Consider the following 144,179-nt stretch of genomic DNA (forward strand, 5'->3'; position numbering starts at 1 on the left):
AAAAGCTAGTTGTTAATTGGTCTGTGTCTGTACTGTGTCTACTGAGGAAGATAATTGTCATGTATTTCATTGTGTTCATACTTCTGGGTGATCAAAATTGCAACACAGAACTTAGACTGCATATGAATGAAGCGTGTGTGTAACCTTATAAATGTCCATATTAAGCTGCAAACATTCGTCTAAATGACTAAATGCATTCTTGATGCTGGTTAAATGTATGTATCTATTAACAAACAAACGTCTCCCTCTTCAGGAAATACCCTTATCTCATCCGAAACCTAAAAGATCTGACACCACTTCTTCACCAGGTGCAAGAGGACACTCTTGGCCAAGACTCAAACAAATGATCTTATTTGTGATGACAGCAACATCTTTTTCCAGAGAAGTCATTTAACCACTAGATGGAGCAACAATTCAATCTTTCGAAAGTAGATTACATCGTAGCCCTCAGGTGTGCCAGTGAAGTAAGATGTTATGAAGGCATCGTTGTCTTTAAGCAGCAGTAGATGTGTTTGAGCTTCAACTTGTGTCACTTAACAATGTAGTTAAGACTATGTGAGCATATAACCTTACAGTTCATCACATGGTTGTTTTGTGTGATTTTCTGCTTCAGATAAAATCCCCATATTGATGACCTAAATACTGTCAGAATGTAAATATAAAATCTAGGGAGCATGGTTACTTCCTCTGCATTACTGTGGTTATCATCACAGTTGCAGTATTGTCTGCCTCATTGCACACATTTACAGCACTTCATGCACAATAAATGTCTTTAGTTCTCCTCTAGGATTTGCAATAAAACCTCTTGACCTCTTCTCTGTATTAGGCAACATCTCCCACGACCAGCTGAAGCAATATGACAGATATCCAATTACTCAATCCATCCTCCTTTCACAGGGCATCTTCAGCTCAGAGGTCAATATTCTCATTAATAATGTAGAAAATTAACTGTTCATTATACGAGCTGAATGAAGGGAAATAAGCTCTGCGTCAGGGGCTCTGTTATAAATGATCGATCTACCTTATGATCTGCCTGTATTCACATATCACACATCTTCAAGTAATAAAGTACATTCAGTATACAGGTTGTCTGAAGACCAACATCTCCCTCTATTGGTCAGGACCTTTCACTACACTGAGGAAAAGATTTCAATCGTCATTCAGTCACGAGTGAATACATTAAACACTGTAAAGCCAGACTCTGAGTAAACCAAATAGGAGATTCAGCATTCTGAACAGAATTTCTGCACATATAATCACTCTGTCTGAAACTGTATTTTCAGACAAACAAATTGGTCAAACCTGATATAAAATCAATACATGTGTCATCTTCTGTCAGTCCAAGAGACCAATAAAGACATAACACTATTTCTATGTTGTTTCTTCCAGTTAAACCATCAATAATTGAAACTAGACTGGTGATGAGTCTCTCCCCTTTCTCTTCCACTGTCGTTCTCACCAAACCACATGCTAACACGTGCTTCCGCAACAGCTTCAAATATAGTGAAAGACTCAGTGCAAAATGTAATTAATTTTTAACCCCCCCCCCCCCCTCTGATAACTGATTAAAAAAACCTTATGGAAGCAGATTGTTATCTATTTCATTCACTCACTGCATGTGGGCAAGTGTACAAATGCAGCCAATCATTCACACGCAAGCATGCACCCACACACACACACACACACATACACAACAGACACACACATACACAACAGACACAGAAGAGGATGGCAGGTTGGGATTTCTCCTTTGGCAGGTACACTATATGAGGTACAAGGTGCTCTGTCTTGTCATACTCATGCCTGAGGTTATCCATGTCTTGTTTGTATCCTGGACTGAGCTGACAAGATGTTTGTGATGAAATGGACCATCTCCCCTGGTATACTCTATCAGCTCAGACTGGATGTCCTCATGAGTTTTATATGAATGGTGTTAAAGCAATATGAGTGCTGTGTTCCTATTCTATCAGCAGCCTTACTTGATTTAGTTTGACGAATGTGTACCTAACATGTTACATAAGACTGTTAGGTAAAGGAATTGTCCACATCTAAGCCTGTTTGAAGCTTTTCTGAAACATAAACGCAACCGCTTCTTTTATTTTTTGTTCTTGAATCTCATATGCAGAGATGCTGAAGACCTAAGCCAGCTCTTTGCTCCACCACTGTGTTTTTGTTTTTTCTGGGAGAGCTGAGAGAAAGAGAAAAAAAAAATAGTTCCAATTAACTGCCTGAGAGAGAAACTAAAATAAGAATGGTTTAGTAAACAGTATAAGCTCATGGGGAAATAAGGGGTCCAATTTATTTTTTCGATATGTACAACTAGTAAAAAAGCTAGTTCTCTTAAATGCAACTAATCTTAGTTCCAACTGTTTTAATGAGGTATCTATTGAACTGTATGTCAGTTTTGGGTATGCAGATTGTGGTTCAGTGAAAATGCATTGTGTTATAATGACAGGTGTTGCTACTATATCAATACTAATGGGATGGCATGGCATGGCATGGCATCATTTGTTGGCCATTTCAGCTAAATCAATAGCTACTCAATAGCTGAATAAACATGTCAAAGTGTTCCACTACACTGTCTTGCAGTACAATATATATTCTCGGTGTATGGCCACTTTAAGCAGCTGTTTTGAGTCCTCACTGACAGCTTGTTTTATGTGTTGGCAGTTCCAGTAAGCTGTGCTGATAGCACAACTGTGTTCGTGTGCCTGTCAGGATTTTAGGGCTGAAAAAAATTACAGAACTCTCCGAGGGATTCCTGCTGCCATTAGTGCAACTCTGGTACTCTGCTTATAATAGGATGTATTTTATACTTGTTAGATAGATTTTTGTTCCCAAAGATTTCATTAAGTATTACAAATATTTAAAAAAAAACTATTCTCATTTTAATCATGTTTTTGGAAATGATTTGTCCTTATATTTTTTGCCTTTCAACTAGTAAACCAGGGAATTATCTCTATTCCCCTCCTGAATCCCCCCTGCAGACCCTGACAGGCACCTTCACTCTGTTTAGAAAAGCTTTTGGCACAGCTGCTTACCTGCTGGTCCTTCTTTGTAACAGATATGTGGATTACTGTTCATCAGTCAGCAAGTAAAAAGCGGTTACTTTTGTTTGTCACCAGAGCAGAAAGAAGGACCACTGCTCTGCAGCAGACAGGGACCAATTGGCAAAGCTAGAATCATAAATAAATGCTTATTATTAATATTTTACTCGTTGAACTGGAAAGAACTTCAACAATGCTGGTCACAATTTAATATGCTTTTTTCGCCCCTCAGTTGACTTATCTTTTAGTTGAGCAATTGCAGCTGCATTACCCCATGGTAAGGGGGTAAAGGGTTGCCTGGCAACTATATTTTTCTTTGCCTCTGTCCCAAATAATAACATTGCAATTCCTGCAATTCATATAGTTTTAAGGTCACTGGAAATTCTTTGCAAGTCTTTGCAGAATTAACAGAAACATACCAGGTCTTACAGGCATGTAAAGCCCACTGATAAGTCAGCTCTGTGTTTTATTATCTGCCAAACTGAAAACCCTATTAGAAAATAACTCGTAATGTAACACAATGCATTGTAAATCCATTGAAAAATAGCCTAATAATCCTACCTGGCAGTCTGCACTGCAGTGATGAAAACAGGGAGGATGTTTTGTTTTTTTTCTCAATGAAAAGGGGGAGCCGAATATCTCTCAAATCACAGTGCTGCACTCACAGTGCTGAAGCCAACCCCCCAACTACCACCACTACCACCCCCGCCCTTCCTGCACAACGAGCAGAGTAAAACCAAGTGCCAGCCCAGAGATGCGCGACAGACCGAGCAGCCACGGAGCACGGAGGGAGAGAAAATGTTCACTGGAGCTTATGATTAAATCGCTATTTTTGTTCTTGTGAGATTTAAGAAAACAAACTCTTCTTCATGCTGCCTTTGTGGAAAACCATTTGATGGGTCTAGAAGCAAGGAAGGGCTCAGTTAAAGAAACAACTAACACAGATTGCACCAAACCGGTTCAAGTTTAACCTGTGTGGAGTAGAATTACTCCCCCTGACCAGCGTGGACTAATGATGTCTCTAATGGTTCACCTGAAAACGGTCGCTCACCTTCGGGGGAAAGGTGACAGGATCGCCAAAGTTACATTCAGAGGTAGGACATCTTAAAATGCAACGTGTTTATGAGAGAGCCTGAATGTTTTGTGACAGGATACCCCTGCGTGTCCTGTGTCCCGATTTGATTTACGTTGGAGAAAATACGCGTCCCTGGTTGAGTGAAAAGTTGGGGGAAACCCCTCCTGGATGAATGGTTACCGGATACGCGCCGCGCTCTGATTTGTTCAATGTAAGAGAAAACACGGGACTTACAGTCTTTAAAACATTCAAATTGAAACTACACAAAAAAAAACAACCCCTTATGATACTTTATGTGATATGTTTCCGTGTTCTACCCCCTTTATGCAGGACTTCTCATGTATTATTAGGCTACTATAAAAACAAACTACATTTGAAATATATGCTTACATTCTTCGTGATGATGGTACATAATGGAACAAAAGCTTTCCTTAATTGAAAACGAACGAAAATTATTATTATCAAATTATTTAGAATTCCCACAAAAAGGGAAGAAGTGAGTTCATTCCTACAAATAAAACGACCTCTCTTTATCAAAGTCATAATGAATCATTTTACTCATAAAGCAGTAGGAGCAAGAGGTCAGTATGGGTTATAATTGACTAGGCTGATGGCATTGATTTCACATTGGTGTGGGAGGCTGATGGGAGGTGGGGATTCTTTATCTTTCCTTCGGGATAATTGTCAATCCTCCTGTTCTCTGGCGTTTTAAAGCTCCCAAAGGATCATAATGCAACACACAGGCAGCTCTTTCTGTGCTGCTGTCCATAATAGGGATAATTGGAGTTGGAGTTCAGTGAATTCATTCATGCGTTTCTTTGTGTGTGTGTGTGTGTGTGTAGGTGTGTGTGTGTGTGTGTGTGCGCGCGCGCGCGTGTGTGTGTGTGTGTGTGCGCGCGCGCGTGTGTGCGTATGTGTATGTGTGTGTGTGTGTGTGTGTGTGTGTGTGTGTGCGAGGGATAAACATAAAAGGGGAAGGCATAGGAAGAGAAAGGCGTGTGCGTATCAGCACCTTGGACAGCGATCTGTTCACTCACATGCCAGGTGTTACATCCCCAGCTGATCTCTGATAGCTGCTGTCAGCATCAGTACTGGACTGTGTGGGATTGCAAGACCACCACCCGAAATTGTCCTCTATCCATCGCACTGTGACTGTGTCTGCACTGGAGAAAGCTGGAGAAAGGGGTGGGGGTGTTGTGCCGCAGTTAACTCACCAGGGTCTTTTATATTACATGAACCGTGAAATCCAAGCCAAGGATTAGATCGTCTGCTCTGCCCCCATGGTCTTACTGTCAGCACAGTGGCTTCAGTTTATGTGTTTGCAATTTCGAACAAGCTAAGTAATGACATGTGTGTGTTGGTTTGTTGACCTCCTGCTGTGCCCTTCTGTCTCAGATTAAATCTGTGCTTTTGCAAAAATACTTTCGCGAGTGTTTGCCTATGTAAAATAATTTTTGTGTGATACTATCTGAGAGTTTCAGAAGTTATGAAGGAGTTCACAAATTCTTACAAAAAATGCTACAAAAAAACCCCAAGAAGCTATCATTTAGTCAGCATAAAATACGTTTGCAATGTTGAAAAGGCACACACCTGTATTTCATTGTATTTTATTACTAATTTGAATGTCTGACCTAAACATAAGTCTGACTATTTGGTAATTTTAAAGGTTTTGATCATAAATGATCACATCCTATACCCAAATTGTTGCCCAGCAGAAGGCAACAGAGTCACAACTTTTGAAAGCTGTTCACCCAAGTCTCACATTCTGTAATATTACAAACCTTATTGTAAAGGTAGTTTGCTTAAAGTTGTTCGGTCCTTTCTTTCTTCTTCTTGTGAATCTAGTGCCACAGAAACCCACTAGTCAGAACTTCCGGACAACTCATACAAATTCTCTGGTTGCTGTCAAAATGAAACATGACGTCATCTTTTAAATTTTAGTAGGAGTAAACAGTTAAAAAAGGAATTTTTTTTTTAACTCTATAGCGAAAAGAAAAAGAAGAAAACACTCTTACTGATGATTTAGGCCACCTGGGGGCAGTAGAAACAAGTTTGACATTTGACGCAACTTAATATTATCTCCTTTGATGTGCCAAACTCATTAACTTCCAGGTGTTTGTTTGTATGTTCAGCAGTGACGGGGGAATATTATCTTTAATATGGATTCGTGTCTCTCAGTAACTGAAGAGTTTCTTTTTGCTCTCGCAGTCAACTTAGATGACAGATATAGCTGTTAAGCTAGCTGCCAAAAATAAAACTTTGTCTGTCTGGTTTGCCCCAGTTAGGGCCGTCTCACCTATTAGCCAGCAAGATGTTCCCCTACATGATGGTAACCAACGTTAAAACCAGCTTTATCCGGTTGTAAAACACTTACCGCTCTTTATAAGGTTTTTCTAACTTCCAAAATACTTCCTCAACTGTCTGAATTGAAAAAAAGATTCAGACTGATGCAAAAAGTAGAAACGGGTTTCGAAGTGGCCAGTATGTTTCCTAGTCTGGTAACGTTAGCCGAAGGGCTGCCGCCATCTTTGTTGTGGTGTAAACTGTGTTAATTTGTAAAGTGGGATAAAACTAACGCTCAGCATTTGAGAACATAATCATGTATTTATTCGTATAGCTAGACATGTCATTAATATTATACAAGTACGCTCAAAACAACAGTAGGCCTACAGTTTTTAAATCAATCTCTTGGTCAAACAGGTGATGGACTCAATACCAATTTAAGTAATGCTATTAGCCTACTTTACTACATCACTCTATAAGGGGATTAATTGTATGATTATTATTTTTATATTTATTTTTTTATTTATCCTTTATTTTAGCTTGGAGGACCCACTGAGACCGAGGTCTCTTTTCCATTGGTGCCCTGCAGCAATACAAAAATAGAGACAGCACAAATATAAACATATAAACAGTTAACAATAGAGGCATAAACACTGAAACACATACTCATACATGCAAACCATGACCATTTCAATGATTTCACATTGTGAAACAGTTGCAAATTGCTTCCTGAGGTAGTTCGGATACTAGATCTTTAAAAATGCTGAATGAAACAATAGAGGGCAACTTAGCTGTCCTCTGAAGGTAATTCCACAGAATGGGTGCAGCAACACTAAAAGCAATCTTTCCCCATTCAGTTTTAAACCTCTGGTTGAGTGGCTTGATTTAGACAGGAGATTAGTCAGGTAAGGAGGAAGTCGACCAATGAGTGCCCTGTAAATAAACAAAGTACTGTGCTGCTTTCTTCGTTGACCCAACGAGGACCAGCCTACAGATCGATAGAGGTCACAATGATGAGTTCGAAATCTGTCGCCTGTGATAAAGCGAAGAGCACTGTGATATAGGGCATCTAAAGGCTTCAGGACAGAAGCAGATGCGTGTGTGTAGAGCGTGTCTCCATATTCCAAAACGGGCAGTAATGTAGTCTGGATAATCTTTTTTTCTATTTTGCACTGTTAGGCAGGATTTGTTCCTGGGTCAATAATGGTCTGGGGAGGTTTTTCGTAGGAGGTTTACACAGACCTCCATGTCACAGCTAATGGTACCCTTTCATAAATCCAGTTGAGCACCTATAGGATGTTATGAGTTGGTGCATCCAATGCTGCTAAGTAGTACCAGTGGCACTGAAACAGTGGGTCTATCTTGCATCCACGGCCTGTTTAATTTCTTTAGGGGTTTTGTATCTTGCTTTCCCCCTACAGACTGTCGGTAGAGCTTCCTGAGTGCTTTTAGCTTCTAGTCTGCAGAGGAAGGGGTTTGCCAGGAAGTGTATGCCCTCCCTGAGCATGCTGAACCATACATGACCCCTAGAGAGATGTTATGCCTATCGCTTGTTGCAGGATCACACACGCACACTCTACACTGCAGAGTTCAATCAGAAAATTAAAGAATTATATCTCCTTTAAAATACTCTCAGAAAGCTCTCTTCTTTCAGTTTGTCTGCCTTCTTTTGCCGGCTATCTATAACTTAAAAAACCTCTGTTTGACTCTTTACATCAATGCTTCTTCTCTGACAGTCATCTTTTGAACTCCAGTCATTGGTTTTAAACATCTACAGCTCTACATCCAACCTAAATTATTGAAATCCCTTTCCTTTAATGTAGCACGCTTTTCTTTACATCCCCAGCTAGACGCAGAATTGGCGGACAAAGCAACACACTCCGCTTTACGATAATGGGAATATTTGCCTTTCCTATTAAAAAAATACTGACACAGTATCAACAAAAGAGCAGAGAAGAACCTACTGATGAATAGAAAACATGATGCAGTTTATGTTCATGGAGATCGTAGCGCTTGCGTGCAGATAGTCACCGGTTGTGCAACGGTCACAGGATATAAATGTTGTAACCCCCTCTCACTCGCTCGTGGTGTTCTCCTGATAATATAATATTCTGCTCACATAAAATATACTCTGCATTCTTGTCCATTTTATTGCAGTTACATTTTTTTCAATGCTGCCCTTCCCCCGACTCTCAATCGCTTTATTTCTCATCAAGGCCAGAAGACAAAAAGATTAGCAGAATGTTGTTTTGGTGTGGTGTGGAGCACCTTACATAAGTCTGACACGAGGTACATCTCCAAACCCACGTCTCAGTTGGATGTTTTTATCGCCTCTTCATTCAATAATGTAGGAGGAATATTGTCCCACTCCCTTTTTAGATTCAAGCAGTTTTTATTTTCTAAAAAAATGATTTCAATGGATGTGGGTTTTAAAAGGCTGCACCGATTGGGGAGTAAAAAAAAGGCGGAAAGACAAATAGAAAGCATGAATTGGTAAAATTGTATGAAGGTTAACAGCATTTCATTTTTTTTTTTCGGTCTTTTCTGTATTTAAACTCAGACAGTATTTACTCTGTGGTTGTAAAACCCAAACTGACAGAGGTTATAGCTTAGTAAGTCTCTGTGTGGTGTATGAAAGTGTGTCTGTCAGTACAAATCAGCTGTCCACATGCACCCAAACAAACATCAACACCCACACAAACGCTTCAGATACGCAAATCAAACAAATGAAACAAAGCAGGCTGCGCACAGCAGTCCAGCTCCATTCATAAGCGTCACAAAGCAACCAGGTGACATGCTGAGGCACATGTGAGTGAGCCAGATCATTGAATTGCTTTATGATTTGTGTATACTTTGCACCGTACTGACAAATTAATGTTGTCCATTCGAGAAGGCCATGTGGACAGTTTGGTTTTCTTTAACCTGGCTTCTTTCATGTTATTTTGGTTCTACAGAAAGTCCCTCTCTCTGGTGTTTCTCTGTGAAATGCTTTGGTGAACTGAGACAAATTTTAGCCAGTTAATTATTCTTTTACGTCTTCTGCTTCTCCACACAGCTCATCTCATTTGTGCATTTCTTCAAGCTACTAAAGGCAGTCATTTGTCTTTTCACTTGCCTTTAATGTGGCATATGTTAAACAGATTGAAGACAATAGTGGGAGCCTCTTCATGCTGACTAATGTACGTATATGCGTACATTCATTTTTAAAAACTGAATCCGACAGCAGTGAGACAAGTATGCCCAACGTCCCTAAAGTAAAAGTGCCCACAGAAAAATATCCCAACAAAACTTTGTAATATCTGTAAAATGTTCCATTTAGTCTTGGAAACATGATCTACTTCTGCTATTACCCAAGAAGAGATCACCAGTATGTGCACTGTAAAGAAAATAGAAATCCAACCAAAGGGAAATACAAGAAATATAAAGTAACAGTGTCATGAAGGATCATCAAACTTAATAAGTCTAACAAGGCATGTTGTTTAAGATTAATACCAAGATTGATGAGTTTTCGCTTGTTCTGTATTATTAATAAATTAATTATTCTGTGTGTCCTCCTACTTACACTGAAAAAACAGCGTAAGTAGACTGCCATAGTGAACTATCGATCCCTTTTTAACCTCTTATTTCCTCTTAAACCTACAGGTCTGCCTTTCTTCAGCCGTGTGGCTGAGAACTGCGAGGAGGTGGCCAACTTTAATGAGGTCAGTGTTTAATTTCCTGTCATTGTCATCAACTTAATCCCCCTTGGTAATTACCAATCGGTAATGACCTCCTTCCTTAACAGAAAACACAACATTCCACTCTCCACTGCAGATAACAGTTCTCCAATTTCTTGACTAAAGGTTATTTTCATGAGCGAGGCTTTACGTCAATAATTTGTGGACGAGGCAATAAAATACATTTAAAAATCACTTTGCTTATTGGGCAAAGTTAAGCACATACATATTCCAGTTATTGCATATTCTTTATAATGTTACAAAACAATATAAAAAAGTAATTCGCCAAACATATTTAAAAAAAACCCCATCTTTAGTGGGAAAAAAAGCAGAAAACACCTACCATAAACAAACAAAAAAATCAAGTAAACAAACTCAAAGTATGAGGTTTGACTAATGTAGCTGTTGGGAGTGATGGCTTTCTTGAGTTACAAGATACAGAATACAGCATTTACCCGAGAGAGAACTTATGAAAGGAGAAAAAACTCCTGTCTTGAATTGTTTTCAGCATTGCTCTCCTATCTAACCACATACACAAACCTCTGTCATGTTGTTTTTTGTTGTGTTTTCATACACGGGCAGGGGTGTTGTAAAGACTTAACATAATATACATATTGTTAAATTCCTCGCTCTTTTATATCCCTTATCCAATTACAGGGGTTCAACATTTTTTACATGAGCAATGCTTGATCATGTTGATATGTCCCTCGAAAGACCACAAGTTTATTGAACCTCTCTCCATGCAATAAAAGTCGTTTTTGACCCCCTTCCAAGGGTTTCCTCCATGGTTTTATCCTCAGTAAATGTAATGTGTGCTAGGGGCATTTGAATACAGGCTGACTTCTCAACATTAAGCCACCTTGTATCTGCTCCTTCTGAAATCTAGAAGGTCAGAGCCCTTAACTGACAAGAAAACTAAAAGTGCCGGAGATGAGGATTGCTCTTTATAGGTCACATTATTTTCTGTGGAGCACTTAACATTGGCTTTGCTTATAAATAGTGAGGTGCATTATCAAACTAAAAATACATAATTCAAAGGATGTCGGACTGCATATAGCACATAGGCACATCTCCAGAACCTCAATGATGTGAAGTGGCAGTACTAGTGACTGAGCCAAATCAGTGAGCACATTTTATCACCTAACTCATGTTGTTACCAAAAAAATGTACTTCCTCTACCTTGAAAATGGGAAGATTTCCTGCAGTGTGTCTCCTAATAGCCCTTTCCTGTTCACTGCTTCGTCTGTCAGGGTCTGAGAGGCGAAGCAGAGGTAGTGACCTCCACCCATGCATGACATTGAACACTTGTTCAGTTGTAATTAAACTAGACACTTCACTCCTGCAGAGAGGGTGAGCTGGTCCCTTAAACAGCTCTTTTGCCAGAGTATGAAGTTAGAATTTTCACCTTTAAAAAGAAAGTTTAGTGGATATGAACTTTTTGATATAATTGAAGTTAAGAAATTACAACAGCACAGAGCTGAGTTCACCTTTCAGTACCTGAAGGATTTCACTGAAGCTACTCTGTAGCTGTTGGGTCAATCTCTCTTTTTTTTTTTTTGGGGTTAGGGTTGCCGTTTAGGGATTCTGGGAAATGTTCCCAATGGGATTCCTACAGGCTCTTGTCACACCGAGGAGCCTGCATTATGACAGATTCATATGCAAAGAGGCATAAAGGAGCAGAGGTTGGTGTGGAAATGAAGGAGACGCGGGTGGAGGGATCAAGAGAGAAGCGCTGGAGGATATCAACACAAAGTGAAAGCAAGAGAGGCAGAACAGAGGCAGGGGATAAAGTCAGGGAGTGACATAAGAAAAAAAAAAAAAAAAAAAGACAGACTCAAACACATACAATACCCTCCCAGAGGAAGGTTAACTGAAGTTTTCCTTTCTCTCTCTGAGTTGCATGAAAGAAAATATTTCCCTTTGATGGGCTCACTAACAGAGGGCTGTTTCCGTTTCTGATAACCAGGCTTTAGTTTTCAGACTAATCAGGAAAAAGGCTAAAAGACTGTTCACATTTAGCCTCTTGCATTGTCATGAACAAACACAACAATGTAATCATGAAGCCTTGGGTTACTGTGTGTAACATTCAGGTCTGTCAGTGAAGTTTGGGAACTAAACTGCAGCCTGGAGTCTCTAACGGTCATAGCTGTCTCATAGGAATGATCCCTCAGCATTCAGAGATCCGTGTAGGTGTTTTATAATAAAATTGGTAGGGACTATTCAGTAGTCGTCGCATATTTGTACAGGGCATGCGTATACAGCAGCGTAGTGAATTAACACAGACACCCTCTGGGAAAACATTTTACTTTTCTTCCTTTTGCTTTACTTCCTATTCAGTAGTTTGGCAGTGTGTTTCCTGCTGCACCAGATCAGAGCAAAAGTGCTGCACTTGGAAACCTCTGTTGTCCATAAAAACACTCTCCAGACAGGGGTGGTACAAAATTTGAAGTTTTGAAAAACCTTGTTATTGTTATCTACTTCCTCACTTTAAAAAAAAAACACTGAATGGTTGTTTAGATACACAAAATTAATAAAACAGTCAGAATGAGGGCTTTTATTTTATATTAAGACACCAAGGTGTCTATGCTTATTGTGAGTTAACTGCCTCCATCCAGGTATTAGTGAGCCAGACATGCAGGATGTGTACCTTCAAACATCCCGGATAATGGTGGATTTGTATTATACCTGAGGCCCCACTGCAGTAAAAGATATATAAGTGGGTGGTCGGCAGTGATATGGTATCTCTTGTGACAGCCTCAACCAATGCTCATGTCTCGGTCCTGTAGGGCCAGGGAGGTCGTTAGCATCACTCAGCATCAAGGAAATGTCCAGGCATCCCTTGGGACGACTTGTGCTTCCAGTAGTTTATGGGTTGGTGTGTGTGTATGCTCTGGATGCTGCTGGTGCCCTGACGTACATGTAGTGTTTCCCTGGCCAGCCCCGGCCTGCCACAAACACTTAGCAGTTACTCATCACATCCCCATCATCTGACATCTTCATCCTCAGCACTGGAACATTTGCATGGCTCAGTAAGCTCCGTCCAGCCCCTAGTATTGAGAGCCATTAGCATAGAGTTGTGTGTCTTGTTGCTTTATGCATGGACTTGTAGGATGCCTTTGAACTAGTATGCGGATAGACTGGATAGGGAATCTGTATTCATTATTCATTCTATGGTGGGACTTGGCTTTTAGCTGCGGTACACCAGGGCTTCCCCCTCACTAGTTCGACATAACTGGAGCAACGAACAGAGCCCTGCAAGTACTGTATGTGGCTGCAGGGGTAACTGAGAATAGGTCTGCTGATAACACAATGTACATGTATCCATGTCAAGGTGTGCAAAAGAGAATTACATGCAAAAATTGGATTTATAATGTGTTCGTTTAATTTACAAACATGTCAGGAGGTCAGGTTTGAACTATGGAGACAAGAATAGCAGATGCAATATTTATTCCTTTTCCCACTTGCTCCCAGCTGCTGATGCCCGTAGGTTTACTAGCATGATAACACAAAAGAGACAAAAGACATCAACAACCATACTGGACAGCTCATAATAACATGGTAAAATATGAATAAAAATGCATCACTAAAATACAACATTAAAGTGTTGCATGATCACATGTAAGGGAGGTCAAGTAGCAGATACAGTTAAGTGCAGAGTGCCAAGTTTAGTATAATCAGAGCTTATTAAGCAGCTGAATGCTGCGTGGTACAAAGGAAGGGATGCCTCTTTTATTTCTCATCTTGGCAATTATGTTCATGTTTAATGTACGTGCTCATTTAAGAGTTTTTGTCAATTGAAAATGTACAGAATAACAAATTGAAACAAAAGCAAGCTGTATAAATTTGAACCTGAGTAAGCAGGCATGGCTGTCATAACGACGGACGCTTCGACAGCACTCAGCTAAATGACAGTCACCTGTCAGGATGTGGGATTCTTACCATTTCTACTGCAGTGATAGGAGTGTTTTTCTACGTCAAGTCTGAACCTTTCACCTCAACATGTGGACAAGAGATATGAATATGTGTCTTAGAAGTCACTTTTTTTTTTAAAGGATCATTTGGGGGCTTTTTATGCGTTCATTATATAGAGAGATTATATAGGTCAGCAACCCTTTATTATATTGGAAATTGCAATTGCAATTAATGAAAGCCTCATTACCCTAAACTAGACTTTGTACTGAATGGCGCTCTGCGGCTAGAAGAGTAGGAAGAAACTACAGTGAGGTCACTTCCTCAATGCTTACCTTGGAAATCCTGTTTGGGAAGTTAATCTGTTATATGAGAACAAATCACTATCAGGGTGAGGTTTTAAACTAATATAAATGATACCCAGTAGTCAAGGATTCTTATCAAGTCAGCCACCAGAGAATAAAATACACTTAACACAGAACTTTATGCATTAGGGTGATGCAACTCTGGGGGTCGTGTTTCAGCCGTTACTTTAACAGACACTTGACCACCAATTGGTAAAAGAACAGTAGCTTCTGTTCTGGATACATAATGAAGCATTGCTGGTTTTAAAAATAGTATATGAAATCACCCTTTTTTTTAAATTCAGGGCTGCTGGAGGGAGATGCTTTCCTGTCTCTGAGTTCACTGAATAAATGATGATCCGTGCGGAATATTTTCTTTGCTCACTTAGAGTTAGAGAAAAACTGAAAGAAGACATTATAGCAGCCAAAATAAACACATTGGAATCCAAGGTTCTGTCATTTACTGTATAAAAACATTTAGACATCAGACATTAAACTTTTTTTTTAATTTACAGAGAGACGTATGTTGAGACTGACAAAGGCTCGATTTAAACAGACACATTGGTGTGCACAAAACCAATAACAATTATGCAAGTTAGTTATTTGGATTCATTTCATAGCCAGTGTAAGAGCATAAAACTGAAATGTGTTCAACAGTTTTTAGCATTTTTCCATCTAAACAAATCCATATTTTTTTACTTCACTATTTTTAGAGCCATCACTTACTTTAGCTTGGTGATACAGAAGCTTTGTGTTGGAGTGGCTCTTCTCTTAACTATGAATGTTATCGTCCTTACTTATAGATTTTCTTGTCCACCGAAAAGTCTTGCTTTATTATTAAATATTAGAGTTGACTCACCCACATCTTCATCTGCAATTTGTTAGACCACTTATTTCAAAGAGTAGGCACCAGAGGAACAGAAGGTAGCCCTTCTATTGTTGAAAAGAAACAACCCATATCAGCAAAAAAGTTTCCAATTGAGGTGTTAGTGTTATCTCTCACCACAACTCTGTCTATTATGTGGAGCAGCTTACTTGACAAATGCATTGTTCATTTTCTCTGCACCATCTGGACCACAACAGCTGAAAATGGGGAGCCAATTGCACTTTTATTAGAGTCCAGATTGAGAGAAAATTTGATTCTAGTTAGTTAACTGGTTAAAGAGATTTCAAACTATTCACAGTGCCATCAGATTTTAAGAGAGGACGAAGAGTTGAATTCTAAATTGAAATAGCCACCATTAAGTTAAACATTTCCCCAGCATGGATACCAATACAGCTCACTTATAGATGCATTTAACTTAATCAAGAAGTAATTTTGCTTTAAAAATAAATCTGGACTTGTACAGTTCCTGTTCACGGTTGATCGGCCTTGCATAGTCTAACTGCAGTGAGGATTTAAAACATACAAACATGACAAACTGCCCTGGTAGCTTTTTTCTACATTTCATCGCCATTTATAAAATCAATAAAATTATACTGGCAGTGTCAGACACATAACAGCATACTGTTAAAGTTACATCTGAGTCACAGCCGTATAGGGATCAAACTAGGATAGAAAACCAAACAGGAAAAAATAATTTGTTGTGGTGGTCGTAGGGAGAGTAGAGTGGGCGTGAAGATCTAGTTTCTCAGCAGAACCAGCTAATCAAAGATTCTGTTTCATCTTGATTGAAATACACGCCAATCCAAGGCTATCATTTACTCAAGTCAAAATAGATATAACAATGGAACCATTGCCTCATGAAATACAAATACACTGAGTTTTGACAGTTTTGTCAACTTTTCTTTTTTAATTCTGATTTTTAAATGTGTAAACAAACCTCAGAAACAATCTGTCAGCTGGTAAACAAACCAAACAGCGTAATCAGAGCAAGGGCTACATCAGGTGGAAACTGCAGAGCACCAAAACGCAGAACTACATTTGGTCAGCCATCGTTTTCAGTAAGAGGAACACACCTCTGGAACACATTACTATCTGAAATTTAAAAAAACTGACAGAGTTCAAGGTTTTTAAGTGAAACAGTGGCTGAAACTGAAGCAAGTTTGTGAACATTGAACATTTCCTCTTAGAATAATCGTTTTACTGTTTAATCTTAATAAGTCCCTTGTTTGTATTGAGTTCATAATGCCTGTGTTTGTATAGCATCTGTATTTTCTTTCAGTCTGATAATTCTGTTTTAATCCTAAAAGCCTAGCCAGGGACAGGGGTTGCAAATAAGCCAAGGCTAGAAACGTTTATGCATGGCATCTACAAACAAACACAACAGCAAGGTGACAAAAATTGCAAAGACAAACACTTTCTATAAATGACATCCACTGAAAAGTCAAATGCGACAAAAATGACTACAAAGATTCCTTCATACTGGACTGCTTTAAATGAAGAATGCCAATACCTTCCTTCAGTGAAAATGTCTCAAAGTATAGACATTCTAATATTAGTGATCAATTAAACTGCATATTGTGTTAAACTGTGTTTATGTTATGACATCTAAGACCGTTTTGTTGCTCTGTAATTTAAAGAAATGCATTTAATTAAGCATGGACACAGCACCCCTTCTCTGTATACACTCAGTAAACACACAAGAAGACACCAGCATCAGCACTTTTTTTCACTTGACATATCTGGAGGTGTGATTTTAAATTATTGAACTTGGGGCCATGAAATGTGCTGAAGCATGTTTTTTTTTTTTTTTAGAAAATGCACATCATCAAAATGATAGGATTAAGTGTTTGAGTTAAGCAATTTAAAAAAAAAAAACAGAGAGAAATATGATTTAAAGAAGCAGAATAAGAAGAGGTAACTTCAGGAGGGCGAGTGAGGTTCCAGCATTAAATAATTTACCGTTGCAGATGTTGACTCTTTCTTAGAATAGAAACTCTTTTCTCACAATCCTTCATATTATACAGCATCATGGAGTCGGCTGGTAAAGCCTGCTGTAATGAGAAGCTGGCGCATTCTTTCTCCCTCTGCAGTCTACCCTTATCTCTTTCATCCTTTAAGAATACATCTAAGCCAGCAGAATCCATCCAAGGAGTGCATCATCATCACAAGACCACAACGAGGCTTTAAACTCCACACGAAAGAATACAGACTGCATAAAGAATGCTCTTACTGTAAATATATCATGTTTCTCCAAACCTTTTGTAGTGTGTGAGTGTGAGAAACAGAGAACATATTTTTCATAATTAATCAAATTAGTGTTTTCATCCTCCGTGTCCATGGTAGCAGTCATGAGATATCAAAGGATGGTGAGCTGGGGAAACTGAGGACACCCTGGTCATCCATCTGCTCACCACAATGCTTCTGTGTGGGATCATAGCACATAATAGCTGCTCTCCAGCTGAGCATTTAGCCCCTCTGATTGGCTGATGTGACCTCAGGGCTTCCTGTGAGAGATATCATACTGTATCTGTCAATTTTTTTCAAGCGGCCTCATATCACTTCACCAATTAGTGCATCATACAGTGCAGAGGGTTTGGGGAAGGGTGGGAGGTTTGTGTCTAGTAATGTGTGTGCTTAACAAGCTTGAACTATAGAGGGAGATCTAAAATAAGATCAGTGCTATTCTTTATTTATATATCAATGCAGTGGTGATTACTTTCACACATTCCTTTATCCATACACAAGCTACATTTTTATCCAGCGAGTCAGAGGGAATGTTAGAGTAGGCGCATTGCAGCATTTTTACGTCAGTCAGTGTTAGAGACACAATCTCTGCTTGACAGCTCCAAGTCTCCATTGTGCATAGATGTAGTAAAAAGGACCAAAAACCTAGTGGAACTTAATATTCACATTTGTTTTTTGTTTTTTCTTAAAGCTCCTGTGAGGAGTTTTTAGCTGTAAATGAAAGAGACTGAAATTAATATTGATGCCTCTATGAAAAGTAAACAAGACCATCAAGAAAAAGACTGTTTATTTATATGTAGGTATTTGGTATTTTATTATGAGCGATTCAATGTGAGTAGCACAAGAATCATGAGATTTTTTTTCTTAAGGCATGTTTCTAGTTTACATGACTGTTTGGTTTCATCTGGCTTCACTGATGATACATATTATTGGGTATCATCTAAATAATAACGCAAATTGATTGAGTGTTTCCTCATAATATTGTCATGATTTGGTCTGTTTAGTTTTGTTTTTCACAGTTTAGATGTATTTATCTTTTAGGTCTCATTCTTCCTTGGTGTTTCCCCCTATGTTCTAGTGTGTCTTGGTGTTTAATTCTTGAGTTTAACAGTGTCTTCAGTGTTTCATGTATTTATTTTGTAGTTGTCCTCAGTGTTTCTTGTCTTTTGTTCATTCCTGCCTCTGTGTGTTTCCCTCCCGTGTGATTGCCCTCATTGTCTTCACCTGTGTCTTTAGTCTCACCTGTGTTTGATTACCCCTGTGTCTATTTAGTCTCTTCGTTTCTTCTCTTCTGTGTCAGTTCATTGTCTTATGTTGGTCCTTGTCAGATTTAAGTTTTGCTTGTGCGCCTGTGATTCCTTGTGGCTCCCTTTGTTACGTTTTTGTTGAGTAGCAAATCTTATTTTTGACTTTTCGTTTAAATAAATATTTTTAGTTGTTCTGCACTTGGGTCGTCCTCCCTTGTTTTCCCACAATCGAGACAAATATTACCTAAAGGAAGCATGTATAAGGTGAAGAGAATTGGTCCAAGCACTGAACCTTGTGGAACTCCATGGCTAGCTTTGGTGTGCATAGAGGCACCATTGACAGCTTGAGTAGAACTGGGACTTTCTTTCTCTCCCCTCCATGCCCGACATTACACATGATACAGATGTGTCAGTTGAAAATAACAACAGTGTCTGCAGTCTCTTCAGAGAGTCAGGAGCAAATGAGGTCAGCTGATTTGAGTTGGCGAAAGTGAATTCAAGTAATATGAATAATGTTAACGGAACCTAATTTACTGGAAGTTATATGTTTCAATAATAAAGAAACATATGAACTTTGATAATCAGTAACAGATCAACGGACATGTGTCCTGCTCTGCAAATACATCAAACAGGGATACAAACGAACAATATACCTGATTGAGGTCAATCCCACTCCCTAGCTCATAACTGGCTAGTTTGCCCTGCTCCACATAGAAACTAATTGAAAGCAAATTCAAGTCTGACTGTGTCATTAGAGGTACATCAAAGCTAAATGAGAAGTCAGCACTTGACTGCACAGTCCCGAGCAGAGATCGAATCAGCTACAATACTTAAAGTGTCCTCTTAGGATCACACTTTGATTAAACATTATATAAGCTTTGTTCTAATGAACTTAAAGGTCCAATATGTAAGATATCTACTAAATTATATCTTACCATGTAATCAGACATTAAAGGTTCTATATGTAACTTTTTACATGTATAAATTGTTTTTTATCGCCCATTAATAAGCGAACGGTTAACTGATGTGAAAAAGTAGATGTTCACTGTCTATCTGTGTTGCCTGTGTAAAAGTTTTACCTGGGTCGTATTTTCCGCGAAAGCTCCAGGAAGTGATGTTATATGCGTGTTCTCGACGTCCTCCTCACTCCGCTCCGCTTACAGAGATCAACAGTACAAACTCCCGCACACTCCCGCTACAGCCAGAGGCCGCCTTCCACACACTTTTATCCGCCCTAAGAGCTCTATAAGGCGGACAAACTCATCACACACTCCCGCTCTCAGCCAGTGCCTGCCGATGGAGTTTGTAGGATGGAGAATGAATCTAATATGGAATCTGTTAGTACAAATAAACAACCGGCCTCAAGCACAAGACAGACTCCTTCACAGACTTTCACATGTGTTTGACCACTTACCTCCTCTGTAAACATTATGCCGGTAAATATCCAGTTTTTCATTGCCGATGATGATGCTCGTTTGTGTACGTACGAGCACGTATGACGAGCACGCAAGCGAGAGCGAGCAACAGGTTACTGGTGCAGTTTACCTAATGGCCTGCTGTGTCACTACAAACGCAGTATTTTTGAAAGTTACATATAGCCCCTTTAAGCAAACATGCTATGTCAAAAGCCTTGACATTTTCAAGTATAAATATTGGAGATACTTTTAAAAAATGGAGAGAGGTTAAAACGCAGAAAGGTTTCGAGCCCGAACACAGAAGCTCCCGTCCGCGACATGGCAACTTGCATGCACATCGATTCTAGGGAGGTGGTGGTGGGGGGAGACATCTCTGTCCAATGTTTTCAAATTTGGACTGTTGAACCAACTTCAACAATAGACACGTAGTGTCTGAGTTACATATTGCTCCTTTAACTAAAGTGTTTAGGTCAAATTAAGTCCATGGTTGGAAGTTACCAATTGTTCAGTAAGCCCTTTTTTAAACAAAGAAGTCCTATGGAGTTTGAAACACAGGCGTTCTCTTGGCAGGAAGCTCAAAGACAGTCTTGAGTTGTTTTTTTGGAGCAAAGCCCATTCGAGGGAGTTGCATTCAGGAAAACTTAACCTTTACTGCATTGGTTTTGGCCTTTAATGTTTTTCTCTTCCAGAGTCTCCCACATTAAGAAAAGCTGTTAAAAGAGTTAATATTTTATACTTTAATCTAGCTAATGCATAACTTCAAAAGGGCACTTTTATATTAAGATACTGAAAAACAATCTCCTCAAGTGGTGCCTATGGTGTTTGAAAGGAGCATAAAGGAATGATCAATACATTGTTTATTTTCTCTTCAGACTTGTGTATCCCCTTTTACATTATTATAAAGAAGAAATCGTTTTTTTTCTTTTTTTACATTTTATTAAAGAAGACAAGAAATTTAAAACATCAGATTAAGAGGGATCTTCTGAGACTTTGTGATTTTTTGCTCCACTGCTTCAATTATTGACTTTGGTCAATTTTGTTTAGCCTAAAGGTTAACCCCACTCACAAATGTCACCACCATTGGGACTTTAAACACTTAATCTATCAACATTTAATCTATTGCCTAAGCAAGGCTATCTGCTGACTTGCATTACAATATTTATTTAAGAGTTTTTTTTTTTATCTGAGTAACCATGGCATCACTGACTTAAACATAAAGCCATGATGTTCTTTGTCATTATGTCCATAAAAACTTTCATTCACTTTATTTTATATAAGTGCATGCAGCCATTCAGCAGGTTAATGTAGCATGTCATTGTGTTCTTAATGTGTTTGGCTCTATGTTGCTCAGAGACAGCAGATGAAAATGAGAAATCTGGCTAATTCACAGAATAATCACATTCTGGATTATGTCTGAATTTGCCTATTTTGTTCTTTGCACAATTCTATAAACAAAACTAGAGTAAATCCAGTAATGTCATTACATATGAACATCAATAGGAATTCGGCAGGGTTAGAGTACAGAAACATAAGAACTCTTAAAGTTCACATGTTTTCAAATCAATGTATTTATAACTGTGGGACAATGTGCCTGTTGAACTCTAAAATTAGATTTAAAAGACAGAAGAGGACACATCACTAAGTTGTAATAAGAAATGGCAGATATTGTGCACAAATTGGTGCATAAAAATTCATCAGAATGCAGGAAAATAAATGTTTGGTGCAAAAAATGTTCTTGGGGAGACCTCCAGACCCCCATTCACCTTATGGTGCCAACTACTGAATGGCAAATATTTAACTTTTTCATAAAGACATGGCTCAGATAGTCATAACGTGTGAACTCAGTAATCTATCAATAGGATAATTGGTTTGGTAGTTCTGGTCAGTAACTTGCTAAATAGTAATCTTCCATCTCTTCTGAATAATTAAACAGTACAAACTTAGGAAAATTAGATTTTGGATACTTTGTTCATAGAAAAAACCTTTCCTCCTCCCTACTTTAATGGATTCTCTACCGCTTATTTGTTTGCACTGTGTGGGTATTTAAACCTCTGTAAGCACTTTTGTCCATCATGCTGGCTGTGAAGGCGTTTGGGCAACATAAACAGCTTACTCCTTCTTGTTGTGGATTCCTATACGTGTGTTATTGGAGAGATAAGAAGCCTTAGTCATTATAGAGAATACAAAAGCAAAGAGATAATATGCATTGAAGTTAACAAGACTGTGAGCAGAAGCTTAAAGTTGGTTTGAGTTTCTTTGAAGAGAAGGAAAAAGGAAAACGTGTTCCTACACCATACTACATGGTTTGTATTATCTGAGCAGGCATGGATTAAGCTATGTGCTCTTTTTACTCTGAGGAAATTAATGTGGCTTTGGAGAGGTGGATGAAGAAAACACAGTCATGTTTGCAGTGGTATGCTTGTTTCATTTAAGCTACATTCCCTTCTATGCTTTGGTTTGTGTATTTTGAGTGTAATTTCCTCTATTAGCTTTGCGCTCTATCATCCATGAAACATTAACATCATGCTGGGGCCTCTTTCTCATCCTCTTTCTGGGCCATTCAAAAACACTGGAGGGGATTTAGTTGTAAATGAGATGCGTTATGGCTGTATTAGCCATAACTTCAGCCAACGACCATCATTCTGAGCGTGTTTTGCAGGCGGAATTTGACAGTGAAGCTGGCTAAGAAAGAGGCAGCGCTGCTGGTCTTGCCTGGCTGAAGGCTTGGAAGAGAAAGCACAGACTGCAGGGCCTCAGGGCAGAAGAGTGATGGTTTATAACAGCGCGCACACACACAAACACACACAAGTACGCAGATCCTTGAAGGCGATCTTAATTGGAGCAGGTGGGAACCCCAGGATTTGGTAATGAGACCATCCTGATGGATTGTTTGCCTCACAAACTGCAGTGTATCCCTCATTGAGAGGCACACATCAGCAGGGGGGGAATGAGTTTTAAATCTGCAGAGAAACCACCCACACGGCCTCTTTCCCAAGATACTGTTATGCAGAGGAGAGGGCAAACATGTGATTTACAGAATGTGAATCAATAAATGAATTCATCATGTTCATAAACTTTATTTAGTTTTGAATAAATCTTTGAAGATTGGATTATATATGGTTTCCCCTACTTTAAACTCATTTATCATATCATACTTCTCCAAACAGGATCCATTTTACAGCTTCAAATCTTCAAGTGAAGTAATGAAGCCGCATCGACAAATTACTATACTTGATGCTCCAAGCGCAGTAATAACAAGTTGTCTCACGATTGGACTGATCTCTTACTAATTACTGCTGTGAAAAGACAGTGGAAGTATCACACTGAGCATCTGAACAGCCAGGCAGAGCAGGTTGGTGAAGACATTATCAAGGACATTTTGGCTGAATGATTGTAAACGAAGATGTTGTTTAGCGTTTTTGAAAAACTGTTATTCCAGTGCTGATTTAATTTAAAACACTCATGGAAGGTTATCCTTCAGACATCTTTTCACAGACTCAAAATATTTCTCTCAAGGACATCAAACCCCTCTATAAGAATAATTTAAAGTAAGTCATTATAGTTTGACTGGCTTTGGCTCGCTCATGACTGACCTTATAGCCAAAAAGCTTTTTTTCTCAATCAGTACTATAAAGTGAGATGTTTTATGGTGTTGATGAACTATTGTAATGTTTAAATTCTTTCACAGCAGTACAGCTATAGCTTATAGGAATTCAAGGATAATAAAAAAAATGAACGATGAATGCTGCCATGTGACCTTAAATCTGTTTATGGAGTCTTTATATTTAAAGCAGAGACAGTCTGTCTGATAAACCATGATCATTTAATTTCAGGAGAGATGTAACAGCGGACATCTTTATCTTTTTATCTGATCACTTGAAGAGACATGGTCAGCGATGATAACTGTGCAGGCTTTTTTTACGCCTGGGCGGTACAACCAGTTATATTCTTTTTACCACTATTCCACTACATGTCCCTTCTCCCCCTGGCCACACATGCCCTCCTGTTTGCCCCTCCATGGTCAGTGCGACCCACAGTCATCTGGCAACAGAACTCAGATCTGCAGTATCATCCAATTTTTACAACAAGGAATAAACCCATCATATCTTCTTTTTTTTTTCTGTTTTCAGACATTTCGATGGCCCATTGCCAGCAGGCTTGATGGAAACGAGATGCTGGAGATCCAAGTGTACAACTACAGCAAAGTGTTTTCCAACAGGTAAGGAGTGCCTCTGTTCCCAGCTTGTTCTTAAACCACACTCACTGTACCACACCGAGCAGCATTTCAGAATAAACTGTTTGCTGTTCAACAGTCATCTGCTTTCCTGTCACAGCCTGTGACCAATTGAGTCTGTCACATAGTGCGTGTTTCTCAGATTAAGGAGAATAAGCTTGTATTCCCTGAGAGCTTGTTCTAAATTGGCTCAATTGTTCTAACAGACTGCAAACCACAAAGCTGGAGGTAATGAAACCGCATTAGATGCTCGGTAATAGGCACATTTGTCCCTTTAAACTCTCCAGACAATCAGATCATGTAAAACAAACAGGGTGAAACTCGATCCACATGTTAAATGTGCCAAAGCTGTAATAATTGCAGTGTTTAAATTACACTGGCTTTACAAGTTTAAAAAAATCTTGCTGTCAGGGTTATTATAATTTAAGTGAAACAGATTGAAAGCTAAGGAGGATTTATTTAAATTATGAACAATTTATAGCTCTTATATTAACGATCAATGTGCTCTTGAGCATGCACTGATACTCCGATCTTCCTCAAGCACCCTACTTAGCACCCCACTTGTAAGGAGTCACTTGTGATGAGGCCATGTGGAAGCTAGTAAATTATTTTCCCTCTACTCTCTCTTTTTTGTATCTCCTCATCTCCTTTGAGGAGTATTTAGCCCTTCATGCTTTCAGTTTGATGTGACCCTGACTGAAAAAACAACAACCCTGAGCCTGGCTGTGCCTTTCTGTCTCTGATGTCTGAAACAAATCCAATCACATCGTTACAGCTGCTGATTTTAAATGGAAAACTGGTTGATGTGTCCAGACTGGAGACACATTATGTCACCCACGCGCCCATTAAGGCCTAATATGCTTGTGTCTGTGTGTATGTGGGTGTTAATATGTTTTATGTATAGTGTGTGTCTTTGTCTTTTATCTGTTTGACCTCTCTCCCATGTGTGGATGCAGTTGTTGGTGAAAGAGTGTATTGCAGATGGTGACACATTCAATTGCAATGAAAAGTCACAGCTAAAAGCTGGGGACAGGTGTGCAGACAGATGTTATATCAGTTTTACTTCAAGGCCGGCCTCACTGTCACCGTGATTTTCTGGTGTCACTCTGTGGGAGAGGGACAGAAACAGGACAAGAGTTTCACTGCCACCTTCTGTCAGCTCAGTGCTTTTAACAAGCAGAAGGGCTTTTGTTTTGTTAATGTTAAATAACGAAACAACTATTGCACTGACTGAGATTAACCACTTAAAAATGTAGGAAATTCTCTTACTTCAACTAAGGTCGATTTTTGTTCACAAAATATTTAAACAGTCTATCTATTCTATTACCTGAATTGCCACAGAAATTCATGGTTCCCAGATGATGCGTCTTCAGATCATTGGAAATTTCCTCACTTTTCATCTTGTTAACAAATAAATAATGAATTATTTAGTGAAATAGCCACCTCACAGCTAATCCATTAATTGGAATTAAAGTACAGCCGCTGAATGAATAAATGAGATCCACCATGAGATTCACTCGGGATTTTCTGTGAAATATCTCAACAGCTATTGGTTTGATTAAAACAAATGTTCATGTCCCCCTGAGGATGACCTGCACCCCTTTGACAGGTCAGAATTTAAAACATGTCCAATGCTTTAGTTTATCATGAAATATCTGACTAATTCTGTTCTTATCTCGATAAGATGAACCTTGAGTTTAATGATAATTGGAAAATGTTTGTATGCTAACTACAGTAAGACACACAGGAAGTTGACAGCCCATTCTGAATCTTCTTTACAAAGCTGTAACTGGGGATGTGTGGCTTTTTTTAAAATCAGCTGTCAAAAAGTTGCAGAGCTTTTTAAGTTAACAATGGGGAAACTGGAAGCTGTCAACTGTATATATGTAAATAACATTGCAGTTGTATCCTCATATATTATGGATTCCCACTTTTAGGGATTTATAGGGAAAATAAGCACACAAACAAAGGAGGAAACTAAATGCATTTAATGAGAAAAGCTGTAACCTCTCATTGCTTTATAACACCGTAGGCTCAAATATGTTCACTTGCATGCAAAGACACTCACACGGACACAGCCAAACACACAAACACAAAGCAGCACACATTTAAGTGAGTAAATAATTCAAGGGGAGTCATAGGCTTGTGTTGTTCTCACACCTGCTCCATATGTCCACATCCAACATCATTACCAGGGGAACTGATCTGCTTCATCACTGCAGGCACAAACACACTGTAAGGCCAGTGTGTCACACCCTGCAACCACAAGTGCGATCACATTACCACAACACAAAGAGAAAGCAATGATGCATGATGGTCTCTTTGCCGTAGGGGCATATAGATCTTGTTTTTATTATCTGTTTTCCCCCTGCGGCTGAGAGATATGCTTTTATATTCTGAATGCTGTGGAGTGTACTGTGTGCGAGTTACTGAGCACTGGACCAAAGAGGAAGTTAAACGACTGTATGATCCAACTTGAGGTCAGTGACCCACAAAGGGGTCCTTGGAGTGGATTTGGAATTTCAAGTGGTATTTTTTAAATATACTTTGCAGCAAGCTCAGAGCAAGATACACATCTTATCGTGTCCCAACTGACGATATTTCTTGTTCAGATGCATCAAATGTTGTCAACAAGGCAGTTATGACATACTATCACATTTGTTTTTTGCTACTGTGAGACAAGACACACCGTTGTTAGGAGGTGTTGTTGGCTCTCAGGTCTGATGGGAAATATTCCGACTGGAAAATGGTAAAAATCCTATTTCTTCACACCACCAAAGAAGAGGCATTGAATCAAGAATTATGATTTCAAATTGTAATTTTAAATTGGATGTGAACTCATAGAGCTTTTCTAGTCTTCTTAATTCTCAGACAGCTCCCACATTCACACCACATTCACACACTGATGGCCGTGGCTGCTACGTAAAGTGCCCAGCGGCCCATCAGTACTATTCCAGTCATATGCATCCACATGCTGCCTGGAGTAATTTGGGGTTGGTGTCTTGCCCAAGGACACTTCGACATCTGACCACAGGAGCTGGGGATCCAACCACAAACCCTACAGCAGCTTACCCTACCACTGAGCCACAGGCTGTGGAATATGATCACGGATTTAAGAATCTAAAATTGAAAGTTGGGAGAAAAGTTCAGATAAATGTATGTTTCTTAAAGACTTTAAAAATAAGGAACTGTCAGCTCAGTCATCTCTGGAACATGGTTGACGTCACCCATGGTATGCAGATGCAGCTATAGGGTACAGCTGGCGGTCTGCAAAGTTATTATAAAAGCATGTTTGGGGCTGGGGAGTCAGTTATTGTGGGTTTTATTTTTTTAACGTTTTGTGTCATGTTTAATTTCATTAAAAACGTAATTTGTGAAATCGCAAAGAACATCCTGCAGCTGTTCTTTCAATGATGTGGTGTTGTATGAGATGAATGACGATGAGGTGTTGACGCTGCAGCTTGCTGATTCTTTGTCCACCCTTCTGCAAAACCTACTATTAAACAAGGCAAGAATGAATTTCATTCTGATTGTTTGTGGTATTATCTTGTCAGTCTTGAATACTAAAAAAGTGTTTGTTCTGACCTTGCTCTGCCGGCAGAATCAACAATATATCAATCAGAAATACAAAATACAGCATACTACAAAAATAGCATGAAACTCAGTAACACTTTTGACCTAGTTTGCTTTTCAGAAATAAAGACATAAAGTTTCAATACATTGGATTATTTTCCATTTTATCTTTAAACTGGATTTGGTGTCGATAAGACGGGTTTGCAATTCATGCCTCTGCTAGAATTGATCTCCTTCTCTCTTCTGCTGACTTCGTCTCAAAAATGAAACCCCTTTTATTTCTTTCATGACATTTAGTTTATTTATACAGTTTTTATTAGTAGCAGCAGGACTCAGACTGGAAAAAAATGGCTTTTTCTTACTTATAAAGAACATGTCCCCTTCACATACATGACCACACCACTCAATCATTTATTGCTTAGTCTGAAAATGAAAGCCAGCAAACATAAACCTGCTACCAGGTTGAATTTTATCATGGCTTTCTCATGCCTAAAAATAGGAATGAACAGCACAGTTTATTTGAGCAGTGGTCCCATAATACCCAGTAGTCCATCCTCCACTCTCACCCACACTGAGCTATCACAAAAAAAACTATTGGAAGAATTTCATTGAATTCTCTCTGTAAAGGATTCAGGGTTCCCAGAGCAACATTCTGTGTGTTTGGTATTTTACATTTCCATCTTTAGTGCCACCTACAGGTAAAAGTAGCCACATAGTCCTGTAATTGTCTCAACATTTACTAGATGGATTAACACAAAGTCTTACACTGACATTCATGAGTTCGCTGATTATGTATCTTTTTGCCTGAGTTTCCTTTAATGTCACTATGAGCTTCAAATGTGTGGTGGTTGGAGACAAGTCTGTGACTACTAAACATGTTGACATTAAATTGCCCCAAGAACTGCAAATATAATGACATTCCTATCAGAGTTATGTTGTGTTAAATTGTAGGATATTGTGAGCATGCTAACAAACTAAAGCTGCAATATGATCATGGTAAAATTATACTTCAGTAGAATCAACATGCTTTAGCTTGTAGAACTGCTGTGCCCCTATCACAGAGCAGCTACAGCTTGGATTATGTGTTTGTGTATATTTTTTTTAAAAGACAGAGAGAAAGACTGGAGGATTGAGTACTTCAATGTGCATCACACTTTTTGTAGGGCAGCACTTGGCAGAGGCTTCTCCGAATCACACACAGTCACACAGCTGTCAGCGGTAACATTTCCATTTCACACTGTCCTCTTGCTGAGTTACAAGCAGCTATGGTGGATTACTGAAACCCTGAGGACAACTTTGTTTGACTTGAAATAATGTTTTACATTTTGTTACAAGTTGTGTTCTGCTCCTCAAATTCACCTGAGTCAGAGATTTTCGTCTCAGTCATGCAACCCATTTACAAAAATAAATTTAAAGCTCACAAAGAAGAAGAAAGAAGAGGGAAAGAAGCTCTGAATTATGGAGCAGATAGAAAGTAAATTGTTTGCAGAACGTCAATCAATAATGAATGCCGCCTTTTGAAGTGTTAAATGTAAGCCTGAATATGATATGCCCTGGTCAACTCAATTATTCAGTACTTGTACACACGTTACAATGGCTTAAGGGAAATGACAGAACATTTTCTCTTCTAAGTAGTCCTGAACACATTGATCACCAGTGTCTGGGGAAGAAGGTAATGGATTATTCTCTGTGGTGGGTTAGTAGGCTTGCAGATATTGATCAGAGCCGAAGGAGTTAAAAGTAATCCTCTAAGAAAGCCACTGCTATCCTTACCGACTTTTATTCTTGAGTCGCGTCAAGCCTGTGAAGTTTAGCAAAGAGCAATCCAGCAGGGAGCCTCACCTACATAGAGAAAGCATCTGCCAGCGCCTGAGGGGAGGGAGATCTCTTAGAGTCTAACTCTTCTTCATCATTAAGTTATAAAGCTCTGCTGACAAATGTAGCCTCAATTTTTACTGCAAGTTGAATCCATCAACACCACCTCCAGAGAATTGAAAAAGTGTCGATGAGGACGCAGATAGAGAGAAAGAGAGACATATTAGAAAAGGCCTTTGCTCAAGAAAATGTCTCAAAATTACGTCATTGAGAGAAAAGCCCAAAAGCGATCCACAAATGCAGAATCCACACACAAAGTCAAGCATATTTATTTTCAATTCTCAAAAATATATTAACAAATACACATTTATTTATACAAATTAGTTTATTAATTTGTATGTCACGTTTTTATATTTGTATATTTGTAAATGTATGCCTATTTATATCATTTCGATATGTATAAATCTTTTTGAGACAGTTCTATCTCCATAGTTTTGTTTGTTGCATATGTTACGGCTGTATGTTGCCCTGTGTCCCTTCTCCCCTTCTGTTGTCTCCAGCCCAAGTGAAGCTACTAATTGCACAACGAGGAACACCTGGCCTCAGTGCTTAAAAGGCCGGTGCTGGCTGCAGAAAGAGAGGCATTTTGAGTTGGGACTGCTGTGCTGCTCAGTCAGGGATTGTCTTTTGTTTCTCTTTTGATCTTTGTTATCATTTAGTGTGTCATATTGTAATAAATCCCTTTGTTTTGACTTTTGTTAAGGTGGTTAGTGTCTTTTAATGGGTCAATGTATGGTTTGCTGTTAGCCCCATAGGGCCGCCTTATGGTGGGGGTGTAACACATAAACTAACAAATGAAGAAGGGATACCGCTGGCCTACTTTTTTCACTTTCTATGTAAGTTTAATACATGCAAAAATAAACCCTTTTTAGGTATGACGATGTTTGAGAACGTCCCAGTAGGCAGTTCTCGGGTATATTTTTTTTCAAAAAAGTTTGGTCTGAAAATGTTTATTGGATTGGAAACTTAAATTGGAACGATGTACTGGCAACCAGTTCAGGGCGAATATAGATTAGCAGCAGGCAGTGCGGGCAGTGGAGTTCAGTTATTCTACTTTAATGATTAGATCCCTGTTCCCAGCAGTGAACCATTTGGAACAATTTTCAAACTATCAGTTGCAGTAAGAAACGCTGAGGATTAGAAATCCTCTGTACAATTAATCTAGGCAGAGTGAACGAATAACAGCAGGTGATAACCAGCAGAGACTCTATTAGCTCACTGCTTAATGAGCCTTTGTTGTTCTCTTGAGTATTTAAATTTGATAAGATAGTATTTGTTGTCTTTTCATGCTGAGTTGCAGATGTGCTTGTGCATGAGTATAGATGGTTTTATGTACTGTACTCAGTCATTCTCAACTGTCTGTCAATATCAGAAGTCTGGTTGAGAAGCTTGCATTGTTTCCTGCAATCCCTGTGGACCACTTCTGTCTGTATGTGTGTGTGTGCATGTTCTTCTTGGGGAAAGTGTGTGTCTGTGCAAAGTGGTAACCTATTGATTTGTTTTTCTCATTGTATGATATAATCTCTCCTTCTGAACTCGTATTTAGTCAAAGGATTTCATGTCTGTTCTAAGAACAGTATTCCTGTTATCTTATTATCTGAATTTCCTTTAAGTCACGTGTGTTAAAATAAAAAAAAAACACCACTGTACATGCTGTCCACATGTCACTAAGGAGGTAGTTGTCATTTCAGTAGAAATGGCATATGCCTGTGGCTCACTGTGGGCTGTGCTAGAAGGTATTTATCTTTGTGAGACTGATTGCTCTGCTAACAACACAATGTTTTGGGGGCGACTGTAAATTATTCACCAGCTTTAATTGGCCAGCTGAATGGGAACTCTACTGGGTTTCTTCCCACCATTCTGTCCCACGAAGGATTCTTGGGCGAGATATAAATAAACTCTAATGTCTAATGATCTCATAATCAACAACAGCAATTAAATCTCCTCTATTTTGTTGTGTTTCCAACTGTGAAAGAGTTCCCTCAACGTAAACAAACCATTCATTTAAAATCCCTTATATTTACGAAACCAATCAAAGTCTTTCTATGTGATGTTATAGGACCACTGAACTCAGTGATGCATAAAGAAGGCAAAAAGGATCATCAGAGACCTCAAACAACCAGGCATCAAACTGTTCTGCCTGCTAGTTCAAAGTCATTTGACAACTTATGAAATGTGTACAATTGCAAAGTCATTTGTGGGTTATAAATAAATATATTGGGCATGGGGGGCTGGAGCTGTAGCTTGGTTTATACTGTATACTGTCATAATGCTCTGCTAACCAAAAGTAAACAAGCAGCATGGAAGGATGGCGGAGCAATTTTGCTCTGTTTTATTGTAGAGAATTGCGATAACATTTTACGTACAGTATACTGTGTCAGTTTAAATTAGCATAAAACCACTTGACTGTAGCTGTGTATAGCCATCACAGGCATGTGGACTTTAACCTGCAAGGCGGACCAAAGGCTGGTAGTGTTTGCGCTGCTAATGTTTGCCACACTCATTAAAACAATTTGAGGTTGTTTCCCCGCAGACACATGATCCAGTGTTGAGCTGTGTCTAAAAGAAATGTGCTAATTTTTGTGTGTTGTGTTAAGTGTTTTCTTAACTTTAGACTAATCAACTCGTTTAAATTTGTATCAAATCAACAGAGAATTATTTTGCTACAAACATTCCAATTAATAAACCCCCCTGTAGGAGGGACTTTGGCTGGTGATTGGCAAACATCGTATCATTTCAGTGGATCTTGCGACACTTACATTTCTTTAATAATGTCGCCTACATCTGACTCGTCTTTTCAAGGCAAGGTTTGAAACAAAAAAGAAAGAAATGCAAAAGTATGCTGGGTATGTTGCCATTTTCTGTTAGTGTGTTTGGTGAATGCGTGGAGTTTGAGTCTGCTACCATTATGTTACCTGTCCTTGGGGGCATTGATAAGAGCTAAAGAGAAGTGGTTGAGACTTGCTGCTGGCAGTGGCTACTGAAATGTGTTGAGAGCTTTGGAGATTTAGCTCTCTGATTTCTTTCTGGAGTCTTTGACCTCAGTGCTGACTCCTTTGCTGCTAATACAACCGTATGAAGTAACACACCATAACCAGCGGCTGAAAGCAGCTAAAGCTATTGAGTGGAGAGTTGATCCTCAGCCAGACTAGACACTTTGTCAATATTAGCAACTGTCATGTTACAGGGACTCTTTTGATTAAGTTTTTATATGTGAATATCTTTTGATATGCTTGGATGTTCCATAAAAAGTGTTGTACTTACATGTATTGCCCTTTTCAAACATGTTTTTTAGATGATAAACAACATGAACAATCAAAGACAGCTAAGTGTAGGTACAAGGACAAACAACATGTGTGTGTGTGTGTGTGTGTGTGTGTGTGTGTGATTAAACTGCCATCTACTTCCTTTAAATTGCTTTAAGGAGGGGCATACTGTAGTGAGCAGGCGACAAAGGCAACGAGACACTTTCTCAATATCTGTTACGGCACATAGCCATCAGCAGTCTTCACACAGCAGTCTATTCATGACTCTTTGACTGATACTCACTCACTGCACACTGTGAGACAGAGTGGGGGAGAACAGATGCTCACAGTGAATGAAAAAAAGTGCAACTTGTCAGTATGTGTTTGTGTCACAGAAAAAAAGTAGTGTGTGTGACAATGAGTAAAATGTCAACAGACTGACATGCATGGGTGGCAGAGGAGAAACAAAACGCCACATACTGATGTAATGCTGTGTATTGATATAACTGGACAATAAGAGGATCTTTGTATGTGTTTGCTTCCTGCAGACTGGTGGGGACCTTCTCCATGGTACTTCAGAAGGTGGCTGAGGAGGGACACCTGGAGCTCACGGACACACTCATCGATGATAACAACACGTCAATAAAGGTGAAGCTGAATGCTGCTCTCTTGTTGGATTGCCAGCTATTTACAGACCAGAAAAATTTAAAACAACGTACTGCTAAAACTTTCATATCATATATCACACTCCCTGTGAACCAGTGGGGAATATAGCCCAAACCTGATAGCAATAGGGTACTGTTGTTCTTTTAGCTTACACAAAATTGGGACTACAACGGAACTGACTGATGCTAATTTGTGAGCATAATTAATGTGATGGATAAGGGGTTTGTGTTCAAATTAGAAAGAAATGAAATTGTTTTTTTTTTTTAAGTTTAAGCTCGAGTTTTCAATGTCGTATAGATTAAACAGTGATTCAACCATTACAGTGTTGCAATGCTATGTAACCATGAAGCTTTGTTGCTATATACCTGCTAGATTTTATTTAGGTATTTTTTTGTGAGGATTTTCAGCTTGATGACTTAATAGACAGATGATATGTAAATGTTTCTTTTACAGGTTGTTGCATTGCTCTGTGGTTGCCGAAAAATAGTTTCATGCAAATGTTAATACAGCTGCAAGTTGCGTGTTGCCCAGAGATCGTATTTGATAGCTCAAACGTTGTCTTTGAATCCTCAGTGAATCCATGAGAACAAACTTTGGCTTCATAGAAAGAAAGTGTTCAAATTTTGAGTGGAAGTCAAAAGTTTTGTAGAACAACAAAAAAGGTCAGAATGATGCACAAGAAACACGGAGTGTGGAGTTTGTAATGTCCATAAAACCTTAATGAACTGAGCTAGAACAAGATAACAAAACATATTTATGTGAGAAATGGTTTGAAATGTGCGTTTTTAACCTTCAGGCTTATTGAAGGAAATTGAGGTGGGGGGGGGGGGGGGGGGGGGTACCTGTCTGCAGTAGAACTGAAATTAATCTTTCCAGACAGCAAAATGTATTTTGTATAGAGCAACAATAAATAGAGAAATCAATCTACTCAGGCACCTGCAGCAATGACAATAAGAGACGTACCAGCTATCATCTGGCCTTTAAAAGCAATGCTGTTTAAAACCTGTACAACTACAAGGACGTGACAGACATACAACTGTCTCTTAGCAACATCAGCACCCTAATCATCAGCACATTAGGACCATGTGAAATTGAAAGCATAGTGGAATAGTAAGTATGAGTGGGAACTTCTGGAGGTTCTTCAGCACCATGGGGTGCAGAATCATGTCAGTAGAGCTGGGAGTGCTGATTTGATGTCTCGAAGATGGCACACAGCTTACTGGTGCTTTAAGGCTTACACACACACACACACACACACACACACACACACACACACACACACACACACACACACACACACACACACACACACTTGAACTCACACACTGACATATGTGCTGTCGGACTCACATGGACATACTTGAAATTAAGAGAATTTCAGTACAGTACATCCCTGCAGGAAGAAATGGCTGAAACTAAATCCGACATCACCTGAGAGCAAGACTTTTACTTACAACTGCACTAGTGTGGTTGCCATAGTGACAAATCCAACTCCTTGTGGACTACACTGACTTGCCTTGCAGGGATTTGAAGAAGACAGAGAGAGAGAGAGAGAGAGAGAGAGAGAGAGAGAGAGAGAGAGAGAGAGAGAGAGAGAAGAGAGAGAGAGCTGAAGGGAGGAAGGGTTGAATGAGAGCCCTGTGTGTATTTTCTCCTCATCTGTCTTTGTCAGTAGAATAAATTGGATATCTAGTAATAAAGATGAGATCAATGCCAGGAGGATAATATTTGTCCAAACACAAGTCTCCAGAATACACCGAAGACAAACTGCAGTGTCACTGTTGTTTCTGGTCTGGATTAAACCAACACCCACTGTCAACCTGAGATCCCCAGGCAAATACCAAGCTGAGGGGACGATTTATCCAACTGTGAAGAGAATGTTACTCACTTAAGGAGCTTTTTCTAAACATTATTAAATTACCGCAGGTAGTCTATTTCTTATAAATGTGTTCAAATGTCAGTACAAAGGAATTACAGATTTCATACATAAGCATGTGCTCTACATTAACCAATTATAGGGGATATAATTCTGTTTTTAGATGTGCCAACGTCCCTCTATCGGCTATAAAACACATTTACTCAAATACAGAGAAAACAAACTCCTCAAAGTCACCGTTAACGCATAACGCCGATGATAAAAACAACAAATAAGGCACAAATTTAGAAAGAACAACAATAAAACAACAGTTATTTCACAAATACTAAATGTGCTCTGTGATACTGATGTGCTTTGAGCTTTACTACCAGCAGGCTAAAGTACCAGTGACAATGCTATCATGCTAATATTCACAATGTCTCCCTAGTTTATGATTCTATCCAGAGACAGGACTCTCTCTAATAAAGGCATAAAAAATGTTGATCCATTCAGAAATAATTATCTTTTCGACAGTGTAAAGGTTTATTCATTTTCGTCATTTGCATCTGCTTTTGTTCCTTGTTTAAGACCAGTGTTACCATAGAGATCAGATACCAGTCCATGGATGGAACAGTGGGAGTATGGAGTGACGGAGAGTTCCTGGATGTTCCTGATGACCGTGACGGGATGTTTGCCTTTGAAACAGACAGCCTACTGTCAGGACAGAGCCACGGATCAGGAACTTCTCCCGGAAGATCCCTACAGGGATCCATACCTACATTCAGGAAGTGAGTCAAACATACAATCTGTCACAATATCTCCAAGAAAAATCCAGCAAACATCAGTGGATTGAGCTGTGAACTATTACTGATTTTGTGTTGTTAACGCAAATGTTAGTAAGAGATTGTTTACAGTAACAGTATGACTGGGGCACATGAATGAGAAAAAGATCTTTGGATGTGTTTAAATTGTCACATGGATCCATTATTCACATCCTGATGAGACTCCATACTGCTATACGTTGCTGTAAGATTTATCCTAAGTCAATCTAAAGCCTGCAACATGATGTTGAATCTCAGGTTGACAGGTTGGTGTGTGAAGGGAGCTTCAAGTTATGTGAAGAATAACATGTATCCCAGAAGTTTTTATTTGATACTTGCTATAAAACAGCAACGTGTTTTTTAGTGTATGTTCTCATAGTTTTCCCATCAGACCGACTTTGATTCGTCAGATGAACTCAAACTTCAGTAGATATTCACTATTTGAACAGATTTCTCTCGAGGTGTTTGGGAAAACCTCTTTTATTGAAGTTAATTTATAAAACACTTTGTGGCTCCAGAGGGAGCAGCCACTCTGTGATGTCTTAGACGGAATCCTTCTTATTCAGACATGTTGACTTAATGGATTGACATTATCATCTTTTATATGTTGTTCAAAGAAACACACTGGATTGCTACATTTAAAAAAAAAAATGAATTCATTTCTAGGCTGTCATTATTATATACATTTTATTAGACCTGCTGTTCGAAAAGCTCCAGCAACACTTGTATTATGAAGATGAACTGTATAACCTTTGTTAGACCCTTTCACTCTTCATGCACCTTGGTAGTTAGTGAAGTTGGGCCAGAAAATCCCTCTCTGCCTCTTCATTATTGTATACACTGATGTACTGTGGGTAGTGATGTGAAATGGTCGCTTTGTTCTTCTTCCCTACTTGAGTGTCGTCCGTTTAGTTATTTACCATTTAAATCCAAGCACAAAATGTAGACATCTAGTGCTTTTCTTTGTACAACATACATAATACAAAAAACAATGTTAATCCAATAAGGTCAACATGTCTTTATATGTGGGGTCACTTTAAAAAAAAATGCCTCAGGATTTCAGTTTAGTTCGGGGCAGGAGAGTACCAGTATAAAAGAAAAGAAAAGAAAAACTGTTGAGATTAAACCTTGTTGTCACTTACAATAACATTCACATTTGGATTGTTAGTGATGCATCATATCTGTACGTAAGTAATAATAGACAGGTAATCCCCGGCTGTAATAGGTTCTATTGATTTAGTGTGAACAAACTGTTTGACCCTCTCCCTCTCAGGCCTTCTTTTGCAGTTTGCTTGTTGTGCTTTTGCTGAATACTATGTGAAATAATCTGTGGGTGGTATTGATTTCCACTGAGACGACTGTAATGCCAGACCCTGAAGTTCATATCATACTGCATGTTAAATAAGTGTGTGAAAAGTTGTTTTAGTGCCAGAATTAATGCCGCTGTGTACATGTTTTGGTTCTAATCGTTGATATTGAAGCCCTAGGTTTGGCCTGTTTTACTGCATGAAATTACAAAACTGTTCAAGGTCTGCCGACAAGACACTCGATACAGCCGGAGGAAAACGAGAAAAGTTGACTAATCTAAGTTTTACAGCATCCCACGGGGGTTATGTAACAGATACAGTATTTGGATTTGGTCGGCAAAGAAAAAAGTATGCTATGTTGTGGAGAAATACTGTAAAAATGTTCAATAAGAGTGGGGCAGAGTAGTTACCAAACTCCCCAAGCTTAAAAGTTATATTGAGCAGTCTGTGTGCCTGATTTTCATTCTCCATCTTGAAAACATTCATTATCATTTCCTCACCTTTTTTCAGGTGTGCAATCCCCTGTCCATGCTGAACCTGTCGTCTCTCTGCCGCCATTGCAAAGAGCTGTCAGTCAGACTTTGTTAGGGCTGCCTTTGGGCTTTTGTGGAGGGAAAAAAAAGTGAACAAGTTGATGGGAAAAAAAACAACAACTTCACCTTCAACAAATCCACTTGTAATCTGTCCCTTACTGCTGTTGGCCAGACTGATGGGCGTGTGAAAAGGTTTTAATAGCCTTGCCACTTCTCATCCAAACCCTTTAAATCCCCAATAACCAGCTGCTCATTTTATCTCCAGCTGAGTGCTTTTCAGAATTCAACATACTGGAGATGTCTTATTGTGGCCTGAATTCTGACAAACAAGTGTTAAATGTTCTTTTTACGCGAATGAAGCATTAATGAGATTATAATCAGGGTTGACTCTCTCTTCTGCTCCAGGGAAGATGAGGAGAAGGATGAGAAAAATAGCAACAGAACGTCATAAACAGTTTAGCCTGTAGGTATTTTTCTGATGCCCTTTCCGTTTGTCTGATTTTGCTACCTTTGTGTTTGTGGTTTTGTATGCCTCTATAACCTCTTTCAGATGCAATTCTCCAAAGCAGTGTCCCCCTGTTAATAATCATCCCTCTCTAAATTAAACACACTTGACAACCTCATGGGGAGCGATGCGTCCCTCTCGGGTAATATGGTAATAGCTAAAAGAATTTGAAAGGGTTGTCAACCACTGTCAAAAGTTGTTCTGAGACGTAACACTGAAAGCTTTTTGAGGAGACATAGTGCATTCCTAAAACTCTTGAGAAACATGCAGCACAACGTCTGCGGCAATGGATAGTTCCCATGCAATATCATAACTGCTCTGGGTTTCCTTATGAATACAGAGTATAGAGAAGAACAAACAGAAGAACTGTCACACATAGAGCTCAGCCCACCACTGTCAATTGCTGTTATATCACCTCCTGCTGTAAGGTCATGTATGCTGCTACCAGGAGGCTTTGTACTCACCCCAGTTTTCAGTGGGGATTGAATTTCATTATAACTTCCCAGTATGACTGCAGCAGAGTGTAGGTGGCTGGTTAAGGCATATTGGTTCCTCCTTCTCCCTTGAATTAGGTGAAATTGCATCGAGGTTGACGGTCCCACTGCTACCACCGCGTCATTCTGCGGCCTCTGCCTCTCTCCTCATCATCTCCGGGGCCTTCAGGATGATTTATAGCAGCAACCATGAAACATTTTGTGTTATCTGCAGCACCACAATAAATGGGCTTTGCAGGGGTTTTTGTTATTCCTGATAAATAAATCACCTTCTGCATGTTTTTACTGCCAGTGATGCAGATCTGCTGAATAGTGCATGTAGAGAAGCCGGGGCGTGCAGACAATGGATTTAAGGCTCCAATTGTTATGATGACAATGATCTTTTGACATCAAATACTCGCTAAAAGAAAAAGAAAATTAATTAAATTAGCTGAAACAGGCTTATAATTTGGAGTATGATCATATGCAATAGGCTAATGCAACAGGGTTTCTTTTCTGCACTCAAACATTGCTGTAAATAATCATTGTGTTTATGCAGCCTGTTTCAATATGCATGATTCATTTGCACAACATAAAAGCGGCACTCAGGAGACAGTTCAGGCCGAGCACAGCGCCAGTAAAAAAAGATAATATACTGAAACAAGCGTTGATTTATTTATGATGTTTTCTTTTGCCAGGTATGTGGTTCATTTGTCTATCAAAGTGAATTGACGTGTCTTCAAAGTCTTCTCTGGCATCTGACATGGTAATGATGATGTATCATCAAACAGCGCTCTGTTGCTGGTGCTGTGTAGTCTTTAATCTCAGTTGTCTTGATCTCAGTGGGTTCTGCACGCTGAAGCAATGACTCCCTGTGGAACAATCATAACAGAAACAAATCATCCGTATACAGTCTATTAATGTGAATTATTGATTGTATACCTTTACTAACATTTAGATGGTCAAAATCTGATCAAAATCCTGCCCACTCAGCTGTTGTCTGGACTCTGTGGGCTCGTTTAGAAAAGATCTTCTGAGCTCACTAGGTTTTGTTGCAGCTGATATTCATCACTTAATTAGTGTTTCCTTACATACTGATGCTGTCAAACTTTCCATACGGCAATTATGTATGAAACACTGAAATATTTTCATATTTTGAACTGGGCTGTACACTTTTTTCAATTCTGATGTAAAACTGAGCATTTTAGGGCTCTAATGGGGATTCCTTAGATTTTTGGGGCCAGCATTAAGTGGACACTCGGGGAATACTCAGCAGTTTTTTACACTTATGCATTCATTTTTCAACACCAGAGGTTGCAACGTGGTATTTTGATGTTAAAGCCAGATTTTAGGTACTGTATCTTGCTAGCCAAGAAAATGTTTTCTCTGTGAGTCGACTTGTGTTTTACATGGACCCTTGAATATGCACTTTATAACTATATATACCTTATTGTCATTAAAGGATAAAGAAAATCATTTTTGTCTTTGAACAAAATGTAATCACACAAGTTACAGTACATGAAGAGGACACTTAAGTAAAGAAGCAGTGCTCACTTTTGTATTAATTTTTTGCGCTATTGTCCAAATTAGACAATATTTTTTATTCCAAAATGAATATGTTCTGCTGCTAGGATAATAGAAGCTTTATTTTCAAACTTTTTACACTTGAATATTATAAATCAGCCTTCTGGATGAGGATTAATGCTGTGTTTGACTTAATAAAGCGAGGATAGCCCATTCATTTCAGAAGCATTATTTTATATCGAACCACCATATAAGGAGCGGTCTAAAAGTAAATCACAAACAGTTTGGGCACATATACAAGGACTGTGACTGTGTGATAATACTCTGGTATTATATCCCTTTCAGTGCTTATGGATACAAGTTGGGGCTTCTGTAATGAAGCAGTAACTTTATTTGTCATATCACACCTGGCATTTGATTCGTTGAGAAATCTAAAGAGGGTTGTAGAGCAGACACCTCACAAGCCGACAGTAGCTTCACTGCGAGGAGATGATGTGAACCTGAACACAAATCAAACTGTGCAGGCAACAACATAGCAGTCAGCTGCAACAAATCACACATGCAGCTACAATTTAAGAAGGAGGGCATGGTGATGAAGGAAGCACTACAGAATCTAACAGCAAAATCTATAAGTTTTGCCCTCAAAATCACAAGGTCCCTCTCTTGAATTAAAATATAACAGCGTGTGTTCAAGTCTGAAAGAAGAGCTGAAAGAAAAGGCTGAATGTTTGTTCATTTCGATTTTGAAATCAAGCAACCATCGTGCTGTTCTCATCAAAGACGCCTGATCCCAGCTTTAATGCTGTCTTGGGTAACATCGACTGAGGTTGTCAGAGTGTAAACATCCCCCAATTCAATAAAAGCAGGACACAGCTGCTAACTTTAATTAAAGTCTGATAACATCCAGGAACAGCCTCCACACAGTGAGGAATAAACCCACAGTGGATGTCAATACTGGATGGTATAGTTTTTTTAAAAAGTAACCTGTTCTCACTAACTACTGGAGTTGGTTATCATTTATCTTTGAAGTAAAGCCACTTTGTTAATGTAGCTTATAAATCTGTTAGCCGCACATTCTAATGTTTCTGATCTAGTGAGAGTAACATTTTATCTTTCTAAATACTTTGCGTCTTTCGTTTGAATTTGGAAGAGTGAAAAAAAAAAACAGTCCTAAAGCTCTTTCACTGTTAAATATTGAAAGGCCTGGACTCTACCTGGACTGCCTATACCAACGGATAAATCAAAATTGTGATAGGCGGGGCGCCAGTGGCCTAGTGGTTGGTGCGCATGCCCTATGTGCAGAGCTTGTGGTCCTCAGTGTGGACGGCCCGGTTTTGGATCCGGCCTGTGGCTCCTTTCCCGCATGTCATTCCCCACTCTCTCTCTCTCTCCCCAATTTCTGACTCTGTCCAATCTCTAAAATGAAGGCAATGAAAGGCCAATAATATTAACCTTAAAAATATTTTAAGAAATAGTAGTAGACCTGCTTTGCCTGGAGGCGGTGTACTCTGTGGTTGGAGAATTAGTTTTAACCTGACAAGGTCCAGTGAGTCATTAAAACACCTCTGCTGTTGTAAATGACCTTTAATTGTTTTTTACCTGCAGAACCAGATTCTATTTCTACCTGTAAAACTCAGATATGTAAAGTAGGTGTTCCTTTAGTTTCCAGCATTGTTATTGTCAAATATAAATCAGTTTCCTGACACACTGATATATATTTCTTTTGTACTCTGATGCAAACTGTAAGCTTTCATTTGAAGGACTGTTAGCACTTGTCACAAGATGATGAATTTTCAGATCAGTGAGTCGAGGCTTTGCTGACACATCGCATTTAAGAACGCTTTTCAGAGTCCAGTTTTGTGAGAGACGTCCTGACAAGTTGCTTACTAAGGGGAAAACCTCATCAAAGCTGTTATTTTTCCTTATCAGTTCTTCATGCTAGCTTTCAGTTCATCCGAAGGATATATTGTGTTTTTCTCTTCAGCTGTGACAGACGCTGATTGAAGCATTTTCCTTTAGAATTTCTGACATCCCAGTGTTTCTCTGTGTGTAGCTGTGCTCCCTCAAGGGACTGCACCGAGTTCGTCAGCTCTGCTTTTGTCTTTTGCTGTGGTTTGCAGTGGTTCTTTCTCTCAGCCTGTGTGATACTCGGTCATGTTTATGTGATCACTGAGTGTGTAAGCACCTCTCTCTTTTTCTGTTCCATGCCCTGATGTGGGAGCAGACGATGACGACATGAAGACAAGCCTCTGGGGGTAAATCCCAGTTTTGTCCCAGATAGGAGTTGTATACTAGGTTACAGGAGGTTTAACAGGAGCTGTGCTGCTCATTAGTGATGAAAGAAATGTCTTGTGTCTGATGTAGGTAATCGGCTTCAGCTACATACATGTTCACACAACGTTAACACACTGCTGTAAATGTTCTTTCGACTTGTCTCTTACCAATACAATCAAAGAAATTCCCTAAAGTATCACACAGACGCAGAGAACAAATGAACATTTCATCCTGGATAACCTTTGAAGAACACTGAATGAAAGTATTCTATCCAGAGCGTTAATTCCAGCCCAGTTGATGCAATAACTGAATGAAAAATGCAAGGATGCTATTTGGAGTGACTATAAAAAATTTAAAAGAAAGTCGTGTTCCTCAAAAAGAAAAAAAAAAGGATAAAAAGAAAACAGTTGTGTAATGAACGTTCTCATACTCCTTTTCTCACCGTTTTACTTCTCTATTTTTGTTCCTTCTTTTTGTAGATGATTTAAAATTCACACAAACATAACATAAAATATGAAAGTCTATTTATTCTCCAGATAAACAAAGATTTTTTTTATATATATAATTTGTTTGCTGTATGTAGGCCATGAAGGCTAGAAGCACTCTTTTTTTAATAATTTTGGTAGGGAATAGAAGTTGCATAAGCTTCTAACTATGTGACACTAATGAGGGTAAAATTATTAGCAAACACTTGCAATAACACAGGCAAAGAATATCAATGAACCCCTCCAGTAGGCAAATGAAGCAGCTGCAGGAACCCACTCCAAAAAGAGATGTCAATACCACAGTGGTAAATGATATTGATGTTCCATTTTGTCCGTTAGCGCCACATCAAAGTCGAGGTCGCACTGCAGTCGAAGTGGAAGGTTGGAAAAATTTAACTTGGTGCTCCGAGCAGCAGAAGAAGAAATCTGCCAGAGAGAGAGAGAGAGAGAGAGAGAGTTTTCAGGTAGTCCTCAGGAAAGAGAGTTCTGGTTTCATGTTTTTTCATGTTTTGAGTTTTTTATTCCCCACCTGTGTTATCGGGTTCAGCTGATCTCTGTCTGGCTCTGGTCCAGTGGATCCTTGAAACCCTGCAACATCCGCATCCAGTCTATGTACGTGAGAGAAGGAGAGGAGTCATCTCATTGAACTCCATTCAGCAGCGTACCCAGAGCAGAACGTACAATATATGTCAATGAATTATTGATCGCTGGCAGGTTTTTTTTTTTATATCCTCTCTTTAGTAATTTATTTTCATCGGGGGTCTGTACAGTCGTTTAAAAAGTCCAGTGCACTTGTGAAAACACAGTCAAATGAACCAGAGCAGCAGCAAGTGAAGAAAACGCTCCATAACATACCATAAAAAGATAAAAGATAAAATACAAGGAACAGTTTTTAAGCTTCGAGCAAATAATTCATGCTTTAACATACTTCCAGTACAGATGAGAGACAAGAGTGTGTCGTTGAAGTTTTTCTGTAAGTAATTGAAAATGTAAATGCAGTTCAGTAGTAACAACAATTAAAGAAATAGGAGATTCATACAAGGCGCAATTGGAACCAAATCTACAAAAGTTAAACCAAAGCCATGGTAGAAGGAGTCTGCAGAGCAACAAGACACCTGTAGTCATACATTTATAGACTGACAAACGAACAACAATTTCCCTCATAATAGGAAACAATAGCCAGAGGGAAAAACACAACTAGATATCACTTGAAACAATCTTGAGAGCTGAAATTTCAAATAAAAACTGAGCCAGCAGTAGAGATGGTAACAGAGCTGAATCAACATCTGTGTAAATGAGGGAGACGGCTTGAAGGGCCGCCGTGTAACATTTTCTTATGATATGTAACGTTTGCATTACAGCTACGGGGTGTTTAAAAAGAAGCTAGCAGCTAGCTCAAAGAGGACATTAGCATAAGAAGAAATGATGTGACTTGCTTGCAGTAAAAACAATGCTATCTGAAATCACTCTCTGGGGCAGCATTACGTTGGCGTCAAGTTCAATCAAAAAATGCAAAGCCAGCAAAAATGTTCAGTATGCCTTATGGCAGGCAGGCAGCACAACAGTGTCTCTGTTAAAAAAAAAAAAAGAAGAGCTAATGTCAGCTGAAAGTAGGTAGTTTCTCCTATCAACAGAATGTTCAACTTAAACCAGCAGCCAGGTGCAGAGCGTTAACCTCTCTTCAAAGTGCACATTCAAGTTCATGTTTGACCACCTGTTAGTAAGTTGAAAGCCAGATCGCTGGACCACGACTTACACACTTTCTCTCTGCTCCTTACTCCCCCTCCTCCCTCCTGTTTAACATGCACATGAAAGATGAATTCATTACTGTGAGGAAACTGTTTAATGCAAAGTTTGAAACGCCTTTCCTAGGAGGCAAATGGAAATCAAGCTGCTCTGACCTGGTGGAAAACCTCAGAGATTATTCTCCTCCAGTGAGATCGTTCATCTTCGCTGCTTTTTGCATGTGCACTGAGGCAATTTATTCATGCTTTCATGTATTGTTGCATTTCTCACAGTAACCCTCAGACATACAGTAGAACTAGAGATAATTTTCAGCTTTTTCATACATTTCCTCTTTGCCTTTTAAATATTCAATAGCTGGCATTGCATACAATAGATTAATTATTAAATAGTTTCAATGAGCGGCACGTCCCATTCAAGGTGTGTTGTGTGTTATGTTGATATTTAGTGATAAGATTTTCCTTCATGCCACTGTTCTATTTATGATCCTTATTTCAGATCAAAGGAAAGTAAGGAAAGTGGGTCAAAAAGGTATAAAGACTCACCGGAGCAGGTTATCTTTTTTCTGTCTTTCCTTTTAGACTTACTTTTTGTGAGCCAAATTTAAGACTGGAGTGTAAATCTTCATGTTTTCAGAAACCTTAATTGGAAACCTCATTTTTGAACTTTCTTTGCCTTCCCACTGACATCCTTGAAGATGACGTTTCATCATTAAATCAGCAGAGAGGGGAAGCTTGTTTCAAAAAAAAAAAAAAAAGCTTTAAAGGTTCATCTCATTTAAATTTCCGACGTGGCCTCCTGGCTCTGCTGCGAGCATCTGTCTCTGATGTTTGTCCTTGTATTTGTTCTTTACTTGGCAGAGCAAGGGAAAAGAAACAGGAAGTGAGAGACAGTTAAAACTATGAGGTGGCTCAAATAGAATTCATTGAGAGATTTTAAATGGTTCTCGTTTTCTTGGATGAGAATCCTACTTTGTTTGCAGATGATTCACTGTCTTGATGTTGTGTAAAGTTTAAGGTGATAATCACAAGAAAAGAACAGTAAAATGTCCACACACATTAAAAAATGTTTTGTGTGTGTGGCTGTATGGTAAGATATTATCATTTCCCATTGGAAGTATTTTTTCCCTAATTTTTATCATTTAAAAGTTATTTAATTCCCCCTGTGGCACCCTCTGACTAAATCAAACACTTGACTTTGTGTATTCACTAAAACTATTTTTTTTTAATTAGTTGACCAAATACCTTTAATGTCTCCTCTGCTCGGTGGTAAAGAACAATTTATCATGAAGTCCATGTCAGTTAGTTTCAACTCTGGAGACTCTCATGAAGTCCCTCTCCTACAGTCTTCTTTAGATGTGTAGAGTAGAATCAACCCGGCCCACCTTTCTCCTCTTCCTCCTCCTCCTCTTTCTCTACCTCCACCTCCATCTCTCCTCTCTCTGTACTTCCTCTCACCTGCATCAGCCACTCATCCTTCCATCTGTTACCTGCCTGACTACTCTGGAATATTTGCACCTGCCAGATAAAGAATATGGAAATATAGTTGAAAGTAGAGAGAATTTTGTCTGGGTGGATTTACGGTGATCTGAAGGATCAGTGGAGCTTTTAATGTGGTACGTATGGAACACTTTTTTAACACATTTGTATGTGTGTGTGTGTGTGTGTGTGTGTGTGTGTGTGTGTGTGTGTGTGTATGTGTGTGTGTGTGTGTGTGTGTGTGTGTGTGTGTGTGTGTGTGTGTGTGTGTGTGTGTGTGTGTCTTTGGTAGCCTATTATTGAATCAAAGATTGGATGAGACAAAGCAGTGGACTGGTTCTTTACTATCAATCAATTGCTCTAGAGATGAATTGTTTAGTCAATAATAAATGTGGACTCCAACGTGTCTTTTTAAATTACCTGTCAGTTTCATTGGGATCAGCTACCTGTTTAATCAACTGCTTTAGTTTCAATTAACAGAAGTTGCATTCAAAGGTATTTTCAAACGTGTTATTCAGAGTCTTGTTCATGATACTAGCTGATCATTTGGAAGCATACTGGTCAAACTATGTCCTCATAGGCATGATACAGGCAGTGAACCAAAGGAGTTCATCCTAGACTTTGAATGGCCTTGATCTGATTTGAAAGGAAAAGCTTGTACCTTTTATTTTGACTAGTGATCCTACAGTCTTCCTTGGTTATATTCCCCTTCACAGGGCTATGGGATTTTACTTTCAAAGTGCTCTTGGCGCTCATCAGTCAACTGTTATAAAACATCTCCACTTGTCTATTTTCCATGAACTGAGGTTGAAGGTTTGCCTCTGGAATAACATGGATGAAAAGATCAAAGCGGAAATTAAACTCTGATACCCATCGCCTCTGAATGCTTGAGGAAACAAAAGGAAAATGTTCCCTGCTCATTAATTTCCTTACATGTATCCATATCCTCCACAAATTGGACAGTCTCCCTCTTTTTCAATTATTAAGGCCCCTCATTTGTCGTCTCGCTGATGGCATCACAAGCTCTTTGTTGCTGCTGTGATATCTGATCCAGTTAATATCAATGTGGAGACATCGGATACTCTTGTTTTGTGATTGAGGGTCTGAAGGATTGTTGCAGATGATGCTGATTGGGAGGGGGATTAAATCCACTCGAATGAAATGTCTAGCCGTGGAACAAAGATGTCGGAGATATGTGGAGGTTATGGTGTAGAATAACATTTTGATTATGTCCACTAGTAGGCAGTGCGGTCATTTCTCAAGTCAAGTTCTTCATCTAATGTTAAACAATTGTTCTGCTGCTTCTGTGTTGTCATGGGAAAAACATTATTTAGCAGATGTGTTAAAATAATGATGATATGAACTGTGTGCCATTTCAAAAGAATGCTGTTTAGGTCTTAAACATCTTGTTATTCTAGAGGTCTTTTACATGACCTTAGATCTCTACAAGGATGACTTTGCATGGACATCTGCCCTTCTACTGTCTAGGTTGATTGTGTTAAACTTCTTCTTTGTTTCCGCCTTGACATGTGTAAAAGGTGTTTTCTTTCTGTCTGTCATTTGAGCCACTCTGCAGACTGGTCACCATGATACACTCTGTGCAGAGAGTGCAATTGCAACTTCTTGCAGGAATAAAACCTCACAAAGATAATTGGGTCTTGGTCATTGTTCATATTCTCACTTCACTGGAAATATTTCCATTACAGTGTCTACAAATAGAGAATGCACTCGATACAACGTGTTTGAACTGGTTGATTTCGGAATGAATCAGCAGAAAATAAACAAAAGTTTTAAAAACCTTCTCTTTTTCCCTCCCGTCTGTTGACTCTCTCCCCTCCATCAGAGCAGGGAAAGGAGTTTTCTCAGCCATGAAGCTCGGCAAGATCAAGAGCTCCAGAGACGATCACAGGAAATCAGGTACAAATACAACAATGAGAAAAGGCATTCACCAAAATAACACTAATTCATTGTGTTAATGTACTTATCAAATCTTAAAAGTTACATCATGGGGGAAAAAAAACATCATGGTTGAGCCCTTTACTGTTTTTTTGATCATATACATGACAAAAACATGCAGCAACCCAGGCCTACAGTATCTGCAGGATGTCAAAAGTACTTTGGTCAAAGGACTAGTCCCCCCTCCCCCAGTTTCTGTCACTGTTGGAACAGACTATAAAGTTGATCTAATCTAAGGTAAGATTTGTGAAATAAGGTGGAGTCTCAAACCCCTGACATCGTTTGGACTTTTAATTAACTTTATTAATTGGCAGGTAAAATGTATAGGCTTGAAATATTTACCTTATATGAAGGTCTTAATTGGTTTCAAGCTTTCTAAAGGCACACTGTGTGGAAGAAAATTCCAGTAGAAAAACTGCTTACATTCATGTCTATGTAAAGGCCTGAAAGTAGTGGAATTAATGCCAGATATGTAAAAAGCACCAGAAACCTATAGAAGATCGACCTAAGTGTAGACTGGTTTGTATTGTCTAGATGAGCCGGCGGTCCTGGACATGGAGGACCTGGACAGGAGGGCAATGCGCCTTGCTGGAGCCATGGACCCCGACACGATCTCTCTGGCCTCTGTCACTGCGGTCACCACCAACGTCTCCAATAAGAGGTCTAAAATGATCATACACTGATACATGCATGCACACACTTACCACATGTATACACAGGTAAAAAAAATAAAAAAAATGGACTCAAACCAACACATACATAGTGCAGAAACAAACACTGGTTGTTTCTAACTTACAGGTCAAAGCCAGATATCAAGATGGAGCCAAGTTCTGGACGACCAGTGGACTATCAGGTGTGTGTAACAGGGTGTTTGACTGTTCACAGTAGCATCTGTAATAATTGGTGTTTATATACAGTATATTTATGTGTGTGTGTGTGTGTGTGTGTGTGTAATAGTTGATTGGTGTTAGTTTGTGCAGATATAACTAGACATTTTAAATTGTCTCCGTATAGAAGTATGTTTGTCATGTGATGTATTGATGGATGATACATGAAGGATTTTTACTTACAACTTACAAGATTATTGATGGAGATGTAGCTTACCTGTTAATGCTTCTATAAAGGTCACACAAGTCATTGCAAGTTGTGAAAACTTGATTGTGGTGCCCTGGGACAGTTTGTGCACAAGCTGATGTACAAAGGCTTTCAATTTCAAATGTATCTACAGCCAGGAGGTGGTTAGCTTAGCTTGGCTTAGCATGATGACATAACGCTCGGGGTAATAACTTATGAATCTGTTCAACATCCAGAAATATACAATTGCCCTTACATTTAAAGCTAACTTAGTAACAAATCATACCATGTTGGTTTAGTCTCAACAGCCTTATTCCTGCTTTATTTTGGGGCTTAATGCAAAGCTAAACATGTAAATAAGGGAATTTTACTCAAAGCCCATGGCCTCTTTTTGTGACCTATTTTTGTTTTAAACCATAAATGTATTTAAACAAGGTTATGTAATCTTGCCGTTGTAGTTTCTTTTTTCCCCTCTTTGTTCTTCATCATCATCCAAAGACTAATTAAACCAAAGGGATAGTTCTCAGATGTACAAACTTATCTTGGATGTCGTTTTACTGTCAAAGAAGCTACAATATTGGAGCTTAGAGAGAAGTCAGAGTTGAATCATTGGCTTAAAAGAAGTCTGACAAAATCCCCCATCTCAGAATCAGAAAGAGAAATACTTGGGGGGGAAATTTGGTCATTACAGCCGCTCTCAATCACAATCCATTGATCCTGAATCAGTCAGTAGTTTGTGAAAGATCGATTTGGGTTTTTTCCTCCTTTTGAACTGTCCTCAGGGTCATGACTGTTCGGATGCATGATTTATACTGTGGCTGCTGGTAAAATAAATGCTAGAGGAAAGTCAGCTTGGTGCAGCGCTAAGTCTCTGATGTGTCTCCAATCAGATCAGCATCACAGTGATCGAGGCCCGGCAGCTGATTGGCCTCAACATGGACCCCGTGGTGTGCGTGGAGATTGGAGATGATAAGAAATACACGTCTATGAAGGAGTCCACCAACTGTCCGTACTACAATGAGGTGAGATCTTTTAACACAATTGATGTATATATTCCCTCACCCACAAACCATCATCAGCATCAACCTTTTCTGTCCATTCTTCATTCATTGTTTCTACCATAAAAAGAAAAGCGTTTCCAAGGCTTTAAACAAGGCTTTTCCGTTCTTTAAACAGATGCAAGATGAAGTAAAAGAAAAGAAGAGTTGAGCTCAGTTTGTGTGTGTAAAAGTCTTCATTGTATGCATAGAGAGTTTCAGGAAGATCAGAACTAGTACTCATCATCTGGTAGATTTATTTATGAGATTAGAGCTTTATTTTCTATAGAGTGGTCATTTTAAGCCTCTTTAATCAATAAATAACAATGCATTAAATATGAAATAGGCTGCTTGTAGTGATAAACAAAAAGAGAATAATTACCGAGTCTCCTTCAGAACATTTGAGTGTCTTTTAACTTATTTAAGTTTACTGGGTTTGTCCACTTTTACTTTTTGTAAGAAAAGTTTTGAACCAAAAAATAACCATGTCAACTTAAAAAATGATGTTTCTTTCTTCTTTTTATCCAATTGCCCTTAAACAAAAAAATCATCCATCATCTGAAATAACCATGCCTTGCCTCCAAATAATACATGATGTTATGGCCAGAGAGTTTCATACCCATTCTTCTCTATTACACATTTCGAGCTCCACAGACGCTCATATTTCTTCGTGACAGTGGCCTCATGCACACATTTGAATCTGCCAAATCAACCAAATTAACTGATGATGGAAAAGAGGGGTAAGAGGTGACAAATCTGTCTGACGTCAGGCTTTTGTGCGAGTGTAAGGGAAAGCCGATGCTCTGGCTAAAATTCAGCAACGGCAGCAAAAGGAGCTTGATGTGGTAGACACACTCCTAAAGCAACCTGAGACCATTTCCTGTTCTCTCGCTTTTTGTCTGTGCTCTTGAAGTAGATAAAAGATCTACATCGTTGATTAGCCCTCTCTGCTGCTGCATGACCCCAAACTTGATACTTGGACCCAACCTTTTTGCCAGCCTGTTGGTGAACAAAGCTTCTCTCCTTCTTGTAATAAAAAGATAGATACAAAGAAGAAAGTAAACAAAACATTTTCTTAGCAGTATCTTTTTTTCTGTTCTCCTGCACGTGTCTTTTTATGCTAAGTAAAATGCAACTCAGAAGCAGTCCGTTTGCTCTTTGATCTACTGATGCATTGATCAATTGACTCTAAAAAAAAAAAAAAAAACTTCTTTACGCGAGAGTTCTTGCAAACTTCTATGTTCCAGAGATTCTGTCTCAGTAGGAGGTGCTGGTAGTGGTGAGGCTCATGCAGAGCTCAGGTTGAGTCCTGCAGGGAGAAGAAGTGACAGTTTGTGTGATATTGACTGTTTGTGTTTGTCTGAAAATCCCCCCATAGAGAGACAAACTGGAAACCAGAGTGATCCAGATAACCGTCCCTCAAGCTTTCTCTCTCTGTATCCAGACCCTCCAGTTTGAAAAAATAAACTTTTACATTTGTTTATTTTAACCCTTAGTTGTCTGTACTCGTCTGTATATAATTTAAGAGCAATGTTAAATTTTCAACTTATACTTCAGTTAAACATCAACTGTTTTTATGTTTAAACACTTTGTAATGCTGCACAGCTCTGTTTGTTTAATGTTTCATTTTCATTCTTTTATTTTACCTAATTTTGTGTTTGGTTTCCCCATGCCAATAATGCCCTTTGAAATGAATTGATATGTCTGAAAGCTATTCTCAGGAATAATCCTCTGATACTGACCTTAGTAGGGAACTACTAGTGGTGCAACGGATTGCAAATGTCACGGTTCAAATGGGATGACGGACTCTGCCTTGGATCTGAACGTTTATTCTTTAATTATAACTTTTCTACTCCTCAGCTAGCCACGACTCAAACCCAGTTCATTTTGTGGATGTGTGTGTGTGTGTCTGCACTGGCTGCACATGCAGTGTGTGTGTGTGAGTCAGACAACACAAACAGGGAGGGTTTGGTAGAGGCTGTCCTCAACGTTGAAAAGCAAAGGTTGCTTGCTGTAAAAAAAAAAAAAAGAGAAAAGCACAAAAAGAGGAGCGATGTGATTTTGAGGCATGTGTACATAGCGATTGCAATGCTAAAACAGTATATCGTTCTAAAACAAGGTGATCCCAGGAGACAAAGCTAAGCTCTTGTGTTGTCTGTGTACCCTGCATAGCCCCCTGTCAGAAGCAGTATCACCCATTAGCTGCAGTGTAGTCGACTCTATGGCCAGACTTTGATGTAGGACTTTTTATCATTCATTTCTTTTCAAGCCGTACATCTCGGCTCCTAAAGAGCTGACGCCTCAGGGATCAGAGCTGTGATGTAACCACAGTATCATCTGAACCCCTGCAAGGCTGAATTGATTTCTTCTGAAATTCAGAGTTATCTGGTTTCAATTGTTATGCCACTTTTACTCCCAGAGCAAAGCTGAGAGAAGAATATGTCATCCAGTAGTATGAGGTCAAGAATTTTAATAGGCAAACCTTTTCTCATCTCTTTGCAGTACTTTGTCTTTGATTTCCACGTCCCTCCTGACGTCATGTTTGACAAGATCATCAAGCTATCAGTAAGTTATCGCTACCTTGAAGTGCAGTACATCTACTAGCATTCTTTCTTTCTTTTTGTATACGTTGTTTTAATAGGTTGAATATATCACAGTGTCAAAAATGTGGCTAAATTTAAGAACACTTGTTTTTGTTAATGAGGAGAATTTTAATGTATTATCAAATAACTCTTAAATGCCTAATGGTGCAGTAAAGAGTAAGTATCATATTTCATGTTATGAGAAGTGTAAAGACATGAAAAGAAATAGCTGATTGTTACATTCATGAGTTTAATGAACAATGTGAAAGAGTCTTTAAATATGTTTGATTTGAAACAGTGCAAACCTTTAGGAGCCCCCCTGGTTAAATAAGAAGGCAAACTGTTTTCCCAAACGCTCTCACTTGTGAATTATTGATCGTCTTTTTTGTTTTCATTTCAAAAGTGACTTTGTCAGAGTTTGCTCTTCATCTCAATCTTTCCTCTTCTTGTGCAGGTTATTCACTCTAAAAATCTGCTTCGGAGTGGGACCTTGGTGGGAACCTTCAAGATGGATGTGGGGACCGTTTATTCTCAGCCTGGTAAATTACACGAAACTAAACTTCACTTGTTTATAGTGAAGGCAAAATGGATTCAAGAAAATCAGTTTGATAAGTGAATGATCAATTAAAACTTTCTCCCCAAGAACATCAGTTTTACCACAAGTGGGCCATCATGTCCGACCCTGATGACATCACAGCGGGGTGTAAGGGATATATCAAGTGTGACATCGCTGTGGTCGGGAAGGGCGACAACATTAAGACCCCGCACAAGGCCAACGAGACGGATGAAGACGACATAGAGGGGTAACATGCTGCTTCTGATGAGCCAGTTTCAGATTTCATTAAATTAGTAAGAACAATATGGTTATCAAGATTACTTTTCCTTGTGGAAAGTGATCTTACAAATGTATCAGACTCTGCCAAATAATCACGTATGGACTAACAACACTTTATAATTTTCTGCAACATTTCCTGAATTCCAAAGATTTATTTCACTTATAAGAAGTTTACAAATGGTGGAATATTTGATGGTTTGCTAATGAGGAATACCGGTAAGTGTAATTATGGAACATTCTCAAAGACGTTTACATGTTTGGACAATTAACTCACTCATTGCGTGCGGCCGTGGCTCAGTAGTCGAGTCGGTCATCTCTCAACCGGGAGATTTCCAGCTCGTGCAGCCACATGTCCGATATGCTCCGCTGCTTTGTCTGCGGCGTTTGAATGTGTGTAAATGGGATTAGCTAATACAGATGGCCACTTCCCTTACTGTAGCATCCTCTGCCATCAGTGTGTGAATGTGTAGGTGTGACATGCAGTGTAAAAAGTGCTTTGAGTAGTCAGAAGACTAGAAAACAGCTATACAAGCTCCAGCCATTTACTATCATTACAGGGCTTATTCTTCTGGGTTTTTCTATATTCACATGTAATCAAGACCTCCACAGTCCTGTCTCTTAAGGAGTTTTTGCGCCACTGTTTGTTTCCAGGAACCTCCTCCTCCCAGAAGGCATTCCAGCAGAGAGGCAGTGGGCAAGGTTTTATGTGAGGATCTACCGTGCTGAGGGACTTCCTAAGATGAACACCAGCATCATGGCTAACGTGAAGAAGGCCTTCATAGGAGAGAACAGAGACCTGGTGGACCCTTACGTTCAAGTGCAGTTTGCTGGCCAGAAAGTAACTCCCTCCTACTTCTCCGATCTCTTATTCTTTCTGAGTTCCATCTGTTGTGGTCCCAAATATAGATTTGTACTGCTCTCCAAGAATACACTGTTTTTAGAATGCATACAGGCACTGGATATAAACATATAAATATATGCTGTATGTTATAAGTACACAGGAGCAGAGTGTGTAGTCTATATAACTAACCTTTTAGATTTCATCCCCATTTTAAACATTAAGGTACCCACATTTTGATAGATTTGTTTAATAATTAAACAAGAAACCATTCTCATGAAGCACATTATTATTATTTAAGAAAATGTTAACTACAGTTATTTATGAGGAGTTGTTTAGAAATCTAATAACACTTTCTGTTTGGTTCTTCAGTAGGATTCTTTTAAGTATGTGAGCTCTAGCTGTGCCCTTAAATCTCACAGCAGGTGTTTATAACGGGCTGATTCAGGAGTGTGAGAAGAAGGCTTCTAGTCAGAAGCATTGACAAAGCCACAACTTCTTCCCTTTGTTAGCAGCGATCCTTCAGACCTCAGAGGCGCCCTGGGATTTGTCCTCCACGAGGCTGGGATCAATAACTGTGCCACATGAAGTGAAGAGTTTTTTTTTAAAAACACCACCTGCATCTTAAAGGATAGGTTCACAGTCTGTTGATTGTTACTTGATACAATACTACAATACATGCACTTGAGTACACTGACAGAATGATTAGCTGCTGCTCCTCCTTTTGTTCAAAATGGCCTTGAAGAGATCTCTTTCCAATGTGATTTCTGCACTAAAGACTTTTAGAATTAAACTGAAGTTAATGTGATGAGTTTACCATCTGGATTAAACACATCTAATTTAAACAAGCCAATATATTTTAAACTTAAGTTTTAGTAGAACACTGAGCCATGGCCGAGAATCAGTTACAAAAAGAAAAAGGCTTAAAGGATATCCACTTGATTTTTTGTTTTTTTGTTAAACAGCTGGAGCCTCATTTATATACTCTTGCTGAACTTACATTGAATTTGATATTTGAAGGTGTTACTTTGTTGCCAGTATTAGCACAAGAAACTTTTAAATCAGTTTTAATTTTCATATGAGTAGTTTTGTTTTGGACAGATATATTCCAATATTCCTTGAAGGAAGACACAATTTTCTAAGTTTACTATTTTTTAAGGCGAAGTGCAAACGCTCCTTTCAGTGATATTACAAGTGAAACATAAGCAGTTACTGTAACCTAAGGATTAGAGTTTGTGTAACTGCCCATTGCAAATGTTTTTATTCAGTCACTTTGAACTAAAGGGGTCTTGATCGTTGTGTCTCCAGGGGAAGACTTCGGTCCAGAAGAGCAGTTATGAACCGATCTGGAACGAGCAGGTCATCTTCACTGAGTTGTTCCCTCCACTCTGCAAACGAATGAAGGTCCAGATACGGGACTCTGACAAGGTCAACGACGTTGCTATCGGAACTCACTTCATTGACCTACGAAAGATTTCAAATGATGGTGACAAAGGTGGGTCAAAACACATCATTTGTCTTATTAGCATTGATTATCTGTCAGTAACATGCATGAGTCCATCTTAACTAGTTAATATTGAACTGGATGCAGTAATGAGCTGAGCTGCAGTGAATCTGAAACATGTGACCCACATGACCATCTCCTAATGTCTGTATCATTTTAGTGAATGACGTTCAAATTGACTTGAAACCAATGCATATATTAGCATGTATTAAAACATACATGTATATTAAATACAGTTAAAATGTTGGGAGGAAACAGTAGTTCATTTCAGGCAGATTATGTAGCTGTTCTTTTTATAAACAGGAAACATTGTAAGCATGACTTGCACTTTCCAGCATGACTGATAAAAGATTCATCGGTACAAGTTTACAAAATTCAAAAATCATGATCCACACTCAATAATGCAAAGACATCAGTCAGAGTCATGCACGAACTGTTTCCCTTCCAAGAAGCTTCTGCAAGAGCAATACTAAGAGATCAATAACAAGATCCAAACTGAGTGTTCAGAATTATGTTTGATTTTGAAAAAAAATGAAGTGTTATTTTAAAGAATTCAAATAATTCAAAAAAGCGGGAGGACTGTTTTTTAAATCTTCGCTCGGTTTTTGTTTAGAAAGGTGACGGGGGTATGTGGTCAAATGAACAAATAAATTAAGCCAAATATTGAAGAAAAATAAAAGAGGATTCCTGTGGATTCCTTCCTTACCTCCTCCAGGGTTTCTGCCCACTTTGGGTCCTGCTTGGGCCAACATGTACGGCTCCACACGTCAGTACACTCTGATGGACGAACACCAGGACCTGAACGAGGGCCTGGGGGAAGGTGTTTCATTCAGAAGCCGTCTCCTGCTTTCCATCGCTGTAGAGATCCTGGACACCACATCTCCTGAGATCATTAGCTCCACTGACGTGCAGATAGAGAATGTCTCCAACATCTCGGAGGTAAGAACACTGCATCACTGCAGGCACAGCTAAGTGGTTTTGGATCTTTTGTCTGAGAGTGTTATTCATGAAGCTACTTATTGCATTTAAATTCCTTCACATAAAATGCCAATCCACATTAATCACTTAAACCAAATTGTCCAATAACATTGTCAAAGAGTGGCTGTTATCCTGAGCTGTAATCCATGAAAAAAACCTGCAGTTTGACCTCTTCTGACCCCACAACAAACAGCATGATGCTTCTATCTGCCTCTGTATTGGAACATGTGAAGTTAACAGCTCATCTGGGAAATCAGAAACATGGGATGTTTTGCTTCAGGGCTGCTGTTTGGCCAATGACTGTGAAGGTGTTAATGTTACCCCTGGGAACCTCAGTCTGCCAGCTTGAGTCAGTGAATGCATAAAACACCGATCAATATCAACATTGTCAACTACAACAAAAAGAGAAATGTGTCATCAACTAATTTTTAGATATACAACCATGACAAAAAAGGAGCTTTTGTTGGAAATGATCCTGATCATGATTCAGTGCGAGGATCACTGACTGAGTAATCAATGCTATTCTGGTTGCTATCAAGGATTTCCAGTCAATTTTATTGGAGCGTGCCCTAAAATTTTGGAATACAAATGTTGTTAATTTCATGAAATAATTTGATTACAAATGAACCTGGTCTGTGTAACTGTTTCCTGGAGTTGTACTGAAAGCTCCCTGAAACACTCAAAGTCGAGCAATCTTTGATCGTCTGTATGGTTTTACTCAGAGGGGTTGTTTTAATATCTACCCACCTCCCAGTTTTTAGGAAATGGATTTTCCTGACTTGTCTTTACTCTGAAGAAAATACTTATCTGACTCATTTTGTAAACGTTAAAACTTTGGTTCTCTTTATTGCTTAGTGTCATGTCATTAATGTCAAGTTTTTGTATATTTATACTTTATTCATACCAAGTAATAACTCACTGAATTGTAATTTAAATCATCAGTCATTGTAGATGCCTAGACTGTGATCATTCAAGCACTGATGGACCCCCCTTGTGCCCTAATGTTAAAAAGACAGCGCCCTCTTGTATGGCCCTGTGGTAAATAAAACATGCTGGAACATAGAGCGGTAATGTGGCCTCCAGGGGGCCCTTCCAGTGGGAAAAACTATTCCTTTTATATTGTTTTGGCCCCTGCCCCTCAAACATCCTAAGACGGCCAATGAATCCAAAACCAGATGGCCATTTCTGTCGCAGTTATTAATGACACTGGAGTTGCAGCATATCTGTGCATAATCAGACAATAACGTAATTGTTATTTTGGATTGCAAGTAAAAAGAAATGCTACGAATGCTATGCATGTAGCATCTGTGACACATTTGAGCCTTTGCATTGAGCCAAGTGAACTGTTTTGTCATTCAAATCGAGTATGGCAACTATTTGTACTTTATTTAGGCCACAATGGTCCGAGCTGTATCTACTTTGTGATGAAGTGCTTCAAATAACCATTTTCAAAATATAAATTTCCTCTGATTAATATTTCATGTTTTAATAACAACCACATGAATTAATAAAAAGCACCAAAGGTCAGAAAATATGGTGGGAAAGCACTTGCTAGAAAGAAATGCACTTACCGGGACATGTGTGATGTGTTAGTGGCTCAGTTATTCAGAGTGGAGGCAGGTCGGCTTTAAGTGTGCTGTGGATCTCTGGAAAGAACTTCACATTTATTCCTCCGCAGACTCTGCAATAAACATTACAATAAAATGAAAGTTCTTCAGTTCAATAAAATAACCATTCCCCCAGTAATGCCCTTTTTCTGCCTCCATCAGAGCGCCACTGGGAAAATGGATGAGTTCTTCCTCTTCGGTGCCTTCCTGGAGGCCACCATGATCGACAGGAAGATCGGTGACAAGGCGATAAGTTTTGAAATCACAATCGGTGAACAAATTTATTTTCAGCTTGTTAACATTGACCTGCGCTCCAAAAGTTTACAACACAGCAGAGAAATGCGTGCAAAAAAATCAATAGCTGTGGTGACAAAGTACACTCTGTTCTGCCGTTTACAGGTAACTATGGCAACCAAATAGACGGCGTAAGCAAGCCTTCATCAACAAAGAAGAAGAAGAAGGACGGAGACAATGAAGAAGAAGAGAACGAACTCATCCAGAACTCGAGTGAGGACGAGGCAGATGAGGATGGGGACCTGGTCTCTGTGTCTACCACCCCTCTGATGAAGCCTGTCATCACAGACAGGTCAGGGATCAAGAGTGTAAGGGGCAAGGTCAAGGGTTGTAAGGAAGCAATTTTTAATGCGTCTAAAACTAGGGCTATTTAGTGTATAATTAGAATGAAATAGCTTAATGAGATATGAGCATAGGTTTGTAAAATAAGCTTCAGCTCCAGCCTACACCTTTTTTAGTTAGGGTTAGGGAATATATATGTAGATTTTCTTTTTTCTGATGGATGGGAGAAATTGTGAGACCGAAATAAACCTCTACCTCTTAATGTAGAGTTTGAGCCTTTTGAGCAACTGAAGTTGTTTTGTTTTGCTTCTTTTCAGAAATTACTTCCATCTCCCCTACTTTGAAAAGAAGCCGTGTGTCTACATCAAAAGCTGGTGGCAGGACCAGAGAAGACGACTCTATAACTCAAACATGATGGACAAGATTGCTGATAAGCTGGTCAGTATACACATTTCTCCGCCAGGTGTGTGTTATTGCTCTGCTGGTTGAAACATCTTAAAGGTCTTTGAAGGTGTGCAGGCATATACACTGGCTGAAGCTTATTTATAAAGCTCTTCTTGGTTTGGTGCCTTCTTACTGATGTTCATACCTTCAAAGAACCAGAAGCCACTATGCCTTGCATTCCTGTGATGTCTTTAAACTGCCTGTGCCTCGCTGTCCGCACGGAGCTCGGGGAAAAAAAGAGCGTTTAGTTTTGCTGCTCCCACCGCATGGAACTTTCTCCAAAATGAATTGAAAATGGCGGATCTCATCTCGCTTGAAGCCTGTGGCTCAATCTTAAAAGATAAAAAACACGAGACAATTGGACAGTGCCCGTGTTTCTGATTTGTAATCCGTGATTAAGATTCTGCACTTGATCTGTAAATCAATTTGCACGTTGTAAATCGTTGTTCTCTCTTAATTTATTGTTTGTAAACTGTCTCTTTATCGTGTAATGCTTTTTATGACGTGTGCTGCTGCCTTCTTGGCCGGGTCACCCTTGTGAAAGAGATCCTGATCTCAATGGGTTATTTATCTGGTTAAATAAAGGTGAAATAAAAAATAAAAAGCTACTGTTGCTGTGTCCCCTGGTGGTCAAAGCTGTACTTCAAAACTCTTTGCTGACCTTGTCCTGAAAGAAAAGTACTGTTTTCTGATTCAAACTGTCATCCTCTGTCTGTAAACAGTTACAAGTATCACTCACTCCGAGTCTTTGCTGTAAATTATGTGATCAAAGGCCCTTTTTTGGCAGCGTGCTGTAACTCTCTTCATCTGACTCCTACACTGTGGCAGCGGTTTCAGGCGTTAGAAATAGCCATATAGGAATTATCAACCTTGACACTGATGGACTAGTTTGCTTTTGAAGGTCAGAAAGAGGCATCCCTTTTCATTTCTGTCTGTTTCATGACCAGCTAAACGAAGCTCCAGACAGGTGCTTTAACTGTGATTTTCTGTAATAGTTGGTTAACAACAAGATTAAGAGTCTACAGGCATGCTAGAAGCTCTTTTGCACTCAGGCATCCCTTTACTTTAAACTTACCAGTAATGCTAAACTCAGCATGCTAACATTTGCTAATTAGGAGTAAACACAAAATACACCTGAGGGTGGTGTAAATATATACTATGACAGATAGGGGATATCCTTTTTTAGATCAACTGATGATGGTGCTAAAAGTCAAAGTCTCAGGATCGCAGAGGTGTCAACAGATGTTTAAGGGGAATAAATGTCTGTGATTAAAATGCCTTTAGATACTGTTCAATTGTATTAAAGTAATTAGTTGTGTGTTTGGCATTTGTAAGATATGTTTCAGACAGTAACATATGAGAACTGACTATGTATTTTGCCCTCAGCTGCTGTTTTATGCTTATTATTTTGTGTCCCAACAGGAGGAGGGTTTGAATGATGTTCAGGAGATCATTAAGACGGAGAAGGCTTTTCCAGAGCGCAGACTCAGGGGAGTGCTAGAGGAGCTCAGTGTCGGCTGCAGGCAAGCTACATAATAATAATCATTTGTCATGGTCCAGCAATAAAACCGGAATTCTATCCCAGTGGTCAGGGAAGAAACAAAGAGTATCTCGGGATGCAAAAAGCTGCAATACTGCTTAAAAAACTAAAAGTGTAAGACTGTTTAGAGCTGCACATTCAAAGCTCCTGGGTGAACTCTGCCATCTGCATGGTCTCCATAAAGACTGGGCCATTCCTAAAACACAGTCGTTATTGTTGTTATGATAAAAGAAAGCTCAGCGTGTGTTTGTTGTTCATTCTTTCTTTTTATGTCCTTGAAGTTGTTTTTTTTTTTGTTTTTTTTTGCAAGACTTGTGTTTATGGCAGTCTCACAGAAGAGTTGCATTTTAAACAGTCAATGCAGAATATTCTGTTTTAACATAACAGCCAATCCACTTTCACGTTTCATTGTCTTTCTTTTCTGGTTATTCCCCAGTCGCTTCGTGACTCTGGCTAACAAGGACGTGAACCAGGCAGGAAGGACCAAACTGGATCGAGAACGGCTCAAGTCCTGCATGAGAGAGATGGTATGATTTATGAGCCTGGAATGAGAGAAATAGGGAAGTGATCTGAGTGACTGAAGGAAGGATGAAGCTATGATTAATGGCATCAATTATGCTGCTGTGCAGTCACTAATCCCAGAGCCTCGGTGACTTAATAGCAAAGAGTCCTCGTAAAGGCTAACTCAGGACAATTCATTATTGTAAATACTTCTCTGCCTTGACTAATTACATTGCAGAACATTTGAATACTTTTGTGACACTGTCTTTTTTCAGCACTGTTTCCTGATTGATTTGTGTGTTTGATTGAGAGGAACTTTTGATTGCTACAGAGAGAATGAAAACTTTTGTGCTGTGAATAAAAATTAAAAAATAAATGTTTGAAGCAGGATGTGAAAAGGAGAAAAAACTTGTGTTTTTGGACAGTTGTGGGTGTTATACACACGACTTTTTGCTTTTGGTTTATTCTCTCCAGAAGCCTATGCAAAACAATCTTGTATTCTGTTTTATAACAGTGGAGCAATCAAAGTGTCTCATTGTGCGAGAATGTGTTGTAAAATGTTTTCTAAATGACCTCGGTTGTCATAAAAAGGTAATTAAGAAGCAGAAAGAGTTAAAAGTGTCATTTAGTTCTGTGTGTAAACAAATCCACTCCCAAAAAAATCAATTTATACTGTTGATTTCATTTGTAATCTCAATACTCTTTACTAAAGAGCAGGTCTAAACCTGACTCTTTGTTATATTATACATGTATATATCTAAGCTGCAGCTTTTTCTTCTCTTAGTGTGTCTCTTTGTGTATTTCCATCTCTCCTCCTGCAGGACAGCATGGCCCAGCAGACCAGGCAGATCCGCACTCAGGTGAAGAAAAACACAGTCAAAGAGAAAGTCAAGCTGGTGCAGAACTTCCTGCAGAAGCTCCGATTCCTTGCTGACGAGGTACGGATTGAACACGCGCAGATTGTGCTTTAGATGGTGCATGGTATGAAAACATCTCACAGTATGTTTAAGTACACAAAGTGTTAAAGGAGACTGGACCTGGAATTAAGAGTGTGTTGTTCACCTTTCAATTGATCATTTGTATTTTGCCTTGTTCAGCCTCAACACAGCATCCCAGATGTTTTCGTCTGGATGATGTCCAACAACAAGCGCATCGCCTATGCCCGGGTTCCTTCCAAAGACATTCTGTACTCCATAGTTGACGAGGAAACAGGAAAAGACTGCGGGAAAGTCAAAGCTGTCTTCCTCAAGGTAAAACAGCCTCTGCATGCTCCTCTCTAGCTTTCATCACTAAAACACACTTTGGTGAATTTCAGCTTTCCTCTAATCTTTAAGACCTCTTATTATTCTCATTATTCAAAATCAAGTCAGTTAAAGTTGTGCTTTACTGCTGCCTGCAGCAAAAGTGATCTGCAGCTGTGAGTAGTCAAGATGCAGTATTGACAAGTATTATGGTGAAAAGGCTTGTGAATCTATAAACACTGCTCAGAGGGAGGATCAATGTGCTGGCCTCTTAATATTTATGGATTGGGGGTTGTTGCAGCATTGTCTGCATAATGTTTAATGATTGATTCACTGAAATGACACCATAGAAGGGATGTCATGCATATTTTTCTGCTTTTTTCCCTACAGCTCTTTCATTTTTTCATTTTTTTTTTTTTGAATGAGGCTTTTCATAATCATTTTCCTCCTCCTGTTTTCATCCACAGCTGCCTGGTAAGAAAGGGTTCGGTCATGCTGGCTGGACAGTTCAGGCTAAGCTTGAGTTGTATCTGTGGCTCGGCCTCAACAAACAGAGGAAGGACTTCCTCAAGGGTCTGCCTAACGGTTTCGAGGAGGTCAAAGCGATAAACACTGGCCCTGTTCTTCAATCTATACCTCCTGTCAGCCTTGTCTACGATAGTAAGTACACTCCAAACTCTACAGTTCAACTTCAATGTACAATCACATCTGCACCCTGCTGCTCTCGGTTTTTGGCACAACTTTGTATCGCATGTGCCCATTTGTATCTTGTTTCTTCTTGTTGTCCTTGTTGTTTTAATATTTAAATGCCATTGGCTTGTTATGAAAATCACAGTTTCCCCAGTCAGTGAATAAATAATCTGTCTATCCACAGGATATGTGTTATGTTAATGTGCCTATGAGACCAGTCAGCCTTGTAATTTTCATTTGTCATCCAAGATCAATACATCAAACAAAAAGAGTCGGTTTTACTGGAGCAGAGGAAGTGGCGCTGCATAGTGCAATCAGACTTAATTAACCGTAACAATTATGGTGCTTTAGCAGAGGTCTAAAACTGTATAACTGCATACCTGGGAATACTGCTGGCCCAAATGATTCACCTGATAAATCAAAGGTGCTGCAGTCACCTGTTTACCGAGGGCCTTAATAAGCCTGTAACTGAAAAAACATTGAGCTAGTTAGTAGTCCTGGCATACACGTGTTCCCCTGATGAATCTGATGCAATTATCCACTCCAAGGCCGTTGTAAGGTTTAAAAGCACAAACAACTTTTCTTCCTAAAGGGTCACAAGGACAAAAATCCTCAGGATGCAAACTAAGAATTAAAATTTCAGACACAGACATGTATGAAAACAACTAGTCAAAGCCTCCACATGGATCTCAGCGCCCTGCCTCACAGAGGGAAATGTGCAACGGTGTGCGCTCTTAAAGCAACAGTAAATTAGAGCAACACCTTCATCAAAAATGAATGAACTGGCCAATAAAATATTTTAAACACTTAATCCAGTAAAAAAAAAAAAACATTGTATTCATAACAATATTCAAAACTCACACTGTCATATTACTGTCTATTTCGAGGAATAATGTAAAAACTGTGAAGAAAAACAACAACAAGCCAGTCCTTGCTTCTCCCACTCCATCTAGCCGGCGGTCATTAATAATCACTCAAATCATATCTCATCACTGAACACACATCCATTGTGAAGTTGATGTTAATAAACAAATTAAAAGCAGCTCTATGGCTCCAACTGACTACATTTGATGGCTAAGCTCAACTGAGCAGCTGAACAGCATTGCAGCGCTTACTCCAAATAACTGTGACTCCAAAAAATTAGCATTTTGAACGCTTACACTTGCAGGGGAGGAATTATTCAAGGTTCCTTAGCTGTTATATAAACCTTCATCACTAAAGGTGTCTTGGTTAAAGCGATGTGGATTAATTATTGATTTAAAGTCTGTAATGTTTTCATTCACTTTTAGTCTATTCCCCATCATGCTTTGCACTAGGTCTCCTCTTCAATAAAAATGAAGTTGGAGAGGCAGAAAACAAACCTCAGAAATAAGTTTTTAACTTAGATTGAACGCTTAATAATGAGGTTGAGTTTGTTAATTTTGATATTAAGCAAACAGAGCCTATTGAGTTTCATTTGATGTGATTTGTGTTGTGTGTGTGTGTGTGTGTGTGTGTGTGTGTGTGTGTGTGTGTGCTTGTGTGTGTGTTCAACAGTGAAGCAAGTGTTTCAGCTGCGAGCACACATGTACCAGGCCCGCAGTCTGTTTGCAGCTGACAGCAGTGGCCTTTCAGATCCCTTCGCTCGGGTCTTCTTCTCCACGCACAGCCAGGTCACCGAGGTAGGACTATAAATCTTTGTGTATTATGTATGGACTGCGTGTATTTTTGTACCGATTAGGTGTTAACTGAGTGTCTTTGTGTGTTGCAGGTCCTCAGTGAGACTCTTTGCCCTACATGGGACCAGCTGCTGGTGTTTGATAACGTGGAGCTGTTTGGGGAGGCCAGCGAGCTGAGAGACGACCCGCCCATCATCGTGGTGGAGATCTATGACCAGGACACTGTGGTAGGATGTGTCTCTGTGTTAATGAATGAAGGGATGGATGCATCATAGAGGGGCTGATTCATAAATCATCAAAGCTTGTTAACAGGATTTAAACTGCGCTAATTAAAGTGCTTTGCTCCTCCTTCCCTCATGTCTGTCTATCTTTCCACCAATGTCTCACTCCATCCTGACCTCCACATGAACTCTGGCCTTGCTCATGCTGCTCTGGCTAAATAGAGTGTGAGATTATTAGTGCTACACTACAGACCCTGTGTTGAGTTACACATTGTAATATCTTCTGATGGCTGTAAAGCATGAATTGTGTTCTTAATGTAGCTGCTATTGACCTCTGGCAAAGGTCTGGAAACACTTGCATGTATCACCTTCCTTTATTCTTTTTTACATTAATGGTTGAAGAAGTGGGAATAGTACGGAAAAGTCATCTTCAACTCAAACATTTAGACAGCTAACACATTTTAAATGAGATTCTTAATGGGTTTTATATTTGATTATGCTGGCAACATAAGTCAGTGTTTTTCTTTTAAGCGAGACAGATTCTTTTTAAACTGTTTATACATGCAAACAACCTTTCCTTCTTCAATTCCGCACTTGTGTTACCTTCAATCACTTTTACCAACACTGACACCAAGTGGCTGTGGTGAAAACTGCACCTCCCACACCTTTGTCTAACTCCCTCCCCTTGTCCTCTGACTGTCTCGACTGCCCGCTGTCACGATGTTGTGTTCAGGGCAAGGCAGAGTTCATCGGTCGGACCTTTGCGAAGCCCACCATCAAGATGTGTGACGAGCACTACGGCCCCCCGAGGTTCCCCCCACAGCTGGAGTACTACCAGGTGTACAGAGGGAACTGCACTGCTGGGGAACTGCTGGCTGCGTTTGAACTTTTGCAGGTAATATATATACACATATGTTTAAACACACAAAGGTGAAGGGATATAAAATGAACACACTCAGAAGGACTCCTTCTGCAGAGGTTGAATATCACTGCAGAAAGATGATGTTAGTGGAGAAAAGAAGAGGACCAACAAAATCATGCAGAGAAGATCATGTAAACAATAGATACAAGTTTGTTTTCTCTCTTTAAGTGCATGTCAATGTAAAACTCATCCGTCCCTCATCCTGTTCCTGGTCATTTATTATCCCACCTGTATCATCACGTGCAACTTTTGTCTTCTCTTTTATAATCCCTACACACTTCTTCTCCCTCTTTCCTTCTTCAAATATTAATATCATCATGCTTTCCCTTATTTCCACTACCATTCTATTATCTGCTACCATTTTCACATTTTCTCCTTTGCTTTCTGAAACGTCCATTTTCCTCTCTCTCTCTCTCTCTCTCTCTCTCTCTGTTTCTGACTCTTCTACCTCCTCCTCCGACCTTCAGATTCCTTTTGATGAGGAGTCGATAAGGCGAGCTCTGATCGCTGTCCATAACTTTGCTGTGCCTCAGATAAAGGTGCTCTTTCCTTTCATTCTCTTTCCATTCTACTTTGTCTAATTCTTTTGGTAGTCTCTTGTAGTCTTTCAGTGTTGTAATGCAATAACTGTGTTTTATCTACAAACACCAACGTGACATCTACCTGTACCTTATTTGCACTCTTTCAAGATTGTCACACGAAATAAAGACTTCATACAAATTTTAGGACTCAGGAAAATTATATTCAGTATGATGCTTATGCTGTATCACACATGTTACTATCGAGCTAACTTCCCTATCCTCTCTCCTCTTGAATAAGGTTGGTCAAGGTGGGAGGGCTGATCTTCCCCCCCTTGAAGGGCCAACAGACTCGGAGCATGGACCCATTCTGCCCGTGCCGTTGGGAATACGACCTGTTCTGAGTCGCTACCGCATAGAGGTGATTTAAAATAAAAAAAAACACAAAACGCTTCAGAGAGGAGCCACAAAGGGAAGGCTAACAGCTGCCAGAATAAACAGTGTTGATATGCATTATTGCTTTGGGTTTAAATAAATTATATAGACTTTATTATTTGCGATTGCCTTAACAGTAACCATTAAGATGTGATGATAAAGACTTCAACAGTCTGGAATTTTTTAGCTTCATAGAAATTAGTTGGTGCTTGAGTTGAGAAAAAAAAAATCTTTAACAGCTCTATCTTATGAGTTCTAAAATTCCCCTTCCTAGTGGTTATTATTTTGTGTTTCAGGTTCTGTTCTGGGGCCTAAGGGACCTGAAGAGGATCAACCTTGCTCAGGTGGATCGGCCGCGTGTGGACATAGAGTGTGCAGGAAGAGGAGTGCAGTCTGTCCTCATCCAGAACTACAAGAAGAACCCGAACTTCAGCACCCTGGTTAAATGGTTTGAGGTGGTAAGTGCTGCTTTTTTGAAATTTTGAAATCATTCAATGATTTTTCATATTATCATTGAGCTCTTTGTGATATTCCTCTGTTTGCCTCTACTCTTCTGAAATATGTGTAAAACATTTATTTTGAGCACTCTGCAAGTACAACACAGAAGAGCATTCTGAAGTCTTCCCTTTACGTCACCTCACTGACCTCATGTCCTAATTGTGTCACCAGGACCTTCCAGAGAATGAGCTTCTCCACCCTCCTCTCAATATCCGGGTGGTGGATTGTCGGGCGTTTGGCCGTTACATCCTGGTGGGGTCGCACGCTGTCACCAGCCTGAGACGTTTCATCTACAGCACTCCAGACAAGACGTCCAACAACTGGGCCACTGCAGGTGAGGGACTCTATTTATACTATTGTGATTTATCATTCTTTAAAAAGGAGCCTGTTACTTTGAATGTGGTATTTTGAGTATGACTGGTAGGAGTTGCATTGTGTTTCTTTTATCGAGTGGAAAAGTTCAATGATGAGGTGCGTGATCATCCATTTAAAAAGCGAGCTAACTGCTGTCACATGCAGTATGCTCTGATGAAGGCTTCAAGCCAAAACATGTCGGCAGTTTTTCCCTTCATTCCTTCATTAGTCAGAATAAGAATAATCAAAAGACTTATTTTTCCTTTTCATCACTGGAGTGCTGTCTTCTTGTTGAGGGGGTGGGAGGGGGGTCATACTCGATAGTTAATGAGGGATTTTGTTGTTTTTGTTTTGCAGAAGGTCATGACTTTATTGCTTATTACTGCAACTTTGAATTTTAGCATTTTCAAAAACATACAGCTTTTCTTTTGACATCTACTTTAATCATTTATTTTTTTAGTTTAAATATTGAATTGTGTGAAATAGTAGGGTTCTTGTTCACTAGAGAATGGTGTTATAGCTCTACTGTCACAATAGTATTCATATTCACCGATGCTTTCCCTCTGATAGAGAAGTCTCTAGTTTGATTGATCATTGTGCTTCAACCATCTTGAATTTTACAGCAAATTTCTTTTAAACTTGTTGGTATATTTTTATTTAGAAAAAAAAAGAGCTTTAGCTTCTACCCAAAAATGAATGAAAACATTTTTTAGACTTTGTTTTTAACCTTTTCCAAATGCCAGTAAAAAGGGACTCTTGAGAAGTTTAGATAACTACAGAAACTGTGTGTCAAGGGAGGTTAAATCCAACTTAAACTCCAAATACAGTTAAATACTTCAGATCCCTCTCTCTGTTCTCTAAAGTTCATTCTTGAATAATTTACTGATTTGTGCTCTTGCTTGCTCTCTGCTCTGAACACTGCTCCTGCCTGTTTCTTCCCTTTTTCTTCTTTTCCTCTCCTGCTTCGTCCTTGGCTGTCCTGTGCTCTCCTGCCGCCTGCTGTCTTTACCGCTCGGCCTCACTCCAGCTAAACTCATGAATGGCTACATGGTACTTACAAATGGCGGCTCCCAGCCTCGCTCCTCACCCAGCCTTTCCTCCCGCACGTTCTCTCGCCCTGCAGGTGACATCCTCGTCAACGTGGACGCAGACCCTTCAATCAGAAAGATGGACACAGTTGTTAAGCTGGATGCAGTAAGCTTTTCTCAGAGTTCATTCTATGAAGAGCCAAATTCTCCTGTGTAATGTATGTGTTTATAGTAGGAGAGTAGTACCGCTTTATGTCCGCTCCTTTTTACCTGCTTCCGTACACGTGCTGCTCCTACCTGCATTATCTGTCGTGTGTATTAATCCTTGTGTTGTTTTGTGTGACGCCCCCTGTAATAGACGTCTGACGCTGTAGTAAAAGTTGACATGGTAAGTGATCAATCGAATAGAAATTTGGCATCAAAAAGATTGTTCTTAATTTAATTGATGCCATGCAATGAATAGAACATGAGCGTCTGAGAAACACTGGAGTGTCAGTGTGAACTGACAGTGTGAACTGTTTTGACAGACTGAAGAGGAGAGCGACAAAGACAAAAAGAAGAAGAAAAAGAAGAAGAAGGGCGGAGTAGAAGAAGAAGATGAGACGGACGAGAGGATGCTGGATTGGTGGTCCAAATATTTTGCTTCAATCGAGACACTGAAGGAGGTTTGTTTACTCTATTGTGGTCTCCTACATGTGCAGTGAAACATAATCTAAACGTGTTTGTTCGTCCCATAGAATCGCCCTCACTCTCAAAGTTCTTTGTGACAAAGGATTTTTTTCCTCTTTTGGTTTTCCAGACGCTCAGGGCACAGGAGGCGGCTCAGGCCGAGGCGGAGGAGAGAGAGGACCTGGAAATAGCTGCAGAGGCAGGAGGTATTGAAATACAAAGAATAAGCTCGGCAGTCAGTGTGTCCAAATGTCTGCTGCACTGGGGATATGTACCAACACTTTATTTTAAGTCTAGCTTCAGCAAGTGTAGCCACATTCCTCCCTCGTTTCCTTAAGAGTCTTTTTTTTCTTTTTTTTTTTGAGGAAGAGAAATGGTCAGCTGTTTTTTGTGTTTAGTGTTGATAGGGTGTAGAAATGTTCTGTTGTCAGTTTAACTTTTTTTAAGACATGCTTTCATTTCCTTTGTGCAGTGCATCATGGGAGAAAAGTGCTGCTGTCTAATTGGAGTATTCTTTATTTTATTACTCTTTTAGTACACTATAGAAACAGCTCTGACTCACTGTGTATTAAAGGTGCACAGCATACATACTCTCTTGTGAACAATCCCACAATGCAATTTGTCACTTTCTATGTATTCAAAAAATGTCATCTGTATATAATGACTCAATATGACCGGCTGAAGAGTAAACCTTGAAGTGTAAGATATAAAAGCGAGGGGAATGATGGAGGGATATGATCCAAGACGTGAACTGTCACAGAACACATGCAGAGTATGTGCTTCCTATGGTCTGTCACCTGCCTTCATCCCATTGACTCATCCTTCATCCATGCAGTGAATGTTATCATATTCTCACTATCAACTCCCTGCATCACCCTGACCTCCCAGCTCTGCACTGCACATGAAAGTTGGCTGACACTGACAATCAAGCCTTGGGCTGCTGCTTCCTACAGCCTCTGTACTGTACATGGGACGTCTGACTTTTGTAATAGATTAATGAATTGTGCACCACTTATTCTTGTTGCATCTTACTAAATAGAACAGCTGTCAGCACCCTTCACTCTCTGCTGCAGTGCTGCGCTGTCTCCTGACCGGCTTTAATTTCATCCTAACAGAGCGTTAGAAGGGGAGTGTGGTGCAGTTCAGTTCATTTAGAAACCCAATCTTGACGGGTGTAATACAAGTTTCACATTCTGTAATACAGCTACCTCCCCGGAGCAAGCCAGCGAGAGCAGGTCCGTCCAGATAAAGTAATTATTGGGGTTATCTCTACGGAGTGAGTGGGTGACATCTCTGATCCATTTTCCACTGCAGTAAACCACCACTGCAATCGAGCGTGATGCTCCATATCTCACACTACTGTCATTGGTACGGCTGGCGAATTAGACACTCATATGAGCAGAAAAGGACAAATGTTGCTACCAATATGGGCTTAATGTCTGATTCAAATACTTTGACATGTTAATGGAGACATTGAGAGAAATCTAATTTTTGAGAATCACGCTGTTTCTTTTTTAATCATTACCACAAGTTTATCAACCATTTTAAGGTTTCTTCCTTCTTACACTGAGGTTTTTTTCTATTTTTCATTTGTATTTTTGCTTGAAATATCCCAGAACACAAATGATAATGAAATGAACCCAAGAAAACAACTTGAATAAACACTCTAGATGTCCTCCTGAAAAAGGGAAACTCAAAACCAGGCTTAAAATCAGAGTGTATCTGACTGAATATTTCTGTTTTTTTGGTCATTTCCTTTTTGATACTCAAGAATATAAAACTACATCCACGACAAGATGTCAGTGAAAATGGTTCTGCTGATAAACACCTGTCAGCTTTCATGTAGAATCAGTGCTGTGTTCGACCCTGCCATCACTCCTCATGACTCCAACACTACTTTGTCTACGCCTACTCCACTCATCCTTTCAATCAGATTTCAAACCCGATGACCTTCTTCTGAAAGGCTCCAAGACAAAAGAGAAGAACAAAGAGAAGAAGGGCTTCAAGGACAAGAAGAAGGGTCCGACTGCGGACGGCACTGAGAAAAAACCTGTTAAAGCAAAAGTGGATGAGCTCTTGGTGAGTCATTAAAACTCTGATGAAAACAAATAATCAGCACACAGGGATATCCATGCAGATACAAACAGTTAATGGGTTAATTGATGTACAGGTGTACAACAAGGAGCTGGAGAGTGAGTATGGGAACTTTGAAGACTGGCTCCACACTTTCAACCTGTACAGAGGGAAGGCTGGGGATGATGATGAACATGCTCTGGATGATGACAGGATTGTTGGAAGATTCAAAGTGAGAAAACACTCAATCAAGGCTAGACTGAAAATGAATATACAGCAACGTATTCACCTGTTGATTATTCTTTAATCCAGGGATCCTTGTGTATGTACAAGCTACCTCTGTCTGAGGAGATCACAAGGGAGGCGGGATTTGATCCAAATATGGGAATGTTTCAGAGCATTCCTCACAACGATCCAATCAACGTCCTCGTCCGTGTCTATGTTGTCCGGGTGAGTGGCCCTCTTACCATTTCAATATATGCTGCAGTTAAAAAAAAAACACTTAACTATTCTTGATAATCAGGTTAAAAAAATCCTGCTGTTGCTCTCTTCTGTTTTCCTCTACCTCAGGCTACTGACCTTCATCCTGCTGACATCAATGGGAAGGCTGATCCTTACGTCGTCATTAAGTTGGGCAAAACGGAGGTCAAAGACAAAGAGAACTACATCTCCAAACAGCTCAATCCTGTGTTTGGAAAGTATGTTAAAAGAAATCTCCGCTTCATTTAGTTTTACAGGAGACATTTCTGGCTGACATACCAAGGTCTTCAAAACATACGCAAAGAAATATGTGCATGATCTTAAAAAGGAGCATTAAAAAGCTGATAATTTATAAGAATCAAACCTTGTAGAACCCAACAGCCCTCATATAATATAATTATGTAGTTATAGGGATATTCTGAAAATGACATATTTTACAAGCTAACTCAGATGCAGGGAACAGGATTATAGTGAAGTTGTGAAAGTTTGTTGCAGAGAAGAAAGGACGTGAGATGAAGTGGAGAAATGGAAGATGGCAGGGCAGCGTGGGAGACAGAGAAAGCTAAAAAAAAAAAGAGCTGGGTAATTTGAGAGGTGCAGGAGTGACAGGAGGAAGAGAAGAAAACAGGAATGCTGGAGCACAGGAACACAAACAAGTATTACATCACAAGTCTTTACTACTTTACTATAAATGTGCTGTTATTCAGGTCATTTAAGGATGGATTTTCAGGGCTGGTTCACTACATATTTAAAAGTGTATTGTGTTGTTAAGTGCAGGTTAAAACTTTCCCTGTATACTAATCATGGGGCAGGGATATTCTAAAACCTTGTTTAAAAATTTTCCAGCTGCAGGCTTGCTTTAAGCCCCAGAGTAAGATAGGTAAGACATATGCCACTCCAATGCCAGGCGACCTGTCTGTGTTTGTGGTTGGACTCAAATATGGATTTAACAGAACCTGAATTTCTCTTTATTCTTGTTCTCCATGTATTCTATTTATCCTCCTTTTTTTCTGTTTATAGATCGTTTGACATCGAGGCCACGTTCCCCATGGAGTCCATGCTGACCGTGTCAGTGTACGACTGGGACCTGGTCGGCACTGATGATCTGATTGGAGAGACAAAGATCGACTTGGAGAATCGTTTCTACAGCAAATACAGAGCCACCTGCGGCATTTCATCCAACTACTCTGTGTGAGTTAAACATACGTTTTTTTACCTGTACATGTGTTAGCTGTTTTTTCTTATCGTAGTACTGCCATATAAAACTCAACTCTTGTCATTTGATTTGGACAGTTTTATAAATAACAATACAAACAGCTAGTCTCATAAAACATTGAGTAGCCCTGAAATGAAAGCTGATTGATGGCCCACAAAATCAAAGACTAAAGAAGCTAAGTTACCTCTTTGTTATGTACTGATGTTAGCCATGGATACAATGTTTGGCGGGACCCTCTGAAGCCCACTCAGATCCTAGCCAAGCTCTGTAAGGATGGCAAGACTGATGCACCTCAGTATGGACCAGGAGGAAAAGTCAAGGTGGCAAATCGAATCTTTACGGGAGCCACAGAGATTGAAGACGAAAATGGTACGACTCCATTCTTCTCTTAAAGGACCAAAATAGTGATACCCATGTGATGGCAATAAGAGGTGATCAGTAGATTCTGATGTTGTATTTTTATAAGTTATGAGTACACTTACCATAGTCTTGGTATTCTTTGTCACAGTTAGGTTGATTTCTTTGTACATTGTCTTCTTCCACCATCGTTTCACTTGTTCCTGTTGTAAAAGAACAAGATCCATTACAAATCAAACAGCTTACCCTTTAGATCCAAGTTAATGCTACACTCAGTAGTATAGTAGAGTCTAACCAAATGGCATGATTATTATCTGATGTTTCCATTACTCTTAGAAATGATAGTGTCTGTATTAAGATCAGGCTGTGTTATAAAAAAAAAGTCCAATAATGCTAAATCATTGTGTTTGCTGTGTGATTTTTTTTCTCTCCTTTGATCTCCTTTTGCTTGTGTCCATGCGTCAGGTCTGAAGAAGCAGACTGAGGAGCATTTGGCTCTGACGGTGCTGAACCACTGGGAGGAGATCCCACGGGTGGGCTGCAAGCTGGTCCCTGAACACGTGGAGACCAGACCCCTGCTGAACGTCGACAAACCCGGAATAGAACAGGTAGGAAGGACTAAGCTGTAATGTGTATTTTACTGGTGTGCACTTTTTGTTACTTTTGCACTTCTACTTCGGGGTAGATCATTTATGGTTTCATTCTTTATCATGTTCAGTTGTGTGGCGGGAGCATTTTGTAAAGTCACTATGCTAATGCTTGGCTTAAATTGTTAAAAACAGATTCAGTTCATCTCTAACTCCGCTCACACATATAATTCAGAATCACAAAGTGAACTACCATAAGTCCACAGATGATTCACAATTCTACACATCATTCTCTTCAGATGACTTTGATCCCAAACATTCCCTCCCTCACTGTCTTCATATCAACCAATGGATGTCAGAAAACTTTCTACAACTTAACAATGACAAAACAGCAAGTTCTCATTTATCATTTTTAAAAGTCGCATCAATCAGCTCACAAAATCCCCCTTTTACGTACTAAAAAAAATATCTTAAAACTCAGGAGCTTTCTGTCAGTCTCAGACCAAAATCATCTATTCACCAACTACAACTACCTGAAATTTAAAATACAGCTGCGTGGATTCTCACAAGAACCAAAAAGACGTAAACACATCACCCCAGTTCTTCACTCCCACCATTGGCTCTCGGGTCTGTTACTTGTGTTCAAAGCACTGAATGGTTTCGCCCCTCAGTATATAAAGGACATGCATGTCAGCTACACGGCAGGTAGAACCATCAGGACCCCAAGCAGAGATCATCTGACCTCCCCATGAACATATCCAAAACAGGAGAGGCTGCTTTAAGTTTGTAGTTGCTTGTTGTACTTGTAAATACATGGGTTGTTTCATACCCCTGTTTTGTATGTTTTGTATAAGGTGGTACAAGCCCTGACTCTTTGATAACTCTTTTCTGTATTTGCATTTGACTGCTTGTTATTGTTTCATTTTTCCACTCCATGTGAAGCTCATTGTGTTGCCTTGTGTTTGAAGTGTGCTAGATGAATAAGGTTGGACTTGACTTGACTTTGAAGTTTTTCTTTTTGTGTTCTAAGGGCCGCATTGAGATGTGGGTGGACATGTTTTCTATGGACATGCCTGCTCCTGGTCCTGCGATTGAAATATCACCACGGAAACCGAAGAGGTAGGCACAGGCAACAGCAGATAAGACAATCTCTTTCAGAATAATGCTTTCTGATTATGAAACTCGATGGGAAACATGTCTGTAAATTGCTTTCAAAGTGACTAAAGCTCTTCAGTTTCTCAACAGAATATGTAGTTGTATCCCTGGGTTAAGTTATGGTGAGTCTGTTTGAATAGCCAGCTCTCTTTTTACTTTCAGCTTTAAGTCCAACTGTGTGTGTATGTGTTCCTTCCTCCTCCCCTCCTTTACCAGATATGAGCTCAGGGTGATTATTTGGAATACAGACGAAGTTATACTGGAGGACGATGATTACTTCACTGGGGAAAAGTCCAGTGACATATTTGTCAGGGGGTAGGTACAGAGGGACACGGCGACCTAGCCTCGTCCCGTGGGTGTGAGCTGTGTGTGGATTTTTTTTTTTTTTTTTGCAGTTAACCATTTTTTTGTTTTGTTTCCATTTTTTTCTGTGTGCGTTTTTGTGTTGTTTGTCTTTGTGTTTGTGGTGTGTCTCCTGTCTGTCTGTCGTCCTCTCTCTCTCCTCTGGTCAATGCTCTGCTGCTCTCTAGCTTTGAGCTTCGTGTTGTTATTTGGAACACTGATGACGTAATTCTAGAGGACGATGCTTTCATGACAGGAGAGAAGATGTCTGACATCTATGTCAGGGGGTAAACACACGATTCCATCGCATGGCTCGTACAACCACCTCCCTTTCTTGTTTCCTTAAGCCCTTGTGTCATCACCCCTCCACCCACCTCCCACGTCCTGTCTCAACTCTTCATCCAGCACGTGACCTCGCTTGTCTAACTTTCCAATGAGCACGCTGAAAACTGTTTCTTATTGAAAAAAATGTTCAGTAAGGGTCAAACCACAAAAACAACCTGAGTACAATAATAAGAGCCAAAACTCACAAACATACTGACATTGAAAGTTCACTCACAGTATTGGAAACAGCAGAAACCATTTATTATTATTCATGAGGACTTTTTCATTCTAAATTTCATTTGAGTATGTTTTTGTTTGATATGTTCATTCTGTCTTTCTTTGAACTCCAGGACAGCTACTAATTGGACCGGGTAGTGAGATTGTTTCGACAATTTCAAACACCAAAGTGGTCCTCTAGTCATCTTTTTCTGAAGCTTTCAGCTCATGAACAAAGACGTTTTTCCTTTTTGGTTAAAATCCTGTTTCCTAGTTTGCCAACAACCATTATCACTGACATAAGAATCCACTTACTACTTTTTTCAAGATGCGATGTCATCAGTGAATAAAGTTTGACAAATATGCTTTTCTTCTAGCCCTACTGTCATTGATATTTATTCCTTGTTGTTGATTTTCAGACTACTTGATTATTTTTGTTTCCTTTTTTCAAATGGCTGTTTCCAATGTAAGCAGTGAACTTCAGCACTCATGTCAGATATATCAGGGCTTTCAAACAAGAAGCTGCTTATGCTCTCTGTTCTGTGGTTTGGTCCTGTTATACAGATTCTACTGCGAATTACTCAATTTGAAGAGTTTCAAGATATTTTAAGTTCTGAGTTAAGATGATTTTGAGCCTCCTGCATGTATATGAACAAAAGGTATGCATGGTGGGAAGACAGAACTTCAATGTTTTTTTTTAAAACATTGTCATTGGAGCGCGGGTCAAGAACTGAGGGGCTCCTCACCATTTCACTGGGGGCGATGCCTAACGTCCTGCATCATGCAGAGTGTCATGTGCCTGTTGGCTTGCTTTGAGTTGTTTTGTTAATTTTTGATGATCAAAATTTACAATAACTTTATACATAATAAATGTCCTCTGCCCAAACGTAAACCTCATGCCAAGCTGTCACCTCAAGCTGAGATGATTTGTTTTCCTCCATTTACCAAAACGTTCGATTGTTGCCTCTTCTAATGCTACTAACGGTGTTGTCCGATTGTGAGCAGACTTTCCTGAAGATGATCAAGGAGCAATATTCTTCCACTGTAGAAGACTTTGCTTTATTAATATTTAGAACCATAACTTCTCCATGAAGTAAATCAAGCTGGTTTTAGAGCCTTATCCGAAACTAACTGATGTTTCGTTTGGGTTCAGGCACATAGCACACAGCAGTCTCCTACGTGAAAAACAATCTGCTTTGCTGTGATGCATTCACTGTAAAGTTTTCAATACCTCCCCCATCCAGCTGAAATACCTCACCACTAATAATCTACTGGACTTACCAGTAAATAATCATTTTGCTCGTATGTCCCAGCACTTCGTGAGCCACTTCTTTATATGTGATAAATAAAGTTATTCTTTCTGTATCTTCTTCATAGTAAACATTTTGACTTGTTAAGGGCTGCTGTAAATGTTGCCTCTTGCCAATGAAACTGCCTTTTGCTCCAGCCTATAAAAGATGTGATTTTCAGATGTGGAGAATAGATAAAGACTGAACTGGTGGAGCCACATCATGTGAGCAGTGTTTGAGTGTTGTGCTGTAGTGTGTAGTGTGTAGTCAGGTAGTTTCAGTAACAGTGGGCTGGTTATTGCTCCAAAAACAAAATACACGCTTTAATGAACTTCAATGACAGATGATGGAAGACAGTAAATACTCAAGGATGGATCTGTAATGTAAACAACCCATGTGTAACTAAGAACATTAATAATAGAACATGCCATTACATAATTCTAATTAGCCAATGTAGCATAGCAAGCAATAAAATAACAGCTCCTGGAAACTGGAAACTAAACATAACACAGTCATTATTGATGTTTTTAACTGCAATTTGCTTTTATTGCCATCTAATGGTCAATATAAAACGGATAAGGGTCTATAATGCATTTTTTTATTGTTGATCCCTGATCAGCGTTTTTATTTCAGTATGTTGCAGAGTTTCTACAGTACTGCATCAGCTAACCGAACCCACTTTTCTCTCGGCTGAAATGGTGTGATCCATTGGTGTCCATTTTATCATACAGTGGTTATGATTCAGTTTCTGACTTCATGTCAACACAGGCATGTTTAGTGATATTGTGTCCCTTGCAGCCAAGCTAAAACTTCCCAATGCTTTCTCCCCTGAATCCTGGTGCATCTTACGTCGTTGCACACTCCCTCATATTTTTCAGTTTTCACTGAGATGTTTCTGACTGAAATTCCCCTGCTCCAAGCTCACATTTCCATGTCTTTAGTTTTTGCATTTTGAGAACTGAGAGTGCAGCTTTCCTCCTGCTCCTCCTCACTAATGAAGCCAGACTCACTCAGCTGTTACGGAAAGAGGTCCAGCCAGCACAGAATGACCTCATATGCTTTGATCCTCTGCAAACTCCATCCAGGCATTAATTATGAACCTTTCTTAAGGAAAATTAGACAATTTTTGCATTGATCAGCATTGATCTAAAATGGCATTTTTTAGTTTGCATGGCTTTTGAAAATACTGTGAAGCTCCAACATCAAATCAGATTTGTATTTTTTTTTTTTTCAGAAACATTTTTCATGTTTGTCACACACGTATATTAATCTGATTTGCTTTTGGGGTGAAACATGTGTTTTGATTTTAACCTATTAGCATCATCTCTCTTGTTAGCAGCCTGGTACATTTAACATGTCCTATGCTCTTGTTTAAATCAACCAAATTAATTTAAATGAATCAATAATTGGTTGGTATGTCTACAAATTAGACATTAGAAGTGCATGAATAACTGAATAAATCAAACAGAAAATGATTTCCACTCATTCCACTGAACCCTGCTCCTGCAGTTCGAGCTAACTGTGATCTCTGTGGCTCTTCACAGATGGCTGAAAGGTCAGCAGGAGGACAAGCAGGACACAGATGTGCACTATCACTCTCTGACCGGTGAGGGAAACTTCAACTGGCGCTTTGTGTACCCCTTCGATTACCTCATGGCTGAGGAGAAGATCGTTATCTCGAAGAAAGAGTCCATGTTCTCCTGGGATGAGACAGAATATAAGATCCCTCCTCGCCTCACGCTGCAGGTCTGGGACGCCGACCACTTCTCTGCTGATGACTTCCTGGGTGAGGACTGATGGGAACAGCCGCCCTCTGGACTTTAATGTTTCCAATATTTATGTTTCTTTTGTTGCTTGTATTCAGCAGAAATTCCCTTCTGGTTTAGTAGAAAAAAATGCAGATGTATCACCGCCCTTGAGTTTATAATGACTGGATGAAGCAACATTTTCTCCAACTTAACAGCGATAAGACCGACATCATTATCTTTGACTCATAGATAGACAGACACAGTGTTCTAATCTAGTAATCTAATGACTCTGTAGAGCACATTGAAATTGTTTGCGTATGAATGGTGCTCTACAAACAAACTTGCCGCCTTGCCTTACTGTCTGACTTGTTTGAATTCCAACACTTCCAGGTGCGATCGAGCTGGACCTGAACCGGTTCCCCCGCGGCGCCAAGACAGCCAAGCAGTGTTCCCTCAACATGATCCGAAATGAGCATGAGCTGCCCACCATTTCCATCTTCAAACAGAAGAGGGTGAAGGGCTGGTGGCCCTTTGTAGCCCGTGATGAGAACGATGAGATGGAGCTCACGGTAAGTCCTAAAATACTGAGCACATAACAGCACAATAAGGTTCAAAAAAGCATTATAAAGCCATCATGGAATACAGTCAACAATTTCAAGAACACTGTAAATAAAGAAAACCATCAAAGTAAGAACATGAACGATCCATTGATACCTAACCTTGGGGTCAGACCTGCCCCTATGTCAAAACATAAAACTGCAGTGTATGAAGAATATCAAAAGATTAATTTGAGCATTTAATCCTGTTTTCTCTTATTGATGCATTTCACCTTAAAGGAAATGATTTAAAAAAATCTGTGTTTTAAACTGTTACGATGAGTCGCAAAGGAGATGAATTGAAAGTCTCTCAGTGAATATACACAAACAAAACAACGCTAAAATCCACTATGTTAAGGGCAGAACGGGGAGGATTTGTTGCAGCATGTCTGCAGAGATCTCATTTTGGTAGATTCAGATGAAGAGCACAGAGCAGTGTGTGTGTTTAAGATATCTAGAGAATGAATTACGAGAAGTAGTTGATAGTGAGAACAAATCTGTTAATCAGAGAAATAAAACATGACTTAATGACTCTTTCTGTTGCTGTTGCTTTCCAAAACATGAAAAAACATGTCCACAACTCCACACAACCCAGCTGGTGCTGGATTTTATGTGAATCGGAAAAAAAAAGCTAACTTCATCCTGCTGGCTGTAGACTCAAAGATCTGCAAGCCCAGTCATGTTCTAACAGACCCTCAAGCTTTTGGCTGAGGGCTACACACCACAGTCCAAAAGTTGACAGACACCTCCTATACTAGCAAAAGAACCAGCTCGCTGCGAATCTCACTTGATGATTGAGAGGAAGTTTACAAACCAAGTTTTACACTTTAGGGGAAAATTTATTGAGGAAAACTTAGTATGTAAGAACAATGACTACTTTCAAGGTAAATAAATCCAAGTTGGATCCATGTTTTTGTTTCTTTTTAAACATAAAGGACATTGGAGCGTAAGTAGCTCAGCCGGTAGGGACTTAGGTTGGGAACCAGAGTGTCACCAGCTCAAGTCCTGGTGTGGACCTAAGTATGTATGTTGGTCTGGTTGTTGGAGAGGTTCCATGTCACTTCCCGAATACTGCAGAGGTGCCCTTGAGCAAGGCACTGAAGCAGTCCCTGTATAGCAGCCCGTCTCCAACATCTCTCCATTAATTCATATCCATAGGTCCTTTTTTGTGTATATTTATAATTTGTGTGTGTCTGTTAATTTTTCTTTTTGCCTTTGTCATGATGCTTTTAATGTCTTGTGTGAAGTACTTTGAATTGCCTTGTTGCTGAAGTGTGCTCTATAAATAAACGTGCACTGCCTTAGAAATAGTGTCTACTGTTGTTGCAGGGTAAGGTAGAGGCGGAGCTTCATCTGGTCACAGCAGAGGAGGCAGAGAAAAGTCCTGTAGGACTGGGAAGAAATGAGCCGGATCCACTGGAGAAACCAAAGTAAGATCCTATACATTTATCGTTTATGTTGTACTAACACAAACACACACACTTGTTACACACTTGTTAAAAAAACTTAATGATGGTTGTATGGAGCAAAATAAAGGCACAGACATCACTGTCCCTTTAATCTCCTTCAAGAAATCCATTCTCACAGTGCAAAACTCAGTGGAACAAATGCTTCATTACAAATCACCACCGATTGAACTTCATATTTATTTGACCTTAGCCCTGGTTTTTGCACTGTCAAACAGCCACTGTTACACTTTCGCACTCGTTTCTCCTCCTACCATCTCTTCAACTGTCTCCCTCTGTCTCTTCCCTCCCCTCGTCCCTTTTGTCCATTTTTGTGTGACTCCCTCTTATCTCCCTTCCTCCCTGTTTTTTGCCTCCATCTGCATTCCTTCCTTTCTTCCCTCTCTTCCTCCTTCCACAAAGTCGTCCGGACACCAGTCTAATGTGGTTTCTGAGCCCCCTGAAGTCCATTCGTTACTTCATCTGGCACAACTACCGCTGGCTGATCCTCAAAGTCCTGGGCCTGGTTCTGCTGCTGCTCATGTTGGGCCTCTTCCTCTACTCCATCCCCGGCTACCTGGTCAAGAAGATACTGGGGGTCTGACGTCCTGGTAGCCTCCGCCCCCTCCTCAGTGTCTCTGCTTCTCTTATTAACCTCTTTGCTTCCTACCTGTAGCTCCTTCTCAGTGTGTTTGTTTTCTCCCTTTTTATCTGCACTCCTTTCTCTCCTCTGCGGCCTTATCAGTAGATTAGTGACTGTGTCTACTACCATCAGGTGCCATTACACATCTTTCAAGCGACCAACTGTTTAGTATGAAAACAAACGGTCAGTTTTAGGGATTGAAGAGCCGGCAGAAAATGCTGTTTACATCATATGTGATGGATGGTAAACAAGGGAAAGATTCCTGCGAGCATGGCAAGTTAACATCTCTGTGCAACTGAGATGATTTAAATTGCAGGTGTGTTGCATGGTGTGTAAAAATACCTTGCATTGATGATTTAACATAATATTCAAGCTTGATTACATTTTAAACCACAGGCCGGCTTGTATTTTTGACTTTCATGCTCTTCTGTTTTTATTACCTGCCATTTTGGACATACTGTATCCTAGGATCCAGAAAAGTCTGATTTAGTTAGTACAACTTAGATGTGAATGTAAACACTATTTACAAGTCTCTTAATTATTCTAACTCCAACATGTCATGAACACAGTGTTAGGTTAGAAAGACATATCAGGAGTGTCATTATCATTCATAAAGCAATGATACATTAGTTATGTTACATTGACTCAATAACATTGGAATACATTCAACAGAAGAAGAAAAAACAGGCATACTGTGTCTTTATAATGAAGTTAAATTTAGTTGAAATTCTATAAAATGATTAGAGGCTTTTGGATTCACTCTTTCCCCTAGAAGTGCTTTCGCGCTTGCAGAAGACTTCTGAAAAGATCCTGATATTTGCAGGAGGAGCTGCATGTGTGAATGCAAACAGCCACAGATTTCACTCTGACTTTACCCAACCTTACCTGCCAGCCCTCTTGTATTATTTCCTCAGTCTGCAAGTCTGAGTGAGCTGATGTGAGAACACAGCAGGATATTATCCGGAGAAATCCCCTCAAGCGAGTGGGACAGGGTGGTGACGTTTATATCCTGAGAGCGGTACACAGTGCAGAAAATGTATACACAAGACCGCTGCAATCTCCGTGCACGTTATTGAACGGCTGCATTATGTTTTTCTGTTCTCCATTATGATATGTCTCCTCTCTGATGTTGATACTGTCAACTACAAGTTGCAGTCATATAAAGGCAAATACTTTCTTTATTCTGTGAGGTGCATATGTGAACAGGCAGCACCAGAGAATTTCAGGAGCAGTCTAGATAGAGATCTATCTAGATATTTTCAGGAGTGTGTTTTTGAAAAATGGCTTTTAGAGATGCAAGTCAATGACTGGATAGAGTAACCAAAAAGGTCAGACAATACATCTGTAGAAAAACCTGAGTTTGGGAGTGTTGGTCATTCATCCATCAATCCATTTTTATCTGCATATTCAATGTGCTTTTTATTCTTTTAACTTTTACACTGTGATGTGATCTTTTGGTCCTACGTAATGTTGGATTGGTAGAAATGTGAAGCATGCTGTAGTGAAAACTAATAATTATTACCTGGCTTACTAACCACTAATGCCAGTTTTCTCTCTCTTTTACTCTCCCATGTTACATCACATCTCTTTCTCCCCTTTTCCCATCCACTCACCCTCCATTAACTCACTCCTTCATTCACTTATACACCTTCTCCATATTTCACTGCCTCCAGTCGGCCAGACACCACCTTCCTGTGGTTCCTGAGCCCGCTGAAAGCCATCCGCTACCTGATCTGCAACCGCTACAAGTGGCTGATCATCAAGATCGTGCTGGCCATGCTGCTGCTCATCATGCTGGGCCTCTTCCTCTACAGCATGCCGGGCTACCTCGTCAAGAAGCTGCTAGGGGCCTGAAAGCCAGTCGAGAGAGAGAGAGAGGAAGGGAGGGTGGGAGGGAAAAGGGGACGACCACCCGGAAAGATGGAAGGTTGGATGGAGGAGACAAAAAGTACAAGGAGTCTCGCTCACAGGGGGGGGGAGGCAGAGGGAGGAGGAGGCACTTTAGAGATCCAATTGCAATACTTTTCCTCCTCTGTTTTCCATTCTGATCATCCTAAACAGCACCTCCCATTACCTAGAAGAGACGCTGACCCCTCCTCAAAAGACATTTTTCCACTAACTGTCTACTCCTCCATCCAATCTGCAGCATCCTATCAAATCTAACGTTCAGAATCTGGACTCCATCCTTGAACTGAACTCAAAAGCAATCATTTGCCGCTCGAGTTGTTACATGACTCTGAATGTTTCTTTTTCTGTTTAAACAGTTTATCAAGCTAAATCCAAGTGTTGTGTTGGTGGTCAGATGATTGCATGGACGTTCATTTCGAGTGATGCTTTAAGATCTCCCATTCCAGCTAAAGTGTTGAGATAAATAGAAATTAAATGAACAATGTTTTCGGTAGCACTTGGCTCTATCAACCCTTATTTAGAATGAATAAGCACTATATAAACATTGAATGTAGTTGTAAGCTGATATGGTATTTTGATGTGTTTATTAATGTACAGCATCTGTGAATGAAAACTTCTCCTGTGGATACCAGTTTTACATTATAACACTAGAGCTTTTAAATATGTTCTTTTATCTGTGTATGCACCAGCCACATGTATCAGCTTACAATTACATGTATTCTATGTTTATATACTGCTCATAGATAATATGTAGGGGGTTATAATAAGTGTGAACTTTTCTTTTAAATATTGAGATCTGCGACATTTGCACACTTAAAGAATATGATGAAGAAAAAAACAAAGATGTCTATTTTCCTAATTAAATCCCTTAGATTAAAATGAGACAAAGGTCAAGATAACTTCCAAATGATTTCAATATCTTTACAGACTTAATGCATATTTAATCTCCTGAATCAAAGCAACACAGTTAGACTTCGTTCAAACAGAATTTGCAAACTAAAAAATATATATATATACATTAATATATTTGATCCTTTTTATAATTATATGGTACAAGACAAGCACAGCTCAGCAGTCTTTCAGTGATGCACACTTCATCATTATTCAAATATCTTTGCATATAAATGCTCCGCAGCTCACTATGATAATCCCCACTGTTAAAACCTGCACACCAGAATCACAGAAATGATTTGCACTTTTCTGTTTGACTTAATCTGACTTATAAGTCCTTTAAAGCAACAAAAACATCACAGTTACTGCTGTTATCTACCAAAATGTCAATATGCATGCATCATTGTGATAACTGACCACAGAGGTCATGTGTGTTGGCATGAAAATCCAAATGAACTACCCTGTTGTCTTTAACATTACAGTTAATGTATAAATATGATTAAAGTGCACTTGAGTGAAGCTGTAAAAGGAAGTACGGTTTATTTCACAAAACTCTGAATCCATCTTTGAATCAGTCGGCGTTGTTTGCAGTGTCTGTTACTCCGTTTCAAATTTGCCTGCTTGACCTCATTTGTGTTACAGTCTGTGATTCTGTTTCACCAATTTACAGAGTTAATGTTTGCACTGAACTTGCCTGTTTTTACAATGAATCTGTGTTTATATATCTGTTTAAAAGTGTGTAATATTTATTTTCTGTCTGTTTTGGCAATTTGAAATAAACCGATTTCCATGGTCTTCATGTTTTTAGATTCTCCAAGTCGCTATTGTCTTTTTATTTAAAAAACAATGAATCACATTCCCTCCTTTGTAGTGACATATCCTCAGATAGTTACCACCAAATTCTGCTGTCTACAAAGCTTTAAAACATGTTTCAGTGAAATAACAGGGTTCCCTGCCCACAGTTCAGTATCTTCAGTTTGTAAATGACTGAGCAACAAGCATGAGAACACATTGGATCATTAAGAAGCTAGCTTAAGATTTAGCTTCTTTTGGCGCTTGCTTATCCAATTCATGGGAAACGGTCCTAGGTGGCCTCAAGGGGGCAGTACTGAGCAAATGCAGACTTGAAAGATTTGTAGTTGGTGGAGACTGAAAAAAGAGATTTAATAATTGACAATAATCTTAAATCCAACGTCCAATCATATAACGCAAGTGTTGCTCTAAATGCTGGATGTTGCCACTGTTTGCTATTGAAGTTTGCTTTGTTATTTTTACAGGCGATATGTAATTATAGTGTTCACACACTGCCCCCTGGTGGTCTTTTTTTTACTTCCACTGTCAGGGATTGAGAAGGTGAAATGAGAGTTGTGAGTCTTCTTTCACCAGATGTGGTACATCTTTAGTACTTTTTGCAATAATACAACAGCTGTCTTACTCTGAATCTCTCTGTCCAGTCGCCCCAGCGGCAGCATGTCGTGGCTGCTGAGCCCAGCGAGGACACTGTGTATCCTGGCCTGGAGGAACTACAGGCTCCACTGCGTGTTGCTGCTGGCTGCTGTGCTGGGCCTGCTCTTTGTTGCTCTGCTCTTCTTCTCTCTGCCGTCAGAGCTCAGCCACAAGCTCTTCCACACTGCGGGATAAAACCACTGTATGACTCTGTGCTAGTGTGTTTACATTGTACCCTATATCACCATATGTACTGGGGATGTTATTCACTGCTCTACCAATTTCTTTCTACTGCAGCTGTAAAATAAAGACTGAAAGCACAACATGATGCAGTAGAAGCTTTATTTATTTACTGAGTTCCAGTCCTTTGAGTAGTGTCCCAGTTCTGCTTATTCCATGTTAGTTTAGGGTAAGGGCATCTCCAGCTCTGTGTTGACCTATCAGAGAGACAGAGTTATGAGACGCTACCAAAGAGGCACAATCATTTGTTTGGTTTTGTAGATGCATGGCTGTCTTTAAATTCATATGTGAATTCAAACATGCATAAAACAGTAAAAAAAGAGAGATTCAGAGCCCAACACCTCCAGTTTAAGTCTTCAAAATTGCTTATGTTTCACAAAACACTAAGATATTCCATTTGTAACTGTAATGAAGGGAGAAAAGCAAAAGGTCTCTTTTAAGAAGCTGGGTCAAGAAAGTAGGTCATTTTAGATGAAATATTCAATTATTACTTATATGTCACTTATTGATGTGAATTTTCTGGTGGTTTCCTAATCAACTTATATGAGTAGAAATATACTAATACTATTACTTCATGCACAATACTTCTTAGTATTTGGTTATCTTAATTTTTGCAGTGGAGGTCCTCAACCTGTACCATTACTAAATATCTGGAGAACAGCTTTACAAACACAATAGAACTATTAAACGCAAATAAAAAACAAACTCCCTTACTATAGACTGTAGAGACTGTTGCAGCAGCATCCGCAGCTCTGCGTTCTGCTGCTCCAGACTCTGAGTCTCTGGAATGAGCTCAGAGATCTCCGTCAGGACCACACTGGGAACGCCGGAAGAAGAAAATACTTATTTGATTGCAGAGGGATGTTTGCTTTGCATGTGTGTGTGTGTGTTTGTTGCTGTTACTCACTGGTACTGATTCAGTTCTCTCTCTGCAGCTTCCCAGAGGTCCACTTTGTCCTCAGAGATGATGTTGCCCACGCTCTCCCAATAGGCTTCAAGCTCTGAAGGATCCCGGGCTGCTACATGCTGAAAACTGAGATGTTGGCGGGCTTGAACTCTCCGCAGGCACAAAGCAGAAAATATTCATCGATAAAGACTGCCTTAGCTTCAAATTAATCATATTAACAAATGTCTTTTTTCAGGATATAACTGAACTCTCCGCAGGCACACAGCAGAAAATATTCATCGATAAAGACCGCCTTAGCTTCAAATTAATCATATTAACAAATGTCTTTTTTCAGGATATAACTGTGGTCTTACCTGGATCTCACATGCTGTGCGAGGAAGCTCTTCAGAGCAGGCAAAACATGGTTTGGATCAATGAGCTCAGAGGTCACATGCCTCCTACAGCTGGTCCCCATTTCTTCATCCTTGCTAATGGACTCATGCGACTCTTTACAAACATCCTGTAGGCAAATAAAAAAACTAGTAGAAATGCAGAAATAATGATTGCATATTGCAAGTCTTATCTGTGTCCCTCCTTACCTCAGTCTGCTCTGCCTGCTGAGGTTTGTACTTCAATAAGAAATGAGCCAGTCTGTGAACTTCTTCCACCTTGATGCCTAAAGCCTGGAAGAGAAAACAATGTTTCTTTATTCAGGATGGGCTCATTACTGTCCAACAACATGCTGGTGCATCCCAAACACTGACTCACTGAGAGGAGGGAGCCCAGCTTCACTACGGTCTGTTTTTCCTTCTCCAGAGGATCCAGCAGGTTCAGGAGTTTGTCCTCCAACAGGAAACCCTGTGACAGGTGGAAGGGAAACATTTGGTTGGAGTAACCTTATTATAACATTATAATTAGCTCTCTTGCCGTGAGTTAGCTGAGAAGAAGATTCATACAACTCCTATGTCAGTATGCTAGTCTGCTGGCTCTATCCAAAAGTAACAAAAACCTTCAATCAGCATCCCTCAGCCTCACTTATTTCTAACATCAATGTTTTTCTTATCTTATGTTTAGTTAAAGGATTATATGTCAGAATATTTATTTACTATGGGCAGTGGCTGCACTACTGTGGCTTGTGATTGTGATCCAAAAATGGTGACACATTGTGTTTTCTTCTGTGCAAACTTCTACTTGATAAAGTGTTGCTCTACCAAACAAATCTTTATTTCTCACCGCCTCATCACACAGCAGCTCCATCACTTTTTTTAGAGTTTCATTCGTCAATTTCCCCTCCTCCTCGTCTTCAGCACTCTCACTCTGCATTGCTTTTGCTTCCTTGTAAGCGTTGACGTTTATGATATCGGTATCAGTCTCTAAAGTAGGCCCAACTGAGGCGTCCATCATCCTCTGACCACCCTGTGAAGTGTCTATGTTGCCGACAGCTTGGTGGGTGGAGCTCTGGGCCTGTTTTTGGGTGGGATCGGTTTGCTCCATGAACGGCAAATTAGGTCGCACCCAAGCTATGCCGAGGGACTGCTCGCAGATCAGCGAGTCTATAATTAAAACTTTATCAACTAGTTGCTTCACCTCTTCTTCAATCATCAGCCACATCTGCTCAAATTTTCTAACACTGGCGCCTGCAAAGTGCCTGCAGAGAAGAGACAATTCATGTATCAGAAATAACAAATCACACATTAACACAAGGTTCATCAAAACCTGTCAGTCTTTTATTGTTGTGCTTGTTCGGTCCAGCTTTTTGTGTATTTGTTGTTGATATTCATGTATTTTAAAGGCCCATCTAGGGATGGGAAATTGCAAATTAGTTTAGCTATAAATGCTGTAGTCTGTGGCAACGGTTTACATCCTCCATACTTGTCCCTATACAAATAAACATGAAATAAATAAATAAATAAAATTGATAATGACTCACTTTATTTTCTTCTGTGCTTGTTCGTATTGCTGGATGTTGCGTTTGTAGTGTTCAGGCAATTGCCGGCTCCTCGCTGCAAACTGTTCCTCCTGGCTGCTAAATTGAGCCTTGAGATTTTTTATCTCAGTTTTCAGACTGAAACACAAAACCATCCCTGATTAACACAGAGTGGATGAATTATAATGCAGAGTAAGTTCGGCTGTTTAAACCTGGTATTATGGATGTGACCTGAGAGATCCAATCACACGTAGATGGCTTTAAGTACAGCTGTTCCCACTTTATGTGTAAATAAACATGGCACCTCATTCACTTCTATAAGCCTTTAATCAAACGATTAATAAAATGTGATGAAGACACACTGCAGAGCAAGCCAGAGAGCTGGGCTCATTCGCCAAAGCACCAAAGAGGGTGTGGCTGATCTCTGACTGAAGTCATGAAGTGATATAAAACTTAAAGGGGGGGTTGGTAATTTTCTCCTGATACACATTTTAAGATTTTGGTTGAAATTGTCTTTAGCTCCTGACAGACATTAATAACTCATGCTCTGCAAAAAGGAACAAAGAAAATCTGTCATCTGTAGCAGTTGTAAGCCTGAAAAAACTTCCACGAGAAACAAGGTACGCCACGAGGTACCAAACTGATTAACCAATCACGCATCCCTAGCTCCCTGCTCGTCCTTTACCCCATGCATGCACGAGCCCACACTCAAAGCATGAGCTGAGGTCCGCTTCTGGACCAATGGCGCTTGTGCATGTAAGTGAGGGGCGTGGCTTTTGATGGCGCACAGAGGGGAGGGGGTGGGTTCAGACGAAGCACTGAGGGAATGCTACTTTCAAAATCATGCTAGTTTTTGAAAATTATCAACCCTGCCTTTAAGTCTGATGTTCTTCTACTGTTCTATGATTTATCAGTTAGTTCTGAACTCCACTGCAGGCTGGAGACTCTTTACAGTACTCTTTATAGTTATAAAACTAATGTATCCTCACGCTCCAACGGATGTCATTTTGGTGCAAAAGTTGTCAGTTACTACAGGTGATTGTTGTTGTGAATATGGGGAGAGGAGTTCCCTTAATGGAGCCAAGGACAGACACATAAACACTCAGCCGTAGTCATTTGGACAAATGCCTCCCAGACCACCATTAGGGCTGTCCTTTAGTGATCTGATCCCCCAGGAGGCCTGCTAATACCAGGGGCAAACAGGTCCTGTGTGTCTTTGTGAAGTAATCTGCACTACCTGACGGTCTTGCTCTTCATCTGTGTCAGGTTGAATCTGTGTAAAAGCACATCATACTTCTGCTTTTCCTGCTCTAGACGTGCAAGCTCGCTGGTGGTGTCAAAATGTAGACACTTTCTCTCCAGAACCTGCAGAGGCAAGAAGAGGACGTCTCAAAAACTGGGCTTTGATTGATGAAATAGTGAATGATCGTTACTTTCGTTCTTGGAAATCACAATCTGAACAACTGTCTTCAATATCCCATGCTTTTCTGAAGTAGTCCATCAAAAGCTGGTTTCATCAGGAGAGGTGTTTAATGTAATAGACACAGTAACACAAGCAAATGACTAGATACAAATATGGTGCTAGACATTAATATTTGTACTTACTTGAAACGTTTCACTGTGTTCTAACTGGAAGGTGTTAAGCTTGTCAGAAGACTTCAACATCACAGTGTGCATTTTCACTTGATGCTCCTCCACTTCCTTCTGCCTCTGCACCTGCCTCTCCTGCTAAACAAAGTGTACAGCAGAGTAGATGTCATTACACACAGAGTTGATATGCACAATATGATTAATCACAAAGTAGGATTGAGGAGTTTTTGAGACAGTGTGTTGTTTTATACTTTCAGTAGGGCTGACCTTTTTGTCCAAAAGTCTCTTCATGACTTGTTCCCATTCCCTCTTGTCTTTCATGAGTAAGACTTCGCTCTCCTGCTGATAAACTTCCTATGAACAACACAAGTGAAACCATTTGTGAACAAGACAACTGTGACAAGACAAACAGAGTATATTCATGCTTATAGCTCTGGGAGGCTAAACTTTGGATCATCAGGACATTGAGCTATCTTTGGCATGCAAACAAACTCACAATGTTAATGCTAACAAATTTTCATTTTCTAAAGCTTTTTTTGGCACAGGATCGGCCGGCTTTGTGTCATTTCTATTTTCGGACCAGTTAACGACTACTTACATTGAAGGTGATGCACCAGCTGACATTAAACGAATGTAGGCAGAACTTACAACTTCAATCTTACATCTAATTTGTTGCAGATGTACAGTCCTCCCTACTGCTGTCGTGGTGTATTGTTTTAAAAGGTGGAATAACTTGGAGCAGTGAGGTGGAGCTGAGGTTAGATTGGCTTAAAGGCACTGACAGTGAGTTCTCCCATTAGATTACATCCCTTCGAAATGTAGGATGACTTTGTTTTTATAATGCTGTTTCTGTTTTCCGTAGTTGACCATTTTACTACTTGATGTATCTGCACTAGCAGATTAAGGCGTTATTCAACAAAGACTGTATTAAGAAAAATGCTTTTCACTGATTTGACACATGAAGTTAAAAGGTAATTTCTCCAACAATATTTTGGTTCGTTTGGACTTTACGCCCTAATTTGAACCTTACGACTCTTTGGTGCAACCAAACTCTGACACAACTTAGGTTACAAACTAACAAGTTTCAAATTTGGGTTTAGACTGGGCTGTGTATCCAAACTTAACACAGGACTAGCTGGTGCAACAGGCCACTAGTCTCTTACCTCCAACTGGGCCAGCTCCTCCCTGTACTCCTTTGTCAGTGTTTTGATCTGTTCCTCCATCCTCTCCATCATTAGGTCCCGCTCCTCTGCATGCTTCCTCAAGTCCTTAACAAAGCGATCATCTCCAACCCTCAGCTCCTGTTCAGATTTCAGAAGACAAGGGATAACATCACAAATAATAATAATGACAATAATGGATAGATGGACATACGGACGGATGGATGTACCTGTTGCAGCTCATTATTGAGTTTCTTCTTGTCCTCTATGAGAGCAGAACATAATTTCTGCTGGTTGTTCAGCGCTTCCTGCAGCTCCTGAGGGGTCCTCTTCTGATTTGCTAACAGCCACCCTTTGGTGATCTCCTCAAAATGTTCCTCGCAGGATTTGGCATCATTCTCCAGCCGCTCCAATCTGAGCCCAGAAAAAAAAATACTTTGGTAAACACAAGATGATAAAACAAATGGGCAAAAAGAGTGTATAAAGTAAATTTAGCAACTAGGTAGACAAACTATGTGGTATTGGGTTCTGGTGTAGGACAGAAGTGAGGAATTGGACAAAAAAAGTGGAACCTTAATCGGCGAGCTTTCTCCTGCTCCGTCCTTCGCATTGACTCTTTGGCATCTGCTGCAGTTTGGATGTTTGTCACCAAGGTCGGCAAATCTCTCTGAAGGTTGAGTATCCTCTGAGGAGTAACTATCTGATATAAAGGAGGACAGTTCTTATACAGGTTGTGGCACTTCTGTTTGTATGAGATATACCTTCTTAAGTGCATGTTAGTGAACACATTTCAAACAAGTAAAATTGCAGCTCACAATAACAACAATAATGTACTATAGCTGTATGCTATTTTTGGCTGATTCATCACATTTCCTCCTATATTTAGCCCAATTTTGGTGAATATTGAAAGGATGGAGCTCATTTAATGATAACTTTGTGTATTTCTTCAAAAGTTTGAGTAAAGACATCTGAAGTATTATATCAGCTACATGTTTTGGAGTTCACCAGAGAATTTTCCAAGGAAATGAAAAAGTCAAAGTTGCAAAATATATGATTTATTCAAGTATTTCCAGTATTTTAAATGGTCAAAAACTGTGATGTGTATGCTTACAACTGTAATCATAATTAGTAACAGATTACTTGTGTATCGTTTTTTTATGGTGGTGGTGGCGCTTTGTTGGGAGCATGGATATTTGCTCTCTTCATGTCAAGGACCCCAAACACTGAAAGTTTTAACTGACGTTATACAGTTAAAGGCTTCTTGACATTTTTGGAAGTGTGGGTGTTTGATTCTGTTGTTCTGTTGTTGTTATAATTTGATCATGCCGTGGTCTATTGCTTTGTTTTGTTATTATTGTGTTTTGCTTGTGCTCCATACCATGTAATATGGTCATGAGCTGTATAAAAACATGAAATGAAATGAACACATTTTCCTTACCCCTTTAAAGTCAAATAACTGAAAATTATAACTTGGGATGAATAGAAAAAAGCAGATGAAATCACCCCAGAAACCAATTACATTACAAACAGCTTGATTAACTAATGAATAATTAACACGCCAGTACATTAATCAAAATGAAATGACAAATGAAATAGATACAGACTCTTACAAACCTCTTCACTCTCCTCCACCTGCTCCTCTTGAGGCTGGCTCCTGCAGGACTTCTCCTCTAACTTCTCAGAGGCCCTAACGACAGACAGTGTGCTCATTTTAAAGGTTGTATTTGAAAGAAAAAAATAATGAATTAGAATGAAAGACTGTAAAATTGCAGGGTATGAATTGAATAAACCCATTGCTATTTGTACAGTATATTAGCCTTTTTAATTGAAGCAAAAGCACATGAGAGGAAGTAGCCTGTAGTCTAATGTTAACTAAAGGTAGAGGTGAATCAGTGACTTTAAGATAACGATAGCAAGTTACCCTCTCGTATCCTGTTGGTTTTCGGGTTCACTCGCCTCCTCTTGATCCTTGTCAACTTCCTCCATATCAAGATTAGGTTGTGTAAAAGTGCTGCGGTGTTGTAAAGTAGAAGATAAACAGTAGCAGGTCTGTGTCGCCGCGGTCCGTTTGTTAAACGTTGCTATGACGACAGAGCCACGACAGCAGAGTGCCTTTGAGGAGCTTAAAACCTCAGAGCCATGCAATCTTTATATAGGCCTAAACAACAACAAAAAGACGAATATGCCTTTATTATGAAGTGGTTTGCTGTCAGCCTTTTTGTTCGAGTCGGCCTGTTTTATACAGCATTCTAATACTGTTCGTCTGGATCATTGATTTATCATACATAGCCTTGTGCTGCCATCTAGTGGACGAATCTTGTCTCCAAACAAATGAGCGGTTATGAGTTTGTTTTACTTTCTCCAAAACAACAACATTTTAATGGCAGGATTCGCTTATTTCTTGATTAGTGTTTTAAAAGCGAGGTATTTGAATGCCATTACGTTTTTTTTTAAAGGGGAGTAGGGCCTATACTGTCTGCAACTTTGTAACTTATCCCAAACATAAACACTGATAGACAAAAGCAGCACTCATAGTGCTAACACACAGGTTAAGAATATTGTCAAAACAAACCTTGTAATAATAGAATATAGGCCTATTTGCAGGCAATTAAAACTTTATAAGAATACAAGTATAATTGCTATTTTCATACAGTAAATATGTCTACACCTAGGAACCTACGAGCTAAAGCAAAATGACATGCTTATGTATAGCTTTAATGTTATGTTCAGAAGCTGACTTAAGGTGGCACTATAGTGTTGTGATCAAAGTCCTACTCAGGTATCACAAACTAATCCCCTTGAAATGTTTTGCGTTTGACAAGAGGCAGTTGTGAAATGAATGCAGCTTTGTGAGACATGCATCTCTTTCTCATAGGTGCTGTCCGAGACAATAAACTACTCCAAAACCTAGAAATTTCATTCAAGCACATCCCCTCCTCATAAATGATAAATGTCTTCTCAAGCTGATGGCAAGATGGGCACCCTCAGTTGTCCACAAAGACGAACCAACACATGGGTCAGATGTTTCTGCCCTTAGAAGTGCCCCCTTAAGACCTTTCCCGTTCTGCTTCTTGGCAGCACTCGCCCTCATCCTCTCCCCCCTGTGGGCACCTCACCGCTCTTTTGGCCTCAAGTGCCCTAGCTTGCGGCTGATCCACAATGGATGTAAGTCAGCCAGCAAAGGTTTCTGACATCTGATCCAGCATCTGTGATGTCACCAACAGCTGACTTGTCATAAGACCTTTTGTGAAAGAGGGGGTAAGTAAAGCAATGAATTAGGAAGAGGCCTTATTTTTCAACAGACCCTTAGCTGGAACTCTGAGTGCTTTTGCATCAAGCTTGCTGAGATTACAAACTGAATGACTGCCATTAGAGTGATTCTATAATCTATCATAATACAATAAGCCAGGGATTGACAGACTTTGACCCCTCTCACAGGTGTATAATAAGCCCCATTCACTCTGCATATGCTCTTTAAGAGTGTGTGTGTGTGAGTGCGTGTGTGTGCGTGTGTGTGTGTGTATGTGTGCGTGTGTGTGTGTGTGTGCTCAGAGGGGGCATATGTTTACTCCCTCTTCAACAAAGCATCATATTCATCACTCAGGGGTTGAGAGGTGCATAATCTGAGCCTAACTAACTGACAGATTAGAGTGTTGGTGGTGGTGGGGGTTTGCATAACAACTTAAGTCTTGACTAACAGTTTCTTAATAACTAAGGAGACATTCAAAGGATGGACTGTTAAAACAAGAAAGGAGGTTAATTTAGATGACAGCAAAAAATTCAGAGGAATATAGTCTGGAGGAGGTCATGACCTTGTCAAAGAACAAATCAGTAATTTAACAAGAATTAAATTGAATAAACGTAAAACTGAAGGCTGGAAAAAGAAACAACATGAAGAGCATCCCCTCACTCTTCCATCAAATGTGAAAAACTCCAACCTTGTCTGAAGGTAACTCGTGAAAAAGTACGTTTTTGTCATCTGCAGGAGCAACTACTGCAAACAGGATTACATGTTACCTCTAAACCTTTAAATATTGCTAAGAGAGAGTGAGGGACACTGAAAAAACAAGGATGCAAAGAGACAAAGACGCTTTTATTGGAGGGAAAAATACAAATCTCTCATATGTTGGCCACGACGATTGTTGCAGAAACTAAATTGATCTCAGGGTCTGTGAATTGGAGGCCACTTCATTGTCTCTGGTAGGCTTCATTTATGATGAGAGGAAACAACTGTGTGGCCATCAACATCCCTCAGTCCAGCGTTAGTCGGTATACTCAAACATTCCAGCTCTAAGACCCCCTCAGCTTTAAAAAAAAAAAAAAAAAAGTCAACTAACCCGTTCGCACATTATGACAGCTTAACACGAATGAGAAAGGGGAAATGTTTGCACATAGGATTTGATATGACAGAAGTTTGATGTCCATGAGTTTTCAGAGACTTTTCTTGATTTTGGTTAAAGAAATCTGCACAGAATATCAATATTTAATCCAGAAACCGTCTTTTTAGAGGATTTGAGATTATTACTTTTTCACTCTTTCAAGAAAAAAAATGCATTTATTAAAACAGTTTGATTTCGGATTTTTGAATAAAATGTTGTCATTTATTTTTTCCTTAGAGTAAATGCTGGTCGGTAAAGTAAAGTCCCTGAGCTTTGCTGATGTTTCCATTTAATTGGATTATTGCATTCAGGTATTTGGTTTAACAATTAAGCTATGCAGAACGCTGCTGCTAGAGTGTGCACATTAAACTTGTGGTTTGGTCCATTTTGACTGTGTGAGTAAAATGTAAAAAATAGAAGTGGAAGTAATATAGCTTCAAAGTGTTTCTCAAAGCTACTGTGAATAAAGCAAAATTGTATTGAACAACATTAACTGCATAATGGTGTGATGTAGAACTCATACAAATTGAAGAACTAGGTTTTGCACTATTTCAGAATATGAAAAGTGAGGTCGCAATAAAAAAATCAAATGTAATATTGACACATAAAGCCTTCTACATACAGAGGAAAACACATCTTTACTAAAAAATTAGAGAAAACTATAGAGAAAACTGACTAGAATCTGGATAATTCCAGTACTCAGGGCAGGCTAAATGGGGTTGAAGGCTAATGTCATTATGTGTTTTGTCATTTCTGTTTTTGGTGCAAAGTCTGCTCACAATATCTGAGATTTTCATTGTTTTTAACACAAACCTCAGCACATTTTTTCCCTCTTAATCCAGCAGAGAAGTGGAGCAGGCAGCGGTGTTCAGGAAAGGAGTCGCTTTACAAAATCATATTAATTTCTTCCACCTAAACTGACACACTCACAGCAGAATTATGCCCCAAGTCATTTTATACTGTCAAAGCTCTTTGTGATTGGATTAGGTGTACAATAATTATACATGGCATTAGGCCGTGATTACTGCTGGATTTTTTTTTTTTTTTTGCTGCACTGTACTCAGGTCAGTGAGATGGTGCAAATAGAAATACTGTATCCTCCACAAATCAATGTATTTAGCTTTGTGGCTAATACAGTGTACAACCTGTAATATGAAAGAAGAATAAAAAAAAACATTCTCTTATACAGAGTGAAAAATAGATTATTTCATTAAAGCAGCCTCTGTCTATAAAAGAGAATATTTGGGGACCAAAGACAAGGACACTAAGATACTATATTTATGCCAGATGTAGCGCCAACAACTTCACATAAAATATATATATATATTTGTTTAAACTGTACTGAGTGTGAGTACAGGACTCACACTGACACAAACTCCAGCTTCTAAACTTTATCACTTTTAACGCAAATTATGCAGACGTTATAGTGACAGTTACTATAAAAGGAAAGCATTGATTTAAATGTGGAGAGTTGTTTTAAAAGTTATTGTATGCACATACACATGCGACAGCTAAATTTCCGTTCCTGAAATGTAAAAGATTTTGCAAGCAACAAAAAATAATAATGCTACTTTGTTGCAAGAGATGATGCATCCTTAATGACACATGATGTGTAGTACATCAAGCCTATAGCACCATACTCTCTCATAGTTCTGAGGTACTTAGATTCTTGATGTATACGAATGACATCTACTCCACTTTTTCTCTCCAGCATTTTGTTAACACTTTATTACCTTTTCTGTATTTACAATTTAAATGCATCAATTTTCATCAACTAATCAGTGCCCCTTCCAAAACTTGCCCAGCAGTAGCCTATGTAAAGTGCTTGAAATGTGTCATCCAAGTTTTAAGCTATGGCCATTTTTTAATCTGATGCAGTTCATGTCAAAATGTACATTATTACTATCCTACTCTGTTTCAAGTTTCTACTCCACACTTCCGCATGTTGCTTTGTGGCTGAGGCGCTGGCTTGCTGAGGCGCTGGCTTGATAAGTGCAATAACATAAAAAGCTCTCTTCAGCGTTTCTGCACCATGCAATTTATAAAAAGATGTATTTCTCAATTCAGTCATCTTTGCATTGACTAAATGTTCTGCAAACTGAAGCTCACACACTCAAGTAGAGTGACATGCAGAAAGAGCACCACTTAAATGATTAGAAATCTGCAAACACTAAATGGAGACAACTTTGAAAAGCTTTAAGGCAGTGGTATGTCACTTTAGTGAAATTGTGAATGAATATGCACTTGCTACCAGATTTAGGCATTGCTAGTATAGGTATAATAAGTAGAAAATCGAACTATTAGTTTCAGCCCTGCCTAAAAGTCAGAGGATCAGGAGGAACTGCAGCTTTTCCATCAGTTCTCTCGTTCACGTGGCGGCCTCAGGTCCACTTGGCCTGGAGGTTTTTCTCTGACTTTCAGCCCCGCTTAAGGACCCGGTGTGCCTCAGGAAAGCAACGAGGCTTAACGGGAATCAAAGCTGTCATTCTTGAGCACACGAGCGCGGATGACAAAGGGCCGTGTTTTTAGTTTTCAGCGGCTCTGCTGCTGGCCGCAACCGGATCATATGACTCGGCATTTCCGTAATGCTCTTTGAGCCGCTGATGGCCAGCAGTGGCTGCGCTCCACAAGACCAAAAAGCCAAAGGAGTTTAACGGATGTGTTGCTGCGATTATTCGGCCAAGTATCTTTATCCCACATTTAGATTAGCTGCTAATGACGGAGGGAAAAAACCTTGTTGCGAGATCAACACAAGGCCACGTAACCTGGGAACAAGGGCCCCTCCTGTTTGAAGAAACAGATTTAAAACATGGACTCATTAGGCACAACTGCAGTCACCACTGTGCTGTTGGAGACAACACCTATCTATTTATAAAGATTTATAAGAGCTATTTTTATTCTTTTTTTTTGTGACAATTGTATGTGTAGCTACAGATCTTTGCATTGTGAATTTTATTTTTGCTTTAAAAAATGCACAACAGATTTCACTGCACAATGTGCAACAGCAAAAAAAAATGCTTTCTTTTCTAATCTATTTTGAAGTTGTTTAAACTGACCCCCTGGCTGTTTTGGGAGTTTCATCCCTACAATTGCATTATACAAAAGTTATACATATCATACAAGAGTATGGTCATTGTGAGTTGTTCGACAAGGTCGCAAGATATAATATGGAAGCCCAATACACAGTTGTGCTAATATGACAGACATGCACACATTGCGTTTAGCCCAGAAGATCATTCCAGATCCCTTAAAACTCTGTGAAAATAACATTTTTAACTTCAGAGTGTGGACAAAAAGATGCAACACATTCTTTGTCCAGCATTTGGCTGGTTGATAAGCTGTGATCATAAGGTCTGAAATACATCCTTAATTGTCAGTCAGTGTCCTGTATAAGCCCCCCACATGATGCTTTTCTAATGTTTATCCGATTTTTATGTTAATTATTTTGAAAAATGATGTGTTGTTGTTGTGCATGTGTTTTAATGCTTTTTAAGCAAAGCAGCTTCACTTTGATAAATAAAGGCAAATAAACAGCATTGCAATCTGAAACAAGTGATACAGAGTTATATATTAATAATTCTCAATGTAAATATTAGAGGCAATAGAAGTAGAGTCATTGAATTAAATCAGACCAAATGGGTCAAATAACAGCACACACAGCTGCAGGGTGTTTCTGACGTACACAGGTTTATTTGTGAAGAAGAATTAGTCTTGAAACAACTTCACAGCGATTGCTTTAGTTAAAGGGTTATTCTTCATCAATTCATTACTCATAAAAGAGGAGAATTCAACATCATGAGAAGTCGCAAACCCTTAACAAATTAAGTTAAACAGCAGTGGAAAACGACAACAAAGCACATTAGAAGCTTAATGCAACAGCAGAAAAACAACTGGAAAACCAGTAACATCACAGTGTGGTGATTTGGAGTGCTCTTAAAGTATGTGTGTTATGTCTTTATATGCCCCATCCCCCCCTCCCAACAAATGTGCACACCCCCCCCCCCTTTCTTACAGCAGATACATGTCACCACTAATGGACATCAAGTGCTTCTTTTTCGCAGCTCTTTTCGGGACATTGGTACATTAGAGACAGAAAAAAACATTACTCAACCCATATAGAGTACACACACACGCAACACACACACTAACAAACACACTAACACACACACACACACACACACACACACACACAGTATTCAAGCCACTCACTCATTCGTGTGTCTCAGACAGCAGGATGCAGATTGCTAATGAGTCGAAAGGCAGGAGAGGTTGAGATCTGTGTGAGGATTTAGGAGTGTACCATGTAGCTACGTGAGCAAACATCTGGTTCACACTCTCAAAAAATCTATATACACTTCTGGTCCCGCTGTGTGGAGATCCAAATGTCACAAAATGTCATTAAATAAAGCCGATAATAAACTGTAAAGTAGAGGATTCAAACATCCACTGTGAATAATTTATTATTTTCCTATGTTAATTACTGCCAAAAAAATTCTCTGAAAATCAGAGTTCCAGCATAATTCATTGTATTATGGAAGATGGTTTGAAGGAAATGAAATCAAAAGTTGTAATGCCAGGAGTCTTTTACTTTCATTTTCATTTATCTAGATCCTCTGAATACTAATTGGTAAAGTGCAATACCGTTGAGTCCTCAACATTCATTGAAGTCATTCAAACCTCAGGCACAAGACGGTGAAGTCATTCTTCTCCAGGGCGACCTCCATTCATAGTCATCATCCGTCTCTTCTTCAGTTCTGTTTGTCCTGAATGTTCATATTTGAGTATTTGTTCGTATCTGCAAAGACAGAATTTACATTATTCTACATGTCAGACATACAAGTTTAACTCAACAAAGTCTCTTTGTCCAAACCCGTTTTGACTCTACCAACACTGCCTGCTCAGTCTGCAAAGTGTTCATATACATTTTGTAATCTGACCCTTATGCTAACTCTGACCCAAGATGCTTGTTTCCATGGTAAGAATCTAGGAAATAATTGCTGAATACTACAGTAACTTGTTGCAAATCCAAAGCACTGAGATCATGAGGTTGGGACTTGGGAGTCATTTTCCTTCGCAGAACGCTTTCCTGACCCTGACGCATAAGTTATCAGAAATACTGACTTCTACATCAGGTCGCAGCAGCAGCTCAGTTCTGCTGCAGGTCAGGGATTTAATACTCCTGGAAGTGTTCCGAATTGTTTCACTCAAAACAGAATTTCCAAGTAAAGTGTCCTTGTAATGGTTTTATTGTTTCAAAAGACAACCATGTCCTTCACAGTGAACTGAGCAGTGTGATATTAAAAACACGTGTCAGTCAGTCACCTGTGAGAAAAGAATTCATTTACACAATGAAAGGAAAGTAATAGCACATTTAGAACTAGAGCATTATTTCAAATGATTGTAAAGTCTGCCATTTAGTTTGATCATAGGTACAATTCATATGTAGCTTTCTGGCCGGCCAGAAGCCTTGGTTAATAGTTTTATTGTTCTTTTTTTGACAGTTTTTGAAAATTGTAATACAACTGCAAAGTCATATCAACTTTTCTGATCATGCATTATAATTAAAAAAATATTTAATGTTGTATTTTTTGGGCCATTTTCACCTTTATTGGATTGGACAGCTGAAGAAAGACAGGAAATGTTAGGTGGAGAGAGCAGGGGGGGGGGGGGCATGCAGCAAAAGGCGCAAAAGGCGCAAAAGGCTGAGGCCTGATTCGAACCCGTGGCCGCTGCAACAAGAACTAAAGCCTCCGTATATGGGGCGCTAAACATAACCACTAGGCTATCTGGTGCCCCTTCAATAAGTGTTTTCTTATAAATCCCTCTTAAACTGAATTAGAATCAGGTACCACAGATCTTGTAGAAAGAGTAGTTCTTGGTGTGAGTGTTTCTTAAACATGCCTAATTTGTCCTCGACCATCAGAAGCCATTTGCCACACCCCCGCCCCCAAACCACATCCACACTTTGCCCAATACCTACAAAACCAGTTATCATACTCCAACACACAGATTTAAAAAATAATCCTCCGACCCTCTCTATGATCCAGAGCTTTTTTTTTATCCCCAACTCCTCTTTAGAGCAACCTTGAACCCGCTCTCATCCATCCCTAATATCACAGTCAGTCAACCCCCCGTCCCCCGTCCTCCTCCACAAAGACTCCCAAACCCCGTCATAAAATCTCTGTGTGACAATGGGCGAATTAAGCTGATTACTCACGGTGTATGAGCTTGCGTTTCTTTTGTTCCGAGTGAAGGAAGCTGCTCAAGTAGAAGATGATGGGCAGAAAGAGCATGAAGCTGGACACGGCGATGACAGGCACCGTCTCCTTACGAGGGAACGAACAATTGAAGTTCTTACTCCACAGTCTGCGTGTCACATTCATCTGAAACCAGAGAGATGCGGTTGATCACTTCTCAAACAACTATTAAGCTTTGATATTGTGCTGCATTAAAGATCAAGAGTGACCTTTCAAGCATAATAATTCATGAATTTTGGTGCTAATTTTAATCAACAATCAATTATATCTTGTCACCACCCTGAAGATCTTTCTAATGGTCTTGGCTCCAGGGGGAGCAACTTTCTTTAATCCCACCTTGAGGAGGCCTTTTTATAAATCTCTGCCACTGACAAACATACCGCGTCCTCTAAGTCGATACACAAGGTCTGATTCTTTTCCATGCCGCTGTACAGGTCGTTCAGTTGACTGTATGTGGTCTTACAGCTTTTGCAGAGCTCTGTATGGTTCCCCTGTGAGGAGCAAAAAAAAGAACAGACAGCATGTTAGCTTCTCCACATAAACCAATGCAATACAGGCATCATTCCTAATTCATACATACCGGTGAATACTTCTCAAAGCAGGAGAGAGTGTGGTTAAGGATGTCCATGAAGTACAGAGTGTCATTGGTGAGGCTCTCATATCCTTTAGTGATACAAGCTGCAAAAAGGGGGACAAAACAACCATCAGCTGAGGTCTATATATTAAATGAAAGCGGACAATGAATTCAGACACACGACAGTTGTTTCTGATGCCGTCACCTCGTAACCTCATTTACTGTTTGTTTGTTTTTTTAATACATTCAATATTTGAACCTTGTTTAAGAAAATGTGGATAAAGACATACTGGAGCTGCAGCAATAGCATAATAAGATTATAGAATTAGACTTTAGGAAATCACTCATTCTTTTTTTCTGACTGTTAAGAAACTTATAGGCTAATCTATAACTAATCAATAATGGAAATAAGCAGCAGCCCCTGCCCTACTCATTTTGACTATCCTAAAACACAAAGAGTTTTAACCAATGAAACAAACCTTTGACCTCTGCGTACAAATGTGCACCAATGTATTTTGTACACAAGTCAGAAGTTCATACTCAGGCACAAAATACAAATTTATTTTACACAGATCTAATCCAAAGTAATTCACACGTAAGTGCACTTCAGAAACAATCAGTGCTTTTACATTCCTGCTGCAAAAAAAACCACAACTTACATTTACAGTCTGATTTTGTCCAGAGGTCTTCCAAATTGCTGTACAGCACATACACCAGCATTAGGCGATCACTACGCAGAAGGCTGTCCCTGCAGGTCTCATTATCAGGACCCATCTGAGGACACAGGCACATTTAATCACACTTTTTTTTGTTTTTTTATTCCATTACACAGTACAAACTGAGCATGCTATTAAAATAGAGTCATGATGAATGCCTGCTTCCTTGAAAGTGGGCACATCCCCATGACTCGTGATCATGAGACAGAAGCGGCCTGGTCTTCTTCATGCAGGCAGACTGTAGAAAATGTGAACTCAAACACACAACAGGGATTTTGTTTCCATGCACGTACCTGGTCTGAGATGTTCAAATAGGTCTCTGTGAGGCTGCCGTAGCTGGAGTAGCAGTTCTGACACACTTTGACAGGTCGAGCAGCTGGGACCAGGCAGTTCACGTAACCGACGTATCGCTGTCCAAATAGGTGGAGCAGGTTGTTGCAGTACTCACTTACCTCCAGCTCTTCAGGGAAAGAAGACAGCATGTTTACGGAGAACACGGAGCTCGCAGCGGGCTTAAACACAGGCGAGTTGACCGCAAAAGCACCAGAAGCGGGTGCTTCATCGCTACGCACGGAAGCGTAAGTGTCCAACATAAATACAACTAAATACAGACACGTTTTACGAGAAGCCATGGTGGAAACGACAAATAACTCGTGTATTCTACTTCTTCTTCTTCTTCTTCTTTCAGCCCTAACAACTCATGATTTCCTGGTTATCGCCAAACAGAATCATGTGACAGCAAACCTGAAATCTCGCGAGAACTCCGTTGCTCCAGTGTCAGAGCAGCAACATCTCATTTCAGTTCCTCCATGTGAATTAATCCCGCTTTAAACAACAAAGAGAGTCAATTTTGAAGTATGTGGATGAACTATTTTGAGGTCATATTTATACGTGTGTAATTTGTTCATTTGAAAGCACAAATTATTTAATAATTAGGCTGATATTTTTTTTTTCCAAGCTTGTAAATAGAAGTTCAAAGAGTTAATAAGATAAGATAAGACATACTTCATTCATCCCAGCAGGGAAATGTAGGTGTTCCAGCAGCCAGCATACATACAAACACACAACACAACACATATATACAAACACACAACACAACATATATACACACATCCCACCCATACAAAAAACATGAGCCCACAATACATAGCCAGGATAAAAAAAAGTGGTATGGATGATCCATGTGCATAAGTAGCTGTTACTCATAGATAACAGTACAAAATACTAGCTCTGCCAGTGCATAGTATGATAGATAAATAAAGAATTATTATAAAAAAGCAGTCAAGTGTGCAAATATACAGGTGCAAAATACAGTTTGATATATGCAGCTCAGGCTAAAGTTTAAAAGTTTAAATGTCTTCTGTCCTTACTTAAAGGGGGGTCGTTATAAAGTGCAATTGCAGTAGGTAAAAAATGTTCTCATTTATTTTCCTTAAAAATAAACATTTAATTGGCTTAATGGCTTTCCTTTTGTCGTTTTACTAATACTAGGCTATACTACTACAACTACAACTAACATGACTACTGCTTTATCTCTCTGTCTGTCTATCTCTCTGTCTGTCTATCACATAAACAATGCCTGTGTAACAGCGCGCGTAAGTATGGGCGTGTACGGGCATGTTTTTGAGGGCAGCCTATCCTCTTGGTCTCCTCATTATTTACGCGTTTATAACGCCATACAATTTAGATATGTGCGCTGCGGCTGGGAGCGAATAATTACGGAGTCAAGGTAAACGATATGGGCTCCAATCCTGATTGTGATAATTGTCCAAAACCCCCTCGAATCAAGCAACCGCAGTCAATGGTCGTTAATGTGAAATTAGTGGCTCTTGATAACTCGCAGGCCGCATCAATTCCGCAGTCATCAGAGCCTAATGAAAATAAGGGGGGAGAGAGCGCGCGCAGCATTAGTGGCCTATTCTGATGCCCGCGCGCGCGCTACTTGAGTGGTAAATATGGATTCTGGCCTCTAATGTGTCCTCTCTCCGCACATGGCGGCGGCGGCGGCGGCTCATTAACTCTTCTTCTCCTGACCAGAGTTCACCTAATTGTTCAGATGTTCCCCATTCCATTATGATTCTGTAGTGTCTCTCAGAAAGAAGACGTGATTACAACCTAAACCCGCATGATCCTGCGTTTTGTTGCGTTTGTTATCTGTTTCTGCAGTTATAGCCTCCATGGCTTAACTTTAAAAATGCTTCACATGACAAAAACGTATCGATTTTTTTATTTGTATTTATTATCATTAGCCTATTATTATTATTATTATTATTATTGTATGATGTAGGCTTAAGTCTATAAGTACGTTCTGGCTCTATAGTAAGTTTGGGATGTCTTTTCTCTGGCTTCAATCAGCAAAAAGTAAAATCGGAATATCATTAGAGGAGACCGTTGTTGTCACGCGGCAGAAAATGCCTTCATTAGCAATTTGATAGCCTGCATAGAGAAACCAAGAGGACAGAATCACTAATTACGTCCTTAAATAAGATGACAGTGGTGGTGATGATGAGAGCCCTTCAGGGGTGAGGGCAAGACTCAGTCCAAGAAACTCCTTTTGATTTAGCCTATACAATATATTCATGCAATGAAACTGGTCAGCGGAGGGTTAAGTTATTGATTATTTAAGTGGAAATACAGACTAAAGCTTAAAATGACTTGCAGATTTTCAGATCTTTCAGATGTAAAACAAATTTTTTTTATATATGATCAATAGTCTAAAATTTACTTTAACATCCGGATCCAGTAATGTCATTTTTGAATTGTTCGTAAGTTAGTTTAGTCCAACCGGGGCTCAAACCTTCTTACAGGACATACAAGAAATCTAAAATGATAAGATAAAAAGGAAAATAATAACATTCTGCATACTTTTTTTTCTGCTGGCATTTTTGTATTGGTGTTATAGGCCCTGTTTGTTGTGATAAAACATCTCCAGTTAGGAAGGAAACGTTGGCTTTTTGAAAACACAGACATCTAGGGTTCAATTTATTTTAATAACATAGTATGTTTCTCTCTGTATAATCTCTGAGGTATGTATTATATTCGTACAGTCTGTGACACAAACATATCAAATGCAAGTAAGTAGAATTCCAGTATTTCCCTGGGAAATGGAGGCCTTATCTAAAGTTGCAGAATGGAAATAATCAAGCCAGTGACTAGAAAACATTTATGTATTTGGATTAAAAGCATGCAAAACAAAGATGCATTGCCCCATAACAATTCAAACTTTGCATGAGAATGTAATGTTTTATTATTTCTGTACTATCACCTTAAGATCATTTTATCTGACATTGTGCTCAGAGTCCTGTCGGTCTCCCTTTTGCAAAGTCTGTGACTGACCCTCACAAAGGGGTTAACTCAGACCGGTTCAGCCTTAAACTTGGCTCTTGGCGTGGGGAGAGAAAATAGCTGTAAAGTTATGCAGAAGTTATTCTTCATCCTTCGGGCCGTCCCTAATCCGCCAAAAACCTCATTCTTTCATCGGAGAACTGTGCCTCCTTTCTTGTTCGCCCCTCTCTATACAACATAAAGTCAGACTGCATTTAATGGTTATGTCGGGATGGGAGAGGGGCTTTCTTCTTCCTCTTTTCTGAAGAATATTGCCCTTTTCGTCGTGTGAGTCTCCCAGCCCGTGGGGGACCCCCATATTCTTCCCTCCGCGTCTGACTCGAATCACAAACTAACCCTGATTTTCACCACTGTGCTGGGAATCGCGGCCACTGATAATAGAGATTTCGCTTTCATTTTATACGCTTGACTTGGTTATTGTTGCTTTTCTCCTCTCCCGTGATTCTCTCCTTCTCCGGGGATTAGCCCTGACTTCGCCCGCTACTGGCCGCCGAAGTGCCCCTGAGCCCCGGGATGACAATTGACGCAGATCAAGGCAGGCCTATTCTGCGCCTTTGAAAGGGGCCGATCCGAGCAAGGCTAAAACGAGGGAGTTTTAGTGGAGGGTTCGGATGCTTCTCATAAATTAACTGCAAGACTTTCCAAACGCTTTAGTGAGATTGAAATGCTTGACAACCTTTTAAAATGAAAAGGATTAGGTTGTTTATTTTCTTATACTGATAAAGGATTAGGCTGTTTATTGTCTTTGCACAGACCTATACAGACTACATGATGGAGATGGTGACGACGATGAGGATGAAAAAGGAGGAGGTTAGAGACTGCAGAAGAAGGTGAAGGTCCTGATGATAATGATGTCAAGGGTGGTAAGTAGGCAACGATGGCGAGTTTGATTTGCAAGATGATACTGAAGAGGATGATGATGGTCTGGTTTTTATGATTAGAATGAGAGTGATGAAGATGACGAGGGTAAGTATAGGTGCTGATGAAGATGACATGTATGGTGATGGCTGTGGTCTAGTTGAAGATGAGGTTAAGGGGGGGTGTGTGGAAATAATGAGCGACAAGACATAAATGCTGATGATGATAAAAAAAAAAGGAGGATGAAGGTGAGAATGACGTCATAATCAGCTTTAAGGACTTGGTACTTTAACATATAGGTCTACCTTCCAAGCCCGTCGGGTGATTTCAGGTCATTCGCCTTTGAAGCCTTTAAATAGATGAACTCCTTAAAAAAAAAAAAGAGTCTGACTTTTGTTTTCCTCTTTCCGTCCTTATTAATCATTTTCCCCTCCCTTATAGCACGACTGCTTGTGTTGGACCTCACTGAAAGAAACTGCAGATGCAATAGAAAAGTCAAACTAATGCTACACTGAGACTTTAACTCACTTTGAAATGCGTCATGAATGATCCGACAAGTAGACAGGTGTAAATGCACAAATTGATACAACCAATTATACTGGATATTATAATATCATATACTCCTACAAGTATTCTTTTCTGTGGAAAAAGAACTTTTACCAAAGTTAATTTAGCTGATTTATCCTGTTTATTTTAGGACTTTAAATACAGCACTCTAACTTGGCATATTTTTAACTTGTGATGTTTGATGTGTAAGTATAAGAATAGATGAAAGAAGAAGTGGAGATTCACTTAGGCTCTACAGGTGTCACTATCTCAACCCTGCAACAGTTTAAACAGTCTGACTGTGCAGATCTGCTCATCACTAACGCGTCACACACCAGAGGCTCTGCTGTATTTGCTGTGTCCCCCCCAATCAGGCATCTCTGCAGCACTGTGAGAAGTTAATCTTTGTTGACGGTGTGTTGTGCACTCTTCCGTGGGCCTGTTCGAGGTTGGGATCTCTCCTAGAAAGCCTGGTCTGCGCTCATATAGAGTGTGTGTGTGTGTGGGTGTGGGTGTGTGTGTGGGGGGGGGGGGGGGGGGATAATTACCAAACACGCAGCCGACAGCAGCCATACAAAAGCCGCTTTGACTTCCTCACTGCTGGTCGCCTCCAGGGGACGGTCCCGCTCCCTGGTCGCCCAGCTCGCCCCGGCTCCACCAGACCACTTCTCATCACTCCTGAGAGGCACAGACGTCTTGTTCCATAACAAGACATGAAACTGACTTCTTTCAGCTCCACTGAACTGGACATAAACCCCGACTGACAACCTCCAGTGCCCAAACAGAACAGGGAGAGGACGGGTGGGCCGGGAGACGGGACAAGAGAGGGGCGGGGGGGGCGGCACAGGGCGCTCTAAATAAAGTTGTTTTTCACTTTAATTTACATGTAAGGGGGCGACACTTAAAAAAAAACAACAAAAAAAAAACAAACCTTAGCTTGAAGCTGATTTGTGTCCAACATTTGCATTATTCTTATTTTTTGGGGGTACATTTTTTTTGTCAACTTTGCATGTGTCTGATGAATAAAGGTATTACTCCTCCTCTCCTCTCCTTCCCCCTTTCTGTACAGCAATGTGAAGCCGTTGTGCTGTAAATGTAACGGGCCGGGAGTGATTGTTTCTGACAAGCAACAAAACACATGGTCCCGCCCCTCAAATTAGTCCCCTAGGAGGGGGTGGGGTGAGGGGTTCACGTCCCAGGAGACGCATGTCCAGGGCAGCATGCCGGCATATAGCATGAGCATGCATGTGACTGTCAGCAGCTAACTGGTGTTTTTCTCGGCTCCTCACTGGTCCCAGGGATGGAGGGCGAAGTAAAAGTGGGTTAATGAGACCCACGGTTGGTGGTGATAAGAAAGAAACAGCCACCTGTGCAAACAAAGACGGCTGGATTTATGCTTTTGACATTGAAGTATATAATGCATGTGCCGGCATGTATGCGCGAGTAATGATTTAAATCAAGTAACTTTTTTTTTTTTAAACTTACTTTAAAAAGTTGTGCAAACATTATTCCCTGCTAGACCAAGTTAGTTGAGGCTAAGTGGGGTAGTTTTCTCCTCTGTAAACCAACTTGAGGTTGTCCTTTTAACTTTTCATGACTTTCAGAAAAAAAAAAAAAAGTCAGAAACATAATCTCACTTTTTTATTACTTCACAATTTGTAACTGTGACTAAAAGGCATGATGACATGTTTTAATTTAAAGAATCAGTATATATCTTTTTTTACTTTTCTATCATAGAATGCTATTCTAAAAACGTCACATGGTATAAATCTATAGGTACCCTTTGCAGTGAAAGTGAAATGTTTCTTTCATGTGGATTTCCTTTTTGATCGATACATTGCTGCATTTAACCTACTGAAAAGCATTACCAGCCTCTGAACTCACCTGTGTATCATGTCACCTCCTTCATGCTCTCAGATTAAACTTCTTCACATGTGCATGACCACATAAAAGAGACAAAAACATGGCTCAATGTCATCAATGCTTGTGGTACCTTTCAAAGGGAGTTGAAGCCAAGGCAGTGAAAATGGTCAAATATGGTTTAGATACTGTTATAGTTTGCAATATTATTGTTGCAACACTTGGGTCCTGATATCTGAATGCCAAACAGGAAGTATCTCTTGTAGTCCTATATGCAAAACACTGGCACCTTTATAAAGTTATGTGCAAGCTGTGGGCATCTTTTGCTCCAATTAGAGTCGTTATGGATTTATAAGGTAAGAAAACACTACAGTAGAAGTAGTCAAACTGATTTGATCACATGATTTGACCTTTCTTTAAAAAACCGAGAGAAAGTCACTACCTTTTCCTGATATCGCCGTTTGAATTTAAAACATTGTTCACAAAAAGTAAAAGCAAACTTAAGTTAACAACATTTGTAAAAGCAGAGTAGCTCTCAGCTCCAATGTTATCCAGCTATACTGGGGATTAATAGTCTGTGAATCTGGACAGAAAAGGCAGTTAGCAAGTCAGTTAGCAAAGGAGTTCGTTTTAAAGCAAAGTCTGATCTGTGAACGAGGAAGTTAGATGGAGGAGGAGAAGTGGAGGAGGAGGAGGGCTCAGAGTTCAGGAAAGCCTCTCCTGAGCCAGGAGAAAAGGATTTGGCCCAGATGCAGGCAGTGATGTTAACTTTGAGTGGCCCCTGTGGCTCAAACTCAGCCCCCCCCCCCCCCCCCCTCACCCTTCTCTCGCCTCCTCCTCCTCCCTCCTTCTTACTTCCCAAGCCCCCAGGTTGCCTTTGCATGACATCATCCCCAAACTATGCCCCCCATACCCATGTGAATCTGAGCTGTCACGAGCACGACCACCCCCCCCTCCGCCCCCCACTATTAAACTGTACTGCGCTGCAAACCCATACGTTTCTTTTCTCCCCCTCCTCCCCCCTCCTCTTTCCCTCTCTTCTTCTTCTACCACCAATCTCCTCCCTTCTTCTTCTTCTTCTCCTTTAACCCCGAGGAAGGCATTGTTTGAGTCAGGGCCTGATCAAAAAACTGTTGCCCGCCAACCACAGGGCTTTCTGTAAATTCAATAAGGCCACCTTAAAGATTTTCCTAATTAATGGATGACATCTTTGGCTGGAGGAGAGGCTGGGCATTCTGCTCCGGCTCGTTCTTTGTTCGCCTCCTAATTAACTTTCCCAGGTCACTCAGGTCCCCGCAACCTGCGAGTGAAGAGCCCCCATTGAGGAGGGAGTTGTAAACTTACTTTTTTTGCCTCGGCACTTAAAAGGGGAAAGCAACTATAGGGAACAGAAAATATCCTATTTAAGTCCTTTGTGAGTGAACTGCTTGCACATGTTCCAATAAAGGAAGTCTTCTAAATAAGCTGCCATGTTGCTCTCGGCTCCCCCACCACCACCACCCTCCTCTTTCTCTCCCTTATCCCACCTCTTTCACTCCACAGAAAGGTTATGAATGATAGCTCGGGGTTGAGGGGGGGTAAAGGGCCAAAGGACAGCATCTGGGCATTGTGGGAGTTGTGAGCATCTGAAACTTTGAGGGAATTTGAGGATGGGAAAAGCTACAGAGCTGCAGGGTGGTGGTGGTGGTGGATGATGGAGAAAATAAGGGGAATATGAGGAAAACAAAGTGCCTCTTTGGCCTCATCATTGTTTGGGTGTTTCTGAAAGACCCCATGTCTCCCAGCTGCTTTCATCACTCCTCATCTTTATCTTCAGTTTTAAGCAAAAAGAAATTCATGTAAATGAAAACCACTGAGAGATTTCTTCTGCAATATGAAATCTGTAACCATTTATTAAAGACCTCAGTGTAAAAGGTGACAGAATAAACCTAAAAAAAAAAGGCCCGGGTTATATCATAAATGCAGTGGTATGTTCTACATGAACTCTTTATCTTTAAACAAATATAATAAATAAAATTTTACATATTGGCAATAACAAGAAAATACACATTAAATTAAAAAAATGATAATTAAAAATGCATACATGAAAGCTCCTGTGGGGAGTTTTTAGTTGGTTAGGAACAAGACTGAAATTAGGTCTAATGTCTTATTATGAGCTAAAAAAAAAAAAAAAACAGCAAATGAGACCATAGGCAACATTCATTATTTTTATACTTCTTTGACCACTGCCACTGGGTAGGTGTCAGACAAGGGGATTAAAAGTATGCAGCAGGAAGAAAATTTCTTTATGTGACTGTCATAATATTGCAAAAGTTTGATTTTCCATCAGAAAACACGAACTACACATGTACAAGATCAACAAAGAGTTCAAATAAAAAGGTACTACTCTGTTCTCAGAGGTTGTGGAGATCAACCCAGAGTTCCCTACAGAAGCTTTAAAGGAACAATATGTCACCTTTTCACCTTAAAATAGTTGTTTCTAAGTTTAATTTAATAACACAATAAATTTCAACAGGGAGAATGGTGTCTCTCCCATGTCCACAGAGCGACTGATCACCTGATTACTGCAGTATGTAACTTTGGCAAAGGGCTCAGGTAATCTCGCAAGTACTGGTACAAATAAATAAATACATTTTATGCCAAAAAAAGTAGTCTCTTTCCTAGTCAATGACATAGCTTTATAAGTCTTGAACATAATCAGCTAGCATAATACTTTACCCTCTTCAATGAAGCCATTTAGCCACAGCCAGTTGATATCATAGCAACAGTTGAATAGACTACTCCACTTGCAAACAACGGACTGAAGACTCTTGCTGAGTTATATTTCCTCAAAATCCAGTAATATTACTTTACTTTGTCAATCGACATGGTTGTTCAGCTTCTCACAACGTCTTTGCCGACTTAGAACATATTGGTTTACAGCTCTGTGTCCTGTGATAGTGCAGTTGCATGCGGAGACCTTCGGTGGGTGCCAGAGTGCACCAAACCATTTTCCTACATAATGTCCCTGAAAAGAAAGAGTGAAAAAAAGATGGAAAAATGCATATACATTTAATTTACACAACCATAAATGTCAAGTGGTACCTAAAAGTTGCATCTTTTTTTACCTGTCTATGTACCTGTCTTTACCTGTATGTTACCTATCTATGTAAGCGATAGTTTTACTCTGAGAACATAAACAGTGTCAAGTCAAGGGACATAAGGTCCTATTTTCAGCATGTACAATAATTTAGGCCTTTAAAACTTTAAAACGCCTTGTGATGGTCCCTGAACAATATGTTGTGTCTAAAATTCTACCAGTTCTGACAGTAAGCAGGAATTCAGCCTCTTCCTTTGAGTTAATTTGATTGAGATTTTGCCAGAGTCTACAACAGTTTTGTGAAAAGAAACCTATCAAAGATCAGGTTTAACTACTTCCAAAGGAATTGGCATCCTCACTTTATATGAGCACTTTACACACTAATCTCCCTATATATATATATACATGGATCATATATTCTATAGTGCCTAGACACTCTAAGTATATCGGTCACTCACACTAAAACGCCACATGCTCATCAATATTCTCATCATATCACCTGATACACTCATAGTCTGACCTAGATCTGCTTTCCTCAGAGCCTCATCACACACATAACACCCCCAGTCTGAATACAGAGAAGGTCACACAACCTGATTCTCTGAATGAAGCACCCACCTTTGTGCGTCTGCTGTCTGGGTGTGTATTAAGACCTGTGAGGTGAGTGTGAGGCCCCTGATGACAGCTCCTGTGCTGCAGGGTCCCCAAGGGGTTAATGACGAGTGGAAAGTGTGACCCCAGAGCGTGACCCCTGAATCTGACCTGTGCAGCCAGCAGAAGGACATCAGGGGAACCCAGAGTGACTGCTGAAGAGAATAAGAATAACAGCACAGTGACTGTCAGAGTGACTGCAGGTGAAGCCTCTGTGGATGGAGCTGACCATGAAATGTTCTGTGGTTAGCCCGCCGAAGGCCACAAACACTGTCCACACACTACTGCAAGAAAGGCTACGTGTGTGCAGATACAGCAACAGTACATTTACACAAATGTGTGTCTTGCTTGTTGCTTCTGCTCTTGGCTGTTTGGTGTGTTGAGCGTCATTATGCAGAGAGTCTTTAATCTATTTAACTGAAGTGTGAATGACACAGTGACTACATGGAGTAAATTGTAATCCAGTAATCAACTTACATACGTGTGAGGCAAAACCTGCAACTTCCAAGCAACATGGTCTCAATCAGTAAATGTTAATAAAATGTAATCCATATTGACAGCATTATTGCATTAAATAATGAGGGCACAATTTGCATCCCAGGAGCCTTGAGGATCCTCTCAATCTTATGGACAGGACACTACTGTTCGGTTTGAGTGCAAAGCCAAAAGTCGATGTCCATGTGAGAATGTAGCTAAAGAAATCAAACCGCAGAAACCGTTCTGTAGTTTTGGTGCCAAGAGCTAAACAAACTTTACCTAACCAAACTGCCATGGTTCCACATGAAGAACATGAAACTTTCCCAGTTTCTTCGGTTAAGCCAAACTATGTTATTGGTTGAGTTTAGGATCATTGTCTCTTTTAAGCAGGGGGCTTTCAAAGAGGATAAGAAATTAAGTAACCCTTTTAAAAAAAAAAATCAACTTTGATCTTTTGTCTTACAAAGGTCACAAACCCTGATGTTGTGGGTGAAGACCCCAATGGCCAGCCTCTTCAACGGAGTTCTTACAGGCTTTTTTGATGCAATCACACATTAAACTTCAAACTGAAACAGGTATGTTTGAAATTTGTACCGACTGACGCATAAAAAAGGGAAACTTGTGGCCATGTGTGAATGTACTTACTTAATCTTACCTTTAGTGACTTTTTAAGGAACTGCCACGAGACTGTGTTGGTTGCTTTTACTAGTGTTAATAAACTTTTTATTTGGTCTTTCACAAATTAATATTACAAGCAAATATCTGTTTTTAAAAAGTGTAATATTTTATTAAAACTGTTGACTTTGTTTGATTGTATAGGCCTACTGTTCCTTATTTTATCCCTTTGTCTTACTGCGTTCATGGCTATGATACTCATTTGTAGTGTTATGAGGACGTGTTTACCCTTTCTGCTGAAGATCTACCTGTTGTGATTTAAGTTATAGTAAGCAAATCTATGATGTATAAAATAGATATTACTGGAATTATTGATGAGTGACAAAATGAGAGAAGCAGTGGACATTTTTCCAGGGAGTGTTATGTCCAACAAAGTCTCAAGATGCAAGATGTAAGAAACATGATTTAAAATGTAACAACTATCGCACATAGTGCTAAAGTGGTCCTGTGATTACTTGTTGGCCTTTAATTTAATGGGAACTATTGTGATGACAGATTTCCTTGTTTGTATAGTTTAAAGGTAGTTCTCACTCACTTTTCAGCTTTAGGAACTTTGAAGATGTGTTATGATTATTTTAGTCTCTATGGCAAAAAAAAGGGGGGGAATACATTTGTTGTTTGAACATGTGAAAAAAAAAGGAGAAACGATCATGGGCTCTTGGAAACATTGATCAATTTCCACAATGTTTGAAAGTTGCCCAAACAACTAATCTGGGAAATAATCGACAAATTAGTGGTAGTCCTTAAATCAAAATCAACCACATACAAAGGGAAACTACATCAAAACAACAAACCCCGATTGCCATATTTTTCCTTTTTAACAATAATAAACAGACACACACACACACACACACACACACACACACACACACACACACACACACACACACTAGATACACTGATCCCATCGCGCGCGCTCCTTAGGCTCCCACGTGTTTGTCTTTGCGGTGTGAACAGACTATAAGCCCCTCTGCTCAGCTGTCATAATTTGTTAACGAGTCTTTTCAGGGAGCGAAAAAAGAAGGAGAGAAGAGAGAAAAAAAGAAAAGAAGGCTCTTCACGAGTGACTGAAAAGCTGAGGTCCATCCAGAGAGGGAACCCAGGGGCGACATCAGACCGATTTCAGACCGGCCCGTGATGGCATCTCTGTATATTTTAATATTAATGACCCCCCCGGCCTCTATAAGCCTCCAACAGGTGCCCCCCAGCCCCACTCGAGACTGAAAAACCATCATTCAACATCCAAGCATCCAGTAGTACCATAAAGACTCAAAATGCCGAGGGTGAAGGTGGAGAAAAAAATGAGTAAAGACAGGGGAGTTAGAGAGTCAGCCATCACTGTTTTTTATAAGTACGTTTTTTGAGTCACTTTTCCCAGCTGAAACACGGCTCGATATGTCCCCCCTCCCTTGAGAAAGAGATTGACTTTTGTTTGGAGTTTGTGAGAAGTGGGAATCAGAAGCAGGACAATGGGACTCCCCACGGTGAGAGGCTGAGAGGAGCCATCTCAAATCAGTCAGCCAGAGGACTGACTAATCCGGCCATTGTCCCTCCCCAGCCACCGGCCGCACATCAACACATTCGCCCCCCCATTGTCCCCCCACCCTCCACCCCTCATGCAGCGGGATTTGCCTCTCCCCAACAGCCAGTTTTGTCCACGGCAGTTCGAGCGGAAGTTTCTCACTGACAATTTGCCCCAAATAGATTTGTCAGAGCGTCCAAGCACCGCACCGACCTGGACCTGTGGGTTTCTGGGTTTGGGTTCTGCCTCCGGGGTTTGCTCTCTCCATGGTGAGGCCGCGGTGTGTGTGGAAATGTGGATGTGTGGAAGAGATGGTGGGAGGGTACTGGTGTGGTATAGCCTCGAGGGATCTTGTCTCACTTCAAGAGGGCTCACTGTAACACGACGTGTGTTTCATGACGCTTTAACTTCCGTATGGCACCTGCACTGCTTAAAGTAAAACACCACAGGGCATCCAGTGGTGGTGGATTCAGTTTCTGGTCTGGGACTTTTACTTGAGTAAAAGTACTAATACTGCACTTTAAAAACAAACAAACCTATAAGTCAAAGTCCAACGTTCATGTGTAGGGTATGCATCATTCGGAAAATTATCTAAAAGTAAAAGAACTCCAATATCTGTTACACTAGTTCAATATTTTATCATTAGATTACTCTTGCGGTATTTCAAACACTCATTTTGTTTGATGTAGGTGAGGATTTTTATCAGCTCTATTAGAAGACTTTATTAAAGACTTTTTTTAGTCTTTAAAACGTCCGATTTTAGTGAGAATTTCTGTCACAATCATCCAAACAGCTGAATTGATTATCAAAAGATAATGACATTTCTCCCAGTCGACTAATTGATTAACTGACTGATCATTAAAGCTGAATCTACTAGTATGAAGTTTTGAGTATCCAAACGTCATGTTTTATAAGCTCTTCATGTTTTTAAAACATTTTAATTTGAAATGTAACCAGCACCTAAGACAAATTACTGTATGTGGAAGTAACAATGGGGCAATTATCTGCGTCAGTAGCTTTGAAATGGCTCTTAATGCTGAGGTTGTATCTTACATTTTGGACAGTTTGCTGTTTCTTAAACAGGTTAGGTAGACCTTGTAGGGGGGGGAATAGTCTCAATCGGTGACTGAATGGATGGATTCACCGGTGTGTCTGCTGTCAGTTTCAAATTGGATGTGAGACTCTGCATGAATCAAAACCTGATTTGAAATGCTCAATTAAACACTTAACATGTCAAATAAAATAGAGGATTGTCATTCATTAAATGCATCGATCGAATTACTAACAACGACACGTGGCCCCTTTATATATTGGATAGCACGCGGACAGGTAACCTGGATGTGTTTAGAGCTGTCCGTGGTGCTGAAATCAGGCGGAACTTTCTCCAAAATATGAAAGTTTTATTATATGTCAGATTATACCGTATCGATGTAACCAAGGAGATGTTTTTTGCTGCTGATTTTGTCGCTTAGTTGAAGCCCTTTACTGCTATCGTGTGACCAATCACGTTTAAACACTATTATTTGTCATAAATAAGAGCTGACACAGTGATTCTTCACTGCTAAGACAATCATCTTCTGCTCTGAGCACCATTCAGCAGAAGGCTGCACATCTATTCTCTCCCTGGTCACGTTTAAAGGATGCAAGGCTGCCTGGCTCTTTACTCTGCTTGAATCCTCCTCATTATTTGCTGTCTGGAGCTTTGTGACTTCTCCCTAAAGCCAATTGGTTTCCGCCTGGACGGTTTGGGGGCCTGCACTGTGATAGCAGTGCGTAAAAAGATGGTTCAACTATGGCCTCCGAGGGGCGATTATCTATAGGAAAAACAAAAATGATCTATCAAAAATATTAAATCAAACTCTTATTTAACATTATATTGTCATCTATATTATTTCGATATAATTGAAGTATAAGTATGAGCTAGAAAATAAAAAATGTACATGGTGTTTAAAAGAAATAGACTTAGATATCCACATATTTCTTGTGCATTAGGTCTTTTCAATCGATAAAAGAAAATCCTAAAATATGTCAAGTCACCCAGAATAGTCTTTATAGTGCTTTCTTGTGACTTCTTTCGACTCTCGCTCCTTTCTAGTTGTTTAAGTCTACCCTTTAGTATGTCAAGTATCCCAATACCGATGCTGAGCTCCCCCAAAAAACAGATACACAATCCAGTGGTCCCTTTGTTGGAGTCATTTCATTGACTGTTGGAGGAGAAGAGAGTCACTAATACAAAAAAGTGAAAGAAGGCAACCCCGGCAACCATGATGTTGGTTATATTTGTGTAAAGGCTATCAGTGAATGACGAGGATTAGGACGAGTTAAGGAGATTATGTCACACATTCACAACTCAGCCACCCCGGTAGCCACCCACACACACGCGCGGATTCGAAATAGATGAAAATGTTGTTGATCTGAGAGTATTCTGCATTTCATATTTCTACTTTTAAACACTATCGGATGTTGTTTAATAAAAGGTCATCATTTCAAACGTAGGAGAATTAAGTGTAGCTTATAATAAACGGAATTAGGGCTTTTATTTTGAAGGGCACTTCTATGAGATAAAAAAAAAAACACAATATGGAATATTATGGAAATGTTTCTCCTCAAGCTTGTTAGTGTCCTCTCGGCTGTTCAACCAAAGGGCAGGTTGAAAGACACAACAATGGCTGATTGCAATTAACTCCGCCCCTCCGCCTCCACCCTGTCCGCTTAAATCGACACTTTGTGAGTCCATATGGCCCACAGTGTACCGTGGGAATGAACACAATTAGAAAAAAAACAGAATATGGATTTCTTAGAGTTACCGGGAGAAAGCACAGCAAGCTGTCAAGGTCAGGGTGTCAGAATGCGGGGGCCCCGCCGCGAGCCTTCGGACGGCCGGGCACAGTGTGCACCCCAGGGTGGGGGTCCTGAATCCCATCACTGACTGTAGGGCGCCGTGGGAGGTGTGCAACATTACAGCAACTTTAATCCAGTTTACCCAGTGCTTGAAGAGAGGGAGCTGATTAATTTGACGTCACTAGTTCATTAACGAGTAAAAAAAAAGTGTCAAACTTTAAGTATTGTTGTTTATTGTATTGATGGACTTTTTAATAAATAAACAAAAGATCTGGAATAGCAAAAGCGATGAAGTGGGAAACATCAGTTTTCCATTAAGTGGATTCATAAAACGTTGGCCATAAAAAAAAATAAAAAATACCAAAAAATAAAAAATGTAAAAATGGGTGATAGAGCGAATCATCAATTTCAGTTTTCACATTTTTTTGTCTTCATTTAGATTTATTTTATAAATACCATCAATAAAATGAAAGGAACATCTTCGGCTTTTCATTTAAATATTTATGTCACTTTACACGCCTTGTCTTGCCCTAAAATAGTTTTTGTCTGGATATCATGCACTTAACAGTACTCTAGATTCTGATAAATCACGTTAATCAATCAATGAAAATCCCCTATATTGACAGGTTTAGTCTGCTTGAAAAAAAAGCTACAACAGGTAATGCATATTAATCAGTGAATGAATGACGTAGCCTGACGTTTAACCATTAATGCATGCAGTATAGATGACTTACCTGCAATAAGCTTTATAAAGGAATTCTCAACTGGGCTATGTATCTGGACAGTTCCACGTTATTAAACAGTAAATAGTCTGTCAAAATACATCATTTAAAATAGTTGGCTAAATATTCTTATGCGACTGTTAGTAAGTATAGGTCTGCTCAGCATGCACATTCTGAGCACTTCAATTATCAAGGACTGTATATGTAACCAAGCACAGATGTTTTGTGTATTTTATGCCCTGGCATTCCTGGTATTTTTTATAGCAGACAGGGAGTTTTCAGCAGCATTGCCTTAAATTAAGAATCAATAAATTCAAACACATCTGTATCTAGTTGAAATGTTGCAGAAAACTTGCATGAATGTTTTTGTTTTGCAATGCCTCTTGATCCATGAGCAAGGCACTTCACATAACTTGCACCCACATTCACACGATCAGCCACCAACTCTCTCTCTCTCTCTCGCTCGCTCTCTCTCTCTCTCTCTCGCTCGCTCTCTCACGCCAGTGACGTCAGGCTGGAGTTTGGAGTAGAAAGCCAAGTGGATGAAGGAAGTGGAGATCTCCACCCTGCAGCTCCCCCTGACACTTCTCATAAATATTACCGAGGCTTATTTGAACAACTCGCAGCACAAAGTCACACCGTGTCCTGCTCTTAACCCGCTTTTCGCCTGTCAGAACAAGCGAAAACTGCCTCTCTTTTTTTGCGCTCCAGGCTGCTTCTCACCACATCCAACTTTATGCGCTGGTTGCTGCGCCGCGAGCTGGACGGCTGCTGCTCCCGCTAACAGGTCGCTGCCCCAGGGCTACAGACTGGTTCTTATCCCGCAAAGAAAGCCTCACGTCTGACTGTCAGATACGCTGTACAATCCCGTGTCTTGATCTGGGCTCTTGAATCGGAGATCTGTCAAGTTTGGCAACTTGGGATTTAGTTCCGCCGATCTTCTTGCTGCTGGTAAGGCTTTAAGGAAAGTGTCGCTTTCTCGCCTTTCTATGTAAGCGGGAGAAGAGGACGAAGAGAAAGAGGATTTTTTTTTCTCCTTTAACTTTCCTCTAAAGTCGTGTTTCCATGATGAGCAAACCTGCTGGCTCAACAAGTGGCTGTCTGGATATTCTGAACGTCAAATCAAGTAAGTGCGGCTGCTCTCTTTGCTCACTCGCTCAACAGTTCGGTGTGTTGGAAAATAGTAGACAGGCCTCGGTTGCAAGTAAATAGTTATTTACGTGACCTGTTATCTCAAATGGCATAACCAAGTCACTGCAGTTCATCAGTCCGATCGTTCCTCGTGGTCTCAGGAAAAACGTGAGTAGTGCTCCGCGGGGAATAGTCCAGCTGTCGTCTGAGTGCGTAAAAGTGGGTCCATGACGGTTTATTGAAGCGCTCGTGGCCTGGTTGGAAAGATTTCACTTCGGAAAAAATAAATGTTGTTTGTAAATATGAGAGGGAAGGAGATTATACTCTGTAACAATGTGCTAGTGTCACACTGGATGCCACTTGTTGACTCGTAACGTCATTTTGGCTTCAGGCTGTAATGAAGCCTTTCCCAGCAAACTATTCAATGACTGATATTCAGATTAACAGCGTGTATAAGAGACTTTCCTCTTGCTGTACTGATCGTTTTGTTAACCCATTTTTTTTTGTTGATGAAACTGCGCCAATCTTTCCTCAGATATCGCGCAATTTTATACTAGCCTAATTTAAAAAAAAAACATTTACAAAATAAATCTGAATGCGTTCGGTTATCTTAGATTTAAATATGATGTCATGAGGGTACTGTGGATAATTAAATGGTGGTTAAATGTTTTGCATTAATTTGAAATAGTGTCTTATTTTTTCTTGACCTTTGCAATGAGGCCTCATATGGCCTCACTTTAAATGAGATTATAACACAGGCTCAATTGCTCTGTTTTAAAAGAAAATAGCCTATGTCTTCTGATAAATTGACATTTGCCTTTGGGTCTCTTTTAGTGTAGTTAATATTTTCCACACAGGTTTCACACTGCTGTTTCTGTTTATTCTCATGTACTCAGGCTACTGCAGATGACCAATTAATTTAATTATAAATAAAACAACTTGCGCTAACACATCACAGCTACTGTCAGTCAGGGTCAAACCTAAATTATGGGTGGTCAGCAGAAACATTTCCTGCTGCCAGTAAAACTAAATTTCTCTTGTAACAGCTTCTCGACCTGATGGTGATTACGTTAATAGAAGATGCCATATATCTTCAAGCAATTACTGCACACAATGGGGACGAATTGGACCCCCACAGCGGGAAGTTAAATACATTTCCCCCTTTCACAACAAAATTGTGCAGCATTTTATTTAATTGTCACTCGAAAAATCTACAGAAAAATGTTTTTTTTTATTGTAAGTGCAACTTGTTGAAATGTTGCGCACTTTATTTAAAATAACTACAAATATGCTTAACATTTTTACATTGGCTGTGCGTAAATGAACTTGACTTACCGAGCTTTAATTTATTCAATTGATGTTAATTAATAAGAGATTTAATTAGTAGGGACAGTATTGTAATTACAAGAAACACATGTAGAGTCGTCATGGTGAATAGCAACAACAAAGTGGATACCATTTATTATTACACAGCAGCTAAATTATTTTTGAATTAACCGTGGGATAACAAGTTGACTTTTAGCACGCTAACTGTTGCTTAAGCTCTCAGCAGACACACATTCTGCATCTCTCTGCAGCACATGTCAATGTCGCGGCTGTGACCAACAGTCATCCCTCACGGTCTTCTGGGTTTTTAGTAATCTGCCAATTGAAACCCTATAACTCTCTCCTGGAGTCATTGTTTTTGCTGCTCACTGGTTATTCCCATGCTACCCTTTTTGCCGGGTCACTGGTGAATCAATGAGCAGGTGGCAAAACGTCAGTGTAATTACATAGACGGCGTTTCCCTCCAGAATAAAGAGAGACTCCCTCATGTGCATATAAATATAGTTCTATAGATTTCTAAACTGAATCGTCAGAGGGTGGAAAAAAAAAAATCAAATTTTTTCATCTCTACCGGGTCGATTTACATACACTTCATTTGAGTTGGTGAAACGAGTTGGTGTGCATTATTCTCATGGTGCAGTGTCACTCCCTAATCCCGGGGCCTATAGACCTGCGGGATAAAGCAGCTGTCGAGTCCCATTATGAAGGGGAGTTGGCAGCTTGTCGAGATCCAGGCAGTCAGACGAGGTTCAATGGGGGAAAATCATTAAGTTAACACTTTCCCCTAATGTCTCCATTGTGCGCCCCCGGTCTTTTGTCTTAGAGAGCTCAGATATGACGCTTCCCACCGGACTTTATTCTGGAAATGTGCGCCATGAATTCCCATGGTGGGACGAGGCGCGGGGCGCAGTCCAGTATGTGTGTGAGTGTATATTCGTGTTTTGTAGGGTTTCTGACAGAAAAAGACAAATGAATTATGCGATTATTTGTTGGTGTAAAAACGCCTTAAACGACTTCATTATTGGCCTTTCCTGTACATTGTGTGTACATTTAAGACACATTCATTATAGGCCTAATAGTCTACTACTGCAAAACTAATAGACTGCAATTCATCCAGATCTTTTAAAAGTTTGATCAGATTAGTTTTTTTTATCTAATCAGCATTTAAATCATCATGTTAATAGGCTGCATTTTTGTATTTTTTCTCAGGTCGAATACTGGACATCCCCTGCAAAGTGTGCGGAGATCGCAGCTCTGGGAAACATTACGGTGTTTACGCCTGTGACGGCTGCTCGGGATTCTTCAAAAGGAGCATCCGCAGGAACAGAACATATGTCTGCAAATCTGGCTCTCAGGTGAGGCCTCCTCCTAATACTGTGTCTTTCAAATTCTCAAATATCCTCATTTTCACAAAGGCCCAGAGTCAATAGGCCTGCAAGTTCGCACAGTTTTGATTGTTTCAGTTTGGTTTAATGTCGTTGACAAGAGGGTAAATTGAACATCTAAATAAACATGGAGAAGCTCATCTATGCATGTTGATTTACGGCTATTTCTGTCCAGCTCACTCCATAATTCCCCCCGGAAACTTACAGTTAGGCTTATTGAGCATGCAGATAGATCCGTATTCCAAGTGTTACAGTGAGCAAGATTTACATGATCCAGCTTCCCCATTACTCATTACAAAAAAAAAAGAGCTGCACGCAAGGTATGCTCATTTTTACGCACGGATTCTACTTACTCTTCTCTCCTGGCGCTGTGTTAAGTCTCCCCTGATGAGCCTAATTGTGTCATGCCTCTACCATTAAGCATTGGGCTAAACACCGCGCTGCTGTAATATACCAGGTGTAATCCAATCTAATGTGATGACTCTGAGGCGAGGATTTAGGCAGCAGAGGGCGGGATTGAGTGCTTATCCTCCGGGATGAGGCCACACTGCATCGGCAGGGGACCAGGTCGATAACTGCGCGATAATAGCGAGAGCTTTCACCTGAAGATTGGCCTCCCAGGAAGATAATAATAGGAAGCGTTTTTATTGTAAAACTGGGAGAAATTCAGGCTGTTAATCACCCCGTCTGTCTGTGTTTTTTGTGCAGGGTGGCTGTCCAGTGGACAAAACCCACAGAAACCAGTGCAGAGCGTGCCGTTTGAAGAAGTGTCTGGAAGTGAACATGAATAAAGACGGTAAATGAGTTTAATTGAATTATCACTTCAGCCGTATACGCGCTGTGTGCTGGCGTTTGGGTTAGAGGTGAGGGACTTGGATGGAAAAGTGTGTTAAGGTTGTTAATAAAAGCTCAAAAGAATGAACATTTAGATGATTATTGCATAACGGTATTTATATTATTTAGAACTGTTCATCTGGGTGAGCATGTATTGATTACATTAAAGCTAATTATTTGACAAAATGCAAACACAATTTTCCCTTTAGGACCTTTATTTTTGGAATATGTATCAGTTAAATATAAACAAAAGTAACAGTAGTCAATGGGGGGAAATGAATGAAACACATTGGATGAATGAACTTCTTCATTCCTTCACTCTGTGTTCACTTCTGTCCCGTTCCACAGCCGTCCAACACGAAAGGGGCCCCCGGACGTCCACTATCCGCAAACAGGTCGCCCTATATTTCCGGGGGCACAAAGAGGTGAACGGATCGTCGACCCATTTCCCGGGATCCTCTCTGCCCGGCCCTCCCTTCTTCACCACGGTCACGCAACTGGAACCTCACAACCTGGAGATGAGCGGGGTGGCCACCACGCCGGAGAGACAGGCCATCGTGGGTCTGGCACAGCCAACACCGAAGGTATGACTGAGTTGATTTTGTTTTGCCAAAATATGATTCTTTTTTTCGTATATCCCGGGATTTAACGGATATAAGTTTTCCACTATAACGGAATGTGCCTCTGCAGATTTTATTGAACTTTTATAAACTTTATGTATTTTTTTTTTTTAATTATCAGAATATATTTACTTTAAAATGTATACTGCGGATTTGTGTTATTGCCTTCACAAATAGGATTAGGCCTACAGATTTTTTTTTTTTTCGCAAGGGTTAGAAGTTGAAATTCTTGTCCTGATTTAGCAGCTACAAATCCGCCTATTAGATTTCTCACTGTAAATCCTCCTCAAGCAACACTAATAATTATAAAACCAGGTGCTGGGGCTTGGAATTTGACCTTGTATGCTTCACGGTTCTCTGCACTGTGTTTCAATACAATGAAACAAGCTGATCCTTTTTTTTGCTGATGGTGATGTATTTTGCCTATTCCAGTATCCACATGAAGTCAACGGCACCCCGATGTATCTCTACGAGGTGGCCACAGAGTCTGTGTGCGAGTCTGCAGCGCGCCTCCTTTTCATGAGCATCAAGTGGGCGAAAAGTGTTCCCGCATTCTCCACCCTGCCTTTATCCGACCAGGTACAGTATGGACTGAGGGGCAAGGGGGAAGTTTACGTGTTCAAATCAAACCCTTCACTTGAAACTTGAAGGAGTTGATTTGGTCAATAACTGATGTTACTCTACTCTGTAGTCATTTTAGTTTTAAAATATTTAATTTTAAAAGCTGGGACTCCCTAACATAACGTCTGTCTGTGCGCAATATATAAAAAAAAAACATTCTTACTGTTTATGTGGAAAATAATTTCTTCATTGAAGTGCATATCTAACTCTGGAACAACTCCTCCTTGCAGCTGATTCTTTTGGAGGATGCGTGGAGGGAATTATTTGTTCTGGGCATTGCACAGTGGGCCATTCCCGTGGATTCCTCCACTCTTCTCGCTGTTTCGGGTAAGTACGAGGCACGACGCGGGTTCAAAGTTCCTCTCACAGGGCCTGAAAAGCCCGACGTTATTCTGTTTAAGAGTCAGCGTTGTTACAAAGTGCTGTAGGCCTAATGGCACCTCTCGACATGCATTCCCAGGGATGAACACCGAAAACACGGAGTCTCAGAGGATGAATAAGATCATGTCTGAGATTCAAGCACTTCAGGAGGTGGTCACCAGATTCAGACAGATGCGCCTCGATGCCACAGAGTTCGCCTGTTTGAAATGCATCGTGACATTCAAAGCAGGTCAGTGGCCCACTCTTATTTGACATTTTATAGAATTACCATCTAATAAAATCGATTCAAAGTTTTGCAGTATAAATATGTTTACGTCCACTGATAATGATTTAATCCTTCATGTTCTGACACACAGTTCCAACGCACGGCAACACTGAGTTAAGAAGTTTCCGCAACGCCAGCGCCATCGCTGCACTACAAGACGAGGCACAGCTCACCCTCAACAGCTACATACACACCAGGTAACACCTAACTCAATCAATCAACCAATCAGTCAGTCAGAAACGCATGCATGGTTCACTCTCTACTGCAGCTTGATTCATGACGCTCAAGCCTCTGAACTCTCCTGTAATTGCTTGCACGTGCAACACGATCCTCTTTAAATTAGCAGCTTTTCGTCACAGGTGTGTGTTAATTGGCTATAGACCGAGACAGTCTGCAAATAAGAGTATGGAAGATACGGGCCCTTTCTGACCCTCGGATGTTGTGTCTTGCAGGTATCCCACTCAGCCCTGCCGCTTCGGGAAGCTGCTCCTCCTCCTCCCTGCTCTCCGCTCGGTCGGCCCGTCAACAATAGAGGAGGTGTTTTTCAAGAAGACCATAGGGAACGTGCCCATCACCAGGCTCCTTTCCGACATGTACAAGTCCAGCGATATATGAGCTCTGTCGACAGATGGAGGGGAAATACTTGAAGGTGAAGGTCCAGAGAGCCACCGAGCAGAAAACAGACTGGCAGTCATAGCAGGTGTAACCGTTGCCTTACAGGCTCGCATAAAACAAAGACTGCAACACAGCCAGAATTCACCGAGTAGCCTGTTAACAGTCAGTAGAGTTCAGGATTAGTTTGTAACTTTCATTATAGAATGACTGAAGCCGCCATCTTTGCTGTGGGCACCGACTGCCTGCAATGTTTAAATGTCGCCTAAAGACTCTGGAGAGCACAAGTGCCAACTAGGCCTACGTCATACTAAGAAATATTATATATATATATAAAAGTTTTTCGAGTCTCTGAGACCAATGAGCTTGCCGACCAATCTAGTCTTTTTATTGCTGTGTTCAATCCCAATGGAGGAAACCAAATAAAGACGACGCATGCGTAATGGGGACGTGATTCGCTGTCCTCTCGATCCGGTGCTGAAACCAAACGCATGAGTGAACGAAAAAGAAAATGCCTACTCTCTAGAGAATCATCAGCTGGCATTGCCTCCTGACTGTAAAACGACATTAATCTGAAGACGGTGTTTGTATTTAAGTGGTTACTGTCCTGTTTGTGTTGGTGTGACCTTGTTTGAGGCGCAGCAGTGAAAATGTTTAGGTCGACTTTGTGAAGTTAGACACTAACACTGGATAAAATTATGTTCAGCACTTGGAAATGTTCTTTTGTGGCCTGTGATGTTTCTATTTTGTTGTAAATATTTGGAGTTATAACTATTTAGAGTTGTAACCAGAAGAATAAAATACACTGAATTAAACTGGTTTCATAAAATATAGATATAAAATACCTGCTGCAGATTGGACATTTGTTTTAACTCCCACATCATAACAAAATAAAGGTACAAAACTCAGGCTTAAAAACATATCATCAGAACTTCATGTGGCCTTATATTGGGAGAGGATTCTGTTTTTTTGGCCTTATCAATGATTGTTCACTTAAAACTAGTCTTTATTTCACCAAAGTAGCTGGAAGGCAGTTATTGTTAAAGATGTTGACACAGGTACATGCATTTGATCACTGAAAGCTAAACAGCACTTATTCTTTCACAGATCTTCAACTGTTTCATCAAACTGTAAGTCAGACACAAAGATTTAAATTTTGAATGACCCAACAGTCCTTCTTTGGTCACATTAACAAGCTTTGGAGAGACATTCCAGTTTTAAAACCGATAATGGACACAATAAGCTAAGTGCATGGCAATAGGGCTGCTAATAATTATGCGACACATTTAGTGTCGCATAAGTAAGGCCATGTCATGATACTAGTTAATGCAAATTCACTTGAAGGCTTTGAACAGACTCAGTTCTGCTTTTACAAAGGCTAAACAAATACCACTTTAAAATACCATGCAAGTTAATTTGGTGGCATATAAAAATCAATGTTTGAACGACCATTTATTTATAATCCATTATTTGTCGACCAGTCAAATAAACTCAGATTGACCTGATCGTCATGAAGCATCCTGCATTACGTCATGGATTAAATGTGTTTGAACCGTTATTTTGAGTGTAATTTTTAACTGTTTTCCAAATAAAAACTCAGGAGGGTTTTAAATAAGCTCTGTGCTGAGGCCTAAACTGTTTGGTAAATGAAGATAATAGATTTATAATGTTGAATATAGGATTGCAGTAATGTTTGTGGCATTATGCAGCACCTGGTTGACTTCCTGTAGGGAGTGAGTGTGTGACCGGTCATGAGTCCAAATCAACAGATGTAATTATGCGTGGAGACATTTCACCTATTTTATTGGAAAATCTTCAAAATAAACAAAAATGGCACAGCAGTATACAAATCTCAAAATGCATTAAGCCAGTAGAAATACTGCAGTTCCCTCTGTGTAAATTACTTCTTTCTTACTAGAAAATCACTGTGACAACTGGGCAGGTGCTGGTTGACATAAACACACACACACGTGCTTCCTTTTTTAAGTGAGATTTGAAAGTCAAGGCCCATCAAATACAAGTGTGTGCGTGTGTTTGTGTGTTATGTTGCTAGTTACGGTGAGCAACATGCCAGTATTAGGACAAACACACAAATATATACATATATATATGTATATATGTTTAAATGAGGGGAAATGCTTGGTGTCTTTACAAGAGCTTTGCTTACATAGAACGCTCATTCAATGTTACTATATAAATGAATATATTCAAGACATATACCTAAATGATAAATACATAATATATCCATGTTAGTGGCAGTTCCAGACATAAAGAGATATAACCATAAATTACTTTATAACCACACTTATGTGTCGAACATTCTTGACTCCAATTAGAAGGTGAAAAACCAACACCTATCAGGATCACTAATTCAACTGAAAGAGGCTGTGAATGACATTGTTTTGGTGGGGCGCAGGGAGGGAATGTTGTCACTTAGATGTATTTATTTATATATTTTTGTCTGAGAGGAACCTGGAGCAGTGAAGAGAGCTTTGGGTTGTTGAGGACCGAACTGGACCGGACCAGGCCCAGCGGAGCCATTTTTTTTTTTTTTTTTGATCAGGCTTGTCTGATTTTGGATGGGGTGTAGCTCTTGTCCAACGACTCGTCCTGTAGAAACATGTGCAGGCAGCGTTCGTTCTGAGCAAGAGGGTGACCCGCCACTCTGAAACACACAAGAGCAAAAAGCACATTTTAGACCCCTACACTGCTTGAAGACATAAGGACATTGAAAAACAGAGATGTGAAAAATCAACAGAGACAACAGACATATGTGTCTAATTTTAGGTAAGTAATCAGTTCAGGATTTGTGTTGTTAAAGTGTTAGCATGTACAGATTCACTTAAGTGACATTTCACAGGATGTAAGTTAAATTTCTATTTCCAGAAGCTTCATGACCTACTCGCTCAACAAAGAGTACACAGAAGCACAACCAGACCAAACATCTATACCAAGGTTTTTAAATATGACCCTCTAATACATCAGACCTGTTTCTCTGGTTCAAGTTCTCAATTTAACCCTGTGTCATGCCATCTTATGATCAGAAAATAACAAGACAAGACACTCTTTAATCCTAAAGCGCCTCAACTGAAGTAGATGTAGCATCAGCTGAAAATGAATTGGTGTTTTACCTCTCTTTGAAAGGTGTTATACACAGGTTTTAAATGTTATACAACAGAACATATTATTCACAGTGCGTACATTTTAGGTTGGGAAAAAAAAAAAATGTAGTGTTGGATGTTATCAGGATGTGATATGTTATCCGTGCTGTCCCACACCAATCACACTGTGATTATTTAATGCCACTCCCAGTGAATTTTTGTGTTAATACTTATCTTTGTTTTTGAAGACTTCCTGTCGCTCCATGCCAGCATAGTGAGAGAATCGTGCCCATAATCAACAAACCTCAAAATCAAGGGTTTGTGGGATCCTGGTAGCCTATATAAGGCTTTAAAGCCCGGACCATGAAGTGTTCTGGCACGTTGACTCATGTTCTCACTGGGTCTCTCTGTTCTGACATCTTCCTACCATCTGTTACCCACAGTTGAATTACTATGGCTACTGATTGCCTTTAAGTTGTGTACACTTAATTGTATCACATTTAAATTTAAGGACGTGAAAAAGGGATAACTGTGTTAGAGATAACACAGAGATATAGAAACTAAATGTAGTTTAAGGGGACAATGATAAAACTAATCCTGTATGATGGTCACTGATGAAGAGGCTTATTTACTGTTTTGAACACAGAGGACAGGGACACTAGTATATTTCACACACAGTGACGACTATCACATATTAACATCAGCCACTAATGAACATTTAATATAACTTGATCCCCCTATTAGTCTTCCTGAGGTTGTGGTAATATACATCAAGTAGAAGCTTTAAGGCTTAATAAATCACGACCAGCCATTGGAAATGGAGTAAAAAGAATCATCAACTCAGAAAAAAAAGACAGAAGGCTTGAATATGAACAGCCAATAACATGGTAAATAAATTGTGATCTACCTCACTTTTTGACAGTGCAACTGCATGTTAAATTATTAACTGGGAGCAGATAGGAGGATTTTGTTCAAAGGAAGTGAGTTCAGGTCAATCTGGTATTTGACATTGCTGATCGCTTCCCCCATAAATGTACATCTACTTTCTGAAATGACTGAAGTAAAACCAGTACATTTTAAAGCGTTTTGTTTAAACGACATGAAGAAAATGTTTTATGTTTGTGACTGATCCATTCTGTTAAAGCTACATTCTCAGCAGACCTCCTTGATTGTCGATTCAGATGACGCAAATGGTTTTAACAAGAAAAAGCCAGTGCACCTGAGACTCTAAACATCTCATTTTGAAATGGTTAATCTCAGTCCAGATTGACATAATGACATTTTTTGCATGCAGACATCTTAACCTCTGAAGGGAAATATTTTGGACTAATCAAGCCAAGTGTGTGTGTGTGTGTGTGTGTGTGTGTGTGTGTGTGTGTGTGTGTGTGCACAAGGATGGAAATCACTTAAAAGCCCCCCCATGTTTAAAAGGTTTGTAAAATGTTGACATGAGAGCCTAAGAACATTAACATCTCAAGGCCTCGCTTGCTTCTTTGAAGTAGGGCTGTGAGCCATTTTTCTTTAAATGATGCATGAATTATATTTGACTATCCTCATTATCAAAAACTGATGGTTATCTCCTCTCCTCCTTGTCACTTACTTCACAGCAACAATCATGTTTACACTTCCTAAGATTTCCTCTTCACAATGCTCTCAATCACAGATAAATAGTACTGCCAGCCACTCGGGCCAGTATCAAGTCTGAACAATGCTATGATCAACTGCAGCGTTTCATTCTTAGAAAACAAAGGGGGGGGGGGGGGGGGTCTTTATTACAAACACATTCTCATCTTAGAAAACCCAACATATTTATGGATTTTAATTTTCTCCACTGTCTTTGCACACTTGATATTCCAACAGGAAACATTGATGCATTTGCACATGAAACAAAGATAATGGCCAAGTCCGCAATCAAAGCAAATAATCACAATCACACTGTAACTTTTATTGTTCTGCAGCTGTAAACGGGGACACGCTAGATCAAAAATAAGCAGAGGTGCACACAGCATTGCAGGGAACCAAGTGCTATAATTTGAGCTGCAATTATCATAAATTACACATCAACAATAAAACAAATGTGGGAAAAATTAAGTTGTGGGGGTGCGCATTTGAGTCCTCTTTAGGTGTTCTTGTCTTTTGCGTGGTAATTATAAAAGAGAATTAAGAAGTAGAGTGAGATAAAGAACCTTTAGCTTCAGTTTGTTAACAATGTGAAGAGAAGTGAAAAAGTTGAATCTACTTATTGCAGAAAGAGTTTCATTGTTCCTCAGTTTATATAAAACCTTTAAAATGCTGAATCTGTAAACATCTGAAAATTCATTGAAAAGTTTTGGAAGAATGGAGTAAGACAGAGAAGATGTGGAAGGCTTACTTATTGAGAAACTGTTCCAGACCATGCCTCCGCTCCTCTATGAAAGAGTCATCAAATATCCCATCATCCCCTCGAAACGGAAGCTGCCGGATAAGAGCTTTTCCTGGGAGAGGTGGGACGACCACCTGGGAAATATAAAATAAAATACATATGAATAATGTGGATGCCAGTGCTAACCAATCACAATAATAAGTATTTTTATCAAAAAGAAAGCTGACAACTTTTATTTGAAAATGATTATGTTCTGCATGAGCAGGTCAAAACATATTTATTTGCTTTTCTAGCAAACACTGAGTTCATGTTTCTCATTAATATCAGGACAAAGAAACCATCTTCCTACAAACTGCAAAGGATCAAAAGGGTCTTTTAAAAACTTTCCTCAGTATACAGAACCATTGAAGATGTGGTTAATGTTTTGTGCTGATTTGATAAGCCAAGCACTCAAGAGCCTTTGTGTAGAGTTCACCGAAATGGCTCACCTTGCTCTCCCTCTCGAGCTCCGCTCTGAGCCACTCAAAGTCGCTGTACCGCCTCCGTACACTGGACTCCTTGAGCTTGAAGATGGGAAGGTTGGTCTGTGGAAACAGACAATAATTAGTTAAAGGTGTGCACTTTTAAGTGTTGCCTTGATTCCCTGAATCTATTTCCTATACAGATGTAGTCTGCAATCATCAACGCCTTCATTTCTTGGTCCATAACTCCATCCTGGAGTAGCACCCATTCATCTGTTGAATACAAGTTATACAGGGCTGTTTTCAGGACTGTCCTATACTCTATAATCTTTACAAAGGCCTGCTGAGATGTAATTGTTCAATACAGCTCTGACTACAAATGTACTATGAACTGAAACTAGACCACTTTCAATGCTCACAACCCAGACCTCTGTGTAAGTATGAACCTTTGTTTTCCAATTGTTTTCTGGGAGAAGTAAACTTGAATAAATCACAGATTTCTGAACATTGTTAGAAAATATTTGGTATAATGTTATTACCCAAACTGAATAGCACATATAACTTAGGTCCGGCCGTTTTGAGTCATTTTCAAATGTTGCATATAACAGCTGTAAAAAGGTTGATCACAAACTATTATTGAGAATCACAGATGAAGATTTTTTAACAGACAACTACAAGCAAATCAAGAGGTTTAATTCTTTTGGGAAAGGTACAGTAAAAAAAAATATTGCTGCAAAGTGGTAAGGACAACTCTGCTGTATGCAGGATAAAGACAGTAAAGCAATGAGTTGCTTTGGTGTGGAATATAGCCTTGCGTTATCTACTCTGACTTTATGAAAGGAAAAAGGAAGAGAAAGCACAAAAAAAAACAAAGACCCCTTCAATGTGAACCAAACTGAATGGAAACATTGAAACTGTCCTCCAGGCAGAAAAAAAGAAGTTCATCTGTGTATTACTCACCAAGGTCTGACACACTCAGAATGTTTTGCCATTTGTTTGTGCGGTCGTGGAGCTTATGCAGATGCACAAGCATGTACGTTATTCTATGTTGCTGTTGACAAGCACTTGAAAGAGAATTTCTTATTCGGAAAAGGGGAGATGTTCCGACACTGACAGAGAACATTGAGCAAACAGCACATTACGGCACAATGCCAAACCTCTTCATCAGTCCTGACAGCACATGGCCATCTGATGACAATGTACAAACAAGGAGGGAACGAATGAGCATTTCATTGGCAGGCCAAATTCGCAGAAGGTCAGAATTCATGGGAGGAGGAATCACAAGAGCAGAGCAATTGAGCAAGCAGGCGCAGCATGAATACAGTGAGAGCGGCAGACTGATCGATGAGCAGACAACTGTGACTGAGCGCGGCAGAGGGTATGCGGATTTAACTAGAAGGCTGAGTAAATGGCTGAACAAAAGAGGAAGAGGAGGAGGGGAGTTAACGTGGTCATAAAGGAAGAGCAGAGGAGCTCGAGAGGTTGGGAGCTTCAACTGCTCTGTGCAGGACTAATTGAGGAGGAGGGAGAGCAGGAGTGGCCTTTTTTGCTCTCATGGTCTCTACCCTTCAGTCTTTTTCCTCCTTATTTCCCCTTGCTCGGTGATAATAAGTCAGATTTGCTGCCCTTGAGACTCCTCTAGTGTCGTTTCAATAGGGAAAATAGAAGCACTTGTTTTTTTCCCTGCTTTTGCTCAGTTCTACAAATGTATAAATCCTCCCAAGATTTGGAGGGAAAAAGATAACTTGTTTGATCACTGTATAACGCAGAATGACACTATGCATTGCCTGTTAAGATTTATGATTGTGATTTAATATTTGAGTGTACAACAAATGTTATAGATGGTTATCTTGGTAATATTATCTCAAAAATCCTGGTTTAAAATAAGTAGCCAATTTATTTGGTACACCTAGCAAAATTAAAGCAATCTACAACAATTCTTGCAATATATACTTCATGAAAGTGTGAGTCTTTTTTGACACCGTTTTCAGGTATTGATGAAAACCGTGATCGTTCAATCGTGTGAACGTTTCTGTTATTTTGTCAAACTCGTCAAATAACAAATGGGGAATGCTAAATGACAAAAAAATATTTCTCTGTGTAATGTATCAAAATCTTAACATTCAACTGTGAGTTAAACCTAAAATTGACAACTAAAGTACAAGTCAGGACTATACCTATGGTACATTAGGCCTATATACGGTATTTGGCAGTACATTTTCTTCTACAATTGGCACCTAACAAATATTAAAAGTTAATTTGCACACCAGGAACTGTTCCCAGAAAAGGATCAAGCTCATCTCTGTTTATCCAAAGTTTTTCTACATTTATAATAGAAGAAAGTGGATAGAGTAGGAAACACGGATGAGATAGTGGGGGAATGACGGGTGGCAGGTCTGGTTTCGGAGTTAAAACTGGTCCGCCCGCTTAGAGGAGGATAGCCTCGCCCTCCGTACATCAGGCATGTGATATAACCGCTAGGCTATCAGGTGACAGTATTGTTTATTTCAGCCCAACATCAACTCTTTATCAGAGGAACACATTGATTTAATCTATAATTCACAGAAAATGAAAAAAAAAAAAACACACTGGTTGAGTGTTTCTGGCTTTCAATGAACAGGCATACTCCAAGATAACAATAAGAATATCTACCAAACAATTGTTTTGGACATTGTAGGGCAAGACACTGGTATGTGACAATCAGTGCAAGTCTGCAAGATATACTAGATTTAATCAAAAAATGTTAAACGTCTATTGGATTTTACGTTTACTTTAAGGGATAATTACTGGGGAAGATAGAATACAACCAATAATTCCCAAGAGACAGAAAGTACTCCATGCATTTGAGTGAGAATCAACATGTCAATGACAGAAAATTAAGTATGGTAAAGAGAGAAGCCAAGAATCATTCACCTTGTGGAAATTTTAGTTAAAGAAGCAAGAGGTTACTCTGACATGTAGCGTTTAAAATCAATCAATCAATCAATTTTTATTTGTATAGCATCAACTCATAACAAGTGATATCCCGAGACACTTTACAAAAAGCAGGTAAAATACCTTACTCTTTGTCTGTTAACATTACAAAAGAGCAGGTAAAAAGTGGGTACTGCACTCGAAATCTAAAATGGGTACTGCAATCTAAATTCAAAACATTGGAGAGAGCTGTCTCCCCCCCCCCCCCCCCCGCCCCCTACTCCCCAGAGTCCATGCGCAAGCAGGATGCCATGTAGCAGACACTGAAGCTTCAGTGTTTAGCCAGCTCTGCATCGGTCTTGAAACCATTCTGCGCTATAACCTCTCTCCATTTTTAAATAGCATCTCCAATAGTTATCCTAGTTTTACCACGTTTATGGTCGTGAAGCTTTTTACAAAAATGTTTTTAGGTCAGGTAGAATCAATTATCTGAACCAGTCTGCTTCCATCACTGCAACACCTGTTGATTTGCCGTGATAACTGGTGTCAAATCTGGCAAACTGAAGGGCGTCCAAAACGGCCGTGTGGGGGGTGCATTAAAACTGACAACCTTCTCTGGTCAAAACAGAATTTGAAAAACATTCAAGCCTGAAATTGATACTTAGGATGACATACTGGCTGCTGCATTGTTGTCAGAGAAGCCAGTGTTTCAACATAGCAAGTTCTTTAATCTCTGATTATATATAGTAATGTCATTTTATGATTTAATTCAGTAGATATTTAACATATTGCTTCTTGAATTGCTAAGCCACACTGCAGATTGCCTTTGTTCTTTTAAATAAGGTCACATTACAGTGAGTACATGTGACCAAAGTTGAGACAGGTAAAATAACCTGGTTAGAAATGGTAGTTAGGGTTTCTGCTCTTATTATCAAATGGGTTCCTTTAAAAACAGGTTCTCCCTCTTTCTTAGTGCCCTTAAAAACATCCCTTTCCTGCTGTTTCCAGTTCTCTCCAAGTATAGTTTTCAATGAGCCCCTCCACTTCTCCTCTCTCCCAGGATTATCCTAGATTTATCACCCTGGTGCTCGGACATAACCTCCACTCTCCCCTCGCTGCGGTCCGTCCCGGCTGCGTCATGTTACCTCACAGCATGGAGTGCCGCAAAGTTAATCCCCACCACAACAGATCACAGTTACAGGTAATTTGCCACCACCATGACTCTAATCCCATCATGTGCACATGGAAAACACTTAACCACGTACAAGCACACTGACATACACAAAAGTATGCTCGCACAGGTGTTCAGTAAAAGGCTTTGACCAGTCACACAGTTAACAATGTGTTTATAATAGCTCCAAGCATTTGAGCCTGTTTGTACACACACAGTCTAAGTCTGCACACAATGAAGCTATCTGAGTGAGTGTAAGGAAAGAAAGTCACCTGGCCTTTCAATCCGCTCACCCTCTCAGACCCTGTGATTAAAATATCGGCATGGCAGGACAAGGGGAGGGACAAAAACGACGGAACTGAAAAATGAGAGGTCTCACTCACTCCTTCTCTCTGTCTGTCTCTTACACACCCACAGTGAAAAAAAGAGGCAGTGCGTGAGAGCCCTACAAGTCAAAGATCAGGTTTCCCTGGCCTGTGTTCTCTTTTCACGGCTGTTAAGAGGTTAAGGCATCGGGTGTCTCAACTTACTGGCCCCTGCAGTGATTGGGACATGGGACCAGCCCACACCCAGAAACTTCATAGAATTTTGTTAATTGTCTTATAAGAAAAGACACACTTTTCCTTTCTTACTTTCAAAACAATAGGAATAAAATAGAAGAGAGGAAGGACAGAAAGGCGCAAGCAACTAGAGTTAGTATATTCTTAGAATATTACATTTACGGGAATTCAAAGACAAAAAAATAAGGAATTTTATTACAAGCAAGCTTACAAGAGAAAATGCTGTCTTTTTAAAAGAAGGAGCATAAAGCTACATGTTTTTCCTTGAAAGTAGACTTCCTAGCTTCAATTTCCATTATGAGTGTGCAAGGTGCAATCTAAGCTCCATAGGCAGAGCATGTGATTCAAAATGTGTGGGACACAATACCTTAGGCTCATTGAAAACGGGTTGAAAAGAGGCAGAACCCTTAAAAACAGCGAGAAAGAGAGAAAAAAAAAAAAGAAGAGAGGGGACAAAGATCACTCGTCTGCCGAGAGAATAGTTCAAGGCCACCATGCATTAGCTTTTAGCAGGATGGATTAAGTCAAGTTTGAGAGTGCGCATCCTAAACCTCCCCCATGCCCCCTTCTTACTCCCCCCCCCCCCCCCCCCCATGTGCTCTCCTTTCAGAATAATGGCATAAAAAATAGCAACATAATACCATCTCATTGCATCATATTCCGAAATGGGGGGAGAAAAGACTGGGAACAAAAGCGTTGGGGCTATAGGTCTTTTGCTCTCTCCTCTCCATGTACTCTCACACTGGTTCTCTCGCTTGCCGGCCCCTGTGGCCTGACAGCCTACCCTCTCTCCGACTCGCCTAGCTGGCAAAAAGCTGCTTTGTTGCCATAGTATCAACTCCCACTTTTGATACTGTCATTTCAAGTAGGATATGGTAGCCTTGATACAATATGTTCCCTATTTCCATTAAAATAGTTGTCGAAGAGGATGCTGTAGACTTTGGATTACACTTGACTGTGCCTGACAAGCCCCCCCCCCCCCCCCCCACACACACACACACACACACACACACACACACACACACACACACCCCATTTTATTAATGACCAAAGGCCCCCGCCTTGATGCCCAAATGGAAAAGAGAAAGAAAGAGAGAGAGAGAGAGCTATGGGAGTCGAGATGAGGAGGGGTAGAAGACTGAGTGAGCGACAGAGCTATAAGAGGCCTTTTATGTACTCCTATCCATAAACAAAGTGAGATCCCAAAGTTCGTTCCCCTCAATGTGCTCTCTGGATGAGATGGGAACCAACTAAAGACAAGAAATTTTGATAATACCCAACATCCTCCTCCCCTTTTCCCTTGACACACACACACACACCATACATAAACAACAAAACCCCTACCCACTGTTTGCGGAGGGTCCAAACAAATACACTTTGCTGTTGAAGGGGGTCCTCTCAAAGACAGCAATAACAGAAAAAAATTGCATTAAAATGATATGACAGGCTTCTCTGTCCATTAGAACCCTGGAAAAACATGTGCAGGTGCACACAAAAAGGAAAACCCTTCAAACTGTATGTGTGCTTTAAGGGATTTCAGAACCTACACAAAAAAACCGGAGGGATTCAGATGAAAACAAAAATGCATTGTTTCATCAAGACCCTGGACATTACAAGTCTGCTCAGGCGAAGTGAGATATCCGCCTCCTTTCAAAGTTTTAAAAGTAACTTCCTCCTCCTGTAAAGACCTGACTGAAAGAAGCGGATTGATCCCATTGATTTTGAACAAAAAATGCCGGTCCGGTTGTCAACAAGTGACTGCGTAACCTTCCTCACAGTGACTGCAACCTTCTCACATGACAATCCGATCTTTGTGAGATTTGTTTGGCCACTGAGTTAATGAACATTCAGACGCTTCCATTGAGTCACAGTGAGTATCTTAAACAGACGGTGAGTATTTTTAACAGAGTCTGTTTAGAGTCTTGCTGTTGTGTTTACAGTATACTGTAACTCATAAACAGTTATCAAGAAAACTTCTTTAACCCCACGATGAACTAGGCGACTGACTGCAAACAGCTGGGAGGGAAATGGGATAAGTAGCAATGGGGTGAAGGCTGGTGAGGGGGTGGCTTTCTGCCCTCCCATGGGTGGGGGGTAACGATGGGGAATAAACGCTCTAGCTCCCCCACACCCTGGCCTGTTTCATTCTTCTCGTCTCTCAATGAGGGGATTAGGAAGAGTCTCTCAGTGCAGCCACAAGGACTCTCTCCATTTCAGATGGATAGGGGGACAGCAATGAGAACTGCAGACAAGGGACATGAGCTATAAACACAAAATCATAAAATATAATTAGATCAAATTAATGTAGTTTGAAATATCATGAGTAAGATAGAAAAAAAAGAGCAATGCATGAGTTATATATTCCATGTTAAGGCATGACAACTAACGCTCTTAGCATGCCGGAGACGGCGCAAAATGCCTCTAAAGAAAACTGAAGAAAGGAGAAGCAAAGCAAAGTTGACACCACGTTTGTTGAGAAGTGAGGGATGCGCTGCTTATTCCGTGGTCTCATGCAAAGCAGGGTCACACGGGGCTATGAGGTGCACAATAATGCTGATTACACGCATATGCTAATTATTACACGCTAATCAAGTACAGTAGCCTTAAATTCAGCGCTAATGCCTGGAGACGGCTTTGTTCCCCTCAACCCGCTTCTTTAAGGTAAAGGGAAACTATAAATACTTTAGGGCTGCTCAGCAATCTAAATGATCCAGACAACTAACTACAGGGGTGCCAGTCAAATGAAATGACAATTTAAAGATAGGAGATTAAGCAATTAGATCATCCTTGTGACTGCCTGACAATTTAAGAATCTCCTGCACATCAAATAAGCATACTAAAGTGATTATGACAGGGGCGCAAATGAGAAAGAGGTGCAATCATAAGAAAAAAACTTATGATTCTAAAAATTTATATAGTTAAGGAACAATTATCCAACTTCCTGTTAATAACTTCTTTGATCCGATTCTTATATCACACTGCAGCTTATGTAAATCAGACAATTTATTCTTGATCTTTGAAACTACAACTGAAGAATATATGAATATTTAAAGTAATCTTAGTTGCGTGCGTTAAAAGATTTCAACTGGTCTTCAGCAACACAAGTTTGCTTGGTTTGATTGGTCGCTGACTTCAGAATCTTGTCTTTATTTTAAACTGCTGCATGATCTTTCATCTATGTTGGCCAAGTTTGAACATTTTACACTCTTTCACACTGAAAGTTAAGTTTTAGCTTGATTTGACTTGCTCTGAAGTTTGTTTTTGTTTTACAACAGTTGTGGATAGTACCTTGTACCTGGAGTTTTTTAAGTATCAACTCAGCTGTAGTACAAAGCAAGCTGAGCTGATACACTCACTCTAGGCCCAGATGCCCTGTATTGTAGCACGAGTGTAACCCCTCCCCAGTCCCCCACTGACCTGCACTAACATTGCTCCAAGTCCAACCATGCCTGAACACGGTTACCTCTTGTACATAGGCCTTGGCCAGAGCCAAGGAAGTGTACCAGGCTAGAGCACGGTAAGGAGCACTCACACTAGTCAAATAAACTGGACTTTGGGGGTCAAATGTGCTTTAGCAGTGAGCACCATATGGATTGCCTAGTGAGTGTGCCCAAAAAGGTGAAACACTGGAAGGCCACTGAATCGTCTGAGATAAATTAAGTTAATATCAAAAATTATTTGCCCAATGAATCCAATTTTTTTCCTCAATGTTTTAGGGCTAAAAGTGAGTTGAATCATAATAATAGACTTTATTTGGCATGGACATCACAGATACATTGGACGAACCAGATGCATTGTTTTTTTTTTTTTCAGATTTATTTTTGGGCTTTTTGTGCCTTTAATGTAGAGATAGGACAGTGGATAGAGTCGGAAATCAGGGAGAGAGAGTGGGGAACGACATGTGGGAAAGGAGCCACAGGTGGGATGTGAACCCGGGCCGCCCGCTTGAGACGACAGCCTCCATATACGGGGGCGCGCGCACTAACCACTGCGCCACCAGCGTCCCAACAGATGCATTGTTTAAGTGATTTAGCAAGCATGCTAGTTCTCAACACCTGTCCACAGGAGGCTTTCGAAAGGAAAACAATTAAGATAGGAAGAAAAGCAATAAAGAGAGAATAAATAAATACACAAACTGTAGAGCAAAGGTCGCATGATCAAACAATAAACCAATCAGAAGCTATTCATGTGAGCACTGTGGTTTTGATTTTAGCCATTGTTTGAGTCCTCAGTTAAAAGCATTACTGTTGCTCTCTAACTTTATGCCAGTGGGCAGAGAGTTATAAAGATGTTTCCCCTCTTTGCAGAGAAAGCAGACTGGCCAAAACTGTCTGCTGTGACATATAATGCAGTGGAAATCAACCATTACAGTTTCTTGACATCTAGGGAAACTCCATCTGCCCCGAATTTGCCCGAACAAACAAGTTGAGACCTTTATTGCTGAAATAAATGAGTCAGTTGTTCAAAAGTATTTTTGCGCTAATTCAGCCTTTTACTGTAATGCCGTTTTGGCCTGTGACAGAGAAATACCCATAGGACACAGGATGTGTGTTTTGCAATATGTCTGTCTAACCGCCACTCTCCTCACACGTTGCTCAACAATGCAAAGTTCCTGGACAGTGTTAGCAAATAGTTTAACATGGTAAAAAGATTTCACAAGCATTTAGATACATCAACAACCTTATATGTTCTTCTTTTTAAACAACCATTTAGACCAAATATAAACTGATTTATCATCAGATGACAGAGACTTCACTTTATAGGAAATCATTTGTTCGTCAATAGAGAAGGAGGAAGGAAGTAGGTGAGGGGTGGGAGTGGGGTCTGGAGTAGATCAGGCAGCTTGTTGCATCCTGTCTACAGCTCCAGAGAAGCTGTTTTGCTGAGTTGTGTTCTCCTTGGACTGCTGACGAGTTATTATCAAGGATGAATAGTTACTAACTAGCGCCTTG

At 39.9% G+C, this 144,179-nt stretch overlaps 5 protein-coding genes across 19 annotated transcripts in view; 2 read left to right on the top strand and 3 right to left on the bottom strand.

The window, feature by feature from the left end:
• Window positions 1–3,799: 3,799 nt before the first annotated feature.
• Window positions 3,800–86,545, top strand: otofa (otoferlin a). Of its 13 annotated transcripts, none has more exons than XM_020632850.2 (48): window positions 3,800–4,141; window positions 10,048–10,106; window positions 24,297–24,385; window positions 33,642–33,741; window positions 36,203–36,402; window positions 48,601–48,674; window positions 49,248–49,374; window positions 49,512–49,566; window positions 50,678–50,809; window positions 53,327–53,389; window positions 53,861–53,945; window positions 54,050–54,209; window positions 54,893–55,079; window positions 56,388–56,574; window positions 57,299–57,522; window positions 59,331–59,439; window positions 59,568–59,754; window positions 60,062–60,182; window positions 61,611–61,711; window positions 62,165–62,255; window positions 63,051–63,167; window positions 63,327–63,479; window positions 63,938–64,130; window positions 65,697–65,821; window positions 65,911–66,045; window positions 66,773–66,934; window positions 67,429–67,500; window positions 67,781–67,900; window positions 68,211–68,372; window positions 68,584–68,746; window positions 69,794–69,960; window positions 70,153–70,182; window positions 70,322–70,459; window positions 70,594–70,669; window positions 72,397–72,542; window positions 72,634–72,768; window positions 72,849–72,986; window positions 73,107–73,234; window positions 74,037–74,207; window positions 74,441–74,601; window positions 75,055–75,197; window positions 76,207–76,295; window positions 76,862–76,960; window positions 80,047–80,288; window positions 80,641–80,819; window positions 82,176–82,276; window positions 82,715–82,902; window positions 84,608–84,747. In XM_020632850.2, exons 1-47 carry the CDS (start codon window positions 4,060–4,062, stop codon window positions 82,893–82,895), a joined length of 6,159 nt encoding a protein of 2,052 aa, XP_020488506.1. In that variant the 5' UTR covers window positions 3,800–4,059; the 3' UTR covers window positions 82,896–82,902; window positions 84,608–84,747. The 13 variants fall into 13 exon arrangements, with proteins under 13 accessions (XP_020488506.1, XP_065819920.1, XP_020488505.1 ...); XM_020632849.2 differs by lacking the exon at window positions 76,862–76,960 and adding an exon at window positions 76,548–76,646 and having other exon boundaries at window positions 3,801–4,141; XM_065963848.1 differs by lacking the exon at window positions 67,429–67,500.
• Window positions 86,546–87,371: 826 nt separating this feature from the next.
• On the bottom strand, window positions 87,372–95,203 carry drc1 (dynein regulatory complex subunit 1 homolog (Chlamydomonas)). Of its 2 annotated transcripts, none has more exons than XM_065963850.1 (16): window positions 94,904–95,203; window positions 94,597–94,669; window positions 93,555–93,682; window positions 93,213–93,396; window positions 92,986–93,123; window positions 92,090–92,176; window positions 91,838–91,960; window positions 91,470–91,597; window positions 90,236–90,370; window positions 89,539–89,953; window positions 89,074–89,163; window positions 88,905–88,988; window positions 88,680–88,825; window positions 88,327–88,452; window positions 88,134–88,236; window positions 87,372–87,616 (listed from the first exon to the last, which is right to left on the bottom strand). In XM_065963850.1, the coding sequence occupies exons 1-16, from the start codon at window positions 94,966–94,968 to the stop codon at window positions 87,584–87,586; spliced, it is 2,058 nt and encodes a 685-aa protein (XP_065819922.1). In that variant the 5' UTR covers window positions 94,969–95,203; the 3' UTR covers window positions 87,372–87,583. The 2 variants fall into 2 exon arrangements, with proteins under 2 accessions (XP_065819922.1, XP_065819921.1); XM_065963849.1 differs by having other exon boundaries at window positions 88,327–88,476.
• A 5,826-nt stretch (window positions 95,204–101,029) lies between these two features.
• On the bottom strand, window positions 101,030–105,641 carry ostm1 (osteoclastogenesis associated transmembrane protein 1). Its single transcript, XM_020632872.3, has 6 exons — window positions 105,202–105,641; window positions 104,852–104,966; window positions 104,199–104,296; window positions 103,999–104,109; window positions 103,579–103,744; window positions 101,030–102,156 (listed from the first exon to the last, which is right to left on the bottom strand). The coding sequence occupies exons 1-6, from the start codon at window positions 105,538–105,540 to the stop codon at window positions 102,110–102,112; spliced, it is 876 nt and encodes a 291-aa protein (XP_020488528.1). The 5' UTR covers window positions 105,541–105,641; the 3' UTR covers window positions 101,030–102,109.
• A 16,364-nt stretch (window positions 105,642–122,005) lies between these two features.
• nr2e1 (nuclear receptor subfamily 2, group E, member 1) lies at window positions 122,006–129,512 on the top strand. 2 transcript variants are annotated; one of them, XM_020632893.3, is made up of 9 exons: window positions 122,006–122,610; window positions 125,151–125,296; window positions 126,035–126,122; window positions 126,509–126,744; window positions 127,213–127,359; window positions 127,632–127,728; window positions 127,862–128,011; window positions 128,139–128,244; window positions 128,500–129,512. In XM_020632893.3, the coding sequence occupies exons 1-9, from the start codon at window positions 122,550–122,552 to the stop codon at window positions 128,660–128,662; spliced, it is 1,194 nt and encodes a 397-aa protein (XP_020488549.1). In that variant the 5' UTR covers window positions 122,006–122,549; the 3' UTR covers window positions 128,663–129,512. The 2 variants fall into 2 exon arrangements, with proteins under 2 accessions (XP_020488549.1, XP_065819654.1); XM_065963582.1 differs by lacking the exon at window positions 122,006–122,610 and adding an exon at window positions 124,665–124,863.
• Window positions 129,513–130,445: 933 nt separating this feature from the next.
• Window positions 130,446–144,179, bottom strand: part of snx3 (sorting nexin 3) — a 14,649-nt gene continuing 915 nt past the window's right edge. Inside the window, exons 2-4 of the mRNA XM_020632916.3 lie at window positions 134,611–134,706; window positions 134,132–134,256; window positions 130,446–131,324 (exon numbers count right to left, since the gene is read on the bottom strand). Coding sequence (XP_020488572.1) covers window positions 131,219–131,324; window positions 134,132–134,256; window positions 134,611–134,706 — 327 coding nt within the window. The 3' untranslated portion in view covers window positions 130,446–131,218. The remainder of the gene's footprint in view (window positions 131,325–134,131; window positions 134,257–134,610; window positions 134,707–144,179) is intronic.

This window comes from Labrus bergylta, chromosome 15, assembly GCF_963930695.1.
Source record: "Labrus bergylta chromosome 15, fLabBer1.1, whole genome shotgun sequence".
In the NCBI taxonomy this organism is placed as follows: domain Eukaryota; kingdom Metazoa; phylum Chordata; class Actinopteri; order Labriformes; family Labridae; genus Labrus; species Labrus bergylta.

Bases quoted from the DNA above. Each gene is read 5' to 3' on its own strand.
- drc1 (XM_065963849.1), bottom strand. From the start codon at position 94,968: ATGGAGGAAGTTGACAAGGATCAAGAGGAGGCGAGTGAACCCGAAAAC. The intron at 88,989-89,073 runs GTGAGTCAGTGT...TTTCTCTTCCAG, and splicing joins AGCTGGGCTCCCTCCTCTCA to GCTTTAGGCATCAAGGTGGA. The intron at 88,477-88,679 runs GTAAGACCACAG...GTGCCTGCGGAG, and splicing joins GCACAGCATGTGAGATCCAG to AGTTCAAGCCCGCCAACATC.
- nr2e1 (XM_065963582.1), top strand. From the start codon at position 124,776: ATGACGCTTCCCACCGGACTTTATTCTGGAAATGTGCGCCATGAATTC. The intron at 125,297-126,034 runs GTGAGGCCTCCT...TTTTTTGTGCAG, and splicing joins TCTGCAAATCTGGCTCTCAG to GGTGGCTGTCCAGTGGACAA. The intron at 127,360-127,631 runs GTACAGTATGGA...TCCTCCTTGCAG, and splicing joins CCCTGCCTTTATCCGACCAG to CTGATTCTTTTGGAGGATGC.
- ostm1 (XM_020632872.3), bottom strand. From the start codon at position 105,540: ATGGCTTCTCGTAAAACGTGTCTGTATTTAGTTGTATTTATGTTGGAC. The intron at 104,967-105,201 runs GTACGTGCATGG...CTGTGTCCTCAG, and splicing joins ATTTGAACATCTCAGACCAG to ATGGGTCCTGATAATGAGAC. The intron at 104,297-104,851 runs GTAAGTTGTGGT...CCCTTTTTGCAG, and splicing joins GACAAAATCAGACTGTAAAT to CTTGTATCACTAAAGGATAT.
- otofa (XM_020632850.2), top strand. From the start codon at position 4,060: ATGATGTCTCTAATGGTTCACCTGAAAACGGTCGCTCACCTTCGGGGG. The intron at 66,935-67,428 runs GTAATATATATA...TCCGACCTTCAG, and splicing joins CTGCGTTTGAACTTTTGCAG to ATTCCTTTTGATGAGGAGTC. The intron at 72,769-72,848 runs GTGAGAAAACAC...TCTTTAATCCAG, and splicing joins GGATTGTTGGAAGATTCAAA to GGATCCTTGTGTATGTACAA.